Genomic DNA, 144179 nt, shown 5'->3' with positions numbered 1-144179 from the left:
TACACTTTAGACCATACACAGTAATGCCCATTACACATTTTAGCAAACTCAGTAATACCCATTACACATAAAGCCACACGCCGTAATGCCAGTTACACATAAGGCCACACACCATAATGCCCATTACACATTGTGTCACACATCATGATGCCCATTACATACTATATAACAAACTGTAATGCCCATTACATATTTGCCACATAAGTGCTGCTTACCTACGTGCTCATTGCTAGGGGGTTCTTGCTTGATGGCACCATAGTACCCATTACACATAATGCCGCACACCATAGTACCCATTACACATGATGCCGCACACCATAGTACCCATTACACATGATGCCGTACACCATAGTACCCATTACACATGATGCCGCGCACCATAGTACCCATTACACATGATGCTGCACACATAATGCCCCTTACACATGATGCTGCACACATAATGCCCCTTACACATGATGCTGCACACATAATGCCCCTTACACATGATGCTGCACACATAATGCCCCTTACACATGATGCTGCACACCGTAATGCCCCTTACACATTAAGCCACACATTATGCGTAATGCCCCCACATACCGCCACTTGTAGCGTTCCTTAAGCAATGCCCCCAAAAATGGCACTTACTGTAAATTTTTATATGAGCCTTCGCTGCTGCTGCAGGGAGAGATGGAGAGCGGTGCAGCTGCTTCTATGTGGAGAGGAGCAGAGCGCCGCGCAGAGCACGCTCCCACTCCCCACCTGGTGTCCCCTCTAGCGATTTGGGTTCGACTGAGATCAACCTTGAGCTTCAGTGATGCCGAAGGGGGAACTGGCAGCCGTTGAACTGGGTGGGGGTCGGAATTAGCGGGTCTCATGTTATCCTATAGGGAAAACGTTCCAGATTTGCCTGGCAGTATCTCCGGTTTCCAGGGGGCTAGAGACACGGGGCTAGGCTCGTTGGAAAGCCCCATCCCTCAGCTACAAAATGGGCACCCCGGACCACCCCCTAGATTCGCCTATGGTGATCAAACCTGCACGATATGCATGCATAATGTGCAAAAAAAGTGCGGCATGCAAATTTGCATGCTAATGACTCAACCAGAATAACCTCCTAAATGTAATGTTTTTATTTTACTTATGTTAAACAGAGGGCTTCAGTAAATACATTTCCTGTTGCCTTTTAAATTCCAGTCTATTTCTGTTGGCTGTGAGTTTTCATGTAGCTGGCTCTTCTCCTGTATAGTAAGCAGTGGTTATCAACCAGGGTTCAGACGTGGGTTACAGCTGGTCCATTGGCTGAAAATTTATTTTGAAGTCCTTTTTTTCCTGTTTTATTATTATTATTATTATTATTATTATTATTATTATTATTATTATTATTACAATTTTCTCCCTGTCACTTTTATTCAGATGCTGTCTTTGTGAAAAAAGATAGCTCATGTGGATCTTTATAGTTAAGTATTAATTCACACTGGGCCAGATGCTGTTATCACTATTTGAAGCCTGGTGCATCTGGCCCCATGTATGCATATCTGTACCATCTACAACTCTTCATAGATTACATCAGTTCCTAACCAAGTTGAACAAAATTGATAGAAGGGGAGAGCTGGCTACTTTTCGATATTTCAGTCAAGCTAATTCATGTGTGTAAATGCCACATTGTTTCCTGAATATGTATGTACAGTTGCTATTACTGATACACACCTGGAGGAGTATATTAAGGATGCACTGGTTCTGGGATGGTGACTGTGATTTGGCTTGTTAGATGCACAGAGATGGTCCATCTTATTACTGTGTTATGGGAGTGTCACAGATGTGTCTTAGAAGTGTTTGTGTATACAGGTTAGAGCTATCCTCATCTCGGGGGAGATTCTCTAAGGTAAAAATGCGGTAAAAACCCTGTTATCTGGGTTTTTACCGCATTTCGGGATGCTCTAAGCATCCCCCGCCAGGTTACCGTGGGGGGGGCATTGCCAGAAAAATCTGGCGATGCCCCTTAGAAGCCAATGGGCTTCTAACGCAAACCCACCGCCGCCCCGAACGGACCCCCACCGCCCCGCATCGCCTCCTCCCCCCTCACCTGTGTCTGGGCAGCACAGAGCTGTGCTGCTCAGACCTGTGACCTCCTCCCTGCACTGATCCTCTTCCGGGTGCAGGGAGGAGGAGAGCCCGGCGCAGCAGCAGCAGCAGCGCCGGGTGTGGGAGGGAGGGGGGAGCCGCTGTGACCTGCTGGGACCCAGCGACTCTCAACGCAAAGGACAGCTCTTAACGCAAGAGCTGTCCTTTGCTATAATTATCGCATATGTTAGAACATATGCGATAATTATGATTGCGATGGGCGGCGAAGGGGGACGGAGCTGGGCGGCGAGTTTTAGAGAATCTCCCCCTTAGCCCTTTAATAGGATTACTGTAAGTGAGCCAGAGCTGTCGGATTTAATCCTATGCTAATTCCCTACTCTGTATTGTTCTATGTATTGTATTGCAGTTGAGACAAATAGGCCTTGGCTCACCATGGCTATGCAGAGAAGGGTAGCTGAAGAATGCTCCATCTGTATATAGGAGATCATACATGTATAGAGAAACTGCACTTGTTACAGGTCCGGTGCAACTTTTGATGTTGTGACCGATGGTTGTATCTAATGATGCACCAATCACCATTTCAGCATGTATGGTGGCTGACAATGAACATCCCAAGGTGTCCATAACACCCAATATAGGGCTATTATATTGCACATTTACTGAATAAACAAAGGATATATGATACAAAGTATTACTATGTGCAAACAGTAATGAGATTGGATACTGTTATCATGCAGTTTAGGGACCTCCAGTATCAGAGGCCTGGAGGCTAATCATATATTTTTTGCTAAATATATGTAACTAAGATCACTGAATTATCTTCTATTATGTTGTTACTGCTAATGCCCTTTGGTGAGCTGTGGGGTAACAGCCCTTCCCTTTCAGCACTTTAGGGGTATTACTAATTTGATTGAGCAGCTCTCACACTGTTTTTATGGACACATTTCTATCAATGGTTAATGCTTGTTTTAAACATTTTAGTAACCTTTTGTGTCCAAGCAGGCATGGGCCCCTCAGGAGTTGCTCACTACTTAGATAATGTTTGGGCTGAAAGATAGTTCAGTTTGTCAAGAGATTCTTATCTTGGCTCAGGAACTCTTGCAGTTTTGGGGGTACCTATTAATCAGTATAAGATAAAATGACAACTGTTTGTCTTGTTTAGGTATGATAATTAATGTTTCATAGGCTTACAAGGATTGCCATCTGAAAAAGCTTTAGCAAGTGCAGTCTTTTGTGGTCTGGTGAGTTGAGAGATTATTTGCTGGTTTGTGTCACAGTATTACACAATTTCAATGGACTCTCAATATAGTTACCTCCATCCGTCTCTAATGTGGAAATGTAGTTGTTTACTGATGTGGCAGGCTCTGTGGATTTTACATGTTTTGGGGTGACAAAGGAGTGTGGAGCTTTGGCCTGAAATAATCCTAGCAGGAGATAAGGGGTGGTGCCATGCTGCTTTTGAAGCTCTTTTCAAATTGTATTAGCAGTTGAAATTTAGTTGGTCTGTGCTTAAAACAGAATATTTATTGCACGAAACACAATGGCCCTTATTCTGGTTGACTCGCAAGGCTGCAAATTATCTGCGCGTTCCCATGGGTGAATCTCCCGTCCCGCTGCCCCATGCCCGCCCCACGCCCGCAATCTTTGGTGCTTGATTTCGGCGATCACTCTGTTCACGTAGCCGCACGCATCTCTGGCTAGATTTATAGATGTTTGCAGTTAGACGCTATATTCATGTACTGATTATGTCTGGCACAAAGGATCTTGCATTGTAGACTTTGGCTTCTAGTACAATGAAGACTTATTTAACAACCTGGTAGGGTTTTCCAACTTAAATTAGTAAGATATCATATTATTCTATTTATCATTTGTGTGGGATTGGCATGATGATTGCTATTCTATGACAGCAATATACGCTACTTTAGCTGCCATTTACTTCCCTTTCCAAACTGAATGGTCTTGATGCTGCCAAATCATTCTTGCTCCCAAAGTTGTTTAAGGCCATGGAGACAAACTGTGTAGGTAATATATGTAAATCTATTGATATTGGTCTTTTAATAGAATAGAAATTTAGCTTCAAAAGTGGAGGAGAATGTAGTGAAACTTTTAGCTTTTTCTTTGTCTTTTTGGCACACTTGGCAGAATAATGACAGACAATAGGAGATTGGCTTGCTTTGGTGTGTTTTTGGATTATATCTTGGTTAGAAAAGAGGTCTGTAAAGAGTCACTGGGTTTCCCCTTCTGACTTAATGTAGTTTTAGTAGTTAAAGGGTCTGTTTGATGGCTTTTATATGCTGATTATTCTTCATTGACTGAATTCCAGTTCAGCAGGATGTTAAAGAGTTGTTTGGGAACTATGGGTTTGCAGAGGCTTATTATGGTAGTATTGCAGCCACCTGTGCAGTTGTGGTGGCTTTTGATAAGCAGAGGGTTTTATGTTTTTCACCTTTATCTGTGTTACCCATTTTTGTTTTTCTCCCTTGTGAAACTGCAGAAGAAAATATTGTATATCTCTAGCGCACCAGTGATTTCAGCCCAGGCTATCACAAAATATTAACCCTCACCACATGGGTTCGTGAAATACAAAAATACAAAACAATAGAATTGTGCAGCCCTGGCGAAAAAACACAATGAACTTACACACAATAGTTCTGACAGTAAAATTCAAAACCAAGTCGCCCTATAAACTTGGAAAAAGAAAGCAGACCATTGTGCAAATATTGCCATTCACAATAACCAATTTATTTGGTATTTAGTCACACTCACATGGAGCTGTAATTTTGATAGCATGTAAAAGGGTATTTTCGAAGTCAAAGCAGAACAGGACGGGGATTTGATGTTTCTCGTGCCACCATCGATGGTCCTCTGAGAGTCCTTTTACCCGTGTATGGGTTATACGCTATTTTATCTTCTACCATTGTGAGTTTGTCCAATAAATTGTATGTTCATATTTTATTACAATGTTGCACTAAATTTTTTTTTTTTTAAAAGCTTTTCCAGGATCCCTCTGAATTCTGCTTTGACTTCGAAAAGACCCTTTTACATGCTATCAAAATTACAGCTCCATGTGAGTGTGACTAAATACCAAATAAATTGGTTATTGTGAATGGCAATATTTGCACAATGGTCTGCTTTCTTTTTCCAAGTTTATAGGGCGACTTGGTTTTGAATATTACTGTCAGAACTATTGTGTGTAAGTTCATTGTGTTTTTTCGCCAGGGCTGCACAATTCTATTGTTTTGTATCCCTTGTGAAACTATTACATTCTTTCCTTGATACATTACTGAATTGGGGATCTCTCATTACAGGTGTTCCCTGGAAACTCATGTTGGGTGTGATTTGTGGGAAGCTCTTACACCTACTGGGCTTGAAGGCATCATGTGGTTGGGAAGGTTTCTCAGATGTATCAGGACACATGTTTTACTGAGAATCAGCACTTATTTATTTTTATACAAAAAATGCATTGTCTAAAACTGTTATGCACTGTATATATATATACAATTGGAACTGAATAATCACACTGCAGGTGCTATAAACTAGCACCAGATAAACAAGAATCTAGAGATCAACGAGAACCCTACTAATTCCATTCTCTATAAGACTAGTGAGGATAAAGTGAGTAGTTATACAAACTATGACACATTAAGCAAGGTTAATACAATTTAAAAAAAAAAACATGAAGCCTGAAGAACTTACTTGAGTAAATTATAGTATTACTTGAATAACTTGTACAGTACATGGTCCTCAAATTATGCCAGATGGAGTCAAACAGTGTTTTCTGGCCAGTCTCTCAGTATTATTATTTCAGAACCAGAACATGTAACGTCTGAGCCAAAAAATTGGTAAGACTTAATTTTTAAAAAAGTCAGCTATTACAATAATAAATACATTGATATAAACATTCAGTTCCCGTTAAGTGGTTTATTTGCTTTAGTTTGCAATAGTTATGGAAAAAAACCAACATTTTGTTCCCAATGTGTGTTTGCAATGCATTTTTAATGTTGCAGAAGTCTTCAGGAATACCTGTAAATTATATATGGGGTGAGAACGATTATTCTGAATCCCAAGGCCTTACAATTTTCTAGATACGATTCCTGTAAATTTTAGCATGCTTAAAGTATATTAAATTATGTTTAAAACAATCTGCTTCTTTTTGACATTGTGCATGCATAATCTTCCCCTCTTCATTAAATTGTTCAGCATACACAATATTGGAATACAGACTTTGGGTCGATATTCATTAGAGTGACAGTCAGTAGGCTGACTACTATTGGTCGTCCTGGACAATATTTCGACACACACAAATTGTTGACACGGTTATGGTTAATACATGAAAAGTAGGGCGGAGTGAAAAAGTTGAAATTGAGATATTCAAAAACTGTTTTTTAGAACAATTCATATTTAAAATAAACTGCCACAATTAAAGACAATAAACAGAAGTGTTCAAGATACTGTAATGCATTGTTTACTGAACTTACTGTAGCATTCAGTAAAGAGTTGGACATTAGAAGACACAGAGGTGCACTATTCTATTAAGGGCAAACAAAAGGGATTTACAGTACTCTGATTTTTTTGCCCCAAGTTTTTTTCTTTGGTCCCTCCCAAAAAAAAATATTTTGGGTGAAAACACACAATATTCTTAATTGTGACCATGAAAACGGGTCAGTTATCAGGGATTTTTTTCTCCCGCCAAAGTCAGTAACTTTGCACTAGGACAAGCTCGTACTCTTTTTTTTACTATGCTAAAGTATATTAATGAACCACTGTAGATGTCCTGACATATATTTAACTAGTTGCAAAGAAGAAGAAGGAAAGACTCTCTGTTTTTTGGGGCACTCTTTTACTTCAGATTACGCATGGTAATCTATACATATTTTAATTCGGTTGTTAAGATAAGTACAAGATTTGGCGAGGTACACATTATCTCACCTGTCACTTTAATAGTACATACGCAGGTTAAGGCTTCTTATATAAGAGTGAATATCTGCAAATATAAAAGCAGTACCTGTAGTAGTTAGGTAACTGTGGGTAATTATATATTTAACTAGATCGGAGCTTTTTCATACGTTTCGTTATTTTTATTTAAAAAAGCGAACCTTTAGGTGCCTTGCCAGAACAGAAGATGTTGACTTAGAGCAAAGCGCTTTTCACATTTCTAGCCGGTTTAGAATATCTTAATTTCAACTTTTTCACTCTGCCCTAATGAAAAGGTCAACTTGTTTTTTCTCGATTTTGTGATTTTTTTCATACTTTACCCTCCACATGGAATATAACTGGGAATTGTGCTCAAATCTGCACATGGACCCAAAAAAGTGAAAAAAGGCAGGCAAATCATTTGCTTGTATCGAGCATTTTCGTGTTGATGGTCTGATTGTGTTGACCTTTTTACAACATCGACCTTGTGCATGTTGACCTTTTGGGGCCAACTAAAACACTGTTGACCTAATTATTGTCAACTCTGTGATCCATACACCCCCCCCCCCCCCCCCCGAATTTTTACTAACTGCTATTTGGTCATCCTGGTTAAGAGAGCTTTCAGGAGTCACGGATAAAGTTGGTTTCTGTATAAGAGATATGATAAGTTGTGTATACTCTACAAGCTTTGTGCTTCCAGAAACAGATACATACTAAATGTTTGGGCACTGAAAATGATACATTTTCTGTTATCTCACACAGACCTATCTGACTTCATAGCAGTGTGGGAAATGTGCAGTTTTATATGTATACTCAATGGAATACAAAAACATATGTTGCAACTTGTCAGTTTTCATTCTTGCCTTGCATAACACTAATTCTGGTGGGAAAGGGTGCCTGAGGTTATTATATTATTTGTATTGCTTAAGCTTGTAAATTGTTTTTATGATTTTAGCATAACAAGTCATTGTAAAGTACAAAACTACTATTAGCAAAAACAACAATTGGTGGCACAACAGCTAAAAGCAAGGACAAAGCTAGAACTTTGTGAGCTCCATAGAAATATCTTGAAAGCCCCACCCCCTTCCCTCAGTGTCACTACAAGGACCCTTAGGGAAGCAACATAGAGAGTGAGGGGAGTGAGAGACAAAGAGAATGTTAGGGGGAGACAGAGAGAGGAGTGAGAAAGAGATGTAGAGAGAGCTTGGGGGTTTGGGGAGGGGGTTCAAGAAAAAAGAGGGAATTAGAGAAAAAGAAAGGAGCAAGAGGTGTCAGAGGGAAAGAGTGTCAGATGGAGAGCTAAAACTAGGATGCCTGTATACACGTACACATACACACACAAAATTTATATATATATATATATATATATATATATATATATATATATACAGTATATAGTAGGGATGTGCACCGGCCACATTTCATGTTTTGAGTTCTGATTACCTTCAGGATTTGGGTTCTAATGGGTTTTGCCAAAATACCCCCTAAACGTTTTATGTTTTGGGTTCTGATTTTTTTTTTTTAAATCATAAAAACTGCTCAAATCGCTTTTCTTGCTCCTACGCTATTATTAACCTCAATAACGTTCATTTCCACTCATTTCCAGTCTATGAACACCTCAAACCTCACATTATTGTTTTAGGGCAAAAGGTTGCACCGAGTTAGCTGTATAACTATGCTAAGCCACACAAGTGTGCAGCACAAACATGTGGCTCATCTAGGCGTGGCACTGCAGCGGCAGACTGGGTGGCAGTTTGAAAAACTAGGCCCCAAAAAGACCCCTATCTGGCTTGATCATGTTTACCACCAGCTGAGGTTCAGTGGGCGATTGGTGCAGCACTGAGTTGGTCTGCGAGTGTGCTGTGTATCTGTTTTTATCAGTTTAATATCTAATAAGACCACTATCTGGCTTGATCGTGTTGTTTACCACCAGCCACGGAGCAGTGGGCGATTGGTGCTAGTAAAACCTTCGTGGACTACAGCGGAACCAAGAGGACCGATCATCGCCGGAGGACCTTGGTGAGGAGGATTTTCTTCCACAGGTCCCCAAATGGATTTCTTTGGACCACAGGAAACCAGACTCGGCGGACCACAGGACTCCAGGATCACTGGACAACAGGATACCAGGACACCGGACCCCGGACACCAGGACACATGACCCAGAACACCAGGGCTACCTACGGGCTCAAGAAAGGTAAGTATCAGTATGTGTGGGCTTTGGATGTAATGAAGCTTTATTTTTCTTGGGTGTCAGTGTGTTTTTATAACTATTTCTATTACTGTGGAACTACAAGTTGCAGTGGGACCTTTAATGCCCTGCATGCTGGTACTTGTGGTTCTCCAAGTCTCAGCATGCAGGGGAGGCTTGCTGGGACTCATAGTTCCACTGTATTAGACAATGGTTTATTTTTATTTTTTACACTTTAATCAGCCCGGTACCTTAATGGGCCTAACCAATTCTTCAATGTGTCCTAAGTGCAATAGCTCTGATGCTATTGGTAAATGATCTATTATTAACACCAGAATGGGCTATCTTGGGATATTTGCAAACCACCCTCAAAATTGGGTGCAAGAAATTGGGTACTTGTTTCCTAGAACGGCGCCCACGATTTTGATCTTAGGCATCGCAAGGAAAAAAATCGCGTTGGTCGCATCGCATGCGGCCAAAAAATCGCATGCTTTGCGACCGACGCGATTACCGCGATTTTACATAGGGAACAATGTTAAATGGCCCAATTGACCCGATTTCACATAGGGAACAATGTTAAATGGCCCACAGACCCCAAATACCCACCCTAAAGTGTGAAATGGCCCCCCAATTATTAACGCCACCCCACGATCAACATCAACCCGAAGCGTGGCGAGCGGCGGCGGTATGCGTCCTCCGACCTTTTCATACCCCCACTATCCACGTCGGCGTGGAGAATAGAAAGTGTGGCAAGCGCAGCGAGCCACCGAGCCCGAAGCGTGGCGAGCGGACGCGGAACACGCTCCCGAAGCGTGGCGAGCTCAGCGAGTCCCGCGAGGGGACACGGATTACTTAACATGTATTCCGCGTCCCCTCGCGGGGCTCGCTGCGCTCGCCACGCTTCGGGCTCGTATTCCGCGTCCCCTCGCGGGGCTCGCTGCGGTCGCCACGCTTCGGGCTCGGTGGCTCGCTGCGCTCGCCACACTTTCTATTCTCAACTCCACGCCGACGTGGATAGTGGGGGTATGAAAAGGTCGGAGGACGCGTCCCGCCTCCCCGCGCGGGCTCGCTGCGCTCGCCACGCTTCGGGTTGACGTTGATCGTGGGGCGGCGTTAACAATTGGGGGGGGGCATTTCACACTTCAGGGTGGCTATTTGGGGTCTGTGGGCCATTTAAGATTGTTCCCTATGTGAAATCCGCTCAATTGGGCCATTTAACATTGTTCCCTATGTAAAATCGGTAATCGCGTCGATCGCATCGCATGCAATTTTTTGGTCGCATGCGATGCGACCGACGCGATTTACATTTTACCATGCATTTCTATGTAAAATCGCGGCCATCGCATCGGTCGCATCGCATGCCATTATAATGGCAAGCAATGTACATGCGATGCCCGCGATGGGCGCCGTTCTAGGAAACAAGCACCAGAAATTGTTATTGTGCCTTTCTGTGGTAGCAAGAAAATGCATACTACAACAATGGATAAATTGTTTCAAATATTTAAACTTGAATGAACTGAAACAACACTACATAAGGAAACTCAAACAAAACTTTTCTTTGAGGTATGGGAGAGTTATATAGAAACATTACCAATAGACTCCAAACAACAAATCCATAAATCTTTCCGCACAGCTCTTTGGTATGAGACCAGAATACTATTACAAAACCCACCAATAATTCAATCATAAAAAGAGGGTGGATGGCTTGGACACGCGTGGCTCCCCCCCCCCCTCTCTTCTTCCCTCCCCCTTCCAACCTAAATTCCCCTTTCAATTTGTTTTTACGCTTATTCGACACTAATTATCTTATATTCATCTGACTAAAAATAACAAGTTGAAAACATTAATAATTGACAAAACAACTCTTCTGACCAAGAAAAAATAACCAGTTACGCCAAGAGCTTAGTTATCAATCTCCTTTATTGAAGTTTGTATGGAACAGAATGACATTGTATATGGAAATTGATTAGTACATTATGGGTGACATTTAATAGAATGAGAGTTTTTGGCACTTTTAAAATCGCCCATTATCGCACTTTTTTAAATCGCATTTTTGCCTGCGGATTCACAAATTTAATAGGTGTGTGTTCCTGTAAGAAAAGTGCGATTAAGTGCGATAATGTGCGAATTTTAGGCATGAAAATGTGTGAATTTTAGGCATGAAAATGTGCGAATTTGAAGTAATGTGCGAATTTTGTAAAAAAAAAAAAAACGCATGAGCTATGCGTCTCCATGGAGACGCAAAAGCCAATCACGCTATCAGCCTCTGTAGCGCTACAGAGGCTTTTAGCTGCGCCGGAGATAGACGGCTAACCCCGCTGTCAGTGCGGGGGTAGCTGGCTATGCAGAAGGGAGACCAGCGCTGGATCCTGGATCGGTAAGTATGTTGATGTAAAAGGGAGGTGTGTGGTTGTGTGTATGAAATAAAGTTATACTTTTCAGTGTGTGTGTGTGTTTTTTAACATTCTTTTTACAGGTTGTGGGGGGCATGTGGGGAGGTCTGCTGGTACTTGTAGTTCTCCTGCATGAAACAATGTTATGAATGTGAGATTTAACCCTATCAGGCCGGCGTCCACTGGGCATGGACGCTGGTGACAGCCCCGGGCTTCAGCCCTGGACGAGTGAAGCCTGGGGGGGGGACCCCTTTATTGGGGGGGGTCCCCACTCCTCCAGGTACCCAGTACAAGGCTGACCAGCCACGGTGCTCATGTTTCGGCCGGGGGACCTTATGTAAAAAGTGTCCCCCGGCTGTGGCATGACACCACGGGCTGTTGGAGCCAGGTGCTGGTTTCAAAATACTGGGGACTCCCAGATTTTTTGTCCGCCGTATTTTTGGAACCAGGTCCGACTCAATGAGCCTGGGGCTGGTTATGCTCAGGAGGGGGGACCTCACGCCATTTTTTTCCAAACACTTTTACTCATTCTTTACCACAGGACCATGCACAGATCTCAATGATCTGTGCAGGGTTCTGGCCAATTCGCATATCAGAACCTGGGCTGATTTTTTGGCGATTTTAAGACACATTTCCCAAATTCGCATCTCATTAAATATGCGAATTGTATACTTTTCAATGGGAACACATCTGGATGCGAGTTCCAGCGCGAGTAAAAATCGCACTTTCAGAAAGTGCGATTTCGCTGCAAAATCTGCGATTTTTGCAGTTTTTCGCATCTCATTAAATATGGGAATTCGGGATTTCGGCCATTTTTGGCGAAAATATTGCAAAAAAACACAAATCGACCTCTATTAAATGTCACCCTATATATCTTGTTGATATAAATCCTTTGTATGTTTAAATGTTTTAACATTAATGTATACAATCGACATCTATACATAATCTGTGTTGTTTGATTTAAAAATACACACATGTATTCAATAACATTTATGATGAATAAGGAAAAAAATAGAAAAATGTTTGCAAAACATATTGTTACTAATGACATTTCATACTGTAATGTTTATCTTTTGCAATAAAAACAATTTGGGAAAAAAAATCAGCCTGGTACCCAATGCCCAGGGGTACTGGGGACAGCACTAGGCTTCAGCTTGTACAGGTAAATTCTGGAGGGGACACACCTCTTCATTGGGGGGGGGGTCCCCACTCCCTCAGGACCCCTGCCCAGGCTGACTGGTTGGTAGGGATGAATGCTTTGGCCGGGGGGACGTATATACGGCAGCTAATACAGATTGCTACGAATGAATACGCCATCAGGGATTGCAAAGCAGGCGTATCTGACTGATTTGTAAATTATCCCCCGAACACGAATTTGCATACGGCTAAAACAGCCGTATGCATTCGTATTCATTTGTGTTAAGAATATCGTAGTCATATTCTTTGTAAATTTCACCCAAAATCTGACATTGGACTAACTTTAGAATGGAGTGATATATAACTGAACATTACACTTAAGATCTGTGGAATAGACCCAAAGATAAAGGCAGCGCTGTGCAAAATCAATTTCCCTATTTATTTAAAATATAAACATTCATGGCCCCCACATACAGCACGATATTCAGGCATTTTCTGAGCGATTCTAACAAATCGCTCAGAAAATGCCTGAAGATGCATGTAAATCGCTGTGTATATAGCCCACACAGCGATTTACATGCGCGCACCCGCCGTTCTGAATCTGTCCAAGATTCAGAACGGACGGGCTGTACAATTCAGAGCAGTCGCTCAGAAAGCTCCTGCTCATCTCCCGCATGTGTGGCTGCGGGCAGATGAGCAGGACTGAGCGACTGCGGACGCCGCAGACCCGCCGCACCCCGAACCGCCGCACCCCGCACCGCCGCCACCCCTGACCTCCCTACCCCACCAGCAGGAGCACCCATCGCCACCCCCACCTCACCTCTCCTCTCGGCGGCAGCGCGGCGGCATCGGGACGGGTCACGGAGATGTTAAAAAAAAAAAAAATTCAAATTTCAAAATGGCCGCGGCCAGCCAATCACGGCTCGCCGCGTCATTGCCCCGCCCCCTAGAGCTGGCTATATTAGCCAGCTCGAGACAGGGTCGGGGCAGTCAGTCCGACGGCGGAGGAGGAGTGAAGAGCTCCTGAAGTCCTGGGAGGCGCGGCCAATGCAAAAGAGCTTAAAAGGCCGCCGCCCCCCAGGTGAAGAACACAGATGAAGAGGCAGAAGCCCTGGGAGGCGGCGGCCATGCAAAAGAGCTTAAAAGGCCGCCGCCCCCCAGGTGAAGAACACAGATGAAGAGGCAGAAGCCCTGGGAGGCGGCGGCCATGCAAAAGAGCTTAGGGGGCCGCTGCCCCCAGGTGAAGACCAGATGCAGTTTTAATAAAATACTAAAAACTCTGTGTTTGTGTTTTTATTAAATAAAACATTTAAAACCAGTGTTTGTTGTTTTATTTTAATATTTCCTTTACAGGGGGGCTATAGGTACCGGCGGGCCTTTAATGCCCCACATGCTGGTACCTGTGGTTCTCCCAAGTGCCAGCATGTGGGGCAGGCTTGCTGGGACCTGTAGTCCTACTGTAAAAGACAATATTACTGTTAAATAAGCTATCAACCCTGCACCCACCGCCCAGGGGTGCAGGGGATAGCCCCGGGCTGCAGCCCAGGCCTGGGGTGCCCTGGAGAGGGGGGACCCCCTTATTTGGGGGGTCCCCACCTCCCCAAAAACTCCCGGCCTGGGCTGACTAGTTAGGGTGGGTAATGCTTTGGCCACGGGACACCATCAAGCGTGTCCCCTGGCTATGGCATTACACCCCCTGCTAGTTGAGCCTGGTGCTGGTCTCCAAAATATGGGTGACCCCTATTCATTTTGTCCCCCGTATTTTGGAAACCAGGGCCAGCTCAAGAGCCTGGTGCTGGTCCCCAAAATCTGGGGGACCCCACGCACTTTGTCCTCTGGATTTTGGGAACCAGGACCACTCAAAAAGCCCGGGGCTGGTCATGCCTGGGGGGGGGGACCCCATGCCATTTTTTTTTACAAAATTATTGTCTGTATGACAGAGGATGAGACGCTGGACCCCGGACTTGGTAAGTATTTTTTTTGTCAGCTCCCACTGTACCACCAACGTTTAATAGTTTGCATATGGGTTTGCATTCTGTTCAGGGGGAACCACTAGCCACCATGATTTAATTTTTTTTTTGGGGGGGGGTAGCATATTAGGGGAAGTGAAAGAATACTTATTAAAGAAGACGTGTTCAGTAATAATAACATTTTTGTGATGAAGTGCAGTGTTTCACTTTCTGTGACAGATTTGAAATCTCCCGTGCTGAATCTCCCATTATGAATCTCTGACACAAATCTCTCTGTATGTGGCTCATTGTCTGAAATGAGTCACAAGAGTGAAATCTCTTGTGCTGAATCTCCCGTTATGTATCTCTGGCACACATCTCTGCGTATGTAGGGGCCTTAACACTTTTAAAAATATATATAATAATATGACTAAAAGTCAACAATATTAGCAGCCATTAATACTATGGTGAGTATCAAAGATCTGTAATCCCCTTTAGCTGGTTAGTAAAACGTAATTAGTTGCATGCATGCAAAAGCATTTGGAGGATTCAGTTTTCTTCAGTGATCACTTATAACATTTTTAGAATGGTTAGTAACTTGGTAAGTAATACAGTCCAGTCCCACCTATGTGCACATGGTATAATGGATATAATACTTATAGTAATCCAGACGCTGGGTGGGGGAAGGGCTGCCAGACCCCGGTGTCACTCTCCGACCGCTGGTGCTTTCCAGATAGATGCGGTCATGTCAAAGAAGGTCCACCGGCTCTGTAAACGATAGCTGCCAAGCAAAGAGTCCCCGTTATTCTCTCAACGCGTTTCTCCGCCTTATTGGGTCTCAGCTGCTTCCTCAGGAGGTATAAGTGTCTCAGTGCCGTCCTGACTTTTTATAGTGCCCGCGAGGGGACGCAGGGATCTGTGAAGGTATCAGCATCCCCTCGCGGGGCTCGCCACGATTCGGGCTCGGTGGCTCGCTGCGCTCGCCACACTAATCTATTCTCAACTCCACGCCGACGTGGATAGTAGGGGAATGAAAAGGTCGGAGGACGCGCACCGCCGCTCCTCGCGGGCTCGCTGCGCTCGCCACGCTTTGGGTTCGCGTCAATCGTGGGGGTGGCGGCCACAATGGGGGGGCCATTATTTTTTAGACACATGACGGGGCAATACCCAATGAGAAATGGCCCATATTGGCCCTTTTACCATTTTTTACTATGTTAAATGGACTCAATGTTAAAATAATTTAACATTGAAGCCTATGGACACGATGGACCCGATTTCTCCATAGGCTTCAATGTTAAATTATTTTAACATTGAAGCCTATGGAGAAATCGGGTACATCGCGTCGGTCGCGTCGTGTGCGTTTTGGTATGCACCCGACGCGACCGACACAATTTTTTCCGACACTACCACCACGATAGAAATCGTGGTGGCCGTGCTAGGAAACAAGTACCAATATATGTTATGTATATTATGTTAAAAATAACGAGAGTGTGACATCTATAGTCCTGTTAGGAGGGGGAGTCAGCTACAGAAAAATTATAGATGCCTTTCAATTAACTAATTCAAACTGCAGGGGATAAGAGGTCCCCCCTTGGGAGCAGGAGCCCGGGGGCAGGTGCCTCCATTGCCTCCCAGAGTTCTGCCTCTGTTCCTGTATGTTGACCTAGACTCATGTCGACCTAATGACTGTCGACCAACTTGCTGGTGACATAATGACCGTTTCCAATGTACAAATATGTGGGTATAATTACAATTATTTTATCTTTACCCACTTCATACTTTGTGGCACCTAGTTATAATAATATAATAATAATAATATTACATATGGTTCATGAGGTATGCAGTTAACATACCACCATTCAGTATACTGACGTAGGCATTCTCACTGCCATTAGAAGAACAACTCCGGAACTCCTGAATGGATCAGGATCCCAATGCTGGAATACCGACATCCAGGATCCAAATCGATAAGAATATGGCTCTAGCTAGCAAGTGCGGCCATGCGGCCAGGAAAGGGGTGGCTAGGTTTAAGCAGATGTAGAGGGATGAGGGTTAGGCACCAAGAAGGGGAGGGGGGGGCTAGGGCTATGCTGCACCCCCGGTGATGGAGGGTAGGTTTGGGTAGCAGGGAGGGGTGATAGTTTTCCGCACTAGTGGGGAGGGTTCGGGTCAGGATATAGGAGGTAGAGGGTTAGGGGCAAGCTGCTAGAAGGGAGAGATACAGTTAGGTATGGAGGGGGAGATAAACTATACTTACCTGACCTCTGTCTCGATTCCCTCTATCATGATGTTGCCATTGATATTCTGACTGCTGGGATCCTGATCAGTTGGTGTGGATTAAAGAGTAGACAATGTCTAGGTTGACAGTCACAGGGTGAAATGCATACCTCCCAACTTTGGAAATTTGAAAATTGGGGGAAGGGGGCGTGGCCTAATTTGGGGGCGTGCCCTATACTCACGGCTCTCCCCCCGCGAGGCCACGCCCCCATTTTGCCGCTATGGGGGCATGACCCAGAGGCTCTGTGAGCCTCTAGCCATGCCCCCAGCCCCCTGGCTGCGGGAATAGACGCTGTGCGCATGCGCACAGCGTTTATTCCCCGCTGCTTAGCATCTGACGGGGGGACTCCCAACAGCCCCCCCACACCGCGGGACACTGCCGCCCACGGGTGGGACAGCGGGACAGGCCCTGACAATCGGGACTGTCCCGATAAAAATCGGGACTGTTGGGAGGTATGGAAATGTAATAGGATGAGAGAATCAGAAAGTGAGAGATTTGGTAAGAAATCTCCAGGTTTTTTTTAAAGTTTTTCAAAATCAAACTGGATTAGCAGTGTAAATGATTGCTGCTTTAAAAACTATAGATTTCTTACTAAATCTCTCACTTTCTGAATCTCTCATCCTATTACATTTCACCCAATATGTCGACCATGAATTGTTGACAGGCACTAAGTCAACATGTGAAAAAGGACAAAGTGGACACAGAAGAAAGGACAACACAAGCAAGGTAAATATGCCAATGGTTGACACATGAAAAGGTTGAAATGAGCTTTTCACAGTTTTGTCAATGTTGATATAGTGTAACTCATACCCTTGCATGGCGAGCAAGCTTCGGACGTGGTGCCTCGCTCCACTTTGCACACTTTACTATTCCAAATTGTAGTCCACATTGATCATAAAACATAAAAAAATCCAAAGAAAGTAAAAAATCATGAAAAAACAATGTCAAACTTTTCAAGTGTTGACTATTGTAATATTGACCTTTTACGCTTGTCGACCTAGTGCATGTTAACCTTTTGTTCTTGTCAACACTGTGCCTGTTGACCAGTATTGGTTGACCTATTGCCTGTCGACCTATCAACCAGGACTAGTCAGGATACGGTCATTGGGTCACCAGCATGATGGTCCACAAGCAGGAAGGTCGACATGGGTTAGGTCAACAGGGTCATTAGGTCGACAGGGTCATTAGGTTGACATGGGTAAGCCTGACAGGGTCATTAGGTTGACATAGGGTTTTTTGTTGTTCTTTGAGCCAAAATGTGCCGCCACGCGGTATTTCATGCCCTACCATCCACTAGTGCAGGCATTCCCAACCACGGTCCTCAAGGCACACCAACAGTGCAGGTTTTATAGATATCCAGGCTTCAGCACAGCTGACTTAATTAGTACCTGAGGGATTCTGATTAAACCATCTGTGCTGAAGCCTGGATATCACTAAAACCTGCACTGTTGGTGTGCCTTGAGGACCGTGGTTGGGAATGCCTGCACTAGGGCATGGTGGGACAATAAAATAGTGTGCCGAGCTTAGCGAGGCACCATGCCTGAAGAATGGAGAGAGTAGCGAGCCATGCGAAGGGGACGCGGTGCTACGTTTTAGTGTTTATGTGGACTGTGTTGACATTCCGGTAAAAAAAAAACATGTACACTTTTTTTCAATGCCAACCTTACCCATGTCGACCTAATGACCATGTCGACCTTACCCATGTCAACCTAATGATCAAGTCGACCAAAAGTCATGTCGACCTTAATGCATGTTGACCTAATGGTGTCGACCTGATGCTTGTCGACCATAATGCTGGTGACCTAATGATCCACACCTGACTAGTCATCCATATCTATCCCGGTTCATGGCAGATATCTTTAGCATTATTTTATTTAGATCTGTACTTAGTAGTGAGATTCATAAAAAAAATCAGTTCAAAGCGATATTAAGCAGAAGCTGTAGGTTGAGGTCATCCAGGACTAAGCCTAGCACCGCTAATCTGACAGCCTGATGTTGACAAGACTTTCAAATGAAGCAGTCAAATCAAAAACTACACAGAGATGACACAGTGTCATTTCCTGTATTACTCCACTGAACTGGAAAGTGATTCAGAAATCCCGACACAGTCTCCTACAAATATAGAATTGGAAAAACGTATTATATACCAGAAAGGTCTGCACGTATTTCTCTTCCTAGGCATACGCAGGATTAGCTAGACACTATTTTTATGGGAAACTTTTATCTACTCCTTTTTGCTGTAAGCTATTTCAAACAGTGACATTCTTGAAAGAACGCCAGACTTTATGCGCTACGCAGAACAAACAGGCTGATAACATTTTCTGCCAAAAAAATGTTTCTGAAAAAAAAAAAAAAAATGATGAGCAGTTGCTACATCATTCTGCAGTGATCAATTTATTTCTCATATTTTTAAAACATTTTTCTGAAGATTATTTCCCATTATAAATTTACATATATATAAATACTTATCGTAACAAACGTACTACCTATTTAATTAGGTGCAGTGTTTGGCTTTCTTTTTGTATGATATCTTCAATTTCTGTCTAGAAATTTCAGCTACAGTAAGAGTCAATCCCTGGCCATTTTTTGAAATTCCGGGATTTGCCTCCTGACTCCACGCCACACTGGAAATTGCTTAGAAGCAGCCTTCATCTGGCGAGAGAATGAGTGCGTACACGGTGGAGAGTACAGGTGGGTAGACACGGCAGGGCGGATAGGGAGAGCGGCAGACGCAGGGGAGAATAGGGGAAAGTGGACTTGATGTAGAGGGAAGAAGGACAGACGTGTGTGGACGCAGCAGAGAGTTAGGATGCACAGTTGCAAATAGACAGGGTGGGCGGGGGCCGACAGACAAAACAAAATAAAATAAAAAATGTTTTTGCCTCCATAGGTCACACACAGCCCCTAAAAAAATTCTACATACAGACACAACATTTACAGTTTTATTATTATATATTTAAGTTATGTATTGCAAAAGGGTCATAAACTCACCATGATTAATACATGCACACAATGCTATATCATTTTTTTTTACATGGACCACAGTATAGATGGGGGTAGGGCACATATTGACGACAGTTTTTAGGTCAACCACTATAGGTCGACAGTCACTATGTCGACACATGCAATAAGTTGACATGCATTAGTTCAAGATGGTCATTAGGTCGATACAAGCATTAGGTTGACATGGAAAAGGTTGACTTGAAAAGGGTCGACATGAGTTTTTCATGGTTTTTTTGTGTCTATGTCAACTTGTCAACATGAACACCGTATACAGCAAGTGTACCGCGTCCCCTCGCGATGGGCCCACCTGGACCGGTGGTACCCCTTATCTGACACTGCTACCCATGCCTAACCACCTTCTTGAATGAGCTGCCCATCAGGGAAAACTAAAAACAACAATCAAGAACCCTTCTGACACCGGCCACACCAACAAAGATGAACATAAAATCTCAATAAGTAGGGAGTGCAGGTAATGTTCAGTAGCAAGAGGCAGACACTTTTTACATGACAACCTACAGCACCAGACAGAACCTTCCAAAAAATCTACAGCCAATAACATGCTAAAAGGCTATTCCAAGAACTTCTCCCAACAAAGTTTCTTAACCTTGAGGTTAATGACACTACTGCCTTATTGTTATGTAAAATATATTCTGAATTTTGTGTATTAGAGGATTATTTAAATCCAATAACAAAGAGATGCCCATTTATAAAGATTCCAAAAATTGGATTTGCAATGGTTCTCATTATTTTAAGGGACCAGCTGGAGATGCTCAGTCATAGATCCCATCACAGCCTCTGAGAACAAAGTCTTGTCTGGTGAAGAATATAAATATAAGTAGTCTACCTTCTTCATTCGTACTATTGCTCTGATTTTTATTTTGAATTGGTGTTCCTCTAACAATAGATTGATAGAATTATAGGGCTTCATCGTACATACTTGCCACCAGATGGAGTCCAGCTAGGCCTAATAGTTACCAGAAAAAGTGTAATGAAGAGAACAGGATATGTTCTAGGAAGGTACTTATATGGAGAGTAGTTATGGTGCAAAATTTGTTCCATGGCCTTATTGGTTTTTCTTCTTCTTACTTCATGGCAGCCGGACAATGGGTTCATCCCTCTCTCCCCTCTTATTCAGACAGGTAGTTTTTCCCTAGGACACTCCCCTTCTCCCACCTGTACATTAGCCAGCACCTTTCCCCATGCCTTCAGTCTTTTTCCTGTCTCCTAAGAAGCTAGACAGGGTAGTGTAGGTTTATTGTTTTCTTGCTTACTGGTAGGCATTATGCTGCTAGTCCTGGGCAGCATAGGGATGGCGGTGCCGGTTCCCTGAATATGTCCTGGCCGGTGGCGTGGACTGCTAGGCACTATGCTCCTTGTGAGCGGCGGGAGCCTTTAGCGGTTCCCGGGGTAGCATTCCTGGCGGGGGCTCCCTGTGGCAGCGTGTGTCCGCCTGAGGGATCACGCTGTACATCCGGCGGAAGTCGTGCGGTTCAACGGCGTGTGCTCCAGCGTGGGTGATGCGCACTAGGCCGGCGCCTGGCCGGGAGCACTAGCCTGTGTGCGTTCCAGCGCGTCCCCCTTGGATGACGCGCAATTGGCCGGCGCCCGGCGTATGCGTCTCGCCTGGCCGGAAGTTAGGCTGGCGTGCGTTCCAGCGTCGGCAGATGACGCGCACGTTGCCTGGCGCTGGCCCAGAATGCAAAGGGGGCGGAAGTAGCCTTTATAATGCGCCTGGTCGGTGTAATAGGCGCTTCCTAAAGTTGTGCTTTGTGCTGCAGCACCTTGTGTCAAACATGGACGCAGAGGAAGCCTCTCAGAAAGTTTCTGCATTGCTGCCCAGGTAAGTCCTCTTTGAGGACTGGTTATCTTATCTTAGGTTTTATGTAGCTTAGTTAGTGATTATTATCTGTTCAATTTTAGTGTGCCGGTGGTGACTAAGAAGAAGCTTGCTAAGAAGAAGCATATTAATAAAACCTGCATTGGATGTAATAAAGTCTTCACTGGTGAAAAATCCATGTGTCAGAGCTGTTCAAAGGATGCTGCTGCTAGCATTGGTACTGTATCCCAAATTAGTGAGTTAATGGCTTGGATGAAGGAGAATTTTGTCTCCAAAAAAGAATACCAAGGTAAAAGGTCCAGGTCTCAGACAAGTTTGGACCAGGAATGTGATGTGATACCTGCTGCTGCAGACACTGATGATGATCTGGGGTCTGGAGCCTCTGGTGCTGAGTCCGGCGAGCTAGTCGATGAGGAGCGCTCATTCAATTTGGAGCTTGTGGAAATTGTCCTTAAAGACTTATATAAGCCATTAAACTATAAGCAGCCGATCAAGACTGAATATGACGCATTATTCGAGGACAGATCCAGAAAGGGAAGGTGTTTTCCCGTTCATAAGGTTGTTAAAGAGATAAGGAATGGGCCAATACAGATAAACGTATTGGTTCCGTTAAGAGGGCAGAAAGAATGTACCCTATAGAGGATGTGGAGTTCCTAAAATGGTGCAATATTCCCAAAATAGATGCAGCAGTATCAGAGGTCACCACTAGGACAACAATTCCTCTGGAGGACGGTGCCTCTCTTAAAGATGCTATGGACAAACGCATGGAGAGTGCATTGAAAAGGCTTCATATCTCCAGTTCAACCTCCATTAAATCAGGTGTGGCCACAGCCTCATCAGCAAGAGCTCTCAGAATCTGGTGTGCATCCTTACATCTTGCCGTCGACTACATCTGTGAGGCATCATTAGACATGCTGGATTATTCAACTAAAGCGTTGACATCTGGAGTAGTGGCGAGGAGGGCCCTGTGGCTTAAGTCCTGGGCTGCAGACTCCCACTCTAAAAACAAACTGGCTACTCTGCCGTTCGAGGGTGAGTTCCTCTTTGGCAGTAAACTAGACCAGATGATACAGAGGATGTCAGGGGGTAAGTCGGTTAGACTTCCCCAGGATAAGAGGGGAAGGGGCTCTAACTATTTCCCCAGGCAAAATTTCAGGCAGGCCAGGTCCTATAGGCCTGGGAGGCCATTTCGGAAGAGATATACCTCGGGGATCTCCAGGGAATTCTTCCGAAAGACGGTTAAAAGAGGCGATAAAAAACAGTGACAAACCCAGGTTGGCGGAAGACTGCTTCAGTTTGCCCACGTGTGGGAGCAAACGGTTCAAGACACTTGGGTACTAGAAGTAGTGTCCACGGGGTATCGGTTAGAATTCCTTTCAAAACCCAGACGGGAAAAATTTTTAGTTTCACAACTCCCAGTTTCAGGCGTGGAACAAGAGGCTTTGGTCTCAAGCATAAAGGATCTGGTGGAGTCAGGAGCGGTAGAGACTGTTCCAGAGGAGGAGGAAGGCCTAGGGTTTTACTCTCGCCTATTTGTAGTGACAAAAAGTTCTGGAGGATTCAGAACAATCTTAGATTTAAGGGACTTAAACGCCAGAATCTGGAAACGCAAGTTTCATATGGAGACAACCAGGTCTATACTGATGGGACTAAGGAGAGACGACTACCTTGTCTCAATAGACCTAAAGGATGCTTATTTTCATGTCCCTATATGTACACCAGACAGAAAATTTCTCAGGTTCTGCGTCAAAGGAAACCATTTTCAGTTTACCTGCCTTCCCTTTGGCCTTACTTCCTCACCGAGCGTATTTACAAAAGTGCTAGTTGTCATGATAGAATGCCTGAGAAAGAAAAATATAGCAATATGGGCTTACCTGGATGATCTACTCATCTCAGCAAGGTCAGAGGCAGAAGCCGTTCGACACGCAGAAACAGTCGTCCATTTTCTACAGGATCACGGGTGGTTGATCAACTGGAGCAAGAGTCATCTGTCCCATAAGCAAACTATTCAGTACCTGGGCGTCGTCATAAACACAGTAGAATTCGAAGTCACTCTGACCAGTCAGAGGAGCAGCAAAATCCAAGATCTTGTGACTGCTATTCAAATGAGTCAGAAGGTTCCGTTAAGGCTGGCAATAAGTCTTCTAGGGATGATGGCGTCGACAGTGGAGGTAGTTCCGTGGGCCAGATGGCATATGAGAACGTTACAGTGGCACCTTCTCCGTTATACCAAAAATCAGGTCTCGTTGGACCGCTACATCATGTTACCCCGTCCAGTGGTCCTATCCCTGCGTTGGTGGCAAAGCAGGTATCTGGCATCCAGAACAATGTCCCTATCAAGTCCACAGTACATAGTATTGACAACGGACGCAAGTGCCACCGGGTGGGGAGCACATTGTTTAGGCAAAACTACCCAAGGTATTTGGTCCATTCAAGAGTCAGATCTGTCGTCAAATCACAGAGAACTCCGAGCAGTGTATATGGCCATAAGAGCTTTCAGCACCGAGATAGCGGGATCCCATCTGCGAGTCTTTTCAGACAATATAGCCACAGTCGCGTATATCAACAAGCAAGGGGGGACAAGAAGTCGCCCACTGTTGGAAGAAATCTGGTCGGTCATGGTCTGGGCAGAAGAGCATCTCTTGTCCATCTCGGCACTACAGGTGCCAGGAGAAGAAAATCAGCTGGCAGACTTCCTGAGCCGAAATCAGGTATTACCAGGGGAATGGGAGCTGAAAGACTCTGTTTTCAGAAGGTGTGGACGCTCTGTCTCAAAGGTGGGAGTTCACTCTAGTGTACATATTTCCACCTTTCCCACTCATTCACAAAGTCCTGTGGAAAATCAGGTCGGAGAGAGTTCAGGCGATAGCCATTCTTCCATATTGGCCCAGGAGGTCCTGGTTCCCGATGGTGGAAAGCATGGCAGTGGCAGAGCCATGGTTTCTTCCAGTATCGCACGATCTACTGACACAGGGACCAGTAGTCAAGACCCACAGAAGTTACGTTTAGCGGCGTGGAGTTTGAAAGGAAGCAGTTAGCGGACAAAGGTTTGTCACCAGTTGTAATCGACATACTTCTGCAGGCAAGAAAAAGGGTGTCGTCAAACATATATTATAGAATCTGGAGGATCTTCGCTGGATGGTCAAAGGATAAGTTCCCATTCCCCAATGCAAACATATCACATATTTTACAGTTCCTCTGTGAAGGTTTCAACAAAGGGCTCTCAATAGCAACTCTAAAGGTGCAAATTTCTTAGCACGCTACTGGATAGGAGGTTGGCCAACCACACTCTAATAAAGAGGTTTTGTCAAGCAATGAAGAGAATCCGGCCGAAAGTTAGACCGATAGTCCCTCAGTGGGATCTTAATCTAGTATTAAATGGTCTCATGTCAACTCCATTTGAACCATGTGAGAGGTCTAAACTGAAATTTCTCACATGGAAAGTGGTGTTCCTGGTGGCCATCACGTCAGCAAGACGAGTGGGGGAGCTACATGCTTTGTTATGCTTCGAACCCTATCTTAAGTTATTTCCGGACAAAGTAGTCCTGAGAACCAAACCTTCCTTTTTGCCGAAGGTTGTTTCTTCGTTTCATATGAGTCAAGACATTGTTTTGCCTTGTTTTTTCCCAAATCCAACCAGTAGAAGAGAGGAAGATCTTCATACGTTGGACATGGTTAGGACAATAAAAATTTATTTGGACCGAACAGCAAGCTTCAGGAAAACAAAGTCATTGTTTGTGATTCCGCAAGGGGCGAAGAAAGGATTCGCTCCTTCGAAACAAACTATCTCCAGGTGGCTCAAAGAAGTAATTAGTTTCACGTACAGGAAAGTTGGCCGACAAGTTCCAGAAGGTATAAAGGCACACTCGGCTAGAGCAATGGCAACTTCCTGGGCAAGAGAGGCTAACGTCTCGGTCAAAGACATATGCCAGGCTGCGACATGGTCGTCCATACATACCTTTGCGAAACATTATGCATTGGATGTGTCTGAAGAATCTTTTGGGAGCAGAGTTCTACATCAGGCCTTGATCTAAGGTATTGTAGCCCACCCTACTGCTTTGGTATATCCCATTGTCCGGCTGCCATGAAGTAAGAAGAAGAAAGCTACGGATTATACTTACGATAATTCCTTTTCTTCGGAATACTTCATGGCAGCCTATATTATTACCCCCCCCATGTTGTGTTTTTCCCTAGGATCCATGGCGGAGACATGTCAAAAGACTGAAGGCATGGGGGAAGGTGCTGGCTAATGTACAGGTGGGAGAAGGGGAGTGTCCTAGTGAAAAACTACCTGTCTGAATAAGAGGGGAGAGAGGGATGAACCCATTGTCCGGCTGCCATGAAGTATTCTGAAGAAAAGGAATTATCGTAAGTATAATCCGTAGCTATTGTTACACAACAGTCCAGCGTCTTAGCCAAGAACATATTTAAAAAAAAAAAAACATGTTATTTAACATTTGCACATAATTCGGGAAAATTAACTGTTCGGACTATTTCACACGCTCCGGCTCCTGCCGGGCGGCCAAAAGCCTGCACGGCCAGGAAGCCATGCCGCACACCGTAGTTAATAATGGACACAAATGTGTCCATTCACACGGGACGGCCACAGCCGGGCCGCCCGGTTGCAGCTAGATCCCACCACTGGAAGGGACGGCTGGCTATCCCCACCATTGTAAACTGCTGTGTGCAGCACAGCTTCCTGGCCATGCAGGATTTTGCCACCAGGCAGGAGCCGGAGTGTGTGAAATAGCATTTTGCCACTGTTTTTCTGTGATTTTAAAACTGCCAAAACTAAACTTTAGAAACTCCTATAATCTGATATTGTGTGTAAGGGCTTATGAATTCCTTTTATTTTTATCTTCTAAAATGTGCACAATGCTTAGTGGTGACACTTGCAGGAATACTGTCCAGAACACACATCCTGCCAAAATAGTCCACATTTAGAAAGGCTTATAAAATTTTCCTGCTCATAATGTACTCTGCACCCTGACAGCCTATATATTTAAAGGCCCGAGAATTATCTTTCTCCTTTTTTGGCGGTTCATACTTTTGGACCACAATAGACATGAGAAACTGCTAGAAAATAATCATCACTATCAATAGCATGTGTTTTTGCTATTACCACTGTATGATAGACAACAGAATACAGTTTATAGGTATACAGATTGTACAATGTCGTCATTTTCAGTGAAACAAAACTAACAAGTCAAGACAGTAGTACAAACTAAGGTTGTGATGTGAACATCCATACATAGACATGATTTAGTATTTAACCTTAATATTGTGGTACATCATCCATAAGTTTAACAATAATAATTTGCGATTTGTATAAAGTGTGACTATAATTCGCCCAAAAATCAGACCAGGTTCTGATGGGCGAATTAGCCAGAAAACTGCACAGATCGCAATGTTCTGTGCAGGTTTCTGGTAAAAAAAAAAAAAAACAGTTAAAAAAAAACGAGCGCGGGGTCCCCCGCCAGAGCATAACCAGCCCCGGGCTCATTGAGCCGGTGCTGGTGACATAAAATCAGGGTCCCCGACAAATAGGGGTCCACTTGATTTAATGAAACCAGCACCAGGCTCAAGGTCCGGCGCTGGTTCCCAAAATACGGGGGACAAAATGACTAGGGGTCCCCCGTATTTTAAGAACCAGCACTGGACCCAACCAGCCAGCGGGGTAATGCCACAGCCGGGGGACACTTATTATATAAGGTCCCGCAGCCAAAGCATTATCCCCGTGGCTGGTCAGCATGGGCAGGGGTCCTGGGGAAGTGGGGACCCCCCAATGAAGGGGTCCCCCCCCTCCAGGACTTACCAGCCCATGCTGATAGTCCGGGGCTGTCCCCGATGCCCCTGGACGGTGGGCATCGGGCTGATGGATTGTGTAAAAAAAAGCAGAAAAACTATTGTTTTCTACTGCCGAACTATGAGTCCCAGCAAGCCTCCCCCGCATGCTGGGACTTGGAGAACCACAAGTCCCAGCATGCGGGGCATTAAAGGGCCCGCTGGCACTTGTAGTTCAACAGTACAAAAAATAGTGAAATAACACACACACTGACACCCTGAAAAATAAAAGTTTAATACACACATAACACACACATACTGATACTTACCTACCTTGAGCCCGTAGGTCGGTCCCTGGATCCTGGGTCCGGGCTACGGGGCTCCAGGGCAGAAGAGTCCGGTTCCGGGGGATCCGATGAAGTCCACAGGGGTACCTGAGGAAGGAAATCCTACTCACCTGGTCCCCGGCGACGACATCGGCATCCTCTCCGGCAGACGCGCTGCTCTCGGCTGCTGTGGACTTCATCGGATCCTGGACCCCGGAACAGCCCCGGAACCCCAGGACAAGCCCCGGAACCAGGACCAAGGCCCCGGAACCGGACTCTTCTGCCCTGGAGCCCCGGAACCCCAGGACCAGCCCCGGAACCAGGACCAAGGCCCCGGAACCGGACTCTTCTGCCCTGGAGCCCCGGAGCCCGGACCCAGGATCCAGGGACCGACCTACGGGCTCAAGGTAGGTAAGTATCAGTATGTGTGTGTTATGTGTGTGTTAAACTTTTATTTTTCAGGGTGTCAGTGTGTGTGTTATTTCACTATTTTTTGTACTGTTGAACTACAAGTGCCAGCGGGCCCTTTAATGCCCCGCATGCTGGGACTTGTGGTTCTCCAAGTCCCAGCATGCGGGGGAGGCTTGCTGGGACTCATAGTTCGCCAGTAGAAAACAATAGTTTTTCTGCTTTTTTTTACACAATCCATCAGCCCGATGCCCACCGCCCAGGGGCATCGGGGACAGCCCCGGACTATCAGCATGGGCTGCTAAGTCCTGGAGGGGGGGGACCCCTTCATTGGGGGGGTCCCCACTTCCCCAGGACCCCTGCCCATGCTGACCAGCCACGGGGATAATGCTTTGGCCGCGGGACCTTATATAATAAGTGTCCCCCGGCTGTGGCATTACCCCGCTGGCTGGTTGGGTCCGGTGCTGGTTCTTAAAATACGGGGGACCCATAGTCATTTTGTCCCCCGTATTTTGGGAACCAGCGCCGGACCTTGAGCCTGGTGCTGGTTTCATTAAATCAAGGGGACCCCTATTTGTCGGGGACCCTGATTTTATGTCACCAGCACCGGCTCAATGAGCCCGGGGCTGGTTATGCTCTGGCGGGGGACCCCGCGCTCGTTTTTTTTTTTTTTAATTTGCGCTTTCCTGCAAACGTGCGATTTTCAGACATGAAAATCGCACATTTTCAGGACTAAAGACATCGCACCACCTCGCACCTATTCGCACTATTTGGCCCGTTTTTCGCATATCATTAAATATGCGAAAAACGGGGCAATCTTGCGATTTGAAAAAGTGCGAAGTGGTGCGATAAAAAAAACGCGCATTTATCTCATCCCATAGAATGTCACCCATAGTACACAAAATATTTTTTTATAACAATTATTTTTTATTTTGATATTATGTAATGCAAGTACACATGAAAATATGACATCACAGTGTAGCATCGTATATAATAGTAACATGTTATAATTTGAGAGGTTAATTCGCCGTAAATATATGAGTTTTCTGATATAATTAGGTCATGGTTGTCCGATATAAAAAAAATTATAGAAAAAGGGAAAATATAACAGTATAACATACATGAGTAATTAACCATATGTAAAATCAAACAGATTTTTAAGTAAAAGTATGTCTTAAGATAAACACATTTGACAAATAGAATATAATATAGTATTGGAAAATAGCAAAGGAAAAGCGAAAGGAATGGGTGATGAGGTCTAAAGAGAGTTAAATACAGATGATTAAGGTTGGTAGGTAGAAAGGGAGTATGAGATGAAAGGATAAAGAAAGATGCGGGTCTATGGAAAAGATGAATGGGTATCAGGTTGATTAAATAAAAGTGGTAAACAAATAACAGTTACAGTATTAGAGATACCAGAGAGTGAAATGGAAAGATATGAAGTGTGTGGAATTGTGATCACCCACTAATAACAATTAAAAAGGTGTAGATATTAATCCTTTAAGCGATGGTAATCATATATAACAGGACCAGCATTTTACCGTTAAATTTTAACAGAACTGTAGATTAAAATATGAACTGTGAATTGCTGGAAACTAGTCTTTGCGTAACAGTTAGTAGGAATTTTAGATGTCAGAAGGCATAGTCAGGATGGTATAGATATGTTGTATACTGTATATGAGCTGATTAGCATATATGAAATATGTAATTGCCACTTCTTGTCACAGCCCCAAAGAGGCATACAAGTGGTCTCAGAATAAATGCAATAGAGGGTGAGAAGAGTTGCCAAAGAGTGTGGGTTGATTTAAATCTCCATAGATTGGGAAATGATGTTTCAACGGCAATCAAGGCTAGTTGAAAGTCATATAAGACTAAATCAGCTGTGTATGTATTCAGCAGTGGTAATTGATATTTCCAGTTTGAGGCTTTCATTGTCAGAAATTCTGCATTATGGTTAATTGTTTGTGCTATGAGCAGGGGTTAAAGTGGGCCAGCGTTCCGTCAGTTCAAATCCGCCCACTGCCAACCCACCAACAGCAGCACAGCTTCTTTCCTCTGGACAGTAAAAGTTATGGACTGGAGCCCCAGCAGCCGCAACCCCATCCCATAGGGAGAGGTGATCAGTCTGGTTGGCTGACCACCTCTCCCCCCTCTGCCCCCACCACCCTGCCACGCGTTCCCAGACTGCCACCGTTAAAGAAATATCCAGCAGCCGGAGGTCTCCCCCCCCCCCCTCCCCCGCGCCACTGCTGCTGTTCGCTCCCTGTAGCCAGGGAAAATAGCAACGAGCGGGGCACCGGAGCGCCTTCCCCCCCCTCTAGCCAGAATATGGGTGAGAGTAGTGGAGAGGAAGCTAGGAGCAGCAGATGGTGCCGGTAATTTGAAAAGTTAGTGCAGGAGCAGCGCAGATGGGACTTCAGTGCACAGCTTTAGAGGCCCCTTCCATTGAACGCAAGACAGGACCTGCAGTCAGTGGACGGGGCCTCTAACACTGAGCGCTGGAGTCTCGTCCATGCTGCTGCTGCCCTGCTCTCTTTCTCTCCCTCGACATTGTGGGGGTTGGGGGGCATATAAACAGAGCCATGCACAACAAAGGGGGGTACTACCACTGTGCATGTAACACCTGGCTCTGGACATGTAACCCCTGCCTCTGGGCATGTCACCCCTGGCACTGGGCATGTCACCCCTGGCACAATGCATGTCACCCCTGGCTCTGGGCATGTCACCCCTGGCACTGTGCATGTAACCCCAGGCAACATGCATGTAACCCCTGGCTTTGGGCATGTCACCCCTGGCTCTGAGCATGTCACCCTTGGCACTGGGCATGTCACCCCTGGCAACATGCATGCAACCCCTTGCACTGAGCATGACACCCCTGGCACTGTGCATGTAACCCCTGGCACAATTCATGTAACCCCTGGCTCTGGGCATGTCACCCCTGGCTCTGGGAATGTCACCCCTGGCTCTGGGCATGTCAATCCTGGCAACATGCATGTAACCCCTTGCACTGGGCATGTCACCCCTGGCACTGTGCATGTCACCCTTGGCATCAAGAAACCCCAGAAAAGGAGCATGAAACCTCTGGCATTAGGAATGTAACTCCTGGCATCGAGCAAAAAACCTTAGCAATGAGCATGTAGGTAACCGGCACTTATGTGGCATAATATGTAATGGGCATTACGGTGTCTGGCACAATGTGTAATGGGCACTATGGTGTGTGGCATAATGTGTAATTGGCATTACGGTGTTCATAATGCCCCGTCCCACAAAGCCACACCCTAAAATTTTGATGCGCGCACTGTCCCTTTTTTATGGGTGTTGGGTTGTTTTGTCAGAATACATTTCAGAAGTGTCAGAAAGTGATGTGGGCTCGAAAAAAACAGAGATCACCCCGAGACTAGTGTCACTGAGGTCACCAACCTCAGAGCCATAGGCGCTGATTCTGTAGGTGCTCCAGGGTTGGAGCACCCACGGACATTCATAAGCACCCATGGGCCACCTGAGCCCCGCAGGCAGCTCCTGGGCCACCGTATTTCTGCTCAATCTCATCATACCCTCTGGCCACCGCTATATAGTAAGCACACTTCCGCCCTGCAGTTCACACTCCCATCCCATTACGCCCCGCGCAGCATGCACTATTACACGTCCTCATGCACACCCACTGGGGGCGTCGGCACCAACCTCCCCCCTTTCCCTCCACAGCATGGGCCTGGGACAGCTGCTGCAGCAGAGTTTGATAAGGCAGCTTACCCCAACAAGTGGAGTAGGCTGGCAGGAGCGGGACCGCCTGGCATATGATTTGACTCCAGTAAATCCTGTCAGGATTGTCAGCTTTTAATATCTTTGCAGGTCCAAAATTATCTTTAGCAACAGTAATCAGTGCATCATTTCTCATCCTGAGCCTCAGGATGAGAAATGATGCACAGAGAACTGTCTCTAAAAATGTTTTTGTTCTTTGGAATCTGGCTTTTATAGTCCTGTCCAAAGCAGAAATGCACTTATTCATTTATAATTGCCTGCTTATACTGGTGTATCATCACAACCTATGAAAGGACATTGGAATTTTACTCTGGTCACAAAATGAGATCTATCATCCTATTCATTCACGTTAGCAAAGACCTTAATATTTGAGCAAAGAGCTAACTGTGATGCGTAATATAAATTAGTATTTTTGTGGCCACGCCCCTTCCCCATGAAGCCACTCCCCTATATTTTTGGCTTGAGCACCCACCAGCAAAAACATAAATCGGCACCTACGCTCAGAGCCATCTTGAGCCAGAGAGGGTGATTCCATGCATTGAAGTTTATTATTCAAAGAAGTCTGAATACTATCAAGAGAGGATAGCATTCGATTGAGTTTGTTCTCTAAATGAGATAAGAACAGCGGTGCTGATACGGGTAGTTTGTTGGTAATAGTATTGATTTCAGGCATTGTGAAGGTAGGACAAATACCAATATTAACAAGCAATTATAAATGAGAAGTATATACAATTACAAAGCAGTAGTGGTTTGCAATTGTAAATAGCTAATATTGCTAAATGTAATAGACTGTAAAGGATATGTTTAACAAAAACAATGAGGATCCATTAAGTGTTGTTTCAGATGCTGGAGACAAACAGAGTTTTCTGGATTTGCCAATTAGAGTATATAGGAATACTGGAGGGAAGATGTGAAATAAGTAGTCTTTAATGTAGATTTAACAGATAGGTAGTAGAATAATGGCAAACTAGGCAAGATTCTTCAGCAAGCTAGGTACAGGCCAGTCAGTAATTGCCCGATCTATGTTACCACCAGATCAAATATGTATTGGTCGTATACAGGGTCTCACAAAATCCCACTGATATTGTGAGGACCACTGAACGCTGCTGCAGTCTCCAGTAAGTGGATGAAGCGTCTCTCAGTCAAGAGTACAGTTGAGGCTTGGGTATGCCCAGGAGCACTGACAGGCAGGGCGATCCATGGTTGGCAATAGGGGCGGAAGCAGGCAGAGCAGACTCACCAGTCCACTACCAGATCCGCACAGTATGCAGTCACTCTGGGCCGGCATCTCCCAGCATGTGGGGATCCAGGTAATAGGGATGAGGGTTATAGCGGGAGGAGGGTGCCGAAGCACCTGTGTCTGTGTGTGTCAGGCCTTGCAGGGGGAGGACGGCAGGTCCCAGGGTCTACATTCACGGCTATCGCTGTAAGTCCATCAGCCGCCACAGCTGACTTTATTAGTGAGCCACAGTGGGGCTCCTCTACACGCCGCCGCAACCCCACCAAACGAGGAGGCAATACTCACAGGCTCTGAGCAGTTTTCTCCACAATGACAGCCCTCCACTTGGTAAGTGAGGTCACTTGGATCAGAGGCAAGGAGTAGCTTTTAGGGGAGGCTTCAATGGTGTCTCTTGTGCTCCGGAGAGGGTGGTGAGGCCCAACTTCTATGTCTGTGTCGGCGCCGCTACCCCCTGCCCAGATGTAATAGATGTAGTGAACGGGTATCCTGGGTCTTTTATCCTCTGATAGTGGGTGATAAAAGTGAGGGCAGAAAAGGATACGGATTAGAGGGGACGCTGAAGAGTATAGCGGTTTTGGCCTCTCCTTTGTCCCAGTTGTGGTAGGCTTCAAAGTGTGTAGGCCGGACTCCGGTGGATAAACAGCTCCAATCTTTTCAGCAGATAGCTTACTGCAAAGAGCAGGACATCCTCCTTCCAGTGTGACTGGTATTATCTCCTATAGAAGGGGAAAAAGGATTTGAGACTGTGAGGTGAATTAAAATGCGCCCATCACGATGCTCCGCCCATCGGAAGTCCAATACACAAAATATTAAAAGAAAACATTACACAAAGTAAAAACAAACACTTTTATTGGCAAGCTGCTCAATCAGAGGTAATGTCATTCAGGTGCCAACAGGGAGGGGTAAATCTGGTTAGGAAAAAAAAAAACAGTTTGCATCCCAATTGCACACTGAATGAGAAATATACATATAATAATCAGATAATACAGAGATCTTGGTTGCATATATCTTCAGATATAGGGCTAAGCCCCCAGGCCGTACGTCAATGCATCTCTGTTACTGGGGGTCCCTAACACTGGGTATGGGTCTGGGGTGTGGGCCCCCAATATGCCGGCACAGGCTGACTACTCCAGGGCAGCACACAAATGAAAATTAGTAAGGGTTAATAAGAAGCACATAAGTGCTATGTAAGGAAGTGAAGGTGTGGTTAAAATAATACATACAATGTGATAGGGAAAAACATAAATGTTAATAAAGTGTTAGGGTGTGCTAACCTGGAGCAGACCAGCCATACCAACAAAGAGGGGATCACACTCCCAAACCCATCCCATGCACAATAACAAATTTTTGGGCCTAATAGCCCAGTGTAAGGCCACATGATAATGGCTTACAACATTTGAGAGCCAGCTTACCTGGAGATACCCCTGGCTTCTCCAATGGCACTCAGGTGTCAGCAATCCCTCCTAATGCTGACCCATCTATGCCTCTCTCAACTGCACAACACTTTTATTGGCAAGCTGCTTAATCAGAGGTAATGTCATTCAGGTGCCAACAGGGAGGGGTAAATCTGTTTAGGAAAAAAAACAGTTTGCATCCCAATTGCACACTGAATGAGAAATATACATATAATAATCAGATAATACAGAGATCTTGGTTGCATATATCTTCAGATATAGGGCTAAGCCCCCAGGCCGTACGTCAAGGCATCTCTGTCACTGGGGGTCCCTAACACTGGGTATGGGTCTGGGGTGTGGGCCCCCAATATGCCGGCACAGGCTGACTACTCCAGGGCAGCACACAAATGAAAATTAGTAAGGGTTAATAAGAAGCACATAAGTGCTATGTAAGGAAGTGAAGGTGTGGTTAAAATAATACATACAATGTGATAGAGAAAAACATAAATGTTAATTAAGTGTTAGGGTGTGCTAACCTGGAGCAGGCCAGCCATACCAACAAAGAGGGGATCACACTCCCAAACCCATCCCATGCACAATAACAAATTTTTGGGCCTAATAGCCCAGTGTAAGGCCACATGATAATGGCTTACAACATCTGAGAGCCAGCTTACCTGGAGATACCCCTGGCTTCTCCAATGGCACTCGGCGCCGCTACCCCCTGCCCAGATGTAATAGATGTAGTGAACGGGTATCCTGGGTCTTTTATCCTCTGATAGTGGGTGATAAAAGTGAGGGCAGAAAAGGATACGGATTAGAGGGGACGCTGAAGAGTATAGCGGTTTTGGCCTCTCCTTTGTCCCAGTTGTGGTAGGCTTCAAAGTGTGTAGGCCGGACTCCGGTGGATAAACAGCTCCAATCTTTTCAGCAGATAGCTTACTGCAAAGAGCAGGACATCCTCCTTCCAGTGTGACTGGTATTATCTCCTATAGAAGGGGAAAAAGGAGGATGGAGGTGGATTTGAGACTGCGAGGTGAATTAAAATGCGCCCATCACGATGCTCCACCCATCGGAAGTCCAATACACAAAATATTAAAAGAAAACATTACACAAAGTAAAAACAAACACATGAATAAATCATTGAGAATAAAGTGTGACTCTCTCCCATCTCATGAACCCCCCCCACCAACCCCCACCAACCCCAAACCCATGGCCCAATCTGTCATTAGGGCAAACTTATTTTAATTATTTTTGTAATAAGGTACATTGGCTACATTACTGAGTGGTCTCTTCAGGTATATTACACTGGAATATATGGAGATATATAAAGATTCTAATGATAAGTAGATTTTAAATGTGTTTACAGTATTACAGTATACTTTCTGGCATGTTAATGTTAATATGGCGATCGCATGCTTATATTACAGGTGGATATAAAAAGAAAAAAGAAAAATAGTCTGCGCGTCCAAAAAGATGCTGCTGGGCACCCAGTAGTACCACCTACTACAAGATATATACTGGAAGAATAAATCGGGGTAGGAACCCTGCGCTTCCTATTGGGGTAAACAAACTTATTGAAAGGAGATGTTCTCCTTTCCGTAGTCTTCTTTTGTGAGGGATAAGTCTTGTTCTTTAGCTTGAATTCTTCAATATGGGTCACCTCGGAAAAAGAAGAAAAAAAATCTAATGGTGCAGATTTCCAGAAAATCTGCACCATTAGATTTTTTTTCTTCTTTTTCCGAGGTGACCCATTATATTACAGGTGGAATGCAAAGGAATGCTAGGGTATAAATTCTCTGCAACAATCATGTAATCAGGAAAAGCATCCCTGAACTTTTCTACTGACAGTCCATGGAGCAGACGTATCAAAGTTCGAAGAGAGGTAAAGGGCCTAATTCAGACCCATTCAGACAGGGCAAAAAAAGGATGCATATTTCAATCCCAAAATCCAAGGATTGGTGGATCCAATCCCGGGATTGAAATCCCAGCAGCGCAATGGTTTATAAAGTTGTCCGCCACCTGTCTGGCCACCTAGAAGGGAATTTACTTGAACTTACTCAGAACTCCGGTACACCCCCAGGGCTTGGTCACTCGTCCACTGAGTTTAGTGACATCACGTAGCACACTGCACAATGCCACCTGCCTTTCCCTGTTATGTCCCTGTAGTGGTGATATCCACCTAGGAGGAGCAAGACTGCAGCCGAAACACAAGCAGTGTGGACAGGAACTTGGAGCCTGGATAGTGGCACTGGCAGTGCCATTCATTTATAAACAGGCAGTTATTAATGATTAATTATGCAATATAAATGTAAGGTAAAAGCCAAGGCTATTATTGCACAGTGAATATTAATTGTCTGTGTTTTTGAACTAATAAATTTTTTTTATTCATTATGCAATATTATAAAAATGCACTGCTCAATGGGGCTGGAGTTGGAGGGCCCCAGAGATATCAGTGTACTGGGCCCCAAGATTTATTTTTGCAGACCTGGGTACAGCACAAAATTTCTGGAAACCCACAGTAATGAAAATGGGGGTTCGGGCTGCATGGCCATGCCCTCTACACCTTGAGTCCACACTAAGGTGGAGTGAAAAAATATATTTTTCCAGATATCGAATACAGTAACTTGGGCCAGTGAAAGTTGTAACATTGTATTTGTATTTCCTCCATATTAAAAAAAATTTCAATCAATTTATATCTTCAGGTGTCACAATGGTCCTAAAGATAACAAATCTTTGAAGAAAGAGTATCTTCATTATGGGGTCATATCAAACTTCATATGGTTTGGTTGCTAAACGTGTTAGTAAAAGTACAAATTGCAAGAAAAAAATATGGATACTTATTTATAAAATCTTTTTTTGTGCCACATGACAGCTAAGAATTGAGAAAATTTAATAAATATTAGGCATGTGCACTGTCCACTTTTAGTGTTTCGTGTTTCGTGTTTCGGGTCTGTTTCTCCAGCAGTGTTTTGGGATCTAGATCTGTTCCAAAACACCACCCTTCAGTGTTTCGTGTTTCGTATCTGTATTTTATTTTCTGAAAAAAACATAAAAATCACTAAAATTGCAGAATTTTTGCAGGGGTTTTCTTTGCTCCTACGCTATTATTAACCTCAATAACATTAATTTCCACTCATTTAAGTCTATCCTGAACACCTCACATGTTGTTTATAGGCCAAAAGGTTCCACAAGGTAGCTGGATGACTATGCTAAGTGACACAACTGGGTGACACAAACACTGGACTGATATGGCACAGGTAGCATCACCCCTGGGCTGATAAGGCACACTTAGCATCACCCCTGGACTGATACAGCACACTTGGCTGCACCCCATGAATTATACGGAAGACTTGGTTCACAGCACACATTTTGGCACACACAGAATTATACGGCACAGATGGCGGCACCCCTAGACTGATACAGCATACATGGAATTATATGGCACACATGGTGACACTCCTGCACAGATACGTAAAAAATACGACAGTAATATTTGTAAAAAAGGAAAGCAGAAGAAATACTCTGGGCCGGCGTCTCCCAGCATGTGGGGATCCAGGTAATCAGGGATGAGGGTTATAGCGGGAGCAGGGCGCCGAAGCACAGAGTCAGCGCCTGTGTCTGTGTGTGTCAGGCCTTGCAGGGGGAGGATGGCAGGTCCCAGGGTCTACACTCACGGCTATCTCTGTAAGTCCATCAGCCGCCACAGCTGACTTTCTCAGTGAGCCCCAGCGGGCGAATCTGATGTCTCCTCTACATGCCGCTTCAACCCCACCACACGAGGAGGCAATACTCACAGGCTCTCAGCAGTTTTCTCCAAAATGACAGCTCTCCACTTAGTAAGTGAGGTCACTTGGATCAGAGGCAAGGAGTAGCTTTTAGGGGAGGCTTCAATGGTGTCTCTTGTGCTCCGGAGAGGGTGGTGAGGCCCAACCTCTATCTCTGTGCCCAGAGCCGGCCCTAGCCTAAATGACGCCCTAGGTAAGATTTTGGCTGATGCGACCTAGCACCACCACTAGTTCCGCCTCTGACCCTGCTCCCCTTTCCCAGCACCATCAACCCTCATTATAGCAGTCATCATTTTGGTGCTCCTACCTGCAATATTTAAATAGAAACAGTGCACACATTCGGTGCGCAGCCCATACAGGGGTGTGTTCTTGCTGGGAAGGGGCATGACCACCCAATAGTAAACCCAATTCAAATTATGACACACAGTAGCGCAACTTTTTTCACAATATATCATGCGATGGTGTCCCTTATTCACGTTACATCACACAGTAGTACCACTTTACCTTATATACATTACTCCTCACATTTTTCACATTATACCCTTAGAAAAAAATCCTGAGAAATTATTGTATTTTAAGCACCTCCATGGCCACACTGCAACCCAGCACAAAGCAGTGTCTTATTTGCACACAAGGAGCTTCCGTTGATTAAAATGATATGTGGCATGAATATATTCTGTGTGTGACTGTGGCTGTACCTGCATACGGAATGCTATGTTACCGTGATTTCCATGAATACACTATTTCATATGCAGATACAGCCTCACTCACACACAGAATATAGGCATGCTACATATCATTTTAATCAGCAGAAGCTGCTGATGCCCCTAGGCATTCCAAATGCCCTTGGCAATTGCCTAGTTTGCCTATGCCTAAGGCTGGCTCTGTCTGTGACAACGCCGCTACCCCCTGCCCAGATGTAATATATGTAGTGAACGGGTATCCTGGATCTTTTATCCTCTGATAGTGGGCGATAAAAGTGAGGGCAGAAAAGGATACGGATTAGAGGGGACGCTGAAGAGTATAGCGGTTTTGGCCTCTCCTTTGTCCCAGTTGTGGTAGGCTTCAAAGTGTGTAGGCCGGACTCCGGTGGATAAACATCTCCAATCTTTTCAGCAGATAGCTTACTGCAAAGAGCAGGACAACCTCCTTCCAGTGTGACTGGTATTATCTCCTATAGAAGGGGAAAAAGGAGGATGGAGGTGGATTTGAGACTGAGAGGTGAACTAAAATGCGCCCATCATGATGCTCTGCCCACCGGAAGTCCAATACACAAAATATTAAAAGAAAACATTACACAAAGTAAAAACAAACACATGAATAAATCATTGAGAATAAAGTGCGACTCTCTCCCATCTCATGACCCCCCCCCCACCAACCCCAAACCCATGGCCCAATCTGTCATTAGGGCAAACTTATTTTAATTATTTTTGTAATAAGGTACATTGGCTACATTGCTGAGTGGTCTCTTCAGGTATTTTACACTGGAATATATGGAGATATATATAAAGATTCTAATGATAAGTAGATTTTAAATGTGTTTACAGTATTACAGTATACTTTCTGGCATGTTAATGTTAATATGGCGATCGCATGCTTATATTACAGGTGGAATGCAAAGGAATGCTAGGGTATAAATTCTCTGCAACAATCATGTAATCAGGAAAAGCATCCCTGAACTTTTCTACTGACAGTCCATGGAGCAGACGTATCAAAGTTCGAAGAGAGGTAAAGGGCCTAATTCAGACTCATTCAGACAGGGCAAATAAGGATGCATATTTCAATCCCAAAATCCAAGGATTGGTGGATCCAATCCCGGGATTGATATCCCAGCAGCGCAGTGGTTTATAAAGTTGTCAGCCACCTGTCTGGCCACCTAGAAGGGAATTTACTTGAACTTACTCAAAACTCCAGTACACCCCCAGGGCTTGGTCACTTGTCCACTGAGTTTAGTGACATCACGCAGCACACTGCACAATGCCACCTGCCTTTCCCTGTTATGTCCCTGTAGTGGCGATGGTCTATCCACCTAGGAGGAGCAGGACTGCAGCCGAAACACAAGCAGTGTGGACAGGAACTTGGAGCCTGGATAGTGGCACTGGCAGTGCCATTCATTTATAAACAGTCAGTTATTAATGATTAATTATGCAATATAAATGTAATGTAAAAGCCAAGGCTATTATTGCACAGTGAATATTAATTGTCTGTGTTTTTCAACTAATAAAACAAATGTATTCATTATGCAATATTATAAAAATGCACTGCTCAATGGGGCTGGAGTTGGAGGGCCCCAGAGATATCAGTGTACTGGGCCCCAAGATTTATTTTTCCAGACCTGGGTACAGCACAAAATTTCTGGAAACCCACAGTAATGAAAATGGGGGTTCAGGCTGCATGGCCATGCCCTCTACGCCTTGAGTCCACACTAAGGTGGAGTGACATTTTTTTTTTCCAGATATGGAATACAGTAACTTGGGCCAGTGAAAGTTGTAACATTGTATTTGTATTTCCTCCATATTTAATTTTTTTTTCAATCAATTTATGTCTTCAGGTGTCAAAATGGTCCTAAAGATAACAAATCTTTGAAGAAAGAGTATCTTCATTATGGGGTCATATCAAACTTCATATGGTTTGGTTGCTAAAAGTGTTAGTAAAAGTACAAATTGCAAAAAAAAAATATGGATACTTATTTATAAAATCTTTTTTTTGTGCCACATGACAGCTAAGAATTGAGAAAATTTAATAAATATTAGGCATGTGCACCGTCCGCTTTTAGTGTTTCGTGTTTCGGGTCTGTTTCTCCAGCAGTGTTTTTGGATCTAGATCTGTTCCAAAACACCACCCTTCAGTGTTTCGTGTTTCGTATCTGTATTTTATTTTCTGAAAAAAACATAAAAATCACTAAAATTGCAGAATTTTTGCAGGGGTTTTCTTTGCTCCTACGCTATTATTAACCTCAATAACATTAATTTCCACTCATTTAAGTCTATCCTGAACACCTCACAATGTTGTTTATAGGCCAAAATGTTCCACAAGGTAGCTGGATGACTATGCTAAGTGACACAACTGGGTGACACAAACACTGGATACATGGAATTATATGGCACACAGGGGGCCTTATTCTGGTCTGTGCGGCCGGAGCCGAATATGCGGCCAGGACCGTGCGTCCTAAACCCCGCCTTCCGTAGGGATCGCTCACTCCGTCCGAATGCGGTAAGCCGCTGACCGCACGGAGCACGAGTGGATTTCTCATGTATACACCTCCTCCATCTCTGGGAACCTCCCCCATCATTCGATGGTCGCAGACCATCGAATGCAGGATCGAGTGGTCAGGCAGCTCCCGCGAGCTCAGACCACTCGGGCATTTCTCCGTGCAAAAGCAGGGATCTGGGCGGGCAGCTGACATCCGCCCCCTACACGTGCGTCACGGCTGCATTACCATACGTACGCCCAGCGTTTTCAAGGGAACGCCCATGAAACGTGGGGTGTATGCATATGTTAATGAGGCCAAACAGCCCTTCACGCCCCTCTCCTCCCCCTGTTCGTAGTGTAAAGAATTCATGAGGAATGTGGAGTATGTCCCTTTCGCACATGCGCAGATATGCCTCTGCACATGCGCAAACACAAAACATCGGCGGAACGAACGCACGCAGACATATCCGCACCAACCAGAGTAAAGGCCAGGGTGACACTCCTGCACAGATACGTAAAAAATACGACAGTAAAATTTGTAAAAAAGGAAAGCAGAAGAAATACGATTCAATATTAAATGTGTCTAAATCATTGAAATGAATAGGCTTTATTGGTAGTATTCTCACACTGGTGTATCCAGTTGTATTTTTAAGAAATATTTCAAAATAGGAATGCCAAAAATACGAATCATAAACATTCGTATGTTTGTAAATTTGCGGATGTGTGAAATACCTAAGTTTTTCACTGCAAATGGGTACGAATACGACCATTTCTAACCATTTGTAAATTTCCCCCTAAGGGTGACATGTAGTAGGATGCTGTTTTTTTTACTTTTGCGAATTTTGGACAAAAAAAATAGCTTAATTCGCATGTTTAAAAAAACACAAATTTAATAGTGTACAAATTGTGATTTAATTTAGTGGAAAAAATCGCACATTTTGTTATGTGCAAAAAATTACACATTGCAATTCGCATCCAGATGTTCTCCCATTATAAAGTATAGAATTCGCAAATGTAATAGGAAGCGATTTTTGATAAACGTTACTAATAATCATAAAACAAATACACCAGGTTCAGACTGGCGAATTTGATAGAACCATGCACAGATCAGTGAGATCTGTGCATGGTTTTGTAAAATAAAAATATTAAAGTGAAATTTAAAAAAGAAACATTGTGGGGTCCTTCCTTCTGAGCCAAAACAGTCCCGGACTCATTGAGCAGGTCCTGGTTCCAAAAATATGTTGGACAAAAAAAACTGGGGGTGCCCAGTATTTTGGAACCAGCGCCAGGCTCTTGGACTGGTCCTGGTTCCAAAAATAGGGGGGACAAAAAAACTGGGGGTGCCCAGTATATTGGAACCAGCACCAGGCTCCAGCCAGCTGTGTCATGCCACAGCCAGGGGACACTTTTTATACAAGCAAAGAACAACTGTAAATAAAACTGATTGAAGATTATTTATTTACAGTTGCTCTTTGCATTCTCCTGCACATGCGCAGGGAGGGGGCTGCTACTTCACTTTAGTGGACTGCATGGATCCTACCAGTAGGTGCCATTGGGATCTGATGGTCTGGAATGTGCACATGCGTGGCATCGCATTCTTGCATATGCGCACAACTTGACAAGCAAAACAAGCTTCTAGGAACTATCTGGACAGGTGAGTGGTTTCCTGTGAGAAGCAATATCACAGTCTAGAAAAAGACACTAACAGTAGCGCTAGGAACCGATAAACTGAAATGATCATTAAATTAATAAAATATTACTAATCAAAATAGGAACAAATTAATAATATATGCCAGTCATATGAGTTGTAGTAAAATTAATTTATGTTAATTTCTCAATAAAAATAAAAACATGTTAGATACATGAAAAACACATCATAAATAAAAATAAAATATATATAACATTTAATATTATACAAAAGGTGTACCTGCCGATACAATATAAAAAAAAATTGTGTGCATATAAGAAGAAAAAGTAGATAAAAAATGGAATTGATGGGGTATATGTTATCTTCCCTGGTATGGAACACCAATTGTTTTTCTGTTTACAGTCCCAGTGCACAATCCTCTAGTTTTTTAATTGCTTGTGCATGATGAACCAGTAAGTCCAATGAGGGAGTGTTATTAAAATGTGGCTTTGCACAGCTGATCGATGGCAGGAGTACCTTAGCTCGGCGGCTTTAGCAAAGATCAAGTTGACACTTGATTTTTGATAAAGCCGCTGACAGACGCAGGCGGGGAAACGCGGCAGTTCTTACCTGCCATATCCATCTAGTGTCCGGCCGGCACACTGGAGTTTGGACTACTTACTTTGAGTTCACTAAAAGCTAAGGTACTCCGGCCATCTAAACAGAAAAACAATTGGTGTTCCATACCAGGGAAGATAACAATACCCCCACCAGTTCCATTTTTTATATACGTTTTCTTCTTATATGCACACAATTTTTTTTATATTGTATCAGCCGGTACACCTTTTGTATAATATTAAATGTTCTATATATTTTATTTTTATTTATTATGTGTTTTTCATGTATCTAACATATTTTTATTGAGAAATTAACATAAATTCATTTTACTACAACTCATATGACTGGCATATATTATTAATTTGTTCCTATTTTGATTAGTAATATTTTATTAATTGAATGATCATTTCAGTTTATCGGTTCCTAGCGCTACTGTTAGTGTCTTTTTCTTGTCTTTAGGGACTGGTTATCCAGCATGGTTAGGAGCTGGAATTGATTTCATTTTGGGTTCTTAGTGCTCATAACTTGTTGTTGACTATCACAGTCTAGACTGCCAGTTCCCTGGAAAGTCCTGTCCCGCTGTAGTTATCAGGGACCACTCTATATAGGAAGGGGCAGTGAGGTAAATAGCCAGGCCTGGCCCCAGTAATTATTAGGGGGCATGGTGCATGTACAAAGACTGTGGCTCAGTGTCTGAGTCTTAGCTTTCAAAGCGCCATTGCCATCTTCCAAAAGATATCACTGGTAACATGGTGATGGTCTTATGTATAGATATACTTGTGAGGAGGGGGCAATGGACCCAGGCCAACCATAGCCAGAGTAATTAGCAGCCTACCTCTCGGCACCACTTGGAGGGGGAGCACTGAACACCCCCCCCCCCACCCCCCCCCCACCCCCCCAGATCTTAAAAAAAACATGTTTTTAATTTAAATCCACTCTACACCTCCAATCAGTACATGTAAAAATTTGTACCTCTCCAGACACACCTTTATGTCATTGTAACAAGTCTTAAGAAAAACACACTTTATAAACAAATTGTACAAAATGTATAGATATTGTTAGTAAATGTATTAACATGCCTTTCAATATGAACATCTTAAATAATTACTTCTTTTATGCTGACGGCACAATTCATCTTTCAGTTATTGCCCCCTGTAATTTCCCAGCAATTATATTAAACCTTCCATCTTCACAGAATCTGAAATAATGAAGTGCTGCATATATTTTATTAATCTCATTGCATCAAAATCACAGCAGAAACATTTATTCAAGCTAGTTCCCAAGGATCCCGAGAGCCCTGTATTGTTCTCCATACAAATAAATCAAAATCGTGAACTGTACTCATGGGATTTATCAGATACTTATTATAATACATGCAATGAGCTTTTCAGGGAGGTTGTGGATTCATATAAACACTTACATGTTAGCTATCAGATGGATTATTGTACACATTCTGTTTGCCTTTGTTTCCAAGAGCTGAGTACTAAGGTATCCAGTCAAAATGTTGACAGTTACCATGGCAGCATTCATAATGTTGACTCCACAATGTTGATGCTAGAATTTCGAGATAACAGGCATGTTCAAAATGTCGCCATGAGAAATGTTGACATATTCAAAATGCCAACAATTAGGTTTAATCACTGTTGGAAGAGTTAGAATTATTCAGAGTAAGCCAGACCCGCGGTGCCAATGTAATACAGACAGTCATATTCTGTACACAGTCAGCATGAGTCCAGCCCCTGGGAGGAGGACGGAGTAAAGAGCCGGCCCGCAGTAATATCTGTTAGTGACAGTGTTTAAGCTAGACCTGGCGGGACTTTGTGCTTCAGCGAATGCGGCAGGTCCAGCCATGGTCACTGCAGACCGGCTCTTTACTCCATCCTCCTCCCGGCAGTTGGGCACATGCGACTGACTGCACTGTATTACAGTGGCAGAGCGGCCCCAGCTTACTCAGCAGCGATGGCATCTCTTAAGTCCAGGCTGTCAAATTCAGTCAGTGTATCTACTCTCCAGGACAAGCTGGCAGCATGATCAAGCCATTGTCATCTGTATAATATGCACCCAAGACCACGGATGGGGGGTGTGTGTGTGGGGGGTGTCAGGGGGAAGTGGGCTGGTTTGATCCGCCCATCACTGGATGCCAGCTGCTCGCCTAGTTCCTGTTGAGTGTGCACGCAAATCCAAGTGACCTGAGAGTCATCTAGATATGCGTGCACCCTCCACATCATTGGGTGGTCGGCGAACCATACGGGCGAACTATCAATTTAAACAGGAACATAATGGTTCTGCCAAAGTTTTCTAAAATCCACGATAATCTGTTTTGTCTTGTTAATGTTTAAGAAGCAGGTTATTATCACTACACCAGGTAGCATAATGCTGTATCTCTGTCCATTAATGCTCATGAGTCCAACAGCTGTTATATCATCAGCAACTTAACAGTCAGAGAAGAAAATGGAATATAGGAACGGACTGAACACAGAGCCCTGGGGTAGTCCTGTACTAAGTGTCTGTGTGCAAGAACAAATGGATCCTGCTCTCACATCCTGAGGTCTGTTGGTCAGAAAATCCAATTACACATGGAACTGTTGATTCCTAAATCTAATAGTTTAGTGATTAGCTTTGCTGGGTTAACAGTATTAAAAGCAGAACTGAAATCTATAAACAATAATCAAGCATATTAAATGGCTACAATAATCGAGCATTCATTAAATGGCTACAAAATATGTGCATTCCTGCATTAGCAAACACTCAGTATTTTATTTAGATTTAAGTGCCTTGCACTGTTTATTAATGTCAACATTTATTACATGAGCTGTATCAAAATGCTGGACAGCTACTCCAATATCTTGCTGTCCAGTAAAGGCGCAAATGAAAGGGTGAAAGACATAGGAATGTGCATGTGATGAATCAAAGCAAGGAATGCAATACACAGTAACATAGACCAGACCACATATAATAGATGACTGTGACCACATGTATGGGCAAAATCAATATGAGATTTCCTCTGCAATTTTTTAGGTTCTACTATTATATTGTACTACTACTAGATTGTAAGCTCCGCAGAGCAGGGCTCTCTTCAGAGGCGTAACTAGAGCTTTGTGGGCCCCATAGCAAAATCTTGAAAGGGCCCCCCCCATGAAAAAAAACACATAGGCCTCCACTTCAAAAAATAAAATAAAATCCTCTGCACTGCAGGCTCACCCCTTTCACACTACACAGAGATGCAGGACAATAGGGAGGAGATAGATAAAAGGTGGTAGGGAGGGTATAGAGAGACGCTAGAAGGTGGGGAGGGGATAGAGAGACGCTAGACGGTGGGGAGGAGATACAGAGACGCTAGACGGTGGGGAGGGGATACAGAGACGCTAGACGGTGGGGAGGGCATACAGAGACGCTAGACGGTGGGGAGGTGATACAGAGACGCTAGACGGTGGGGAGGGCATACAGAGACGCTAGACGGTGGGGAGGGGATACAGAGACGCTTGACGGTGGGGAGGTGATACAGAGACGCTAGACGGTGGGGAGGGGATACAGAGATGCTAGACGGTGGGGAGGTGATAGAGAGATGCTAGACGGTGGGGAGGGGATACAGAGATGCTAGACGGTGGGGAGGGGATACAGAGACGCTAGCCGGTGGGGAGAGACACTAAGGGGTAGGGAGAGAGGATAGTGTGATGCTGGGTGGCAATTACAGCACCAATAAGCACTAATTACATACAAGTGGGGTAATTACATAAACACATTTACTCACCTCAGACTGCCTGCAGTTGCTCTTCTAAATCATTCTGGCTGTCAGGCTCTCTCTGGTCATGTTGTCAGACCAGGGTAGAGATACCACCTGACCTCAGCCCGGTCATCACAACTAGCCCCCTGACTGTTGAATACCCTGCCTGCCCTGGCCACCAGGACATCACCCCGGCATGCCGCTACATGGGATCAGCGTCAAGCAGCCGCCCCCCCCCCCCCAGACAGTGCCCAACATTAGCGCCGCAGTCCCCCTTAACTCCTCGCTGGCCGCCCCCTGACATCAGCGTCTCCTGGCCTCACCCCCCCCCCTGCCCAGGCCTCTGCCCGGTATCTGCATTGCGGTCCCTTATAAATCCCCGCTGGCCGCAGCCGCCACCAGACCCGCGACTCCCCCCCTGCACATGGCGCACATGCATCAGCGTCAATTGACCCCCTCACACAGCGGACGTCCGGACTCCATCCCCATCTGTCTGCCATCACCGTTGCCGGCATCTGCATGACCTGGACCCCCCGCCGTTCACGCTGATTGTCAGCGGTCACACAGCCCTTCGCAGTAGATATTAGCAGTGAGCTGACACTGCTCCCTGGCCGGCGGGATACAATAATATGGAAAAATGAAAAAACACCTGGATGGTTCTGGGGGTAGCATGCTGGGCCCGCGCCCCCCCCCCCAGCTGCCGGGCCCCATAGCAACTGCACCCACTCTAGTTACGCCACTGGCTCTCTTCCCTCCTGTTGTCTAAGCCCTCTTCTCTTCACATTTCACTTACAGATCTACCATACTCAAACACTCAGGGATCATCCTCATCCACATACTCATCTCCATCTTTGTCCACCAACCCTAGTATTACATTGATCAAGTCTTCTATTTTTGTTATTTATTTACTGTAATGTTAAGTACTCCCAACCTCCCCCCCCCCCCCCCCCCCCTGCTGCAGGACGCTGCCGGCCCCAGGCAGGATGCGGGAACGTCCCAAAAATCAGGGAGGCATGCATTGGGCATCACAGTTCCCACAAAGACACAGGAAGCAATATGTTCTAGTGATCTGAAATGTCTTCTGCATAAAATCCTTGCTATGTGGTGAATTCTAAGGAGCATATTGACTGTTAAAAGCACCAGTGCCTGCAGCTCATGGGTATTAGTGCCATCTGTGTAGTTCAGGGGGTACCACCTATCACATATAAACATACTGTACACAGGGCCGCCGAGAGGTATGCCCAAAGTTTGGGGAGTGGCCAAATCGTTGGAGGTGTGGCCACCTCCTGCGATAAGGCCATGCCCCTGACATTTTTAGGGGGTGAAAAAATGCTCTAAAACACTCTAAAGTTGAGGGGGGAGTGTTATTGTGCACTCCCCCCCTCCGCAGCAGCAGCACACCTACAGCATGTGCTGTGCTGACAGCAGGCTCAGCATGAGCTCTTACGCTGTCAGTGAGGCACTCATGCTGAACCTGCTGTCAGCACAGCACATGCTGTAGGTGTGTGCTGCTACTGCTGCTACTGCTGCTGCCTGGAAGGGGGGGGGGGGGGGCGGACGGAGGGGGTTTGGACCAGGGCCCCTTGCAGCCTGAGAGCAGATGCCAAGTATGGAAAATGTGTTATTTTAAATAAAAAATTCTTGGACACCCTCCCCCATAATGTTTATTTAATTAGCTTACATGAGCTAATCATTACATGTTATTGCAGCGATATTCTGCAAAGTAAAGAATAATGGTTTAAAAGATGTGGGATAGGTATATGGGGATGTTGTATGGCTGGGACAGATGTTTTAGGTGGGAGTAGCTTCATAAAAAATGAATAAAAAATCAATTTGTGGACATTTTTAAGAACCCCAAATACATACCTCCCAACTGTCACGATTACAGCGGGACAGTCCCGATTTGCAAGCTGGCTGGTACTTTGTGAAATCCCACCCTGTGTAGGGCTGCAAAAGGCTTACGAATATATTGCAGAATTACAATTAGCTGTCAATCCATTCACAACTCACTCACCATCAAATGATTTTTCGAGTGTGTGCAGTCGGTGCGTAGCCCAGGACCCACTCGGCCAGTGTGATAGAAACAGGCTGATCAGGCCCGCAACTCACATCAAACTCCTTCCTTTAAAATGCTTGGGTACACCTGTGTTTTCCTTGACACTCCATGAAAACTTCCAGTTACCACCCCCGGCTTCCTGACAGTCAACTTGGGAACGGCTTACAATTAAAAAAGCTGGACGCTATGATCCGTACACATGTGCAATTGATAGATAATTGGCCGAGCTGTGAATTCGCAGCCTAGCAATCAGGTCTGAATTACCTCCTTTATCCCTTTCCACTTTTTCTCTCTCAAACACTTAGTACATAGACCCTTTACTCTGTTATCTAGTATTTGTTTGAAGTGTATTACAGGTGATTACCCCATTTCTTTTTTATACCCCATTCACATCGCAATACTGGGTCGGACTCAGGATCTCAACTGCAAGTCCGACCCGCCACCGACCCGGGTTTGGCGCTTTTACATTATACTTGGGATGCCCATTAAACAGTGGTTGACCCGGGTTTAACACTTCTTATATCCTGGGTTTGGTTGATCCGGAATATAAGCTTATTCACACCACACCTGGACCCGGCAATTACATGGGTCCGTGGTGCTGTGTGAAAGGAGTATTACCATTATATCGTCCATATGTTTATTTCATGAGAATCCACAGCGAATCAAACCACTGTAATAAAAATCGCTCACAATTGCCGCTTTAAGTTTTACAGCAAAAATCTTGCACTCAATTGAAAATTGACCCTACAAGTCATGAAAAACATAAGGAAGTAGCTGTTTTATTATTATAAGTATTATTATTTTTATCATTTATATGGCGCTAGAAGGGTTCCGCAGTGCCATAAAACCATGGATGGATAAAACATCCATGATATGTTAGCCCCTGGCCTGAGGCTTTTATCAGTCTCTATACCAGGGAATATACTGTTAATATTCCAACACACTTGTCAAGTCTCAAATTCCACAACTATGTGACAGCATTGCTGATGTACTGAACAACCAATATAGCCAGTCATCTGTCTGGAGCTTCTGCTACTGCAGAAATCACAGCTTGCAAACAGCCAGCATACTTTGAATGTTAGGAGAAAATAAGGCAGGAGAAAAACTAATTTAGCAGATGTACATATGCATTTAGAGAACAGCTCACATTTACATCTGATTTTTAGTTCTTATTTAAATTCTAAACAATTGCATAAGAAACTGCATGAGGAATGTATAGGTTGGTAAATAAGCAGAAAGTTTTGGAGAGAGCTTTTGCTGGCTTGCGTCATTATCTAAATTGTCAGTAAAGAATTAACTGAAAGGGCTCCCAGGCAAATGTAATGTACCACAAAGCTGTTCTAGATTAGCAGCCTTATTTACATTTTGTACCTAAGGAATAATCTAAAAGTCTTGTTACCCCTTTCATTGTTGCATTGAGGCTGTTTCTTAAGTTTCTTACAGGTTGAGCAGAAAACTTGTATATCTTGCTTTAATAAGCCTTTATAATGGTGAAAGAATCTGCTTTGGAAATTTAATAATTTCTCTTATCTGTGTTATATTATGAACACTCAGAGGAACACTGAGTAAATATACTGGGTACTTATGTAATATCTGGGCTCCCATTTTTTTTATGAGACCGCGTCCCCTCACGGGGCTTGCTGCGCTCGCCACGCTTCGGGCTCGGTGGCTCGCTGCGCTCGCCACACTATATAAAATTAACTCCATGCGTAGTTGGATAGTAGGAGTATGAAAAAATGGGGTGCATTTAACATGGGAGTCCAGATAATACATAAGTACCATATACTGTATACTGTCATCAGTGTAACCAGGAAGGGTTGGGAGGTAGAGGGGAGCAGCAATAAGATATTAAAGTTTGCTGCAATGTATTATTTAACCCATATAATATGATCACTTTGCTTCCTATTGGTCCATTTCCTAGAAAGGTTTAGGGATGGCCATCGACGATTAGAAATCATTAATGGTTTATGGCCGATGTCGAATAGTTTTGACATTGATAGGGGAGAACCAGGTGGTTTCCCACCATAGATGGCAAGCTTCAATGAATAGTATAGTATTGCTTTTTTTCCCAAGGGGCCGGGACCCAGAGCATAACTCCGCCCTGACACTCGTGAAGCCCCGTCCCTGTATTTTGATTGGCCCACAGGCCAATCAATCAAAGAAAATGGATGACCATCAATATGTAAAAACATCAATGGTCATTCATTGCATAGTTATACACTATCGATGGCCAGTTGCAGTTTTGTCATCGATGGCAACCATCTATGGCAAAGGCAACGATGGCCATCCCTAGAAAGGTTTGCTGTGTGTCTCTCATAGTCCATAATCTGGGGACAAATGTAATATGATTTGAGAATCAGAAAGTGAGAGATTTGGGGAGATTTTACCCATTTTGTTAAAGCAGCAATCAATTACATGGACAAATCAACCTGTTTTTTCCAGTGTAAATGATTGCCGCTTTAAAAAAAAAAGGGAAAACTCTCCCAAAATCTCTCACTTTCTGATTCTCAAACCCTGTTATATTTTGACTCTGGTATAATGATATGAAATTATGCAACAGCAGCCACTTACTTGTATCTATATGTTGATATTTTGAGCACCAAAAACACCTGGACCTGGACCTGCTTATTTTTCCATCTGTGCTCCCCATCTTGTCAATAGCCCTGTTTGGGCTTTTAGATCCGGAAACTACTTTCTGCCCCCAGGTTCTACAGTATATTGAATATTGTAATCATGTCTTGCAAAGAAATATGTTTCTTAAGAGCCATACAGACTTTTATTAATGTGAAATGTAAAAACAAATGCATATGACACTTCACACTCGTTTGTGGTCACCTTTATTACATACAAATGTAATTTTTTTTATTTTAAGGTCATGGTTATGTACCAACTGAACAGTGCATTCACTTTCCACATTCAACTAAAATAAAATGTGCTGTGGTTCTTGTTATTCTTGGAGACTAGATTATGTAACATGCTAGGATTGTATGTCCTGCTATACTGACAGTTGGTTGGCTCTCTTACTTCGTACTTCCTAGCATGCAATAACCGCTGAAGAGACACATTTCTGCTCCCACATTCAGATGTTAAATAATACATTGTGCCAGTTGCTTTGTATAATTTTTACTTGTCAGTGGATTGTTGCCTAGCTTGGCAGAATGGAAAACTGGACTAGAAAGCAAGTCAAATTTCTAAGAAATATCTTTAATATGCAACACAATCTTTTACATTGTCCTTCTACTTGTGCAGTATTTTTTATTTATTTTTATTTAAAAAAAATATTTAAACATACTTTAAACCACAATACACAACAATGGTGGAACTCATTTGCCTCTGCCACCAAATTCCTACCTCGGCCAGTGGTAGGGTTTTTAGTACCCTGTAAAAACTATAATCCTTTTCTCTTTTACTTCCAAGGCCAAGATTGAGGTTGAAGTAGTTCCATCTTACCCTTATAGGTGGTGGAACTCAGTTCCACCCCATTACCCCTCACTTTCACCCCTGATGGGACCCAAGTTTAAAGCCCCATACACACGGTGTGATTCTAGCAAGAATTGCTGGGTATATGGGGCATACGGGGGACTGTCGTCGGGAGTGCGCTCCCGCGACCAGCCCTGCAATGGTCGCTGGAGCATGCTTCTGTGTCCCTCAGCTTCCCCCCGCAGCTTCCTGCGATCAGCTGTTTCCCCCTGTGTCTCCTTTTCATCAGCAACTATCTCTGGTCGCTGATAAAACGGGACACTGAGCAAAAAACAGGGAAAAAAACCATGTCAACCTCGCGGCCTGTCGACCTTACCCATGCCGACCTAACGCATGTCGACCTAGACACCTGTTGACCTTTATCCATGTTGACCTAGAACCCTGTCGACCTTGTTGCCTGATGAACCAACGGTGTCAACCTAATGACTGTCACCCTAAGTCGGGTCGACAGTACGATCCACACCCTTGTAAACATATCTTGTATACACAAACAAATAAAAAAAAATAGAAATACACACAATAAAAAGAAGAGTAATGACTCTTCTCTTCCCTGCCTGGGGTGTCGCTGTCTGCTGTGGTGTGTCTAGCACAGGTCTGCTTTGCATATCAGTGCTGATAGACAGACCACACTGTGCTAGAAGCACTACAGCAGATAGCGACACCCCAGGCAGGGAAGAGGAACTGCATGGGTTTTCAAAGATGGCAAGTGCTAGAATGAACACTACGGTATGTTTTATTTTTTCTGTGGGGGGCCCAATGTGTTTTATTTTTTTTTTCTGTGGTGGCCATTTTGTGTGCTTTTTTTCCCTGTGGGGGCATTGTGTTATATGTTTTTTCGTCAGGAGTCATTGTGTATCATTTTCATCCTATTGAGGCCAATGTGTTTTATTTTTTCTAGTATACAGAGTACAAGTGTGTACTGCATTTAATAGCAGCTCAATATATAAATAGATAATACAGTATAGAGAAATAGAGCGCTTGAATGTATGAAGTTAAAATAAATATAATGGATAAACACAATGCATGCCGTTTAAAATATGAACTTTAATAACTTTATAAAAGCATATATTTTTTTTAAATAATCTCAATATTAGAACATGTCACCTCAGATGAATGTTTACAGCTCTTTAAAGGGCGAGTATTTGGTTTTGCTGTGCCGGGACCTGATGATATACTGTAGGTTAGGAGCTGATGGTGCAGGAGAGTAAGTCCGTCAACAGTAGCGGTAATCCTCTCTGGCAGAGCGTCCTCTCCTTACCGTTAGTTTGGGCTTGCGTTTCCGGTCAGCGTAGTTTGCGGCTTGGCTTCACCCCTTCAGTCCAAAGTCTGTAGACCTTTTTCCAAAAATGTTTATTTGTCAGGCAACTGGGGCAAACTTACTCCACTGGTGTGTGGCATAATATGCAATAGACATTACTGTGTGGCATAAAGTGAGAGATGTCCAAAATATCAGCTAAAAATGCCAGCATTGTATGTGTTATATAAATTCAAATAAAACATGTTGCGTAAGAAAAGATTAGGTTTCCTATATAAAGATAAACATTACAGGTCATTATGATGAATAAAAATGTTTGCTTACCAATTTTCACATCAGTTTTGATAAATTCACTTGGCATTGAAAGGGTTAAGCAGTAAGGTATGTGGCATAAGGTGTAATGGACATTATGGTGTGTGGCATAAAGTCAAATAAGCCTTACAGTGTGTGGCATAATGTGTAATGAGCATTATGGTGTGTGGCATATTGTGTAAGGGTCATTATGGTGTGTAGCATAATGTGGTTTGTTGCATAATGTTTAAGGGTTATTGTTGTAAGAAGGAAAAAATTACTGGGGGGAAGGGGGTGTCGAAACATACCCTTGCTGCTATGTCCTCTAGCTACACCTATGGGAAGGAATTGTCAGGCAAGGAAGGAAGGAAGGACTCTAGGGCCCTTATTCTGGTTGGTGTGGATATGTCCGCGTGCGTTCGTTCCGCCGATGTTTTGTGTTTGCGCATGTGCAGAGGCATATCTGTGCATGTGCGAAAGGGACATACGTCCAAATTCCGCATGAATTGTTTACACTACGAACAGGGGGAGGAGAGGGGCGTGAAGGGCTGTTTGGCCTCATTAACATATGCATACGCCCCGCGTTTCATGGGCGTTCCCATGAAAACGCTGGGCGTACGTATGGTAATGCGGCCGTGATGCACGTGTAGGGGGCGGACATATGACATTGCCGGATGTCAGCTGCCCGCCCAGATCCCTGCTTTTGCACGGAGAAATGTCCGAGTGGTCTGAGCTCGCGGGAGCTGCCTCACCAGTCGGTCCTGCATTCGATGGTATGCGACCATCGAATGATGGGGGAGGTTCCCAGAGATGGAGGAGGTGTATACATGAGAAATCCACTCGTGCTCCGTGCGGTCAGCAGCTTACCGCATTCTGACGGAGTGAGCGATCCGTACGGAAGGCGGGGTTTAGGACGCACGGTCCTGGCCGCATATTCGGCTCCGGCCGCACAGACCAGAATAAGGCCCTAGGATACATAGAATACATTGGCATTTGTTTAGACTAGAGGAAAGAAGATTTTGTACCCTTAGAAGGAAAATACTTTTTTAAGGTCAGGGCAATTAAATTGTGGAACTCTCTACTTGTAGAGGTGGTATCGGCAGACACAATAAATACATTTAAAATAAGGTTTTGCAAACATCCATTGGGTAAAAACATCTAAGGGTACAACCAACAATCATAAAATGTCTGTAATTAGATCAGAATACACAATTTATATAAAGGAATGTAGCACATAGATTATACACTCTAACCAAAGGTTGAACTTGATGTACAGTACGTGCGTTTTAATTCAGCCTTAACTGCTACGTAACTTACCTTGTATAATTGTAATGTAAAGTAATTGGAACATAACTTGACTTATCACAGACAGATAGGAGAATATTTAATGAAGTCCTGATTCCAAAATACCAATAACTTTCCCAGAATACCTCTGATCCCAGACTACTAGGTGTTCCCAGAAACAAAATGTGTTTATTTGGTCAAGAATAATTGGATCAGTATATCATAGGCCAGCTGCTGGCAGACAGATTATTTTGAATAGCTAGAAAAATAGTTGTTACAATATGATTGGCTGACATGCTCAAAGTAGCAGCCCGAATTCCTAGTAAGCAATACGTTCAGCTAGATAATACTAATAAAGAGTAGCTGAATCATAGGCCTGACCGAAACGCCCACCGCCATTGCACTAGCTCCTTCCATCTAATTAGTGTCTATGCAAGGGGATCTCACAGCTTAAAAATATTCACTAACAATGCATCATTTCCTATTACCATGTCTACAAGATTTTTCATTTGAAACGTCAAACAGAGCCATGTTAGATTTTAACATAGCAATGATAATTCCTTGCCCATATGAGGAGAGAAGAACCTTCAGTACCAGTGAGGGAATTGCCTGCAAAGTTTTTGGGTCTCTGGTAAACTACTGCCACATTTAGGCTAGCTCATAGTTGTCTACCTTACTGCATTCTGCATGAGGCTCCCTAAAATAGAAGCAATCTCCCTGTCTCCCTGAAAGGTATAAAAATTGCTCTGATTTCTCCAATCCCACATTATGCAGCTATATACATTGAAATGGAATCATCAGCAGTCTTTCCCTGCATTGGTTATAAAGCACAAGGATCCCTATGGCTACATGCATTTTAATTATGGTTTCTGGTGGTCATTTTTATTGAAATAACATGTAAAACACCCTACAGGAACAAGCCATGATACGTATTAGTGTCTACAACTAGTACAGTAGTTCTAACTGACTGCTTTGGGAATTATCTACATTGCATGCAGTCAAGATCTAATCAGGCAATAGCAACTCGCAGGACGCGCATCGCCGTCGCCAGGGGGTATACACACGGAGCGGTCCGTTCTTAATTTTGAAGTGATCTAGTCAAATTGTGTATGGGCCTTAAGTCACTTAATAATGCTTAATAACACATTTACTGCGCTTATACTGTAGGTGCCACATTCACAATCTCCCTGACATGCTTTTTCACAAATAGGCAATTATGGTTATATTGCATTTGGAATTTGTTGCATTGGTATCACATTTATTATCCTGTATATTGTGGTGCGTGAGAAGAAAAAAAATATTACTTTGGCCAAAGGGAACCCTAAAACAGGAGGCACTGAAACCCCGGGCCTTCGCTTAATCTGGCTCTGGTCCAGATAGTGATAACCAGCCAATCAGGGTCTACCTGCCATGCCTCTACGAGCTGATTGGCTGGTTGTTTATCACTCTCCATTTCATCACTTTCTCAAGCTAAGTGCATCACGCCACAGCTTGTATAATCACAGCTAGAAGCTAATTGGTTAGCAGTACCAGGGATGTGTGGTGAGGTAAATGGCTGAGGAGTCCCTGGAAAGTATCAGAGCCAGATTTGCACACAATTTATGAGCCCTGGGGTAGATATTGGCATTAAAACATAGATGTAGCTAAATATACTGCTGGAGATCTGCTGAGTTTTGATAAGAGATGTGCAGAAAAGGTAGCTAGGAGAGGCACTGCCTCACCAGCCTTGGGGGCAGATTTATACCAAAAACCCTGGTCGGACCCTGGTCTTTGAACGCTGGAGTTTCCAGGGTCTGACCCTGCTTTATACCCCATTTACACAGCACTTCGACCTGGGTCTGCACCATTTACACTTAACCTGGGTCAGCCCTGCCTTTCTTTAAAAATGCTTGCTCGTTGCCAAGGGGGTATAAAATATATATATATATATATATATATATATATATATATATCTCAAAAAGAATGAGAAAAGCGCACCATGAGCAAGATGTAAAACAGTTCTTTTACTGAAAATATAAGCTCACATACATAGAGGTTTAAAATGAACAGCTTGCCAGCAAACAGGAGGAACACAGCTTCCGATATCAGTCGTCACAGTGAGAAGACGTCCAGCGCCCGATCACCGTCTGTACCGCGTAGCCGTCAGTAGTTCTCCCAAGTGGTAAGACGTAACACAGCTTTCTCCATATATAGGATCTCAGTCAGTCCGGCACTCAGCCTTTAGTTGAGCAGCCACCTGGGTGCCCTCCGGGAGGTCGATGTAGGATGCTATAGCAAGCAAGCAGCGGCACTCAACAGGGTTTTGAAAAAGTCAAAAAGTGGTTTTTAATGCTCCAACGTTTCGGGGCTCCAAACTGCCCCTTTGTCAAGGTGTACAAACAAATAAGTGACAATTCAGTCCTACCTTAAATACCAGCAGGAATCAGTGCACGATGATCCCCCTCCGTGGAGCGCTCCCCGGCGTCTGACGTCATTTCCGGTACTGCTGACCAGGAAATAGCTGTAGTCTAGGTAACGTGGACGCTCAATGCGCTCCCAGCGCTGACTGGATACTCCTGTCTGCGTCTCTGGTTGCTATGGCTCCCGGAATGCCAGTCATAGCCGTGGCGCTCCCCGGCTGGGGAAATAAACATAATGAAAAACAAATCAATACAAAGCTTACAAAAGAGCCAATACATATAAAGTGCTGTGTGTTATAACAGGTTAAAAACTGGGGGACTATTTACGGAGTCCCACGAAGGTGATACTGGGGTTGGCTATAGGTTATCCCCGCTCCCATATAGTTAATGCCTATACACAAAGTCCACGTTTGCTGATACAGTGATTACTGTGCTTGGGGTAAATTAACCCCCTGAGTCAAGGCGCATCTCTCACCAAAACTCGCTAACAGTTAAATAATATAGCGGACAGAAAATAAGAAAAAGAGAAAGAATAAGAAAAAGAAAAATGACCGGGCAGAGACCCCTACCAAAAGCAAGGAAAAGGGGAAGAAAAGGGGGAACACCTGGGAGGTTATTCGGAAAAGGGTGATGGGGTCTTATAAGGGAAAAAAGAGGGGAAAAAAATTGGATTAAGAAAATACAGCAGAAGAAAGAGTAAAATAAAATAAAATAAAAAATAAATAAAAAATAAATTATTTTTATTTTACTCTTTCTTCTGCTGTATTTTTTCCCCTCTTTTTTCCCTTATAAGACCCCATCACCCTTTTCCGAATAACCTCCCAGGTGTTCCCCCTTTTCTTCCCCTTTTCCTTGCTTTTGGTAGGGGTCTCTGCCCGGTCATTTTTCTTTTTCTTATTCTTTCTCTTTTTCTTATTTTCTGTCCGCTATATTATTTAACTGTTAGCGAGTTTTGGTGAGAGATGCGCCTGGACTCAGGGGGTTAATTTACCCCAAGCACAGTAATCACTGTATCAGCAAACGTGGACTTTGTGTATAGGCATTAACTATATGGGAGCGGGGATAACCTATAGCCAACCCCAGTATCACCTTCGTGGGACTCCGTAAATAGTCCCCCAGTTTTTAACCTGTTATAACACACAGCACTTTATATGTATTGGCTCTTTTGTAAGCTTTGTATTGATTTGTTTTTCATTATGTTTATTTCCCCAGCCGGGGAGCGCCACGGCTATGACTGGCATTCCGGGAGCCATAGCAACCAGAGACGCAGACAGGAGTATCCAGTCAGCGCTGGGAGCGCATTGAGCGTCCACGTTACCTAGACTACAGCTATTTCCTGGTCAGCAGTACCGGAAATGACGTCAGACGCCGGGGAGCGCTCCACGGAGGGGGATCATCGTGCACTGATTCCTGCTGGTATTTAAGGTAGGACTGAATTGTCACTTATTTGTTTGTACACCTTGACAAAGGGGCAGTTTGGAGCCCCGAAACGTTGGAGCATTAAAAACCACTTTTTGACTTTTTCAAAACCCTGTTGAGTGCCGCTGCTTGCTTGCTATAGCATCCTATATATATATATTTATATAATTATAATATATATATATATATAATATATATATATATATTATATTGCTGGGAGGAGGGGGGCCCTGCGGCTGCTGAGGGGCTGGGGGGGTACCTGTCAGCCTGAGGTCGGAGGGGGGTGTCTGCAGCTGCTGAGGGGAGGTGGGCTGGGGGGGTACCTGTCAGCCTGAGGTCGGAGGGGGTGTCTGCAGCTGCTGAGGGGAGGTGGGGGTACCTGTCAGACTGAGGTCTATGTGCGCCGCCGCCGCTGTCCCCGGGTGCTCCCCCCGCAGCCGCAAAGTTCCTGCAGCGAATGTACAGTCAGTGCCGGGGGTCCCTCCAGCGCATGGGAACTAGTACTAGTTCCCATGCGCTGGAACGACCGCCGACACGGACTGTCCATTCGCCACAGGGACCGGCTGCCGGGGGGAGTTACAGCAGCAGCGGCGCACATTATCCCTCAGGCTGACCGGTACCCCCACCTCCCCTCAGCAGCAGCAGACACCCCCCTCCTCCCAGCACCCGGGGATAGCGGCGGCGCCGCACATCGACCTCAGGATGACAGGTACCCCCCCTCCCCTCAGCGGGCGCAGGGACCCCCCCTCCCGCAGCAGCTGGGCACAGCTTTCCCAGCGCTGCACGCTGTGGACCCGCTGCGGGTGCCTGGACCCGCAGCGGGACTATTTATACCAGCATTTACACGGGTCCTATCCGGGTTCTATCCAGGTCAGGACCTGGGTAGAGGACCCGTGTAAATGGACACGGATATACCCTATTTAAACCGCCGGTGATCCGGGTCTGACCCGCCGCTGACCCGGATTTTTCGGCGGTGTAAAAGGGGTATTATTAAGCTTGGAGAAGAGATAAACTGGAGATAAAGGGGAGAAAAGGTAAAAGGAGATAAAGCACAGCCAATCAGCTGTGTTTGAAAAAGACAGTTGGGAGCTGATTGGCTGTGCTTTATCTCCTTTTACCTTTTCTCCGCTTTATCTCCAGTTTATCTCTTCTCCAAGCTTAATAAATCTGCCCCTTAGACTTTTTACTCCAGAGTTTTGACTATAATAATTATTAGAATAATAAAAATAAGATTTTTTTTCTATATTCTTTGTATTTTTGACATATTTCATTCAAAACGCCAGCATATATGTTAGTATGACAGGAATGGCTGTGCCTCACCTGCCTCACCCCACCGCACGCCACTGAGCAGTACTTTATCTCTTTACATGTTATCTCTCTCCACACTTTGATAAGTATCCCCTAAGTGGAAACAGATAAAGGATATCAGCTAGAGAAATCTCTCTTCCTCACATACTGTAGCTGATAGACAATCTAGCAGCAGCCTGATGGCAGATGGATGTGATGAGTATTGTTCTAAAGGCCGCTTCCTAGGAACTCTAGCTGAGTGAGAATTGCAGGAAAGAGTATAGGAGTAATATAGACCACTGTGAATGGGAAAGTGGTGTGTTTATAATATCTTAATCACTGCTATGATGACAGATTGAAGTGATGTGAGAATACTGCTCCTGTTCCACACAAGAGATGCTGCATGCATTGTTTGCTAAACTAAATCACTCGCGTGTGTGCATGTGTGTGTGTGTGTGTGTGCGTGTGTATGTGTTCTGGTATTTATCACATTGTGGGGACCGGAATCTGTTTACACAGTCACGTTGTGTGGACCTTGTGCGGTGTGGGGACCAAAAACCCAGTCCCCATAAGGGAAAGCTTTACAAATGATTATAGGGGGTACTCTGAAGGTGCCAATGTGATTTTTAGCATTGGCCCATAACGCATGTTTACTAGTGAGAGTGTGTTTGTGTGTGTGTGTTGCATCATTGCGCCCCCTTATAGTTTCTGGTTGGTCATGCACTCACTGCCTCCCACACACACACACATATTCCAAATATGGTCATGTACCACCCACTTCCTGGTCCCCGTTTCAACTGTAATATAAATTTTCTGTGTTAAAGGTGGTTGCAGAAGGTTTTTTTTTTTTTTTACAGAAGTTGCCTGCTAAGGAGCTAAAATGTATACAATTTTGCAAAAGTGGAACACAGGAATAATATATAATCAGTGTTCAGGCTTAAATTAAGTTAATTAGCTTTAATTATTTACCAGGATAGCTAATTAGCTAGCTAGGTACATGCAATTAATTGTTAAAGGAGTTAGTATAGTTTTGGAGGGGAGATGGTCACTAGGTCGACAAGGGGAAGGTCAACATGCATTGGGTCGACATGTCTGAAGATCGACATGAGGTTAGGTCAACAGGGATATTTTGTCGACATGGGTTAAGTCAACATTCAAAAGGCAATTCAGATACTAAAACCGGCCACTCTCCCCCACCCTGGGCTGCGGTTAGCGGCCGCAGCTCTTTGCCCAAATCAATACGGGCCGCGTTGACAGTCAAAATGTCCGCGGGAGGGCTGCAGCACACAGCTCCTCCCGTGGTGCAGCACAACCCTTCACCCGGTGCTGGATGTGGTGCTACATGTCTCCGGCTCCAGGAGGACTACAGGCATAAGTCCTCATGCACAGAAGAGGCAGTATTGTGCACTACATGCCCGACACCATGCAGCCACTCGTTCTCCGGGCGGGAATGCTGCCAGCCACTCACAACCCTCAACGCTGCCGCCAGCAGAGGAAGTAACGGGTCACTGGGCACAAGTGTCTCCTGGCACGCAGCGGTGGCACCCCTACTACTGGGAACCTTTGCCTTGGCCGTACTGTGTGGCGGCAAGCGGTGCCCAGAGGTGATATTTTATTCCCCAGGATAACTTATTCCAAGTTTCTTCTCCACACTGTGCATGTGCAGCAGCTGCACTCTGGATGCTCTACACTGACTGATAGGCTACTCTACACTGACTGCATCCAGAATTCCCCAGGCTCCAGCATTACAGCTGAGCTTGAGCTTAGAGTTAAATGTAATGGAATGAATTGAGTTCAATAATATTTTTAATACAGTACTAAAACACAGCCTATTTCAAAGACCAAAAAAGTAACCTGAAAATGAATAGTCCATAGTGCAAAAAAAAAGTAATAATAATAATAATAGTCCATTGGTCAATATCCATTTTATGTACAGCCATGGGCAAAAGTTTGAGAATGACACAAGTAACAATTTTCCTAAAGTTTTCTGCTTTACAGCTCATTTACAGGATATATGAAGAGGTAGAATTTCCTATGACCCCGCCCCCTCACCAGACCCCGCCCCCCATAAGGGCTGCTTCGAGAAATTTCCCGGGCTGGTTTTAAATCCCAATCCGCCCCTGGACAAGAGTCCCACGGGGAGAAACTTAGAATGGTAAACAGTAAGTGTATTGACAGATCCAAAGAGCAGAGATATCGAACAGGAATGAACGAGGTATTAGAAACATAGAATTTGTCGGCAGATAAGAACCACTTGGCCCATCTAGTCTGCACCTTTTTTAAACATGTTACCTGAAACCATATTTGATCCTTATATATTTATTTTGTAAGGATATCAATATGCCTATCCCAAGCATGTTTAAATTGTACTACTGTATTTGCCTCTACCACCTCTGATGGGAGGCTATTCCACTTATCCACTACTCTTTCTGTGAGGTAATTCTTCCTCAAAATTCAGTTTCAGTGCATGTCCTCATGTTCTGTTGCTCCTCTTCCTGTGAAGAATATCTCCCACCTGTACCTTGATAAAACCCTTGATATATTTGAAAGTCTCTATCATGTCCCCCCTTTCCCTTCTCTGCTCTAAAGTATACATATTAAGATCTTTTAGTCTTTCCTGGTACGTTTTATAATGTAGGCCATGCACCATTTTAGTTATTGTGGTGTATAAAGATAAATGTTCTTGAACATACAGATCATGAGGTGGAAGAGGGGTTGGAGTCTGACTAGTATTATTATTTATTTACAGTTTCTTATATAGCGCAGCAAATTCTGTTGTGCTTTACAATAGTAGACAGCAGTACTATTTTTCTGGAAAAATAGGTCCAGGAACTCCATGTCTGGCAGTGGATCAATTAAATAAAAATAGAGATAGAGATAGAATTATATATTGTATTTAGAAACAAAGGCACTCACAGGTGACTTTAAAATAAAACGTATCTTATGGAAAGTACATTTTGGCCCAAAACAGGTTCAGGAACCCAGTTCCTGATGATGTCATTTTTAATTAGAGGTGCAGGAACTAAGTTCCTGCTGGTTCCTGCTGAAATATAGCACTGGTAGACAGTGATAAAACAAACTGGGTAACAACAGACAGACTTGGAGGTAGGAGAGTATCCATTTTTTTGTATTATTGAAGTAAAGTATAACTTTACTAGTATACCAAAATATGTAAAACACTTTTTGAACTCTCCAAAGGCAAATATAATTGATCAGTACATATGCATTATGGCAAGTGACCAGGAGAGGTAAGAGAAAAGTTTAAAGGGTATAAAAAGTGCAGAGTAGAAAGAAAAGGAATAGAAGGAAAACCGGTAGAAAGTGGGAGGACTGGGGTAGCTGGGATAAGTAAAGAGTGAAATTGGGGAAAGATGATGGAAAATGAGGACAAAGAAGTGTACGGAGGGGTGCACCAGGTCTGCGAAGTATGAATCTATGCAAGTCAGCTGGTGGATGCTGAGACTTCCTAAATTTAAGTTGAGGTATTTATCTAACATATAATATCCGACATCTGAGATTGAATATATCCACCCCAAGTATGTATGAAATGCTGTATAAAAATGTTATTGATTATTAACAATTATTTATATAGTGCACACTTATAATATATTCCCTACCACATGTACACACACACACATTAATTCTAGGGTTAGGTTAACTTCATTGGGAGCCAAATAACCTACCAGTATATTTTTGGATTGTGGGAGGAAACCGGAGTACCCGGAGTAAACCCACGCAAGTACGGGGAGAATATACAAACTCCACACAGTTAGAGCCATGTTGGGATTGGAACCCATGACCTCAGTGCTGTTATGTAGTAATGCTAACCATTACACCATCCGTACTGCCCCTTACTTGTGTAGAGAGGTATCTATCCAAGCCTTTCTGAAAATGAAGAATAGCTTTTCTTTGAAAATATTTAGGGTGGGTGGGAGAATATCCACTGATGCAAGAGGTGTCTGAAGTCATGTGAGCTGAGGAATAAATGATCCCCAAAAGCACCCGAGAGTTAGTGAAAGGGGAAAACTATGAAGCAATAGCACATACTGCCTCACCTGTGTCCAAAACCTTTTGATCGACGAGCATACCCAGAGGCAGTGAAATAGTGTAGCTGGGGAATATAGAACATTTGGGTCATGATGGTGTCTCTGATATTCCGATCGCATTTGCCCATGATGGGAACATATACATATATAAAGTAAGATTACATTAACAAAATCTTTCATATATGCCTCCTTTCCAATAACTGCCATTTTTGGTTATAATGGACACTTTAGTGCAAAAATAGAAAATAGGTTTCACATGTGCAGTGTGCTTTTTTCCCGAGACATGTGAATGTAAACAAAAACTGTCATAACAAACAATGGGTAATCTTCACATTATTTACGTTGACAATTTCTTTTATAGGCCGTACTGCGGTTATAGACATAGAATTTCAGGTTTTGCCAGTCCCGGTTCTTAAGAGCTTCTGCTTCAGCCTTTAGACACTTCTCACAGTCAATCTTTGTTGGTACAATACAAGATATGATGAAATGACTCATGTGCCTTTCCACTGCTTTCACCTCTGTCTGCTGCCAGGGTATTTTCTTCTTCTGGCCAGTTTGTCCTTCAAGTGGTCAGAAAAACACATTGTTAATTGAAAAGATCTGAACGAGCATGTGCTGGAATTCTAATTCCTAGTTCTAAATCCTATATATATATACCATGACTAAGGTGCTGTTGTTAGCACTGAAACAGCCTGTCGGTGCCATGACTGTTTGGTGGAGGGAGTACGTGCTTGAATACCTATGAAGTCTGCTTCCACGCAATGATAAGTAGATGTCTCCTCTGCCTTTTATTGGTGTTTTATCCGATTTTGCACTTTATATGCCTTGAATAAATAAGAATTTTTTTCACCTTGATGATGCTGGCTCTCTAATGCATATCTTTGTATTACAACATTTTATGAGCTTCAGCACGCCCCCTTAAACATTATGACGGTGTGTGCAGCCTTGTCATATATATATTTATATATATATATATATATATATACAAAGTAATACCCGCACTCGCACTTACCGGTAGTCAGCCTAAGGGGTGCCCAAATGGTCACACCGCAGTGTGCCAATTATGGTCCAAGTATCCACTGAAGGAAATGAGCACTCACCTCAAAGTTTTTGTCTAAAAAACTTTTACATTTATTGCAAACAAAAAAAATTTTTCAGAAAAAAAGTTTTAAACATACCAAGTGAAGCTGTCAGTTTTACAAACTGTCCCGACGTTTCGATCCCAATCCGGGATCTTTATCAAGGGGAAGAGATCTGTGTGCTGTGGCAGAAGGACCTCAGGATTGCTGTCTTTTTTCACTTTCTTGCTGATATTGCCCCTGGTGACTTCCCCTTGATAAAGATCCCGGATTGGGATCGAAACGTCGGGACAGTTTGTAAAACTGACAGCTTCACTTGGTATGTTTAAAACTTTTTTTCTGACAATTTTTTTTTCGTTTGCAATAAATGTAAAAGTTTTTTTGGACAAAAACTTTGAGGTGAGTGCTCATTTCCTTCAGTGGATACTTTGACAGAAACGGCTATCTAATATTGATTGTAGGCACACGGGGCCATTGAACTATTGTGGCATTGCCGGTCCATTGGCCCATTTTATATATATATATTTATATATACTGTATATATATATATATCCAGGGGTAGGGATAACACTCTCCTCCAATATATGCACTCCCAATGCATGATGCAAACTTCACTGGTGCCCTTACAGCTTGCAAGAAATCATTTCATAAGACGGGTGGGTATAGCACTCGGCTCCTTACTGTACAATAAACCACAGTACACATTGGGAGTGCCGGTCCTCCATGGATTCATATATAGATATATATATATCTATCTATATATATATATATATATATATATATATATATATAGATAGATAGATAGATAGATAGATAGATATAGATATATATATATATATAAACACACAAACACATATATACATGTCTAGTGTCAGCAACTAATATTATTTGCACATTTTTTTCTATAAGCCATTCATTTTGTGTTGTCATAATATTAATTTAAAATGTTTTATAACACAAACATAACTTTTAGAAAGAAACCACAGTGTTATTATCAACATTTTGGATCCATTTGATAAGACCATCTAGTTCAGGGGTGTCCAAACTTTTTGCGACGAGGGCCAGATTTGGTGAAGTGTAAATGTGTGGGGGCCGACCATTCAGCCTGACATTCTTTGAATCATTAATCACATCAGAATGGTCCCCCACTCTGCCCCCATTTACTCTGTCCCCCAGCCTGCCTCCCTTTTCTTAATGTCCATTAGTGCCTTCATTCATTGTATGTCCCCGAACCTGACCCTCCTTCACTGTATGACTCCCATTCACTGTATGTCCCCCAGTGTGCCCCTGCTCCCCCTTCTCTGAATGGGCATCACTGCCATCATTCACTGTATGTCCCACAGCCTGACTCTCCTTCACTGTATGTCCCCCACTCTGCTCCCTCCCTTCTCTGTATGTTTCCCAGCCCCTTGTGTGAGCCAGAGGACGGAGAGGCAAAGCAAGCACTGCAAGGACAGGAGATGCTTGGGCTCGCGCTGCTGCCCTCTGCATGTTACAGGAGCAAGCTGCGCCCCTCCCCAAACACTGCTGTCACTGTGATTGTGGAGTAGGGTGATATACGATTGCAGCAGCAGGGGTAGGACGCCAAACACATCTGACTGTGGCAGCCGGCACCTCACTGCAGCAGACAGCAAGGTAAAGGTGCGCTCGCCGGGGCCCCACCTTTAGTGTCCTGTGCTGTGCTTCCCACATCTGATGCTCAGCCCGCTTTCAGCTGGAGGCTGCGGGCCGCTTGAAAGGACAGCACGGGCCGCAATTGGCCCCCGGGCATGACTTTGGACATGCCTGATCTAGTTATTGTACTATGTAGTATGTACTAAGATTAATGTAATACATAACCATCACTCTAGTTATACTGTGATTATTATGTCTTTAGCACCTTGAGCCTTGTTAACAAATGTTTCTATTGATATTAAAGCTATTTGAAGTTGAGTTGCTTCTAGAGTATTGGTGATACTCCAAGTTATTACTATGCATCTACCCACTAATTAAACTGCTACAGCCTCTGTGATAGGCAATAGATATAGGAGCTAGTTATTATTAATGTTTCAATTATAAAAAAATTACTATTACAAGTCCCACTTCAATCACCTTGTAGACTTTAGCAACAACCCAGCAACCCTATCAACAACTGTGAATGTTTTTCTGAGCATTGTGATCTTGAGATTCATGTGCACACATAAGATAAATGTGCAGTGTTCACCTTTGGATGAAGGTTTCATAGTAGTGACTCCTGAAGGTATCTCGTTATCTGATGATGGTGGCTTGTGCCTCTTGGGTGGTGGTGATGTCATTTCTGTCCTCTCGGTGGTAGGAAGCGTCTCCTCAGTTGATGGTTCTACAGTATATAAAATAATCAAAATTCAACATTTTGGGAAAGATATATCCTTTATATATACTAAAAACATCTGACAGTACAGAGGTTGTTAATTATAATTAGTGGCTAAAAAATGCAATAAACCAGTAAAGTGTAAAATTGTGTTCATCATTGCAAGTATTTTAATCTATATATTATTGAACTGATGAATTAAAACATGTTTATGTTCATTTAATTTTCTATTGACTCCTGATATTAATAATGATGATAATCAGTACCATCGCAAAAAACAAGTTCCGGCCAACTCAACAGTATAACTTGTCAAAAAAAAAACAGGCCCATTTTAAGACTGCCGTGAAGTTACAGTATGTTTTATTGAAGCAAACTGTGGATAATGTGGTTTTTATACATCATTGTAGCTTTCAAGTCCCATTCAATAAATTGATATGCCCCCCCGTAATGTTTATGCTGATATGCACATTCTAAAAAGACATCATTATAACAATTCATCCCCCCAACTTCTCATTACAGTCAATGAGAAATAAACAACATTAGAGCTGAAACTCTTTTTTTCTTTGGGACTTCAACAAAAGCAAGTAGCTAAGTTAATTATAATAGATGCAAACTGTATTAATTTGACAGTCACTTGCTGACAATACATACCATCATCAGTGGATGAACAGTGTCCCTGCTGTATGCTCCTGTCTTCATCGTCACAGCCCAGAACTTGTTCTGTGGATGTCATACAATGTACAGTGTACCACATGTGATTAAACAATAAGGAATACAGGGTAGGGATAGAAAAATCTAATTAAATTAAAAAAAAAACACACCATCTGGATCTATCGTGATTTCATCCAAGTTCTTGCCCTGAAACTCCGCTGTTCTTCCTTGCTCCAGTGCCATAAGTTTGCTGATCTTTGCTTCCCTGATGTTCCTCAATGCTGTAGCCGAGATCATCTCATTCCATTTTGCGCGATGAACCTCTTGAAAATCACTGGCATTCTTTACAAGTTCTTTATTGTTTGTAATTAAACCCTGAGCTTTTAAGAGTTTACTTACTTTGACCAGGGAATTTCCAAGTTTGTTTGCTAGTGATGGAAACAAGAATGTATTTGTTTCGCTGTCATACCCACATGTAAACTTGATAGCTTTGACAGTCTCCATGTACATCTTTGGATTTATGATATCTTCTATTTTTTTTATGCTGGTGACTCTCCTGGCATTAAGAATCAGTCTTCCCAATTCTCTCATCTTCTCTCGCACACTCTGCTGATTCTTGGCTGATGTCCCCCCTTTATTCAACAAGTGTTGCCCGACATGAAGAATGATTTGATCATTTTTAACTATAACTGTGATTGGGTCAGGATTCATTACACTGATTACTCCCCATAGTTGCTTAGTTATGTGTGAAGGCACAGGCCCTGTGTATGTGCACATGGACTGAATACGGTTCTTTCCTGGTTTGGTGGTGACTAATCCAGGTGTAAGTTTACAACTATGCATATGTCGCCAAAGGACCTTTCTTGTAAAAAGTCCTTGACAGTATGCACAATGCATGAAGTCATTTCCCTGTGCTTCTTTAGGTGGTCGCTTAAATGGCACCAGTTCTCCTGTTCCTGACTCCATAACAGCAGCATTGTGAGCAAAGTTTCCTTTGTTCCGAATATACTCAAGCTGTTTTTTTCTCTCCTTGGAACCCTTTGGAAAGCTTAGAGCTTTAGCCACATCATAGATATTTTCATGTGCACGTTCCAGATGCCTTGCCATCTTAGCTTGAGGCTTCAAACAATACAAGCAATAATTTCTCTTGTCATACACTCTTTTTTCACCTTTTTTCTGATATGCTCTGACAAGTATATTGTCATTTATGTTCTGACTTGAACAGGGTTCTTCTACTTCAGTGGCTACAGATTTAAGGCTGTGTTTGTTATAGGTTATGTTGTCAGATGTTGTGGTGTTACGGACAGTGGAACTCATTGAGCCATCCACTTTGTCATCAAGAGAATTATATTTTGTCATTATTTTTGGTTTAAGGCTAACATCACTGTCACTGTTGCTGTCACTGTCACTTTCACAGGTGGAATCTGGAATGTAATCATCAGCACTTTCTGAAGTGGAATCATCTAGTTCTCCAGAATCTTCAAGATAGTTGTCGTTTATCTTAAATAAAGTAATTACAAATATTTAGAGCTCTTAACATTCAAATTATTGATAATCATACACTAGGAATTTAAAAATGCTTTGTTTGTTAATTAATGGAGAACTTACTAAGATATTTTTAGTCCGTTTCAGTCTTGGTACAAAAGCTTCATTTTCATTTTGGAGCTCTGTCACAATCTGTAAATAAAAGCAACAGTATAAACAACTTTTTACATCATTACAGAATTTACAAAGAAAAACGGTACTTATGTATTATCTGGGCTCCCATGTTAAATGCACCCCATTTTTTCATACCCCTACTATCCAACTACGCATGGAGTTGATTTTATATAGTGTGGCGAGCGCAGCGAGCCACCGTGCCCGATATTACATAAGTACCTCCAAACTAGTGAAAAATGACCAAGAAATTCTACATGAGCCCTTTGTACTGACTGACACTAGATTACCCTCACAATAAGCTCCCTTTCTCTTAGCTTTCTCATAGCTGCTTAAAAACATCCTAAAATACAAAAACATGACATGACCTGCAGAATTAATTCTGAATTGATGAACATAGATGCACCTGTTGGGAACTCTTGTTTGGACTAGTAGCGTTGAACACCTGAGTCTTTGACAGGAGTGAAGAATAGGAGTCATCTCCCACCTTGAAATCCGCTGGAATACTGGTTGTCTGTAAACACGTATTTTAAAATGACAGCAATTTAGAATATGAAAACATATAATAGAAATAGTTGGTTTGATATAAATACTGCAAAATGCACATAGACTTACCTCCTGTTTAGATAAAAATATCTAAGATAAGATACATGCCAAAATAAAACTAACTTTGTAGCAATTAAATTCATATTATAGTGAAATTTTCTTGCTTGTTTTCACATTTTTACATAAAACCGGCTTTGCGGATCTTTTACACACAATGGTTGCAGGTCCTTATGGGGACCTGTCTTCTCTAAATTTTCAAACACAATTTGTACTCAAACACTGACTGAAGATGTTATGGGATCACCATGAATGTCCAGAATATTGATAATTTTCAAGGAAAAATATATTTGTGAAGGTTTAGATCAGCCTTAAATACCCTGCTAACCCTTACCTTCTATCTGCATTACCTTTAACTTTTGGGTGTACTGATTGACACTAGATTACCCTCACAATAAGCTCCCTTCCTCCTTTAAAGCTGCTTAAAAACATGCTAAAATACAAAATACAAACTGTAGAATTAAATCTGAAGTGCTGAACATAGATGCACCTGTTGGGGACTGTTGTTTGGACTATTAGCGTTGAACACCTGAGTCTTTGACAGGAGTGAAGAATAGGAGTCATCTCCCACCTTGGAATCAGCTGGAATAATGGTTGTCTGTAAACACGTATTTTAAAATGACAGCAATTTAAAATATGAAAACCTAAAATACAAATTCTCATTTTGATATAAATACTGTGTAAATCATATAGACTGACCTTATTTTTAGACAAAATCTCTTAAGGTGAGATGCATACCAATATAAAATATACAATTAATATTATAGTAAAGCATCCTACCCAGCCAAGTCCTGTCTGTGTATAGATACTAAATAAAATATGCTTTGTGGGGACACTTTACACACAATGGTTACAGTTTCTTCTTGGGACCTGTCTTCTCTAAATTTTCACACACAATTTGTTCCCATACACTGACTGAAGATGTTATGGGATCCCCATCAATATCTAGAATAGTGCTCATTTAACAGGACAAATATCTCTGAAGTTCTGGATCAGCCCTAAATACCCAGCTAACACTTACCTTCTACATGCATTACATTAAGCTTTTGAGTGTACGGATTGACACTAGATTACCCTCACAATAAGCTCCCTTTCTCCATTATAGCTGCTTAAAAACATCTTAAAATACAAAAACATTACATAAACTGTAGAAGTAATTCTGAATTGATGAACATAGAGGCCGCTGTTGGGGACTGATGTTTGGACCAGTAGCCTTGTGCACCTGAGTATTTGAAAGGAGTGAAGAATAGGAGTCATCTCCCACCTTGGAATCAGCTGGGAATACTGGTTGTCTGTAAACACGTATTTTGAAATGACAGCAGATGATAATATGAAAACATAAAATACAGTACGAATTCTTGCACATAGACTGACCTGTTAGATATCCAGCTACCACCTACCTTCTATCTGCATTACCTTTACTTTTGGGTGTACTGATTTACACTAGAATACCTCACAATAAGCTCCCTTCCTCCTTTATAGCTGTTTAAAAACATCTTAAATACAGAAACATGCCAAACTGTAGAATTTTGATGAACATAGATGCCGCTGTTGGGGACTGTAGCATCAAACACCTGAGTCTTTGAAAAGAATGAAGAATGGGAGTCCTTCCCCACCATGGTAGCAGCTATAACACTGGTTATGTTTAACATGCGGTTTATAATATGAAAACATATTTTAAAAAATGGTTATTTTGCTAGACATACAGCATAATGCACGCAGACTGCCCTCCGTTCCGACAAAGGGGGGATGCGATCCCAGATCACGGCTGTCGATCCCTCGCTACAGCCGTGATCCTAGCCGGTTGCAGTTTGCCTGACAGCAAATCGGCGGGTGGGATTCAATGTCCCACCTGCCGATCAGCAAAAAGGGGGCATGTGTGTGAAAACGGCTGTGGATTGTCAATGTACAGCAGGGATCGTGACAGTCCATGGCCATTATCAGCAGAACGGGCCCGATCGCTTTTAAAGTCGGGCTCGTTCTGCCGTAATCCCTCTTCAATGTTGTTGGTAAAGACAGCATTGAATAGGGCCCCAACACTATTTCCCCAGATGGAAATAGAGGCGGAGGATTGCATCCCCCCTAAATCTCTAACATGAGATGCATGCCAACATAAAACCAACTTTTTCTGATTTTTTTTTTAAATTGTTGTAAAGTATTTCTTCCTACCCAGCCATGGTATGTCTGTGTTTGCATATTGAATAAAACATGCTTTGTGGGGCAGATGGACGTTTATCTCTCTTTGGCCCTTATTCTGATCGGTGCGGATATTCCCGAATTCTTACGGTGCGGTCCGCACGCCACGGTGTGCTGCCGCGTGCGGCCATCGTCCGTAGAAACGCCCACGTGTCCTCCGCATTCGGACGGACTCACTCTTTAAGAACAGGGCGTGTTTACGGACGACATACAAACCATGCGTGTGCGGGAGAATCACTCCGATTCTGCACGGTATTACAGAGTATTACAGAGTATGCACGGGAATACCGCATCCGAACGGGAGGCAAGCGGTGCTTCCGCACGTAAGCGGTGTATTTACGCCAAACAACCCACTATTATGTCTATTCTGCAATACATCACATGACCCACTTATTCAATTACCTATCCTCATACAAAAATGCTTATTTGGAATTGGAATCAATTAGATGCCAATATATCCTTACAAGCATGCCTAACACATGCATTGCACACATTAACCCTTACAGCAATTGAAGTGCAATGGTTTCAATTAAAGCACTGACAAGCGTCCTATTAGTGAGTAATGAGTAAAGGAGTCGATTCTATTGGGTTCAGGTGTTAATGCTTGTAGTCATTAGGCGGTCCGTTCGCCTACCGCAGGAACGAGTGGTGTCCGCTAAGCAATACTAGCCTTTTGGACACCGCACATTTCTTCCCTTTTTGTTCGCGTGCATTCGGAGTGGTATCCGAATGCACGCCCCCCAACATAAGTGTACTCCCCCGTGTCCGCCCATGTTTCCGCCCCGTTTTGCCCACTTTGAAACTACGCCCATGTGTCATTCCGCATGACGCCCATAATACGCCCATATTTCCCGACTGATTGCGGTGAACAGTTTTGTACGGGATTTGCTCGAACAGGTACGGTGTCAAGGCGTGGCACATGCGCGTTGCGTTCTCCACGCATGCGCAGACGCCGTAAAGACGCGATCCGAAAGTATGCGGAAAAGTACGCGTCAATCAGAATAAGGGCCCTTATCACCCTTGCATTTATCTTTTGTTAAGGATTAATACATCTGCCCCACAGTTCCTTATGGGGACCAATCTTGTCTTTCTTACAATTTGTACTCAAACACCGAATGAAGGTCTTTTATGGTGACATTGTGAGAGTCAGGCAGTGATACTATATAAAGTGTCTTAAAATACAAAAACATTACAAAGACACACTGTACAATTAAGTTATTAACATAGATGCACCTGTTGGGGACTGTTGTTTGGACCAGTAGCATCATCCACCCGAGTCTTTGACAGGAGTGAAAAATGGGAGTCCTCCAACACCTTGGTAGCAGCTAGAACACTGGTTTTCTATAAATACATATTTTAAAATGACAGCAATTTAAAATATGAAAACATATAATACAAATGGTAATTTTTATATGAATACTGTGTAATGCACATAGACTGACCTCCTGTTTCTGTCAAAATCTCTAATGCCGTGCACACACAGTGCGATTTGGGCAGAAGATTTTGCCTAGTAGGTTAATTTGCATATTAGGTTAGCCGTGTGTACACTGAGGGCGATAGGAATGTGCAGCCACGTGGCATTGCTCTAGCAGCGGCAAGGCAATTTTGATTAACCACACGTCTGTGTGTATTTGGCCTAAGGCCAAATCGCTTAGCAGCTTGCCTGTGTGTACACCCCTTTCGATGAGATGCTTTGAATTAGGGCTGATTCAGATCTGTTGGCACAAGGCCGAATTCAGCCGCTGTGTTAGCAGGTCTGTAACCACCCCCTGCCCTACCAAAATCTTGCCCTACGGGGGGGGGGGGATTTGCAGGACTGCGAACAGATGTATCTGCCAGTGTGTACCCACCTTTACAGAGATAAATTAGATTAATATTTTAATCAATTCAAATTGTCATCCATTCAACCTCAAAGTTCTTTAATAGATACTACAATACTATGAGCCATTCTGTATATAGTGTACTGTGCAACATACGTGTGTTCTCCATGGGCAGTCTTCATCTCCATAGTCATAGGTAATTTCTTCACCTTCTTTAATGTCATTGAGGGCAAACAAACAAAGGTGTGGGTTTCCATTCACGTCAATTTTTTTCATCTTACTGTTTGGATGTTGGTGATCATCATTAACTAGCCGTCCAAATGTACCATCTTCTCTAGAAGCATCAATACTTAAAAAGAAACACAAGAAAAGGAGAAATATAAATATTTCAAAATATCAACACAAAATCCGACTTTATCACTTATTTAGCTTAGTACAGTATAAGGAGTATCGTTTAGGTACAAATTGAAGTCTTACCACCATGTTTTCCCTCTCCACTTGAAAGCAAACATAAATGCAGCCCTTGATGGGTGGTAACGTTTTCTTTTTTGGGATTCGGCATCATTTATCATATCTCCCATATATTCCAGAACAAACTCTCCTTGGCAAATTGAACTTTTTGCAAATATACCACGTCCTGTAACACAAGACAACAAAAACATTGTTTTACAGAACAGGAAAACCTATCCCTTTTACCATTATCAATTAGTCTATAGTAATATGTAAACAAAAACAACAACACATTTTAAGGTGCCATTAGAAGGTGTGATGCACACTTTGCGTTTTGTACTAGATCGCATCAAATCTAGGGGGTGATTTAGTAAGGCTTGCTAAGTAGCATACATACACTGCTTAGCGAGTCCATAAACGCCGCTCGCCTGCTCCGCCTCTAAATCCCCTTGGTACCATGCAAGTTGATGTGTCCGAGAACACATTCCCTCGCTTGCAGCTGAAGGGAAGGGAGATCATTCGATAGTCACCGATCATCAAATGATTTCTCTCTGACTTTTATTTCCTTCAGTGTCCACCGAAGAGGGAGCGGGCACTGACATCAGGCTTCGGTCCACCTATGTTCCAAGGGTAATACCCAGCGTTTTCATGGGGATGCCAATAAATTGCTGGGCATTCCCCTGCTCTGGCCCAGTGTCCTTCCCTACCCACCCTCTCTGGAGCGAACGGCTCGGCAAGTATAAAACTCACCAAAGCCATTCGCTCCCAGGGTCTGCACTAACGCCTCTATGGTACATCTGCCCCAATGATTGTATAATAATAATAATAATAATTTACTGATAAGTCACAAACACTGCCTTACCTTTCACTGCATTTATATACTTCACCTCTAATTTGCAAGTTTTATCAGTTTTTGAAGCAACATGATGAATCGCATCATTAATTGGGCTGATCCGAGGTGCCATTTCAAACTGCAGGGAAATGTCGAAAAATTAGTGCGAAATGGATTAAGTTATGAGCTATGTAATATTTTAGCTAACTGTTATGCCCCGATACTTCAAAAGGAAATGTACCAAATGTAAAGCGCAACAGAATATGTTGCGCTATATAAGAAACTGTAAATAAAAAAATAAAAAATACTTTCAAAAAGATTTCTCATTTGCTCAATCTACCACCTCCTAAAATACTTTTATTTTACTTGCAGGGCCACCATCAGTGCTGCCAGGCCCTTAAAAAAGTCCTGGAGGGGGGTGCAATACATGGGCCCCTCCATCAGACCCAGGTAAAAATGTATCCACCCCCCCCCCCCCCCCCTCGATGGCCCTGTTTACAGTGGTTGAAAAACACTGTTCTATTTAAATGTTGGCATTTAAATAGTACACAATCATATTAGCAAAACAAAAAAAGCGGTGTACCTGCAATACATAGTCTAGCCAATTTCGGCTGAGCGCCGAGTGTGTCAAGATGTAGTTAAGCCATCAGAGAGATGCTAACTACATCCTGCCATCCCCAGGAGCCACAGCCAAATGTATACAGTGTAGCAAAAATATTCTTGACTGCACTGTCTATTTGACCGGGTGATTGCAAGGCTCTGGGACGGCACATCGGTATTGCCCACTGTGTACCCACGAGGCGATTCAGGCAAACCTTCTAAGCGATTTTGTCAATGTAGTCAAAATTGCTTAGAAGAACCACCTCATGTACACCCCTTTAGTTTGTGATAAAATAGGACAAGTACATTATAAGCTACATAAAACCAGGGGCTAGGGAGCTTACAATTTTTACCTATTAATATTGAATCATGCTATTTAAGCTGTACTATTTAATAAATGCAACACAGTATGAAAGACATGGCCTTACCTTATAGTGGTATCAATGTAATGTCTGGTGCCAGTGTTGGATTCTGCTGTATGAATCTAATCCATTCTGTGTACTGTACACCCATCCATAAATACACAGCTCTGCGATCTTGCAAGCCAATGACGTCACATCTCCAGAAGCTTCACTGCAGGGGGTGTCTAGTCAGCTTGTTTATAGTATACACACATACATAGTTCCAACATTGACCATTGACGTGTTAATTGTTGATTCAATCACAACTTTCCACCTAAAGTAGTGCTAATGAATACAAGATCAAGGAATTTCCTGTATACATTAAAAATTGGAATACAAACTAACTTTCTCCCTCCAACAGTTGGGTCTGTGCTCTTTTCTTCTCTCCCAGGATTTTTTTTATTTATCTTTATAACGTGACATGCTACCCACATCGTGAATGCTACTGCTTCAGCAAGTGTTTATGCACTTGCTGATGCCGACAGTGACGTAGCACTGGCAATCTCGACATGGTGGCATGCTTGATCTCTTTATTTTTTTGGGGGGTGCTGTCTATTTTGTCAGACCCGGGCCCAGTCTTCCCTCTATGTTGTGCGCTCGCACACAACTCGCCGAGCGCGCACAGACATTACAACAGAGCGCACAAAGGCCGCCAGCCCACCTTGATAAAGGCTAATATAGCAAAAGCCTGCCAGAGTGATGGACCCAGAGAGCCAGGGCGCAAGATCCCACGATAACAAGGGATTAGTCACATGGGCGGAATCACTAGAGGAAACGTCAGGGACGGAAAACCTCCCCGCTCAGAGACTGAGGGTGAGTGGTTCTCCTGCTTATGTGTTACCGCTAAGAAGCAGGACCATGGGAGCGGAAATCATCCTAACCGTGAGTATATGTACCTAAGAGCTGACAAGCAAGGCTGCACTAGCAGGATACTTACTTATCTACATGACTGCTCCTGTGTTTTTATCAATAAGGGGACACAGACATTAAGAGAGCCTATGGGATTGTAGAGGGTTTTCCTTAAAGGAGGCTCCCCAGGTAATTAAGACTCTTACAGCAGGTCTGGAGAGACAGTCAACAGCAGTGGATCAATTTTTGCACTTGTGGACTCAAAGTGTGTTTCACCCATTAACTACATTGTGTGCTGTGTTTTGAATGTTTAATATCATTTTGAAGTACAGTTAACACAAATGCTGAATGTTGCTTTCCATATATATGTATATATATATATATATATCGATGTAGAAGAGAGAGCGGCACTCTTTAGGACTTTATATAGAAGAAAAACACTGTGAATTCACACTGGATTAAGTGTTTTTCTTCTATATATAGTCCTAAAGAGTGCCGCTCTCTCTTCTACATCGATACCTACTTCAGCATTGAAGGCACCGGGCGTATGAGCTTAAAAACAAAAAGGCAGTCCTTTTTGTTTTTAAGGTTTCGTCATCTGGGGACTTCGTCAGGGGGTGTGGACACCCCAGATGACAAAACCAGTTGGGCGTGGCCTAAACTGACAACGCTGTGCTTTTGGAGTTCCTAACCACGGGGCCCTGGCGGCGGCGAAAAGGCTGGTCCCGGCTATTCAAGTCGTTGGTGCACCGTGTTGGATATCACTGTGGCAAGCTGTTTGCTGTTATCTATGATGTATGTGAGCCTGCACTTTTAGTAAAATTTGTTTTACACTTTGCTCATATCTGCGCTTTTTCTCCAATTTCTTTCTACATATATATATATATACAAGGTTTGTTGAGGAGGCACTCCCAAATGAGGTGTAGGTAACAATGGAAGCAAATTGAAATACTGATCCGGTGCCCTCCTAGAAGTAATCCAGCCACTGCTGGCAATATGTATCGGGGGTTGGCGGCACTCAGAATAAACGACACCACACAGGGTTTAACCCTGTGTGGTGTCGTTTATTCTGAGTGCCGCCAACCCCCGATATATATATATATATATATATATATATATATATATATATATATGTATAAGTGATGCACACAAATTTAAATTTCCTACCAAAATTGCACAGCCAATATCTTTTGCCTTCGGGAACATTGCCCGGGCCCCATCATTTTTAGTGGCAGCCCTGAAGCTCCCATCCAGGCAGATGTTTGTGCAAGACACGAGATCTGACTGACCAAGGGTACACGTTGCAGGGCATTTTTAGAAAGTTTATCACCCAGCCACAACATAGGGACACACCTAAACAATCCAACGTACGATTACGCAAAATCGGAAGAATGACTCGACAATTGTATAGATGTGATAGATTCATAGATACTTGCAATTACAGATACTATTTGATGGTATTTATGCATGTAGTATGTTTATGCATGCTTGTTGTTCAGGGGCGTCGATGTCAGCACCAGCCCCAAATTTGACGGATAGCGGCTGGAATAGAAGTTAGTCTAGACTGTCTTTTATTACCGAAGGGGCGAAAAATCTTTTGATGGTCATTTTGCGGGATACTTAATATTTTTTTTCTATCATTACACTGTTTTGCACTGTTATCATTTAACACTGGTCTTAGTATTTCACAGTACATGATATTTTAAATATAGTATCAAAAGTTATATTTTATACAATACTCAATCCTTGTGCCACCAAAATGTCAATTATTTGTTCTTGCATAAGTTTTTCTATTATTGGTTTATTATATTTATTATATTGTCTGTGACAGCACCCCCAATGACCAAAATAATTTAAGAAATATTAATATATGGGTCATGTAAATTTTCAAAATATAGGTGCATCAGAGGGGTGTGGATCATTGGGTTGACCAAACTAAGGCAACATGCATTGGGTCGACCACTTTAGGTCTTAGGTCAATAAATTAAAAAGGTTGACATGGCTAAGGTTGACAGGCTCATAAGGTCAACACAAATATTAGGTCAACATTTGGAAGGTTGACAGTCAAATGGTTGACATGGGGTTTTTCTTTTTTTTTTTGCAAATGTCAACACAGTTGACATGGACACAAAAAAGTGCAGCGCGTCCCCTTGCATGGCTTGCTATGCTTAACATGCTTTGAGTTAGATGCCTCGCTATGTTCTCTCTCCACACCCTAGTGGATAGTAGGGCATGAAGTACCACATGTCGGCACAAATAAATGTGAAAAACCCATGTCGACCTTTTGACTGTTTGTGTTGACTTTTGTGACCCTGTCGACCTTAGGTATTTTATTTATTTTACGGTTTCTTATATAGCGCAGGAGATTCCGTTACAGTGTCTTATATAGCGCAGCAGATTCCGTTACAGTGTCTTATATAGCAGCAGATTCTGTTACAGCGTCTTATATAGCGCAGCAGATTCCGTTACAGCGTCCTATATAGCGCAGCAGATTCCGTTACAGTGTCTTATATAGGGCAGCAGATTCCGTTACAGTGTCTTATATAGCTCAGCAGATTACGTTACAGTGTCTTATATAGCGCAGCAGATTCCGTTACAGCATCTTATATAGCGCAGCAGATTACGTTACAGTGTCTTATATAGCGCAGCAGATTCCGTTGAAGCGTCTTATATAGCGCAGCAGATTACGTTACAGTGTCTTATATAGCGCAGCAGATTCCGTTACAGTGTCTTATATAGCTCAGCAGATTACGTTACAGTGTCTTATATAGCGCAGCAGATTCCGTTGCAGCGTCTTATATAGCGCAGCAGATTACGTTACAGTGTCTTATATAGCGCAGCAGATTCCGTTACAGTGTCTTATATAGCTCAGCAGATTACGTTACAGTGTCTTATATAGCGCAGCAGATTCCGTTGCAGCGTCTTATATAGCGCAGCAGATTACGTTACAGTGTCTTATATAGCGCAGCAGATTACGTTACAGTGTCTTATATAGCGCAGAAGATTCTGTTACAGTTTCTTATATAGCACAGCAGATTCTATTACAGCGTCTTATATAGCGCAGCAGATTCCGTTAGTGTTTTATATAGCGCAGCAGATTACGTTACAGTGTCTTATATAGCGCAGCAGATTACGTTACAGTGTCTTTCTTATATAGCGCAGAAGATTCTGTTACAGTTTCTTATATAGCACAGCAGATTCTATTACAGCATCTTATATAGCACAGCAGATTCCGTTACAGTTTCTTATATAGCACAGCAGATTCCGTTAGTGTTTTATATAGCGCAGCAGATTACGTTACAGTGTCTTATATAGCGCAGCAGATTACGTTACAGTGTCTTATATAGCGCAGCAGATTCCGTTACAGTTTCTTATATAGCACAGCAGATTCTATTACAGCGTCTTATATAGCACAGCAGATTCCGTTACAGTTTCTTATATAGTCTAGAAAGGAATTGAGGTTATAACTGCGCAATATAATTAAACTGTCTGCTGCTTAATTGGTAGTGCTAGGGCGTCATTCCAAGCGCCCCAAGGTGATAGATAAGAAAAAGACAAGATTTGCACACCAATATAGCGCTGTCAGTGTTCTCACAATAAAATAGCACCCAGGTGATGATGTGAATAATAAAATGTCACCAATCCTAAGTCTTTGACTTGATTGTAGGATTTTCACATCCACTCGTTTTCAATGAAAAGTGCAATGTCCTTAAAACCTCCTCAGCACCAAAGGTTTATGATATGTAAGAAGGGAGAGAGGACATAGTGCATAACTTCAACATAAACAAGAATTTATTGAGTTTACACTTACAATTTTAAAAGAATTCAACAGCATGTAATGATGGACGTCGCTATAGCCCCAGGTCCTTGGAGTAGTCGATGGAAGAGGTCCCAGTTCCGGATCTGGTGTATCTCTAAGTTCCTCAAACAAGTCCCCAGAGAGTCAGGCAACGACCAGCAAAACAGTCCAATAGGAGTAGGCAAGACACGCTTAACGCGTTTCGGATCCACTGATCCTTCGTCAGAAGCGTGTCTATGCCTTGCCTGGTCTCCTCTTTTATAGCAGACGCTAACTGCTATTTCCTGACATCTCAATTTCCGCCTTTCGGCGGAAACAAGATGGCCGTGCGTTCCACTCGTATTACGAGTGCGTTCCACGGCTTTTAGATGTAGCTTTATTGATATTAAAATGCGTAAAAAAAGATGGCCGTGCGTTCCACTCGTACAAACGAGTGCGTTCCACAAGCCACTTATACTCAACAGGATCAAGGCATAGACACGCTTCTGACGAAGGATCAGTGGATCCGAAACGCGTTAAGCGTGTCTTGCCTACTCCTATTGGACTGTTTTGCTGGTCGTTGCCTGACTCTCTGGGGACTTGTTTGAGGAACTTAGAGATACACCAGATCCGGAACTGGGACCTCTTCCATCGACTACTCCAAGGACCTGGGGCTATAGCGACGTCCATCATTACATGCTGTTGAATTCTTTTAAAATTGTAAGTGTAAACTCAATAAATTCTTGTTTATGTTGAAGTTATGCACTATGTCCTCTCTCCCTTCTTACATATCATAAACCTTTGGTGCTGAGGAGGTTTTAAGGACATTGCACTTTTCATTGAAAACGAGTGGATGTGAAAATCCTACAATCAAGTCAAAGACTTAGGATTGGTGACATTTTATTATTCACATCATCACCTGGGTGCTATTTTATTGTGAGAACACTGACAGCGCTATATTGGTGTGCAAATCTTGTCTTTTTCTTATCTATCACCTTGGGGCGCTTGGAATGACGCCCTAGCACTACCAATTAAGCAGCAGACAGTTTAATTATATTGCGCAGTTATAACCTCAATTCCTTTCTAGACTGTTCCACTTTTCATTCTATATTGTCGTTTCACTGCTGCATAATATGTTCTCATTTAAAGATATACGAAACCAATTGGTTAAACACACTTTTACATCACAAGATGAAAACATCAATATTAGTGATGAAAATCTGGGCTCAGTATTTTTCAAACTCGAATCAGTGATGATAAAAGAGAACAGAATTTGGTGGGAGATGGTCACACTGGAGCACTATCTCGCATCTAAAGTTATACCTAAAGGTTTAAAAATTGTTAAACCACCTTCGTTTAATTCCTCCGATGACTCTTTTAGAAAAGATTGGAATACCATTTTAGATGAGTGCTCCTTTTCTCTGATAAACCTCATTATAAAAGAGAGGAATAAAACATTAAAAATCCTAAATGAGGAGATAACTGCCCTTCAGGACATGGTACGACCTTTTAAAGAAATAGAAGATTTTTCCATGTACGAGGAGTCCCTCCTAGATAAAATCAGTAAAAGTACTAGAGAATTGAGGGAGAGAAAAGGGAAAAAATTCCTACGTGACACCAACCCAGAAAAAGAACAAGATAGGGTAATTGAGGAAATAGATCCTAAGACACATAAATCTTCTAATCCACAATCTAGTAATTTTATGAAAAAAACTCCAATATGGAAAAAGAAAAAAAGATTCAATACGAGATTAGAAGAACGCATACAAATACCGGTCTATGATACTCCACCTCAAAGAACCGTATATAAAAATCCGATAAATAGATTTGGAAAAAAGGATAACTGGAGAAATAGAGAAAAAGATCACTATCAGAGCAATGATAGATGGGAAACTCCTAGACGCCCATATCGTCAAAGGTACTACCAAAAGAAAGATTTGAATATTAATACATCCAATAGATATTCCATGTTTAACCAAATGGGTAACCATGAAGATATAGAGCGACCTTTTTTAGAACGGGACCCACCTCCACGATGGAGACAATAAAAATGAAACATAAAAAAACCCGTAGAGGTAAGAGAGCAGGTGTGAAGAAACCCAGAATAAAAAGTGGTAATAAAAATAAAAATAAAAATACCATTAATGTAGAAACTACTACAACTAAGTCTAGTGAAGCAGAGGGTAAAATATTCAACCTTTCTGGGAGAGAACTTACAGATATGGAGACAAGAATTCTCCAAAAAGGTCTAAAATTCGCACCATCTGTTAAACCAAATAGTTTTAATCTCTTTCTGGACGTACAAAAATATATTCGAAAATTAACCATTAAACGGTTCTTTAAAAATCAGGAAAAAAATCCTGAAACATCACCCCTGATACAAAATGAGGTTATAAATACCCCTTTCAAACCACAATCCACATTTTACCCTACGCATTGTAGAGGCAGCTTCCTTGATTGCTTTAATAAAGTAGTGTGTAATGAAATTAAAAAAATTACAGAAGATCAAGGAAGTAAAAGGAAGAAGTGTAATTTAACAAAAAGAGAATATGATGCTCTAAGGATACTGAAAGAGGATAAATCAGTAATAATAAAACCTGCTGATAAAGGGGGTGGAGTTGTTATAATGAAAAAAGAAATGTATATGAAAGAAATACAAAACCAACTCACAATGGGTTCAACATATAAGAAATTAAAAACAGACCCGACAACAAGAATCGGTAAAGAATTGTTAGATATAACCACTATGGCTCTTAATGAGTCAGTGATTACGAAAAAAGAGTTTGATTTCTTAAATATAAAGGAACCTACGGTACCTTCACTTTATATCCTACCAAAGGTACATAAAAACGTTGATTGTCCACCTGGCAGGCCTATTGTTTCTGGTTGTGGAAGTCTTACTAGCAATCTTTCAGCCTACATTGATTACTTCCTGCAACCATTAGTGACCAAAACACAAGCATATTTAAAAGATACAGGTCACCTATTAAGAGAATTGTCGACATATAATTGGCAGGAAGGTGATATTCTTTGTAGTGCTGATGTTAGCACCCTCTATACGATAATTGAAAAGGGAAAGGGGCTCACTGCAGTCAAATATTTTCTAGATGGGTCTACACTAGAGAGTAAATTAAAAAATTTTATCCTTAAAGGGATTGATTTTATTCTCAGTAATAATTATTTTTATCATGACGGAGAATTTTATATACAGTGTGTTGGTACTGCCATGGGCACCAGATTTGCCCCCAGCTACGCAAATCTATTCATGTCATATTGGGAACATCTAAAAATATGGCATGATGGCGTGCTGGGGGACGGACTGGTGCTCTGGTATCGTTTTATAGATGATGTTATATTTATTTGGAGAAATGGACAAGAAAGTCTTGATGCCTTCTGTAATGATTTAAATATTAATGATTTCTCTATTAATTTAAGTTTTAATACTAGTAAGGTAGAGATTTCTTTCTTAGATTTGAATATTTATATAGAAAATGGCACTTTAAGTACCAGCACTTTCAGAAAACCCACGGATTCTAATGGGTACATTGAGACTTCTAGTATGCACCACGCCAATTGGCTAAATGGAATCCCATATGGCCAATTTACACGAATAAAACGCAATTGTTCTAACCCACAAGTATGCGATCAACAAATTGAGGAAGTATCAAATCGTCTTGTGGCAAAGGGGTACTCTGAAACCATTTTATCAAAGGCAAAACAGCGCATCAAAAATGTCAACAGAGATGACCTAATACGAGAGAAAGCCTTTGAAGATATTAAAGATGACAAATATCAATGGGCCTTCATATCCCAATATAATGATGCTCATCAAAAAATAGAAAAAGTTTTTTCAAACAATTGGCATCTTCTAAAACAGGATCCGATATTGGGTGAAATTCTCCCCCAAAAACCCACTTTTATTTACAGAAAAGCTCCGTCATTAAGGAATCATCTAGTAAAAAGCACAATAGACTCCACCCAAAGACATAGTGAAAGGACTAAGGGTTTTCACAGGTGTGGCGATTGTTTAATGTGCAAGTCAGTCAAATCAAAAAACAGAAAACTTATTGATTTTGTGGTAAAAGGGAAAACTTTTAAGATCAGTGAATTTATTACCTGTCACTCTAAAAATGTAATTTATGTTTTAGAATGTTCCTGTCACCTTTTTTATGTAGGAAAAACCACACGCCCATTAAAGGTTAGACTGGCTGAACATGTTTATAACATCAGAAAAGGACTTTTAACCCACACTGTATCTGAACATTTTAAAACCCATCACCAGTCTAAAGAATGTTTTTTAATTAATTTTTGGGGTATACAATTGATTACACCTAAATGGCGAACTAAAGATTTAGAGAGACGCCTCTCCCAGACTGAGATGCGATGGATTCATCGTTTAAACACCCTCGTTCCCGAGGGGTTAAACAATGATTTCGAATTGAAGCACTTCTTAACTTAATTTTGTATCTTTTCAAGAAATAAGCATCATAGATCATTTTATTTAGTATATTCTTACACCTGTCAATTTTTATACAATGCCTTATTTTATTAATGGATTTTATTCTCTTGAGCCTTTTAGCTTTAATTTTACAATTTGTGGTGTCTCTATACATCCAGTTATTTATACTGTCCCTTTAAGAATTATTAGTGTAATAAGAGGGATTATAATGCATACGTTATTTTTAACTCTGTATCATTATGATGTTCTGACACTCCGTGCATAATTGTAAGGGTTTTTTATGAAGCATTTTATCTATTTATTTATTTTTTTCCTGTTGAGTATAAGTGGCTTGTGGAACGCACTCGTTTGTACGAGTGGAACGCACGGCCATCTTTTTTTACGCATTTTAATATCAATAAAGCTACATCTAAAAGCCGTGGAACGCACTCGTAATACGAGTGGAACGCACGGCCATCTTGTTTCCGCCGAAAGGCGGAAATTGAGATGTCAGGAAATAGCAGTTAGCGTCTGCTATAAAAGAGGAGACCAGGCAAGGCATAGACACGCTTCTGACGAAGGATCAGTGGATCCGAAACGCGTTAAGCGTGTCTTGCCTACTCCTATTGGACTGTTTTGCTGGTCGTTGCCTGACTCTCTGGGGACTTGTTTGAGGAACTTAGAGATACACCAGATCCGGAACTGGGACCTCTTCCATCGACTACTCCAAGGACCTGGGGCTATAGCGACGTCCATCATTACATGCTGTTGAATTCTTTTAAAATTGTAAGTGTAAACTCAATAAATTCTTGTTTATGTTGAAGTTATGCACTATGTCCTCTCTCCCTTCTTACATATCATAAACCTTTGGTGCTGAGGAGGTTTTAAGGACATTGCACTTTTCATTGAAAACGAGTGGATGTGAAAATCCTACAATCAAGTCAAAGACTTAGGATTGGTGACATTTTATTATTCACATCATCACCTGGGTGCTATTTTATTGTGAGAACACTGACAGCGCTATATTGGTGTGCAAATCTTGTCAGTTTCTTATATAGCACAGCAGATTCCGTTAGTGTTTTATATAGCGCAGCAGATTACGTTACAGTGTATTATATAGCGCAACAGATTCCGTTACAGTATCTTATATAGCTCAGCAGATTCTATTACAGCGTCTTTTATAGCACAGCAGATTCCGTTACAGCGTCTTATATAGCACAGAAGATTCTGTTACAGCGTCTTATATAGCACAGCAGATTCCGTTACATTTTCTTATATAGCGCAGCCGATTCCGTTACAGTATCTTATATATCGCAGCAGATTACATTACAGTTTCTTATATAGCGGAGCAGATTCCGTTACAGTGTATTATATAGCGCAGCAGATTCCGTTAGTGTCTTATATAGCGCAGCAGATTCCGTTACAGTTTCTTATATAGCGCAGCAGATTCCGTTGCACTCTACAATAGTAGACAGTGATAAAACAAACTGGGTAACAACAGACAGATTTAGAGGTAGGAGGGCCCTGCTGCAAGCTTACAATCTATAGTGATATAGGAGGGAATCACAAGGACAGGCACCAGTAATAGCATAGCAGTCCCACCAAGTTACAAGTCCAGAAGTGAAGCTGTATAATACATGAGTGCCTCAGAGCCATGCCAACCTAAGACCTGTTGACCTTCAGTGGTCGACCCAATGCAAGTCGACCTTAATACTGTCAACCTAATGACCGAATACTGCATCCGATAGATATGATCTAAAGTGAATAGAGTAAAATTTTAGACCAGGGTCAGGTCAACTTTCTGGGAGAGTTCAAGAGAAATCTTAAGAGATTTGGAGCTTCAGATATATCTACAGTACGTAATAGATTGGGGATATTTTGTTTATTTATTTATTAACAGTTTCTTATATAGAGCAGCATATTCCATTGCGCTTTACAAAATGAGACAGTGATACAACAAACTGAGTATTTATTTACAGACAGTCAAAATGTCTGATATACATCTGTGTTCACACTTTTTGCTTTTGGTGGGAGGTCTACACAGGGTCTGCATATTCTATTTAATCAGGATATAGTTTAAGCTGGGTACACATATATACAATCGTTGGGCCGTTCTTCCGTCCTGGGTCAAACGGCCGTTCAATTGTATAGGTGTGTACACTGTCCCGATTCCTTCTGTACGATCAATAAACCTCCAAAAAGGGTCTTTCTCGGTTGGTCGAAGGTTCAGTGCTGTTTAATATTCACCCAATATTGTTCCGGACGGGCCCATATCGGAACAAAAGTGCAGTGTGTTCGATCGATCGATATGTTGGCCGTTCTTGCGATCATACTGGCAAAATTGAACGCCCATTTGAACTGCCAGCTGACTAATTTAGACGCGTACCCCATCTATATAGAAGTTTAGTCACCCTGCTGGCAGACTAATTTAGACGCGTACCCCATCTCTATAGAAGTTTAGTCACCCTGCTGGCAGACTAATTTAGACGCGTACCCCATCTATATAGAAGTTTTGTCACCCTGCTGGCTGACTAATTTAGATATGTACCCCATCTATATAGAAGTTCAGTCACCCTGCCGGCTGACTAATTTAGATGTGTACCCCATCTATATAGCAGTTTGCCATAGTCACCTTGCTGGTTGACTAATTTAGACGCGCACCCCATCTTTACCCTAATCACTTTTATTTAGGCTGCCCCACCCTGATTGTGGCTCCCCCCCCCCCCCCGACCACGGCATTTAAATAACCTTTTCTGCCTATCTCTGGGGAGGGGGAGGGGATACAGTGTCATAATCGTGTGATTTAGCCCCGCCTCCTCCGCAGAGATCGGCAAATTGGGTCACTTTCCTTCATGGGGACGGGGCTTAATGACGTCATGCTTAAGCCCCGCCCCTCGAACTCCTGCTGAAAGTCTCACCTCCGGGCTTCTCCCGGAAAGGAGCTTTCAAAAGTCGGCAACCCTGCACTATAGCTTTCTTAAGAATACCACTAGGATAACAAAAATCAAAAAATTTTGTGATAGTAATGCCAATCAAGTATAAAAAAAACACTGCACTGTTTTTGAAATTTATAAATTAAAAAAACCATACTATTGTTTATTACAGCCTAATGCACTTTAAGGTAGTTAACTGTTAATATATTGGCTTATCTGGCATAATTATATGCTGTATTGCAGACCAATCATGTTCCCAGCATAGGGGATGCAAAACTGTTTTTGAGACCAATTCATGTATAAAATAAACTGCCATAAGTAAAGACAATAAAGAGAAGTGTTTCAAAGGTACTCTTTACCTAGAAGGGCGCCCACGATTTTGATCTTGGGCATCGTAAGGTAAAAAATCGCGCCGGTCGCATCGCATGCGACTAAAAAATCGCATGCGATGCGACCGACGCGATTACCGCGATTTCCCATAGGGAACAATGTTAAATGTCTCAATTGACCCGATTTTCCATAGGGAACAATGTTAAATGGCCCACAGAGGCCAAATTGGCACCCTGAAGTGTGAAATGGGCCCCCCAATTGTTAACGCCACCCCACGATCAACGTCAACCCGAAGCATGGCGAGCGCAGCGAGCCCGCAAGGGGCGGTGGTACGCGTCCTATGACCTTTTCATACCCCCACTATCCACGTCGGCGTGGAGTTGAGAATAGAAAGTGTGGCGAGCGCAGCGAGCCACCGAGCCCGAAGCGTGGCGAGCGGACGCGGACACCTTCACAGGTATACGCGTCCCCTCGCGGGCTTCACAAGTGTCCGCGTCCCCTCGCGGGCTCGCTGCACTCGACACGCTTCGGGCTCGGTGGCTCGCTTCGCTCGCCACACTTTCTATTCTCAACGCCGACGTGGATAGTGGGGGTATGAAAAGGTCATAGGACGCGTACCGCCGCGTACTCGCGGGCTCGCTGCGCTCGCCACGCTTCGGGTTGACGTTTATCGTGGGGTGGCGTCAACAATTGGGGGGGCCATTTCACACTTCAGGGTGCCTATTTGGCCTCTGTGGGCCTTTTAACATTGTTCCCTATGGAAAATCGGGTCAATTGGGACATTAAACATTGTTCCCTATGGGAAATCGCGGTAATCGCGTCGGTCGCATTGCATGCGATTTTTTGGTACATGCGATGCCCGCGATAGGCGCCCTTCTAGGTAAAGAGTACCGTTTCAAATACTGCACCTAAAGAACAGAGTGTAATGCATTGTTCACTGAACTAAAGGCCCACACACTAGACGATTTTCAGCTGAAAATCACTGAAAACAGTCGTCTTGAGCAATTTTCACTTGACAGCCGCCTAGTGTGTATGCCCCAGCGACGGCCAACTAGCGATGATGCACGCTGGTTTTATCAGCACATCTAGCGATGATGGCTGTTTTTTCAGCCATCATTGCTAGGTGTGTACACAGCGCAGGCTGAAAGATGATACACTAATACGCAGCTGACGCCCTGCCCCTCCCGGCTTCCATCAGCCCTGCTCTGCCCTGCTGTTGTGTTGTTTTGCACTGTGGAGCATAATTTTAGGTACTTGTTTCCTAGCACGGCGCCCACTAAGCAAATAGCTTAGTGGGCTATTCTGCGTTGGAAAAACGCATCGCATCGCGTACCGTGTATAGTGCTGTGCGATGCATGCAATGCGATGCGATAACCATGTTAAGTTCACAGGAGTGCTTATACAATGAAATATCGCATAGGATCACATGGCACCAAATGCGATGCGATGCGATATTTTCATTGTACAAGCACCCATGCCATGAGATGTGATGGGTGTTTACTATGACATGTTATGTGATTTGTTCAATTGTAAGCACCTCTGGCATTGTTTTGAATCACCCCCAGTATCCACACCACCCCTGCCCCGCGAGGGGTGGCAGAACGCGAGCTCCGACCTCTTCATACCCCCACTATCCACGTCGGCGTGGAGTTGATTTTATATAGTGTGCGAGCCACCGAGCCCAAAGCGTGGCGAGCGGACGCGGATTACTTTACTTACTTTATATACTATATATATATATATATATATATATATATACTTCATGCAGTATCTTTCCTTTGACGAGTGCAGCCGTATGGTCTGTTCTATTTAAACCTCGCTGACTGAGGTTTGTGGATGGCACCGCATTTGTTCCTGTTGAAGTTGTGCTGCTCTTATATTGACTTTATATATATATATATATATATATATATATATATATACAGTATATATATATATGAAGAAATGCAGCAGCACTCATGGACTTGTGTTAAAGAAGTGCTTCTTTATTGTAGTATTTCTTTGTTTCGGTTTGTCTCCAAACGATTCCTGATGAAGGATTGGAGACAAACCGAAACGTAGAAATACTACAATAAAGAAGCAATTCTTTAACACAAGTCCATGAGTGCTGCTGCATTTCTTCTTCTATCTACACATTTGCCACAGAAGGCACCTGGCAGAAATCATACTTCAAAGCGTGAGTGCTGGACCACCAAAGTCTTTTCTATATATAGGCTATTTTTCAGCCGGAACGGTCCGGAACGCCGTTCCTGAAGCTCAAATTAAAAATGACGTCATCAGGAACGGCGTTCCGGAACCTGCTCCAGGCCGCCCAGCACCTGCATCGCCTGCCCGCTCCCCGCACCCTGCTCCCCGCTCCCCTGCCCGCTAATTGAGGAGTTCACCAGAGAGACGTGCAGCAGCAAAATTCACCTCTCCTGCTGGATCGCTAGCCAATGGGCGCTTGCGGTCCAGCAGCCAATCAACTGGTGGCTGCTGGACCGCGAGCGCCTATAGGCTAGCGGTCCAGCGGGAGATATGAATGGAGCGGGAGCAGCAAGCAGCACAGGGCTGGGGCCCGCCGAATGACGGGATTTGCGCAGCGGAGAGGGCGGCTGGGGAGCAGTGAGGCCGCCGCTGCCGAAATACAGTCCCCTCCCCTCCCCGTGCTTTACATCATTCAGCAGCAGCCCCGCTCAGCCTCCCCTCCTCCCGCCCGCTGTCCGCATCTTCCGGCGCTGTCCCACCTCCTCCTCTAGTCTAGAGGCAGCGCGGCTCCAGATCTAAGCACCATCTACACGTGCCGGCCGAGGATGTCAGCAGCAGAGGTGATCAGCGGCGCCACATCAACCCTCAGCGGTAAGATTGCCTCTTTGGTCGGTGTTGGTGCCCCTAGTAGTGGCAGGGCTGGAAGGAGGTAGTAGCCTGTGTGCCATGGTGCGGGGGTGTATGGCAGCAGTGTATGTATGTATGTATGTATGTATGAATGAGACTGTCAGTGCATGTATGTATGTATGAATGAGGCAGTCAGTGTGTGTATGTATGAATGAGAGTGGTAGTGTATGTATGTATGTATGAATGTATGAATAGAGAGTGTCAGAAACAGTGGCGTAATTAGGGCTCCACTGCCCTAGCCATGGCAGGGGGAGCCGGTGCCATGGGGGTGCAGTGATCTGCGGGAGACAATGTCAGAAGGAATGTTAGGGGCTGTGGCTGCGCTAGTCTACCTATGGCCGGTCTAACCTGTGCTGCCGATCTGTGAGTGCGCCACAGTAGCAGAGCTGGGCTTATGACCCAAGAAGCTTTACAACAAAAAAAGTTACAATGAAAAGCCTGCAGCTGCACAGGCTGCAGTGTTCTCCCCACGCTTTACAGGCAGTCCGCACGGCAGCCAAGACCCCCTGTCAGTCCAACAGCTCTTGTGGGAGATGGTGACGGGTGAACAACAGGGGACGAGTGAGGAGCAGGAGGCCCGGCGGCGCCATATGTACATCGCAAAGCAAGAGGCCCTGCGGCGCTGTCTGTGCAGGGGAGAGAAGGTGGATGCTGGCTGGCCTGTACAACAGAGTTAAAGCTCTGGTGCCAAGGTGGCCCGGCTGCGGGAGGCACTTATGAGAGACCAAACTCAGTCTGAAGGTATCTTAGTGTGGAGGGGAGGGAGGTAGTAGAGATAGCAGAGGGGCTAAAATTTTACTACACAAGATGCCTGGCTCACTCTCTCCTCTCCTTATCCCTATGTCCCCCATATCCCCCCCCCCCCACCCCCCACCATCCACCACCTCCCTTGATCTCTCTCCTCTTTTTGTCCCCTGTGCTCACCCCCCCCCCCCCCTCATATGTATATATGAGAGCTGCAGGGTATGTATGAGAGCGGCAGTGTATGTATGTATGAGAGCGGGAGTGCATGTATGTATGACAGCGAGAGTGTATGTATGTATGAGAGTGGGAGTGTATGTAGGTATGAATGAGATCGGGAGTGTATGAATGATAGCGGCAGTGTATGTATGAATGAGGCAGGACTGTATATATGTATGAATGAGAGTAGCTATGTATGTACAGTATGTATAAGAGCAACCATGCATGTATGTATGTATGAATGAGAGCGCCTATTAAGTGTAAGGAGGGGCCCTTAAAAATGTTGCTATGGGGCCCAAAAAGTTCTAGTTATGCCCCTGACAGGTACCCCACACTGCTGCTAATGACTGGTACATGCTGCTTACTGCCATTGCTTATTAAGGAACCCCGTGGATTGGAAGGAGGAGGCCCAGCACCACGGATCACAAGAAAAAGCCTGGCACCGCATAGAGGAGGTTGAGGCTCTGCACCAGGGGACTGCAGACAAGAGGCTCGGCGCACCAGTGTGGGAGGAGGAGGAGGCCCAATGCTGAAGAGAGAGAGAGCTGCCTGAGGTACACTCGCCACTTTGATTGAGGGGGAAGGAAGGATTAGGAGGCGCAAAGTAATTTCTGTAACTTTCAAACACCTGCCTACTTCTGCTCTTCCTTCTCAACCACCCCCCTCTCCTCCTCTACCACCCCCTTCTCCGCCTCTACCACCCCCTTCTCCTCCTCCTCTACACCCCCTCTCCTCCTATACCATCCCCTCTTCTCCTATACCATTTCCTCTCCCCCTATACCACACCCTTCTCCTCCTCTACTACCACCCTTCTCCTCCTCTACCACCACCCTTCTCCTCCTCTACCACCACCCTTCTCCTATACCACCCACTCTCCCCCTATACCACCCCCTTCTCCTCCTCTCCCACCCCCCATCTCCTCCTCTACCACCCCCATCTCCTCCTCTACCACCCCCCTTTTACTCCTCTACCACCACCCTTATCCTCCCTCTCCTCCTCTACCACCTCCTCTCCTCCTCTACGACTCCTATTTCCTCCTCTACACCCCCTCTACTCCTATACCACTCCTTCTCTTCATCTACCCCCCATCTCCCCCTCTACCACCCACATCTCCTCTATCCCTCTTCCCCTCTGTCACCCTCTCCCCACCTCAGACACTCTCCCTCTCTTTCTTCCCTTTCTCATTCTGCCCATCTCTCACTCTCCTCTCCCCCTACTATAGTCCCGTCACTCACTTTCCCCTCTAATCCAACATCTCTCCCTCCTCTCACCCACCCCTCTCTTTCTTTTGCCACCACTCTTACCCCCTCTCCCTTACTTACCCCTCTCATGTACCCCCTCTCACTTTCTCTCTCTCTCTACCCTTTCTCACTATCGCTCCACTCTCTGACTTCCCCTCCCCCTATTTAACCTGTCACTTATTTTCCCCTAACCCAATCTCTCTCCCCCTCTCTCTCTCCTCCTCTCACCTACACCCTCTTTCTCTTGCCACCTCTCTCACTTACTCTCCCCTCTCATGCACCCTCCTGTTCTCTACATTCTCTCTCTCTTTCCCTATCTCCCCCCCTATTTTTATGTCTCTCACTTACTCTCACCCCCTCTTTCTCTCACACCATCCCCGTCCCCTCTCTCTCTTCCCATTTCTCTCCCCTCTCTCTCTTCCACTCACCTCCTCTCTCCCCTCTATCTCACTATACCCTCACTCTTTGTGCCTCACTGACTCACTCCTCTTCCCTCCTCACTGTTCCCATCTCCTGTACCTCCTGTACCCTCCGTCCACCTTCCCTAGCTCCCTCTGTCTCTCCCTGTAGCCACCTTTGTCTCTCTGTCTCTTCCCTTTACCAACTGTATCACCATCTACCTCTCCACTGTGCTACTATCTCCCCATTTTCATCTCTCTCCTGTCACTCTGCCTTTCCAAGACATCACCCTCTGCCTCTCTAAATCATCTGTTCACTGTTACCCACTGTCTCTCCTATGTATAATGGGCATCTCGGTGTGGGCCATATGTATAATGGGCATTTGTGTGTGCGGCATATGTATAATGGCCATCACGGTGTGTGGCATATGTATAATGGCCATCACGGTGTGTGGCATATGTATAATGGGAATCTCTGTGAGTGGCATATGTATAATAAGCATGACGGAGTGAGGAATTATGGCTTTCTTTTTTTTCTTTTTCTTTTTTATGTAATGCCCTGCCCCTTTTGTAGCTCCTCCCACATCACAGCCCACTTTCTGCCCCCGCCCACAGTTCCTGAACCTATTTTCCTACAAAAATAGCACTATATATATATATATATATATATATATATATATATATATATATGTCGATGGGCTTCACTGTATGTCCATTGCTTCACTGTATGTGCAATCAGTGATTGCATTTCTGGCTCGGGCACCCTGGATTGTTTGGTGCTTTGCATCTTCATCAAGTGGCTCTTGTTGTGTAGTTTAGTGGCACATTTTAGTGAGGTAACACCTCTGTTTGTTATCTGTAACCATGATGGAAGGCTCTTTTGAAAAGGTGATATTGGAAAAAGCGGAGATGCACTCCTTCTCAGACCTGGAGGCTGAGAGAATTATTTACAAAGAGCATGTCCTCAATACCCCTGAAAACATCACTGCCACAGACCTCTATCACGAGCTCCTGAGACTCAAAAAACGAGAGTTGGACTTTTATTACCATGCCGCAACATTGTCTGAATATTATACAGACAAGAAGATACCTTGCGGTTTCCGCGTTACCAACATACCAACTATTGGTCGACACAATGTGTCGTTCTGCAGGAAATGGTGCGCGATCCTGAACAAGTGTTCTTTTGATTTATTATTATTGGTAGTGGAAGAGTCCACACGTGAACTTAACTTGACTAAAGAAAAAGTGGCCGCTTTCGATGCTACCCATAAAGCCACCTTGCTGAATGACCCCTCTGAGAAATGGCTGGAGAAAATTCAGATGCCAGTAGAGAATTATAGACGGGAAATTATTAAATACAAGAAAGAGAAATTCCTTAAAGTCTGTCAGGACTATGACAATCAGAATGTGTATGGATGGTTGACGGGATACTCTCGTCAGCAACACCGTTTCCCTAATCACCGCAGAGGAGGTCAAGGGATTCAGACGGGTTCCTCTAATGACTCTGCCAACACAGTAAATGACTTTGAACCACAAGGGAGAGGCCATTCCAGGGGAAATTCCAGGAAACGGTTTATCCCTTTAGCGGTGCGCACCCGAGCCCAGCGGGCCGGAGCCGAGGACCCTGTCGCAGAGGAGGTCAGTGGAGGCGCATCAAGGGCTCGCAAGCCACCAAGCAGCAAGAGATGATATTTAACCTCTCCTCCACCCCACTTACCACACATGAAGAAGCCGTTCTACAAAAAGGTTTAAGCTTTGTGCCGACCACTCGCTTTGATACGTTTACCTGGAAAGTGGAGACTTACAAACTACACCGCCAACTGAAACTGCAGGAACATTATGGGACTCTAAGTAATATACCTATTGATGATCCATTACCACTGGAATTACACAAACTGGCCCTTAAGTCCACATATGATCCGCAGTCCTTGAATGCTTCCATAAAATCCTTTGTACGATTGGTAGAAGCCTCCATTAACCCTTTGGAGGAAGCAGCCTTGGCACGTCACTCAAACCTTAATAAAAATGAATATGATGCATTGAGAGCTTTGAGTAGTAGACGTGATATTGTGATTAGAGCCGCTGATAAAGGCGGCTCAATTGTTGTACAGGATGTGGTCGCATATAGATTATAAATTGAGCGGCAGTTAGCTGACAGTTCCACATACTTATTGTTAAAATCTTACCCTACTAATGGGTTTAAATCTGAGGTTGACAGGTATTTGTCCTCTGCAGCCGACACTGGACTCATTTCAAATCGCACTAAAAGGTTTCTTACCTGTGAATTTCCTAGGAGACCTTTATTATACACTCTTCCAAAAGTGCATAAAAGTCTTATCAATCCCCCTGGCAGGCCTATCATTTCTGCCAGGGGATCTATTTTCCAACCAGTGTCGGCCTACTTGGACATTTACCTGCAACCAGTGATACAAAACTCTGAGTATTATCTGCAAGATACTACATCACTTTTGGTTGCACTTAACCGTTTGGGCCAGATGCCTGAGGGATGCGTGTTGTGCAGTATAGATGTGACTTCACTCTATACTAGTATACCGCACCCCCAGGGCATTGCGGCCACTCGTTATTTGATCTCCACTAGCCCCAAGTACCAAGGCCCTGATGTGGGAATTTTTTGTGACTTGCTCGAAATGGTTCTTACCAAAAATTATTTTTACTTTAATGGTCAATTTTTCCTTCAATTAACCAGCTGTGCGATGGGGTCCTCAGTGGCCCCATCGTACGCGAATGCATTTATGATGATGGTGGAACGCGACATTTTCTTTTCTAACCCTGATGTCACCAAGAATGTAATTTATTATGCTCGCTATATTGATGACATGATCCTGCTGTGGAGTGGCTCTATAGCGGCCCTTAATGAGGTCATTGATCGTCAAAATAATAGCGACAGTCCCATCAAGCTTACGTGCACACATTCATTCAGTCAGATTGACTTTTTGGATGTGCGCATTAGTCTTGCCAATGGCCATTTGAATACGTCCCTGTTTGTGAAGCCCACTGATAGGAATATGCTATTATCCCCGTCTAGCTTCCACCCTCCTTCAGTGACCAAGGGACTGCCATACTCGCAGATGTTGCGTGTTCGCAGGATCTGCAACAATGAGGAAGATCTCCATGTTCAATTAGACCAGATGATCCATAAATTCTTAGAACGGGGATATGATTATGAACAACTCTTATTGACCAAGAAGAGGGTCTTAACAGTTCCTAGGTCTAAAGCTTTGAAGAAAAAACTACGCAAAACCTCTGAGAATAGGATCTTTTGGCCCAACAGGTTTAACACAGCTAGTGCTAGAGCTAGTACAGTTGTCAAGACCTACTGGCCGATAATTACTACTGACAGGGATTTGCCCACCCTGAAACACAAAAAATTGGTTACCAGTTACTCTAGGGGTAGTAACTTGCGTGATTTATTGGTACATACCGACATCACCAATTTTGAAAAGTCCATCAATACCACATTCCTTGGTGCACCCAAAGCAGGTTGTGTTACGTGCACAGGCTGCGTCACATGTAGCTACATGTGGACAGGTGAAACCATTAAACATACCTCTAAGAATATTACATTTCCCATAAAATTCAGGGTTACCTGTTCTACTACCCACGTGGTGTATGTACTTGTCTGCCCTTGCGGCAAGTATTACATTGGCAAGACAGATTGCCAATTTAAAGTGCGCATGGCCCAACACATGATGGCAATACGCACTGCAGTACTTAAAGGGTCAAGCGAGCAGCCTGTGGCAAGGCATTATGCAGCTATGGGGCATTCACCCACGGCACTAAAACACAAAATTATTGACCATGTCCCCTCAACTGTTAAGGGGGGGGGCAATAGATCTAAGCTTGTTCTGCAGCGTGAGGCGGAGTGGATTTTCAGACTGGGAACTCTCAGTCCCCAGGGGTTAAATGAATTAATTGGGTTGCATTGCTTTTTATAGTGTATTTACCACTGTTTGCCATTTAATGTGCCATTTTCCCTATGTGAGATACTTACCTTTTTTATATCTTGTTAGTATTATTGGTACTCCTTATGATCCACTGTTGGATCTAGCAACATGTTTGCACGTTATTAAACTATGACTACCGTTCTTTATACAGTAGCTAGTTGTGCTATGCCTATACCATTATATGATGCCTTTCATTGTGCTTTTGTTACAGTTTTAAATAAAGTTGATTGTATTGGTGTGGGAGCACTGTGATGACGTCATGACGTGACGTCATGATTCACTGTGTTTTTATGCGATATTTGTGTTATAGCGATATAACACGTTTACTCCTGTGAGTGTTTTTAATCCATCAAGTAAAGGATTGTCAATTTTAAAATTTGATATACTACACTATGGTGCGCCTCCTTTTTTTCTATTTCTCTCTATATATATAGTCAAGCAAGGAAGGGTGTCACTCCGGGGCTTGGTGCGTAGCAAGAGGTATTTATTAGGGCGTTATGTCAAATGAAGGACGTCCTCCTGCAGCAGGGTATTTCGAGGCTACTGACCAACTCCAGGCCAGCCCTCTGACGAAGTCCTAGTGACGAAATACGTTGGTGCATGGCCTGGCGACGGAGAAGGATTGTGATTGTAACCGCTCCGAAATTACTGCATTGTGGCAGATCTCTATCTGCGGTACGTTTTATTTTATCCAGTGTATTCCGAGTAGGATGTTTTAAAGAATAAACTGAAAATCGTCCAGTGTGTATGGGCCTTTACTGTAGCATTCAGTAGTTTGTTTGGACATTAGAAGATACAGAGATGCATTATTCTATTAAGGGCAAACAAAAGGGATTTACCCTGATTTTTTTGCCCCAAGTTTTCTTTATTGGTCACTTCAATTACAGAGCATCCTCTCCAAAGGAAAAAAAAAACATGTTTAGGAGAAAACACAATATTCACAATTGTGACCATGAAAATGGGTCAATTATCAGGGATTTTTTTCCTGCCAAAGTCAGTATCTTTGCACTAGGACAAGCTCATACTCTTTTTTACTATGATAATGTATATTAAGGAACCACGCTAAGATGTCCTGACATAAATTTTAACTAGATCGGAGCTTTTTCATACGTTTCGTTATTTTCACCTAAAAAGCGAAAACTTTAGGTCTCTTGCCAGAACAGAAGATGTTGACTTAGAGCAAAACACTTTCTTATTCAGGTCAAGTCACATCTTTTCCACACTAGCCAATTTGGAATATCTCAATTTCAATTTTTTCACTCCGCCCTAGTGCTCATCCCTACTATATTCACACCTCTGTGAGAAAGCCACTCCGGAAGCTTCACTGCAGGGGGTGTCTGGTCAGCGTGTCTATACACAAACACAGTAGCAGCAGACTGTCATTATTCCAGCACTGACCAGACGTGTTAATTGTTGATTCAATCTCAACCTCTCACCTAGTGTATTTGTGAGACTGGGGGAAATTTACTAAGATGTGAGTTCTGTTTCACATGGGATGCTGTTAACAACAACCAATCAGAATCTATTTCTTTTTTATTGCACCTTCTAGAAGATAATATATTATTGTTAATAATTATTATTATCCTACATTATGGGCCTTATTCTGGTTCATTGGCAGCGGCCGCTCATTCGCACGGGGATCGATGTTTTGCATATACGCAGCAGCATTTCTGAGCATGTGAATATGCTGGGTGCATGCGAACTCAGCAAGAAGTCTGGTCGCCAAGCACATGCTCCCAGCTTTGCGAGCAGGGGGATGAAGAGGGGTGTGGGGTGCTGGGCTGGGTCATTAGCATATGTGTACACCCTGCGTTTCATGGACATTCCCATTAAAACGCTGGGTGTACATATGCTAATGCGGTCGTGATGCACGTGCAGGGGGCGGACAGCTGACATAGCCAGCTGCCCGCCCAATTCCCTGTATTTCTTTGCTCAGATGTACGAGTGGACTGGTCCACCCTTACATATGTGTGAGCCTTCGCCATCATTCAGTAGTCGGCGACCATCGAAAGATGGGGGAGGTTCCCACTGGCATGCGAATGGATGTTCATGCGGACTAACCATTTGCAAGGCGGGTTTGGGTCATTGGCAAGTGTGCGTGCACACGTCCGAGCGAATGAACCAGAATAAGGCCTTACATCCACAGTCCACAGTTACCGTGGGTATGGATCATTAGGTCTACAAGAGAATTATCGACAAGCATTGAGTCAACACTATTAGATCGACATGCAGAAAGGTCGACATGGGTCTAGGCCGACAAACAGTACCGCTTGTCGGCACATGTCAGCTAAAAAAACAGTGAAAAACCCCATGTTCACCTTTTGACTGTCGACCTTGCCCATGTCTACCTAATGCTAGTGTCGACCTAATGACCTGTCGATCTAAAGCCATGTCGACCTAATGGTGTTGACCCAATGCTTGTCGACCAACATGCTGTAGAACAAATGACCATATCCCCTCCAAAAGGGGTATGGGTCATTGGACAAGTCAACAAGAGGAGGGTCGACATGCATTGGGTCGACCACCGAAGATCAAAACAATAAATCACTTCTCTTTCAATCCTTTGTACAATAATATATAGCCTTTCATTGTATTCATTAAGTCACACTAATATTTCTATCAAACCTAGGAATATTAGTCACACATAAATTCTTACATATGTGAAAATGACTACAGGGTACAAAGCACTAGGGTTCTATACATGTGATGCTATGCATCATTAGCACCATTTGTAGGCCTTACATTAGCATTTCTACATTATCTATGAACTAAGGTAAGCTAAATGCCATCATTTCAATTGTTAGTGATGTCCAGGTAATGAATCATTAAATTCTTAAATGTAGATTAACTTTTGAAATCCTTTTTGTAACAAATAATCTAAGCATTTACTTGATATAGCAATGTCATATGTAATTAATGTGTATTGAACTGTGGCGCTCTTTATTTGTTCTCTATTTTTATTATTTATTCAATGTTATGCCAAGTTTTGTCTCCCTGCATTGTTCCTTTGTACGGCGCTGCGAAACACTTGTAGCGCCTTATAAATAAAATTATAATAATAGGTACTTGTTTAGTTTCACGGCGGCAGCGTCTCATTCGCAGCAGCGTCTGTGTCCCCTTGCGGGGCTCGCTTCGCTAGCCCAAGCTATGGACTCGGTGGCTCGCTACGCTCCCCACGCTATCTAAAATCAACTCCATGCCAACGTGGATAGTGGGGGTATGAACCAATTCGCGTTGGCATGGACTTTATTTTAGATAGTTTTCAGAGCGCCGAACCCGTAAGTAGCGGGCGGCCATGCTGCCGCCGTGAATCTAAACAAGAACCTAATAATAATAATAATTAGTAATGCACTTGTTGCAAGGTCCCCACTAGTCAAAGGTGAATGTATGTGAACTATGCAAATAAAATGTAAATGGGGTCGATTTTTCGTATAGGGGTGATCTACAGACCACCAGGTCAGGAAGAGGAACTTGACAAGAGCCTATTGCAGGACATCAATAAAATGGCATTAAAAGGAGAGGTGATAATCATGGGAGACTTTAATCTACCTGATGTAAACTGGGAGCTGCCTGTTGCAAGTTCCACCAGAAGTAGGGACATGCTGAATTCCTTGCAAGGAGCATCCCTCCAGCAATTGGTGAGGGAGCCCACTCGTAAGGACGCAATATTAGACTTAATACTTACAAATGGTGACAGAATATCTGACATAAATGTGGGTGAAAACCTGGGATCCAGTGACCATCAAGCAGTATGGTTCAAAATAAAGACAGAGACTGACTCATCGCACACAAAAACAAAGGTGTTAGATTTTAGGTAGGCTGATTTTGTAGAGATGGGAAACTCTGTAAGGGATTCTTTGGCAGAGTGGAGGAACTTGAAAGGAGTGCAGGATAAGTGGGAAAAATTAAAAAGTGCAATTCTAAAAGCAACAGAACTTTGTGTCAAAAGAGTTAGGAAAAACACACGAAAAAGGAAGCCATTGTGGTTTGCAAAAGAAGTAGCAAGTATTGTGAAAGCAAAAAAGTTGGCCTTTAATAAATTTAAGCAGACGCAGAAGAATGAGGACAAAGAGGTGTATCTTGTTAGACAGAAGGAGGCTAAGAAGGTAATCAGATGTGCAAAAGCACAGGCTGAAGAGAAAATGGCCCAATCAGTGGGTAAAGGGGGGAAAACTTTTTTTAGGTATATAAATGAAAGGAGAAAAACAAAAAGTGGAATAATAAGACTAAAGACAGAGAGTGGAAGTTTTCTTGAGGGGGACAATGTAATAGCAGATAATATTAATAATTATTTCTGCTCAGTATTCACTGCTGAAAGAGAGGGGAAGGGGCCACAATTAAGTTGCAAGTATAGTCAGAAAACTGAGGGAGAAACAAGTACATTTACAGAGGAGAAAGTCCTCACAGAACTCTCAAAACTGAAAGTGGATAAATCAATGGGGCCAGATGGGATACATCCAAGGATACTAAAAGAGCTCAAAGGGGAGCTGGTAAAACCAATAACAGAATTATTCAACCAGTCACTAGCTACTGGAGTAATCCCAGAGGACTGGAAAACAGCGAATGTAGTCCCACGGCACAAAAGTGGAAGCAAAGAAGAGGTAAGCAACTATCCACCAGTGAGCCTTACATCAGTAGTAGGGAAATTGATGGAAACACTCTTAAAAGAAAGAGTTGTAGAATATCTCAAAACCAGCAATTTACAGGATCCAAAACAGCATGGGTTTACTGGGGGAAGATCATGTCAAACAAATCTTATTGACTTTTTTGACTGGGTGACTAAAGTAATAGATCAAGGTGGGGCTGTAGATGTAGCTTATCTAGACTTTAGTAAGGCTTTTGACACTGTCCCACATCGCAGACTGTTAAATAAACTTGAAAGCTTGGGATTGGATTCTAAGATAGTTGAATGGATAAGAGCATGGTTGCAGGACAGAAAACAGAGAGTTGTAGTAAACAGAGTACAGTCAAAGGAGGGAAAGGTTACAAGTGGAGTACCCCAGGGATCTGTACTTGGACCAGTGCTTTTTAATATCTTTATTGGTGATATTGCAAATGGAATTGAGGGTAAAATGTGCCTTTTTGCAGATGACACAAAGGTATGCAACAGGGTAGACACACCAGGAGGGGTAAACCAAATGATTGATGATCTAGGTAGATTAGAGGAATGGTCAAGAGCATGGCAACTACAGTTTAATGCCAAAAAATGCAAAATCATGCACTTGGGTTGCAAAAATCCAAAGACTAAATATAGTATAAATGGCACTATAATGGAAACTACTGAGGAAGAGAGGGATCTAGGTGTCACTATTTCAGGGGACTTAAAGGCAGGTAGGCAATGTAACAAAGCAATGAAGAAGGCAAGTCAGATGCTTGGTTGCATAGGGAGAGGTATCAGCAGTAGAAAGAAAGAAGTAATAATGCCACTGTATAGGTCATTGGTACGACCTCATCTAGAGTATTGTGTTCAGTTCTGGAGGCCATATCTCCAGAAGGATATAAATACATTAGAGACTGTACAAAGAAGGGCAACTAAAATGGTGCATGGCCTACATCACAAAACGTACCAGGAAAGACTAAAAGATCTTAATATGTATACTTAAGAGCAGAGAAGGGAAAGGGGGGACATGATAGAAACTTTCAAATATATCAAGGGTTTTAACAAGGTACAGGTGGGAGACATTCTTCACAGGAAGAGGAGCAACAGAACACGAGGACATGCACTGAAACTAGAGGGAGGAAGATTCAGGGGAAATTTGAGGAAGAATTACTTCACAGAAAGAGTAGTAGATAAGTGGAATAGCCTCCCATCAGAGGTGGTAGAGGCAAATACAGTAGTACAATTTAAACATGCTTGGTATAGGCATATTGATATCCTTACAAAAAAAAATAAGGATCAAATATGGTTTGAGGTAACAGGTTTAAAAAAGGGGCAGACTAGATGGGCCAAGTGGTTCTTATCTGCCGTCAAATTCTATGTTTCTATGTTTCTATGAGGTCCCCATTAGCCATGTTCACTTGGGTTTTTTCAGGTCCCCACTAAGCATGGTCGCTTCTCAGCCTTTTGGCTAAGATCAAGTGTAGTATCTGTTCTTATCAGTGGGTATGGACTGGCCTCTGGCAGAGAATAGAGAAAGGCTGGACTGAGTAGCTGCTCTGATGGGCGGAGGGTGTGGGAAGTGTGGTGAAAAGTCTGGCTGAGTACCTTAACCTTGGGATCGGAGAAATACTGAAACTGAGTAGATTGCTCTTCCGAGGGGGCCGCAACCCCTAAGGGAGTCATTCGAAAAGCCCAGTGGAGTACCCATTCCAATGCCAGGGGCTGGAAAGTGCCCTACGATGGGAGCAGAGAAACACTTGGTCGGACGCTGATCGGTCGGCTGCCTAGGGCCCGAGGCTGCACTGTGCCCCCGGGGAAACTCGGGGGTGCCGAACCTGCACGGGTGATCCCAACAATCACCTTGCACAAGTAAGCACTTGCACTGCACACTTCCCTCTAGGTTAGGCTGCACGTCCTTACCTCGTCCTTTTGGATGGGGTAGGACAATTTTTCACACCCCCACCCCGGCCTTCTGGCTGGGGTCCTCTTTATTATTTATTTCTCTTCTCTCTTCACGTTCATGCACATTTCACGTTTTCTGTTTTCTGTAGTGTGTCACTTTTTTTGGGTTGTGTTGTTGACCCTTATGGGCCTACTATTTCCCAATGTGCCGAAGCTCTCATCCTTTTGGGGAGAGTTTCGGTCCCCTCGAGGATGACCCCGAGCTGCGAGGTGGAGGGAAGTCTAATGCGGGTCTCTCCAAACCTTTGGGTGCGGAGGACCCACCGTCCTAACCCGAGGGTTGAGGAAAGAGGGTTCCTCTAAGCTCAGGTGAAGAGGACCCATCGATCCCTATTTTCCCCTCCTCGGCCTTAAGAGGGGTTAGGGGGAAAACGGGGCCCTTCTCCTTTGGTAGAGGGTAAACGACCCCCTATGCATGTGTTTAGGCACAGCACTGGTGGTAGGGAGCACACCTCGGGCTCCTGAGTTTTTTCAAACTCTAAGCATGGTCAGGACATTACTTCATAATTCGAGATAATTGAAGTTGTGTATAAGTTAGTAAAGCTATGGATACAGTTACTGATTTTATTCATACTTCTAGAATGTTTAGAAAGGGTGGTCCCCACACAACATGAAAACGTGTGTGTGTGTGTGCGTGTGTGCACGTGTGTGTGTGTGTGCATGCATGTGTTTGTGTGTGTGTGGTGGGAGGCACATTCCACCTTCACTTCACCTTCACTTCAACCAGTCACTACAGCAGCACTTCAGCTCTTTTACATTCTGCACTGTGGGGCCCATTCAGATCTGTTCATACAGGTCCAAATTTGTCCCCAGGAGTGTGCATGCGCATAGTCGCTAATGTGCATGTGCAAACCCCAAGACCGAATGCCTTTGGCAAATTTTTCACTGGCACAATTTGAGTGACAGGCAAGTGGCGTCCACTGGGGTCTGCCCAGGGTTTCATGGCTGTGCCCTTATAAATGGTGGGCAGGCCCATAGTAACGCTTGGTGGACCTCAGTGAACGCAGGTGTACCCCTGCCAGCTTGGGGCGGGAGGATGACATCACATGACGTCAGTACCCACTCCAAATTTGCAGAAGACCAGGCAGCTTAAAAGTAAGTACTGGCTTACTTTTGTCTGCGAACAGAAGAAAGATCATTCGATAGTCACTCACCATCGAATTATTTTTCCTCCATTCGTAATGGAAAGTAAACCAGGACCTACTATTCATTGTAACGATGACCTCTGAATTTGGGGCGGGCGCTGATGTCATGTATCAAACAGGAACCGACACACCTGTAGGCCCAGCATTTTTATGGGCATGCCCATAAAATGCCGGATGTTTCCCTACTTCCTCCCCATACCAGCATCCAGGGCTATTTTTCAGTAGGCTCCAGTAGGAACTGAGGCCCTTATTCTAGTTCACTCTTTCTGACAAAATATTTCTTAGATGGACAAAACCATGTGCACTGCAGGTGAGGCTGGTGTTACTTGTGCAGAGATAATTAGATTTGGGTGGGGTTTTACACCTGCCTCACCTGCAATGCACATGGTTTTGTCCATCTAAGAAATATTTTGTCAGAAAGAGTGAACTAGAATAAGGGCCTCAGTTCCTGCTAGAGCCTGCTGAAAAATAGCCCTGCCAGCATCCATTTTGCCCATGATGGAGTGATTGGCACGGCGAGTATGAAACTCACAAGAGCCGGTTGCTCCTGGGGGTTGCACATGCGTATATTCGTTCATACGCAAATTATGACCATCGGGGACAGGGACAAATTCGGCCCGCTACGAATGGGTCTTGAATCAGGCCCAAAGTATCAACCACTCAGCTTCTAATTTACATTTGAATGGTTGCTTTTTGTTTAAAAAATAACAGCTAACAGCTTTGTACCTTATCTCCTTTACAATCTTATCTCTCTACAAACCTTGATCCATACCCCCCATAATCTCACATTAATGTCTAATTCCAATCAATATTTACAGCTGTTGTGACTATTGCTACGTGCATTAATCATCCTGTAAATTGAAAGCATATTTTAAATGACTTTTATGTTTATTATTATTACATATATAATTTGCAGAAATAGAGTATATGATCATCATACTGTATACAGTATGTTAATATGAGTTCTTGTTATTATTTTCTTAGATTCTATCTTGGAGGAACATATTTACTTAGAACTGTACACAGAACAATATCTGTATTGGTTACCTTGATGTATTTAAGCTTTCTCCAGTATTGTTACATGAATGGGTGCACAGAAATATGATCCTAATTGCAGGCAGGCTGGCTCCAGATGTCACTTACTATTTTCATGGGATTTATTACAGTCATTTCTATCCCTGTACTTAAATGATTATAAAAATGATTATGAGTTCTCCCGGATTCCGATTGGGTAACGCTGGTGGAACGATTTCATAATTTTAAGAAATGAGGAAGCAAATGCATCCTCTTTGTGAGCTGATCGTACAAAGCAACTGCCTCTGATTAAAGCATTAAAGCCAAGATTTACGATTCCTCTGTGCAGACATAATAGCATGATTGCATGGAATTGTAAAACAGGCTACTGGGAAAGACAGTGATGAATAAAAAGGTGTGGAACTGTTGAATACTGACTTTTAAAATGATGAGCATATATATTTATTTATTAACAGTTTCTTATATAGCGTATACAAATTACACAGCACTTTACAGAGAATATTTGAACATTCACATCAGTCCCTGCCCCAGTGGAGCTTACAATCTTATATTCCCTACCACATGCACACACACACACACACAGACATTCTATAGTTAATTTTGTTGGGAGCCAATTAACATACCAGTAATTTTTTGGAATGTGGGAGGAAACCGGTGTACCCGGAGGAAACCCACGCAAGCACGGGGAGAATATACAAACTCTGCACAGTTAGAGCCATGGTGGGAATCGAACCCATGACCTCAGTGCTGTGAGGCAGTAATGCTAACCATTACACCATCCGTACCATATACACAGTATCTATATGATTTGCAGTATACACAGTATATATATATATATATATATATATATATATATATATATATATATATATATTATTTGCAGAACCTTATATGCACAAATGCAGAGGAGAATACAACAAGGGACCAAAGGACAGACAAAATTACGCCAATGAATACTTTAATAATAAAAATGAAAACTAGCGCCTTTGGGAGAATGTCATTGATTTATTACAGTAATTACACTAAAGTGTTGCATGTCATGCTACATATGTGGATTAAGCATATGTTCCAACATTTGCAATTGACAAAGCATGACTTGCCAGGCCAAAGGGTGGTGGGTCTAACGGGCAGTTGAGCAGGACCTCTGTTAGAGAGGGTGGGGCATAGCGCCAGAACCCCCGATTTTAGTATTTTTGAGGGCGTGCCCAGTGCTCCCCTGGCAACTGGGCAACCCCTGGTGACCTTACTGCACTCCCTCCCTCACTGAAGGTTGACATGCTTAAGGTAGACACAAGCAAAATGTCGACATGTAAATGGACGACATGGAAAAAGGTCAACAGTCTTCATGATTTTTTTTTTTTAACCGACTTGTTCATACATAAGTGTGCTGAGCGCAGCAAGAAAACGTGCCATGCTAGAGGATTCGGTAAACTAATACGGTGTTCATGTCAACATTTGTCTGCAAAGACATAAAAACGTGAAAAGTTATGTCGACCAATTTAATGTTGACCTTTTTGCTGTGACGACCAATAGTGGTCTACCTCTTGGCAGTCGACCTAAAGACTATTGACTTAATGACCCGTACCCCTTATTCTCACAGCTCCATAAGCAGAGAGAGAAAAATATGTAGATGGAAGGAGTTCTTATGAATTGCCTTAAGCCTATTTAGGCTCCCTCCCCCTCTGTCAAAGTAAGGAAGACATTCCACCAGAACATCATTTTTTACCGCAAATCACTCAATAAGACCATAGACCCCTGCCTGAAAGGGACATACGGATGTAATAAAGGAGTCCCACTGGATTAACTGAACCTCTGTCGGGAATCTCACTTGAGTGACACGGCGGTGAAAATTCCCCAATTGGGGGACCCCAAATAGTTGTAACAAAAACACCATATACGCCCACACCCTTTTAGATTTAATTTATGTAGCAATAAAACATAGTTTACATCAACATCTCTCAGGTTTCTTCCTTTTTTTCACTTCTTTCAATTTTTTCCTCTCACATCCACACGCACAACAAACATTTAGGCTGCGCTAAAGCCCACCCAAAATTTGCAATATATGAAGCAAAAAGGGTTTGGTATACCCTTAAGGCAAAGCAGCGCCTAGGAACATACATACCACAAAGGTGAGCGCAGTGAATCTACCCTTCACAATGTTGATGGAAGAGTCTGCTTAGTAGGGCTGCTGTAAGGGAGTACAGTACCTCATGATGCTGTAGTTCTGGGCCCGGACAGACAGGGGGCCTGCATCGGCAGCCTCTGACACTCTGACTGCCATCATAATGATGTCACTGCAGAACAGTGCTAGGCTGACTAAGGCCATCAAAGCTTCTGTGCTGTCACCACAGACTGCACTTGTCACAGAGTCTATCCCAGGGCTTAGTTATTGATTGGGGGGAAGGCACTCTGTAGCTGAATAAGAGCTGGCCAAACTTGTTACTTGTTGGAATATCTCTGTTGAAGGTGCATACACACGGGGGGTCATTCTGGTTGACTCGCAAAGCTGTGAATTTTGCAGCTCTGCGAGTCAAAGAAACACCGCCCGCTGCCCGCATGAATGCACACCCGCCACTTGCTCACCGGGGTCGCAATCATTTGATGGTCACCGACCATCAAATGATTACAACTGGCCACGCAAATATAAGTCAGTAAAGACTGACATATGTGCGGCCATTTTCCCGAAGACATGTGATATCAGCCACCCACCCCTGGCACAGCCAAATTGCCATGGGAAGACCAAGCTTTTTTATGGGAGAAGGAGGTCACAGGTCCGGGCAGGGGGTTGGTGCAAGGCGGGAAGGGTCAGTACGGGGTGGCGTTGGTGGCGTTAAGAAGCCCGTAAGCTTCTATGGGTTATCGCCAACTTTTGCTGGCGATAACCCGCCAGAGCGAAAACCCACCGTGCACCTAGTAAATATACATTTATGAATTTAGGTGGGATGCTCTAAAGCTAAAAATGCCATAAAACACTAAACCCAATCGGCTGGACCACCGGTGCTTTTGCTGGCGATACCCTCTAAAAGCGTGAGGGCTTCTCTCAGCAGCGCTGTCAAATGGATCCATCACGGATCCCACCCAGCATCCCTTGTGGCCAGCGCTGTCACTCTACGCATGCGCAAAGGGACTCCGGGATCTCAGACTCGGAAGTCCAGGGATTGCGCCGCATTGCAACATCGCTTTTCTCACAAGGGGCCAGATGTATCAAGCTTCAGAAAGTGATACAATGAGAGTGATAAACAGCCAGCCAATCAGCTCCTACCTGTCATGATACAGGCTGGGTTTGAAAAATGACAGGTAGGAGCTGATTGGCTGGTTGTTTATCACTCTCATTTTATTACTTTTTGAAGTTTGATACATCTGGCACAAGAGCTCTTATCACCAGAGCTGTTCTTTGCGTGTCCTTTCCTTTCTGTTACCAATCGCATATGTTAGTGTTTATGTGATTAGTATGGATGCGGTAGCAGGCGAGGTGTAGCGGACATCCCGCATCTTGTCTTTATGGTTAAAACTGACCTTGTTTTCTTGACTTTTGATTTGTTTGGTACTTGTTTCCTAGCACGGCGCCACTGATTTTAATTGTATCCATCGGGTCGAAAAAATTGCGGAGATCGCATCGCATGCCAACCAAATCGCATGCGATCGACTCGATCGACCCGATTTTTACATTGGAATCAATGTAAAATGGTCCCTGAGACCTGATTTTACATTGATTTCAATGTAAAAAGGCCCAAAACCCCCCATTGTAATACCAAACCCCCCATCATGTTTGAAATGCCCCCCCCCCATTGTTAACACCACCCCACTATTGACGTCAACCCGAAGCGTGGCGAGCGTAGCGAGCCCGCGAGGGGCGGCAGTACGCGTCCTCCGACCTTTTCATACCCCTACTATCCACGTCGGCGTGGAGTTGATTTTATAAAGTATGGTGAGCACAGCGAGCCACCGAGCCCGAAGCGTGGCGAGGGGACGCGCATAACTTCACAGGTATACGCGTCCGCTCGCCACGCTTCGGGCTCGGTGGCTCGCTGCGCTCGCCACACTTTATAAAATCAATTCCTCGCCGACGTGGATAGTAGAGGTATGAAAGGTCGGAGGACGCGTACTGCCACCCCTCGCGGGCTCGCTGTGCTCGCCACGCTTTGGGTTGGCGTCAATAGTGGGGTGGCGTTAACAATGGAGGGCATTAAACATACTTTTTAACCATATTCAATGTGAAATGGGCCATATTGGCCCATTTCACATTGTCACCTATGTAAAATTGGGTTGATCGTGTTGATCGCATCGCGGGCCATTATAATGGCCCGCGACCGATGCGATCAACCCGATTTTCACTTTAAAAATAATTTAACATTGTTACCTATGCGAAAATCGCATTAATCGCGTCGGTCGCATCGCGGCCCCTTATCAATGCGATTTTCTCTTTCACCGGCAAATTAGCTGGTGATTGACAGAAAATCAGGTCCATTGCGTTAATTGTATACCTTAAGTACCTTAAACTTAAGGCATACAATCAACGAGATGGGCGCCGTGCTAGGAAACAAGTACCATTTGTTTTTTTTTATGTATGATCGCAACTGCTCAAAACCAAAACACAAAGTTAAATTCGGATCCCAGAAAAAAATCAAAAAAGAGGGAGGCAGTTCACATCTCTATTACTATGTATAAATCTTTTTCCAGATACAGCAAATAGGGAGTCAATGTATAAGGATCCAGTCAAACAGCAACTGAACATAAGCAGCGGTAGAGGTATATATAGCAACAAAAGCAGGAAGAGTAGTGATACTGGGATTGTAGGGCTGTATAGTGCTTACAAAAGCCCTCCACAACAAGTTGGCTATGCCTCCTTTAGTAGTACAGGGCTGCTTGGTGGCTGTATCTACTGGTGTTTAGTACCCTGGGTGGCTAGTGTCCACTCCCACCTAAAAACTTTCCACACTTCTGAATAAGTGAACAAGAAGACCTAAATTTATAAAGGTTATTTATCAGTATGCAAGTCTGATATGGATTTACTGAAGGTAGGACATCACATGCTCATTTAGAAAACCTCAACCGGAGAACAATTGCTTTCAGCTAAGGTGATATAGTTATGTTTTAGTCCAATTTATCTGATTTAATCCAGCCCCACCTAGTCTTCTAATTAAGTAGGAAGTCGCTGTAATTAAAATTCCATTATCTATTTTCATTTATTTTCTGGGAATGAGAAACCTCACACAGGAAAATCAGAGAAACAAACCCACAAATGTAACCCAAAGAAAAGCTTATTTTAGAGAGCTGCCAAAAGCACCACATCTAGTATTCTTCAAAACACACTTCAAAAGAAAAGAAACCATTATACAGCGCATTCAAACAAATCTACTAACATATAAAATAGTTTTATAAAACCAAAACAAAGGTTTCAAAATATATCAATGAACAACAAAGAAAGTGATTGTTCCTAGCACTTCAATAGTCTACCATCATGTAAAAATGTAGCTTTTATGATGCAATATTACCTTGAGGCAGAAACAATTAAGAGTAGCATTTAATCTGGCTATAAGAACACTGGAGACTAATGAAATCAGTGAGTGACAGTTGTACATGATTATAATTAAACAAGCAGTCTGTGCGGAGCCCTAGGTATCTGTTGCAAGTTACAATGTGTATAATAGAAATATTTGAAGCAAAACTAAATACAATGAAACTATAATCTCACGGTAATGCCACTTAAAATCTCAATCTCTTCATCTCATATATGTAGACAGTTTTTTGTATAATTTAGGTTTTGTGTTAAGAATGTCACTCCATCCAGCTATTTCCTCTCATTTCTAAGAAAATATATAGCTGTCATTTAACTAGTTGCTTTTCTCAGTCTCCCCATCACCTTCCCATCCTCGTGTGTCTCTTCTCCTCCTCTGTCTGTCTTTTTATTTTGAATTTTGATTTCTTTAAAAATGTTTAAAAACTGACAGAATTCAGTTTAACTCAGCACCCCAATATGACCTCAGAATTGGGACTATGAGCCCCAAAGTTTGGGTGTGTAATTTTTAGCAAAACTGAACCGCTCATCTCTCTGCATTCTTAAGAATATCAATGTATTGAGTCAATGGTCAAATAGATCTTTTTCTGTGTCTTGCTCTTTCAATAAATTTTAAAGAAATATATACTCCTTTCACATTGCACCTCAGACCCGGTTAATTGCCGGGTTGGTGTCATCTGTACCCGGGTTGAGGTGCAGTGTGAAAGCACCACAGTTTATAACCCGGTTCAACCAACCCAGCAATTCGACCCAGGTTATATGAAGGGTTAAACTTATATAATGGGCGACCTGGGTTTAATGTGAAAGCACCACACCCGGGTGGGAGTCAGGTCGAACCTGGGATCACAATCCTGGGTCCGCCCCGTCTTTTGGAAGTGAAAAGGGTAAAATGCCCTTATGACAATGTTATGTGTAATCATTTTGTAAGTGAAGATAAAAGCAGTTATATAGGGTAGTACAATATACAGTAAAGGGTAAAAAAGCAATTTACTGTGCAACTGGACAATTAACACAGTAGACACAGATGCGCAGTGTGGTTTTTAGGGCCAGATGAGCCATGCCTGCGGCCATTGGAGTCTATTCTGATTCGTTCTGTCCTCCGTGCAGCTTCTAATCCTCGTGGATGCACTGCAGCTTGCGCGGTCTGTAGCAGGGAGTGCTGAATGTCGCTGGTCAGGACAGGGTACAGGGGGAGCTGCGATCACGTTCTGCTGATATAGCTTCCTGCTGTGTGTGTTCGCCAGCAATTGTCTCTGGCAGTTCTGGCCATGCAGGGGGATTGTGGTGGATTTAGATGGCTTTGCGGGGCAGTGGGAGTATGTTAGGTGGAGTGAGAGCCTCCTGAAGAATGCCCTTTGTTAGAAAGCTTGGGGTCTCTGTCACTCTGTGACTGTCTGTGGGTGGAGTCAGAGGCACTGATAGGCTATTAGCCTATGACTCTGCCCATGACTCCGCCCAGCGTTATACACACACTCACAGAGTAACAGATCTAGGCAAATATATAAGAGATGTCTAACTGCATCAATTTAAAATAATGTATTGAATACATTGAAAGAGGATTTAAATATTTTTCTCGTTCAGTGCAAGATTTTATGGGTTTTTTTTTGATTGGATGCCCTTCTATAAATTAAGCTCAGACTAGAGATAAATGCACTCATTTGTGTCACGTTGCTCTACAGTCTGCTTCAGTTGTGCACATTTGCACGCAATCTGTTCTGCACATGTGCAGAAGAGTCCTGCATGATTGTTTACAGTACCCCCTTGTCCACAGCATGAATGACATGCTGCTGCATTTTTCGAGTGGCACCTGGAACATTCTACAAAACAGTAGCATGCCGTTTCATAGGCGTGCCGAGCCCAGGGTCTGTGTAGTCGGATTTAGGGGTTTATTCTAGTTCATTCTTTCTGACAAAATCCTTCTTAGATGGACAAAACCATGTGCACTGCAGGGGGGCAGATGTAACATGTGCAGAGAAAATTAGATTTGGGTGAGTTAGTTTGTTTCTGTGCAGGGTAAATACTGACTGCATGATTTTACACTTCAATATAGATCTCACTTTGAAGAAAAACCCCACCCAAATCTAATTCTCTCTGCACAAGTTACATCTGCCCCACCCGCAGTGCACATGGTTTTGTCCATCTAAGAAGGATTTTGTCAGAAAGAATGGACTAGAATAACCCCCTTAGTATTCCTGGACCTGGCTGACCAGTTACAATGGTCAGTCTGAGTAAGCTAAACTTGCACAGTGGTCACAAAAGGTCACAATGGTAATGTAGTGCTGCGTTCCAGAGGCAGCATTCAGACTGCAGATGCATGCAGGAGGCTTCCTGCAGCATTCACATTTTAATTGTATGTTATTGCACAGCCACTTTTGTACAAGTTGGAATCAGACCCAGTGAGATATAAACTATAGAAAGTGGGAGACTGCGCTTCATAAACCGAATAAAAGTCTAAAAAAATAGAGGTGAGATATAAAAAAGCAGCAACAATGCAAAACTAAACTGGTTTTGCTATTAAAAAAAAACATTGTCACTTTAAACGTTATGAATAAAATTGTCATTACAAATTCCCCTATCTATAATATATATGTCTAGTGTCCATGTGTCCCGGTAACACTGCCATCTGTTGGCAGCAGATGAAACTACATCTAGTAGCTTTGGAAGCATTAGCTTTGAGCGGGCTTGCACTGCCATCTATTGGCAGCAAGTAAAATTACATCTACTAGCTTTTGAAGCATTAGCTTCAAGCGGACTTACTAGTATGTCTACTATCTTAGAATTGCAGATTGCAGAAATCATAGAAAACACATAACTTCAAAATTCTGTTTGCCACCCCTTCAAAATAATCCCATATTTACCAAAACCACAATATATTGAGGGTGTGTTGGCATTACGGTGGAGTTTGTTGAGAGTTTGTGTAGAACATATGCTGTATATGTTATACAGGAAGTGTTGGTTTTACAAAATGCCTCTGCAGCCATTACTTAGCATGACCACATTAGTAAAGACACACATCTGCACCTTTCCAGTGTTCTGTGGTGAATTGCATACAGACCATATTATAGTTTGTCTTAATACATTTAAATATTAAAATTTTATCTTAAAGTACTAAACTCTTGACTGACTGAGGCAGAAGAATCAGAATATTTTTTTCAACTGTGCATGCGTCCGAGATGCACTGTACATTTGTCCAAATTGTTTCCATTAGGGAACACATATCCAAATTGAATGGAGATCCTGGGGGAGGTAGTCACCAGGTGTGTGTGTGTGTGTGTGTGTGTGTGTGTGTGTGTGGCAGTGGCAATGGGCATGGCAGGCATACCTGCCGACTTTCTGTCTGTCCCATGCTGGAAGGAGCAGCCAGGTAAATAAAACAAGGGGCATGGCCTCACAACGGGTGGGTGATGCAGGGTCATAGGTGCATCATTGTAGTCCCATCCCCCACTATTCAATGACAGATTACCGGTACTGTAAAGCAGGGAGTAGGGCTGTGATGAGTTAAATTACCTAATTGGCCTCAATGGACCATCCAGTTTAAGGGACGGCTATGGGAGTAGCGGGCAGCAGTTAAGTTTGGGGGAATGGGGAGAGAGGGATATTCAGGGTCCGTACACGCTTGTTTTGGTTAGACAAATGTCTCAAAAAAACATATTGGGAATTGATGAATCGCCTTATTTATGAGTTTTTTGGCGATGGGTGCTATCCAGGCAATATAATGAACATAGGAACGAGAAAGGGAAAGAATTGCGCTGTGTATGCACACCAAGAAAGAGAAGAATTGTTGGGGAAGGGTAATTTGCCCCAAAATTTTTACAATTTAACTTTTATTGGTATTTAGAACTAAAAAGAAGAGAGGCCAACATCCTGTGTAGATTTTTTAATATATAGAATCTCACAGGGTGAACTCCTTCTGAGACTTGTGAAAATTTGAAGAATTAAAAAAGACTTTAGACGTACATACATGCAACATACATTGGTGACGTGCAATAGTACGAAAGAAAGAGAGGTGATTTTTATAGGGATAAAAAGTTCCCCTTGAGCTGGCTACAAATGATGCTGTGAGTTAGTTCTGCTGTGTTTATCTGGGGTTAATTCCCAGTCAAAAAGAGGTGTTTTTCAGTGTCCTTTTTAGGGGTTTTAATTCCCACTCTGGATGGACTTATTATATGTGTACAAATGTCAGCATTTCATGTCATCTGGATAGTAAATGCCTGTTGTGTGATTACGTGCACCTTCTTCATTACGTGGCTTCTGGGTATCTAAATATTATATGCTAATTTCCCTATGTTTCATTTATTTAGGTACACTTTGCTAGGTATTTTAGCTCCTTATCATAGAGTTATTAGCTAATAAAATACAGCATAAATAGGGATATAGCTGGTAGAACTAAAATCAGCATCAGTTCTGAAGTCGGTGTTGAAATTGTCGAGGAGACTGAAGATGAAGTAGAGGAAGGGAAGAACAGGGCAGGAGCACTGGTGAGGTAAAGAGGTAGGGTGAGTACAGGAGGAAGGAGGGCCCTACTCATAAGAGTTAACAGACTAAAAGGTGGTGGGTGGACGAACGAAAAACAATCGTTCAACCCTTGATGTAGGGTTGGGGTCTGTGTTCAGTCTCAGAGTGGGGAGGTGGGGGTATTATTTGTAATGTTGAGGTTTGTCACTGCACTGTACAGGCTCGGGGGCCATTAGATTGCCAACAGCTTCCATACAGGTGTAGTGTGTAGTTAATCCTGCATATATTGGTGTTAGTTCCAACTATTTAATTTGGTGCTGTCCACATGAGGCCACTTCTACAATTTTTTTCCAGGGACACTCTTAGTTGATGAAACCTGGGACCTGTTCACTGCAATGGAAAAGCCAGCGCTGGGAGTAGGGTTGCCACTTCTCCCAGATTTCCGGGATTCTCCCATTTTTGGTGGCAAACCTCCAGGAGGCTTTTCCAGTCTCCTGGATTCCAGGATTCTCCCGGAATCTGGGTGTCTAAAAAAGCCTCCAGTATTTCTCCCCAGTGGCCAGTCCCGTGGCGGCACGGGTGGCACGGGCGGGTGGGATGTAATCATCACCTTTTCTAATATGGGCACTTTTAAATCGCTGGGTTCATTCTCTGGCATCTTACTGTTTTACTAAATGTATTAGACACCACGCCCACTTTTTGAATAGACCACACCCATTTATGAGACCACACCCACTTTTCAGGGAGCGCGCATTTGGAGGGGGGGTGGGGGAATCTCCAGGAATTGATGATGAGTGAGGTGGCAACCCTAGCTGGGAGATGCTCTCATCTCCCAGCGCCAGCTCAGGCCCCGTCTCCAGTGATGTAACCTGCCCGGTATTATGCTGAGTAGGGAAGCTGGTCTAAAAGGGGTCACAAGCTGGTGTAAAAGTGGTATTAGAATTAAAGCAAATGTGCTTTATAGAGATGTATTTTCTCAGCAGACCCACATTTTGTAACTTAATGTCCTCATGTGCTTAGTTTATAGTCCACTGTGCTTGGGAAGACTTTACTACCAGTGGCGTAGCTATCGTGAGGCAGCCCCCGCAGCCGCTTGGGGGAGCGGGTCTGTGGTGGGCGCCTGGCACAGGATAGCTACCGTTACTGTGTCCAGCCATGTGTCAGCGGCACCCGTCACTGACATTAGGCTGCCGCAGCCAGCAGGTCTCCCCCCCTCACTTATGTGCAGCAGCGAGGATTATCCAGCGCGGACAGCTTGCCTTATAGCGCTATGTGCCGTCGGGGCGGGAAGCGCTGCTGATTTGAAAAGACCGGCCGGACACTGACTGGTTGAATTCTCTAAGCTAATCAGTGTCCGGCCGGTCTTTTCAAATCAGCAGCGCTTCCCGCCCCGACGACACATAGCGCTACAATGCCGGCATCCGCGGAAATGCCAGGGGTGCCCAGGCACCCCCTAATGACTGCCCACCTGCGTAAAATGAATCCCGCATGTTACCAGCATTGCAGGTGCGGGGCATCATGACATCATGCAGCTACACGGACGAACCCACTTACACTCATTTTGCGGCACACAAATATCGGGGCAACAGGGAGGAGGGACTGCTGACGCCACACTATCTACCCTCAACACAGGGTCCTAAAGCCAGCCAGAGCCACCCCACACTGAAAGCCCGGACCCAGCGCTGCTACTACAGTACCGAGCACGAACAGGTCAGGCAGTGACTGGCTCTTTGTGGCTTAAGTTTCCCTCGCTGCTTTCCTGGCTGCCTGCTGTTGCTTTGAACATGCAGCGGCTGCTGTGCTGGGATTTTCTGGTCCCTTGTGCAGGAACAAATTTACTCCATCCCTTGGCCTCTCTTCTGCAAACTGGTGGGTGTCTGACCATGTGCTGTAATATTTATTTGGATTTTATTTTTTTGTGGGGGTTGGGGGGGGGGGGGCGGTGTTATATGCCGTATTATATGTGGGGGGAGGGGACCTATGTGCTGTATTACTATCTGGGTGGGGACTTATAATGTGCTGTATTATATGTGGGAGGGGACCTATGTGCTGTGCTATAATGTCAGTGGAGGGATTTACAGTATGTGCTGTATTATTATCTGGGGGGTCTATTTGCTGTATTAGTATCTGTGAGGGGGGACCTATGTGCTGTTATAATCTGGGGGCCTATTTGCTGTGTTACTATCTGTTGGGGGACCTACAGTATGTGCTGTATAAAGATCGAGGTGGCGGATTTATGTGCTGTATTATTATCTGGGGGATGCCGATTTATATGCTGTATTCATTTCTGGGGGGACCTACAGTATGTGCTGTATTATTATCTGGGGGAAGCCGATTTATATGCTATATTAATTTCTGGGGGGACCTACAGTATGTGCTGTATTATTATCTTTGAGGGATGACGTAATATATAGTTATTCTATAGTAAAGTATTCATTCCTTTTTTCAATGCGTTTGCATTGATGCCCGGTAGGTGGTGATAGACACGCCCAGTAGGTGGTGATAGACATGCCCAGTAGGCAGTGATGGACACACCCCTCCAATTGTGCACCCACTAATAAAATGGGCTGTGCACGCCTATGCAGGGAGGCATGTGGTATGAAGGGACTAGGAGTGACACGAAGGGACAAGGGAGGCATGTGTTAGGAAGGGACCTGGGGGACACAGGGAGGCATGTGGCAGGAAGGGACCAGGGGTGACACAGGGAGGCATGCGGCGGGAAGGGACCTGGGGGACACAGGGAGGCATGTGGCGGGAAGGGACCAGGGGTGACACAGGGAGGCATGTGGCGGGAAGGGACCTGGGGGGACACAGAGGCATGTGGTGGGAAGGGACCAGGGGTGACACAGGGAGGCAAGTGGTGGGAAGGGACCTGGGGGGACACATGGAGGCATGTGGTCGGGAAGGACCAGGAAGGACACGGAGAGGCATGTGATGGAAAGGGACACAGGGGAGACAGAGAGGTAATGTGTATGGGGCATTATTGGTGGGGGCTCCTAAAAAAATTTTGGCTTGGGGGAGCAAAATTTATAGTTACGCCACTGTTTACTACTATAACTGAACTCTGCTAGACCAGACTGGTTCTAATTTCATGTGACTATGAGTAAGATTAACTCCCCATCTGTAATTGGGAAATTACTACAGTGCAATACTGCTCTGTCATTGTACTTTAGAGTAAGTCTGTACCATTTCTGTTACCTTACCTCTTAAAATGTACACATTTTTGGCAATACAGTCAATGTTAGTCATTATGTACAGTATAACCTGCAATGCAGATAAGATGCTGTTGTAATAAAGGTATTAATAACTGGCACAAGTGACTCAGATGTTACAAACATGCATGAAAAAATACACACATACTGTATACAGGATAAAATAGATCCTCAAATAGGTTACAACATAGTACAGTACCTAAAGGCCCTCATACACTGGGCTGATTTGTCCTAAGGACGAGCAGGACCAGTTTGCCCTTGAGAGATCCCCCTGGAGGCTCACATGCGATTTGGCACTTGATAAATAAATCGCATGTACAGTAAAATACCAGCTTCCTGTCAATCATTTATTGCAGGATGGCCTTGTACATGTGTACTGTGTGTCATACACATGCGCAGTCGTGATAATTAGGTCTGAATCAGGCCCCATGTCCACAGGCCTTCATTAAAAAATTATTTCCCACCCCCATTGACAATAGACCTCCCAGTGGGTTATATCCCAAACAGTACCCCACCCTTTCTCAGTAGTAAATTTTTTTGTTAATAGCTTCCCCTCATGTAAAAAATCACCCCCTCCACCTACCCTGTGACCAATGCATTTTTTATTTTTATTTTACTACCAATAACCCCCCCCCACCCCCCAGCCTTATTTATCTTTATTCTACTCCATTCTTATGCCCACTAGTTATAATTCTCTCAGTGCTTTACCCCCATTTCAGACATCCTGAAAGCCACATGCAGGTACTGGGGCAGCATCAGTGCCACCCTCCAGGACCTATGCAATAGCACGGATTTCACACACCCTAGACACACCCTTGTGATTTGCATACCCTCCAACTGTACTGATTTAGCCGGTACAGTACCGATTTAGCCGGTAATGTACCGATTTCTAGGCTTCCCAGTCTGTCCGCTGATGGAGCTTCGCCTTTTGATCTTTATTGTCCCTGCCAGCCACCATAGCCTCTGTGATGTCTGCCCGCACTATGCTGCCATTGGCTGTATTCAGTAGTCACGGGTCGGGCTAATTGAACTGAGACAGTCTGGAACTGCTGTGGCTGCTGCAGCGCATAGTCGTATACTAATTATCGGGAGTGCGGCAGCAGTACAGCAGGCCATGAACAGGCAGTACTATTTATGAATCGTATCTCCTGTGTGGAACTGTGCCCCGCAATTATCCATTACAGGGTGATGAATCCGTCCCTGCCTCACAAATCCAATAGCAAGTGTTCACCATGTTGGCCGTGCTGCGGGATGAGAACCAGGAGTATGTGCAGCCACAGAAGCATGTGGCAGGCAGCCTGGGAGGCCACACTGTGCTGGGGCTGGTGCAGGAGAACTGGAGGCCCAAAGCACCACACGGAGGAGGTAAGCAGCAGCTGTTAGGTACAGGGACTGGCGGGGTTTTGTTTTGTGTTGTGCATGCTCAGCAGGGGACAGGGTGATTCTCATGCTTGTACTCATGCCCATCAGTGCCGCCACCTCCATCCACACATAGATGGCCACCCCCCTCCCTGCACAAATTCTGAAAGGTGCCATGGCCACGCCCCATTTACCTGTGGCCACGCCCCTTTCTGAATTTGTACCGATTTCAGCCCCTGAAATGTTGGAGGGTACGGGTTTGCCATGGCTATTTATAACACATAAGACATCACGCCAGGAGAGTGGCTCTAATAAGATAAACAGAAAAAGGGAAATCTGTCTGGTGCTATCTAACACTTAGCACAGTCTAAAAAACATATTTATTATCACTTTATAGTCTGGATAATTGAAAATCACAAAACATATATATTGTCAAAAATACGCCTTAATATGATAATTCAAAGTTAAAAAAAATCAATAAAACTAGTTTTTTTACTCTATCTCAATGAGGAGGCCGCTGACAGCATAAAGCAGGTGGAGAAACGCGTAAGTGAATACAATACTTTTCAGATCATACACAGGAAAATACCCCCATTATTTTACCTACAGTACAGTGGACACTGTTGCATCTACAACTCCAACTCCGGATAAAGTTCCATCCCTAATGTTAATTAGCACCAGCAACTGGGAGGCTTGGGACTAAATACTTCGGGTGAAATTAACTAAGATGTGAAATACACCTCACAGGTCATGTTGCTATGGGCAACCAATCAGAAGCTACTTCTTATTTATTTACCACCCTCTAGATAGTAGGCAGGATGTGATTGGTTGCCCATAGCAACATGACCTGTGAAGTGTACTTCACATCTTAGTAAATTACACCCTTCATGTTAAACTTTAAGGAACCGTTCTATGTATTGTCTGGCCAGTCATATTAAATGGACATGTTCAAATTATAAGCCTAATCACATACCACAATACTGGGACTAATAACTTTACTAACTCGCATGGTCTAGATAGTGACCAAAGAGTTAAATAACAGCATACAATTTAACACTTGTTGTTGCAGGACTTAGGGCGGTATGTATTAAAATACATCGCCGCCCTTCGCCGGCTGTCTGCCGCGATGCCTGCGCATATGTACTATCATATGCGGCTGGCATCGCGATGCGGTGACGGGGGCCCCCCGCAATACCTGTACTCTGGTGTGCGGGGGGTCTCCGTCACCTCCCTGCCGCCTGGCTTTCCCCTCACGCCGGGGACAGCTAAGCAGGCTGTCCCCGGTGCCTCCTCCTCCCCCATGCAGCCGGAAGGATGTCCGGCTGCTTCACTAGGGGGAGGAGGGGTTTACCTTTCGGGGTTCAGGAGGACCCTTCAGGAAGGTAAGCCAGAGGGGGGGTAGGCGAGGCGGCGGGTTTGCGTCGGAGGCGGCAAAAAGAAGCCCATACAATTCTATAGGGTATCGCCACCCTTCAATGCGGTTTCGTTTTTGATACATTGGAAAATGTGGTAAAACCGGGGGTTTACCGCATTTTCCGTTTGATATATCTCGCCCTTAGGGCGGTATGTACTAAAGGGAAAATGCGGTAAAACGGGGGTTTTACCGCATTTTCCTATGTACCAATACCCATCCGCCCCGTCTTCGCCTGGCAGGATATCGCCACCCTCTGGGTGGCAATACCCTATAGAAGCCTATGGGCTTCTATCGCCGCCCGCCATCCGCCGTCCGCGCGCCCCCCCCCCCCCCTCCCGTCCTCCTTTGATCTCCTTCTCCCCCAGCAGGTGTCACAGCCGGGAGGACATCCGGCTGCAGGGGGGAGGAGGAGATGCCGGGGGACACTGGCAGCCGCCGGGATGTGACGGAGACCCCCGCAGACCACATCACAGGTATCGTGGGGGTCTCCGTCACCACAACCCGATGCTAGCCGCATATGTTAGTACATATGCGGCAGCATCGCGGCGGCTGTCAGCGAAGGGCGGCGATGTATATTAATACATCCCGCCCTTATTATTGCTTGCTATTCCTGCTTGAAGCGGCACTAACCCTGCATAACTTTGGGGAATGCATTGGTTTAATTATGTGTCTAGATTTATTGATTTTTAACTTTGAATTATAATTTTAAGGCCTATTTTTGACAATAAATATGTGTTTTGTGATTTTCAATTATCCAGACTATAAAGGCTCTAACAAGAACCTGTCCTGGGAAGACTGCATACCAGGGCCGGATTAAGGGCCTAATGGGCCTGGAGCTGGGAATGTTCAAGGACCTATTATGAAAAGTGGAGGAGGTGAGGCCAATGCCATGTAGGCAGGTAGAACCCATACACTATAAGCCCCAATGTCACCCTAAATATATAAAGTACATACAGTAAATACAAAAATTGCATAAATGTGTCAAATAGGAATTCAATTTAATTATTTTGATATGTGGCCAGCTGGTGTCTGTCTGCTGATCATCATGCTCTACTGAATGTCATCCTATTTTTATGTGGAGGCCTGGAGCTGCATTTCCATCCACAGCATTGATAATTTGGCCATGATGCATAATAAATGTAAAGTGTTTGCTATTGTATTGCTTTCTCCCTACGCACTATGGGCCTAATTCATTTGTTTGTTAGTAAGTACAGCAAATATGCAAGCACCTGGGCAACACAATGTTGGACTACAGGTGGGGTAGAAGTAACAAGAGATTTTCATGTGGGTGGGGTGTGTACAAATTGAAATCTAATTGAGGTGTAAACATAAAGCCACGGTCAGAGCCTCTGTCTGGGTTATACATAATCGGGATCGCGGGGTCAGTCTTTCTCCACCGGCATCCTGGCAGCCGGGTTATAATATGTGGCTCAGTGTGAGATACCAGGCATTCAAGCCATTAATAACACCAATCGCTTAAAAACCGCTATCCTTCTAAAATCATAATCTGAGATTGCTTATCTGGGTATGACAATAATGGCATGCATACAACTGCACAAACTACTGTATATATATATTTCTATTCTACATCAGAATACCTCCATCCACCTGTCCTGTGGTACCCCTTATTGTGTACTTTAGATTGCAGCTGCAGCTACTGCTGCCTATGGAGCCTGTTAGCCATTCACTGCAATGGTTAAAAACCCTTTCCTCAGTTGCTGAGCAGTCCCAGCAACATTTGGAACACTAGGACCCAAGGAATCCCTGGAGAGTGAAAAGCTGAGGAAGGCTGTGATTGACTGTGAGCAGGGTGGAGCAGGAATCAAGGAGAGGAGAGAAGGCAGCATGTGGAGAGGAGAGAAGGCAGCATGTGGAGAGGAGGCATGCTGTGCTGAGAGAGGAAGTACCCACTTAATTCGGACTGCGAGGGCAGGCATGCTGAGTTTGGAGGAGCAGAGCGAGGGAGAGACAGCAGTGGGAGCTGCAAGGAGACGATACTGGCAGGAGCCCAAAATCCGTTCAGGTACTGGCCTTTATTCCAGACCCCTTGGTCACCTGTAAATCCCTATGGGAATAAACTCCAACAGAGACTGCCCTGTAATTATTCCAACCTTCTGGAGTCTGTGACTGCAAGATGCTCAGCAGTTAAAAAAAAAAAACTCAGGAGCCCGAGGTGTGCTCCCTACCACCAGTGCTGTGCCTAAACATGTGCATAGGGGGTCGTGCGATCGAATGGACCCTCTCCCAAAGGAGAAGGGCACTATTTTTCCCCTAACCCCTCTCAGCCATAAGGCCGAAGAGGGGGAAAAAACTGATCGGTGGGTCCTCTTCGTCGGAGCTTAGAGAGAGCCTCTTTCCTCAACCCCCGGAAGGGTCAGGACGGTGGGTCCTCCTCACCCGAAGGTTTGGAGAGACCCGCATTAGGCTGCCCTCCGCCTTGCGGCTCGGGGTTGCCCTCGAGGGGACCGAAGCTCTCCCCAAAAGGATGAGAGCTTCGGTACATTGGGGAATGGTAGGACCATAAGGGTCAACCACACAACCCATCCTTTGAATGCATAACCAGTGTCGTCATAATTGAATGCTGCATCATAACAGTGTATTGTGCTGAGGATTATTGTATGTGTTTTGGCAATAACCACGCTTAATCTTACAGTGGTGACCAACTGATTCCTGCTTAATAAATATTATTATCACCATCACTTTGTGTACTAGTTACTGTGTGGGTGTGTTGCTTGGGGTGTTCATCCTTCTGCTACAGGCTCCTGCTAAGGAAGAAGAAGTTGTTGAGTGCTGAACCCACCCATCATCTGGAAACCAGGTACGACACTACACCATCACAGGGGTGCTGTTACACACCCCCATTGGAATTATCAGGGGCAAGCAGGTGTACATGGCAGAATGACAATTTTCTGCATGGTAGCATATGGGTTCACACACTGTTGGGCATTCCCTGTGTACACTAACAAGCTGACTTGCCATACAAGTTCAGCAGGGACGTGCAGTCAGGGGAGGCAGGGTAGGCAGTGCCTCCCCTGTCATTAATGATTAAAATTATACAAAGAAGATTCTTATGGCACATATTCTGTCTCATAAGTATCTTCTTTATATTAATCTAAACATTTTCAATGCCACATAATGTTTCAAGTGATTTCGGAGGCACCGGAATCGATACCTCCAGCTATCTAGTACAAAATGCTTGGAGCAGAGGGCGTGCAGGGGGCGAGGACAAGAAGATGGCTGTAAAAGCCAATGAAAAACCTATTGGAAGCGGCACCGTTACAGGTGCCGCAGTGACAGGGACGTGCTTTCAGCCACTATATCAGCACGTCCCTGTCACTGAAACCAATGCGATTGGGCACCGGCAGGACTGACAGTACATCCATCTGTCCAGTGACAGAACTCCAGCTCCCGTCGGACCCCCCACGATCACTGACAGCTTTTTTATTCTTTTTCTCACCGAAGCTGATGCTGTCCCTCCTAGAGTCCCAGCCACTGCCCGCGCAAGAATAAAGCTGCCCGTGCCGGGTGCAGCAGGCAAACACAACGGCTCCTGCACACGAGTCGCAGTGCAAGAGAACAGCAGTGGTGGACAGCCTGCACATGGAGCCCAGCACTTGGAGATCAGCGGAGCCCAGCAGCAGCGGTGACTGACCGGGGGCGCTGCCCTGCCTACTGATAGTAGTAAGAAAGTATTAAAAGCTGCTGTAGGGTGCGGGGAGGAGGATCACTGTGGAGGCTACTGAGGACTGGGAGTGAAGGAGCCCAGATGAAATGAGCCTGGATATGGAGGAGCGGTGCTAGTGGGGTAAACGTTAAGCAGGTTAAAAAACAGTGTTGGTGGGGGTTGAACATAGGAGTCTTATTGTGGGGTGTAACTTGAAAGGGGCATTTTTGGTGTTTTGGACATAAAATGGTTGTCAGTGGCATAACTGGGTGTGGCACAATGTGTAATTGGCATTATGTGTGTGACGTCATGTGTAATGGGCATTATGGTATGTGGCGTCATATGTAATGGGCATTACGGTGTGTGGCGTCATATGTAAAGAGCATTACGGTGTGTGTGTTGTCATGTGTAATGGGCATTACGGTGTGTGTGTTGTCATATGTAATGGGCATTACGGTGTGTGTCGTCATATGTAAAGGGGATGCAGTTAAAATCCCGGCGGTCGGGATCCCGGCATTCAGAATCCCGACGCCGGAATCCCGACCGCCGAAATACCGACACATTCTCCCTCATGGGGTGTCCACGACACCCCTGGAGGGAGAATAAATTAGTGTGCCGAGCGTAGCGAGGCACCGGGCCCGCTGCGTGGCGAGCGCAGCGAGCCCGCAAGGGGGGGCGATCCACGTTCCCCCCTTGTCGGCATTTCGGCTGTCGGGATTCCGGCGTCGGGATTCTGAACGCCGGGATCCCGACCGCCGGGATTCAATACTGAATCCATGTAAAGAGCATTACGGTGTGTGTGTTGTCATGTGTAATGGGCATTACGGTGTGTGTGTTGTCATGTGTAATGGGCATTACGGTGTGTGGTTTTGGCCGGGTGCCTCACCAGCCACTAACCTCACCGCACGTCACTGAAGTTCAGGAGAGGAATATAATTGGTGACAGGAAATAATCAGCATATGAAAACAACAGTGGAATTTAGGAAAGAAATAAAAGGTTAAAAAGTTCAGGAATTGTAAAAAAAAAATTTTGAATAAAGATTTAATGTTGGGAAAAAAAGGAGGAAGCTGAAAAACAGTTAATAATGCAAAATGTACAAAAGTGCAGGAATAAATATAGATGGGAGGAAAAAATGCAGGAGCTAAAATGTGGATACCATACAGGATTTAGGAGGATCTAAGGAGAGGTAGTAGTTGGACACAGCTGTGGGACAGTAATAATAAGAGCAATGTAGCAGCTAGCTATGAGATATTAAGCACCCAGCATAAAAACAAACTCAATCCCTCTTACTCACAGACACTTTGCTGTTATGCACCTACCAGTTCAAACCTTTGTCTGGACGCAGAGCTGTCTCACCCAAGAATTTCCACAGCAGTCTCTTCTGTTTGAAAACCGCACAGAGACTACCAGCTCATACATCCTGCAGAGGCCCGTACACAGCTGCCAGGCAGAAAGACTGATTGCATAAACCAGACTAATCTAGCCAAACCACTGGTATCTGAAACAATTCCTTAGATATGACTGGAATGATGTAGAACTACTATGCTTTCTCATGTGCTTACTCATATGAATTGGATACCAATATTTCCTTATAAGTTTTACAGGAACCTCACATCAGTTGAGATTTGCAGTTATAGGGAACCATTTTCCTTCCTAAATCTAATTTGTGTGATTCCTTGCCTCCATTCCTGCCGTAACTATCACAATCTAAGGAGTAGACACAAGATAAGTACAAGGATCGCAGGTGAATATTACAATCTGATCTGATCATGTTGTTCAGTCCTCAAGGGCAGAGAATATCTCAGAAATATGAATTTACCACTGAATATCATAAGTATTCAAATCCTTATTAGCTGTACTGTACCTCATTCAGGGGTATGGCTTCAGTCACCCCGTTCCAGTGTTCCGTTGTGGTGACAGTGTGGGAGCCCAAAAACCTTCAAACTAATCTTGCTGCCACCTCTAATTTTGAGTCTGTGCTCTGTAGGGAAGTAAACTATTTAGTGTCTTGGTTTAGGCCTAGAACCCCCAGGTGGCCCGTTTTAATGCCCATCTAGCAATAGGGCTGACCCTATGATGTGTGGCCTAATGCCCTTGTTGTCTGACAATCTTGGTAGTCTAGTGGAAGTAGACATACAATTGTTTAATCAGTGGGTCTTCCCAGAACTGGGTATCCACATACTTCACTAGAGGGCCAGCAATCTCAGAGCTTCTGAAGTTCTTCAACTGAGGTGGGGCCCCTTTGTGATGCCAGTTCTTCTGCAGCCTTTTGTCTCGATCTTCACCTGGTGACTGCCAGCAATAGTGCTTTGCAATGGGTGCTGCTTTTTACAGGACTGCCATTTCCTCTTCACAACCACTTCACCATCTTCTACCTTCATCATACAGTTCCAGGTCTACATGGCTCTTTTTTCGCCCCAGAGAACTGAACTCCACTTTTGAGCTAAACCATGTTGCACCAAGCTGGGACTGGACTGCTGCATCTGCCTGTGCTTAAGTACGTGGTGAGCTGTGATTTGCTCACTTTTGGTGCCCTCTTTGAAACAGGCGGTTTGGACTGGTCCAGCTTGAATCCTTTCAGATAATAACATATGCAAACAACTGGGGTGGCAGTTTATGTTCCCCTCTGCCCAGTGCATGATGAGGTTTCATAGCAAGCATGATATAATGTCACAAACTGCAAACCCTCTAAGCAATTAGGAGTAAATTCACTAAGATGGGAGTTCTATTGAAGATGGAATGTTCCCCAAAGCAACCAATCAGATTCTACTTCTTATTTAATTAACACCTTCTAGAAGTTAATAGATATAATCTGGTTAGTTGCTTTAGGCAACATCACATTTTCAATAGATTTCCCATCTATGTAAATGTACCCCTTAAGGCCCATACACACTAGAAGATTTTCATTTCAAAAGACTTTCCCAAAATCTTTGATAGATATATCTTTCCCCAAAGTAGTGCGTACACACTGAGCTATTTTCCAGAAAGAGCAAGAGATGTTCAGGAAGCGAAAGACTTTGCTGAAAATCTTTCATATAAAGGAATATTTACATAATAGGCGCCTATTATGTAAATATTCCTTTAAATTCTAAGGCTGGGAGCAGCGGTCATTGTATTCAGTGCATTTTCTGTTCTTGGGGCCTGATTCAGAACTGATCGCTGGGCTGCATATATTCGGAGCCCAGCAATCAGGTAAACCCCGCCAGGGCAAAATCCCACCCATGTGTACGACTACAATTTTATTTGCAGCCGTGCATGTAGGAGAAAACTATTCACCTGCGCCAGCCATGTATATGTTACCTCAATAGCAAAATATACATTGGTGGGCAGTGGTGACAGTAACGTATATATGGCTGGCCTGCGCCAGCCATATATACGTTGCCACCATAAAAAATATACATTGGTGGGCAGTGGTGCCAGTAATGTATATATTGCTGGCCTATGCCAGCAATGTATATATTACTGGCTATTAATTATTGGTGGGAAGTGGGTGGTGCCAGTAATGTATACATTGCTGGCCTGTGCCAGCAATGTATATAAATTACTGGCTAATAATCATTGGTGGGCAGTGTAGGAGACCTTGCTGCTGGTCTCCGTGCAGGGGGAGGGAGATGGGCGGGGCGTTCTCAATCAGTGCCGCCCCGCTGACACTGTGAATGATGTGTTGCTGGCCGAGCGGGGGAGCGGAGCGGGCGTTGTGGGAAACGTAGTCCTCTCCTCTCATGTCACTGCTGTGTGACTGTGCGGGGGAGCGGGCGGCACAGCGCGTCAACTTGTGAGTATGTTCCATGTGGAGCAGGCTCTGGGAGCGGGGGGAGGGAGTGGGGCGGTCTGCCGGGCTGAAAGTCTGTCATCTTTCAGCCCGGCGGCCGTACACACTTACCGATGATGGCTGAAAAACCAGCCATCATCGGTAGACGTGCTGGTAAAACCAGCAGACTAGCGAGTTTGCTAGCGATGATGCGGGAGCGCGCATCATCGCTAGCAGTTCATCACTGAGGCATACACACTGGTCGATTTTCAGCGCAAAATCGCTCAAAACTCCCGTTTTGAGCGATTTTGCACTGAAAATCGGCAAGTGTGTATGGGCCTTTAGTGGTTGGGAAACCCTTGTGTCAAAAAGAAAAAAAAAACCTTTAAAAACAATTTTAAATCATGACATTAAAGTAGACAGGAGAACATGTGGAGTTCTAAAAGTTGAGATCGCACACCTACTGTATATACAGGCACCCACATTTAAATGAGAGGAGTCCCTTCTCTCAATCTAATGTGCCCCTTATTTATTTCTTGTCTGGTGAATAAGGGGGTGATTCAGGTTGGTTCTTCTTTAATGAACAAAACCATGTGCACTGCATGTGGGGCTGATGTAACATGAGTTACATTTGGGGAGTTATTTTGTTTCTGTACAGAGTAAATACTGGCTGCTTTATTTTTGCACTGCAGTTAAGATTTCAGTTTGAACACACCTCACCCAAATGTAACTCTGCACATGTTACATCAGTCCCACCTGCAGTGCACATAGTTTTGTCTATTAAAGGAGGAGTTTGCTTTTGCAAACCAACCTAAATGAGGCCCTTATTGTGATCACTAAACCAAAACAATACAATATACTTTATACTGTTCTTCCCACCATTCATGGAAAGGAAATCATAGTCGTGTCAATGAGAAGGTTTGTCTGAATCACAGCGGAGGCTTGGCCATGTTCTTTGGCTGAGTCTGGTGATGGAAAGTGAGGCTGCTCCTTTTATCTCCTCTGCAATTCACTGCCATATGCACCAGAGGTAGTTGTGAAGGAAACTCATTCACTGCTGCTGCTTCACTGTTAAGGATAATGGTGAATGAAATACACCTCCCAACAGCTTTACTGATCAGAATAATACTGTCCTGATCATTATGACTTAATTCTTCACTGTCCTAAAGAGCTTGGGTTGGTTAGAAGGTGTGCATATTTATAATAATACAATTGGATTTGCTAGTTTATCAACAAAATATCAAAGCTGCAAAATATGTGAGGTCATTCACAGTGGGAAACAAATAAATAGAATGTGAAATTTACATGTAGTAGGTGCATCTTTTTACAACTGTCATGGCTGGTGGACAGTAGTTATGCTGACAGGTATAGCATGACAATTTCTTTATTCAACATATAGCTGCTATGGGGCCCAGAGCTGAAGGGGGCCCATCTTTACAGTTTAAGTAATGTTTTACACACATTTATCACCATCAGTTGCTAAATAGGGGTCCTTTAAAAACCTTTGCTACAGGGCCTACTAATATCAAGTTACGCCCCTGGTTGTGTGGACACATACTGGGCAGTATGGTTCCTGGCCCCATTGCAGCTGTGATTAACACATTGGGAATGCTGCATTCAGGAGATGGGGGTCACAGGGAATATTTATTTCTATAAATGTATTTACACTGTAATGGGTTAAAGAAGGCATAATACATCTGCCACAGTGTTTCAAATGGAGAAATTGCCCATAGCAACAAGACAGCTTCCACATAATATTTTCTGGAATGCCCTTGACAAATATTATCTGAGAGCTCCACTTGTCAACTTTTAAAATCTTAACACTCCTTGATACAGAACATCTCCCCTCAATATTAGATTTTTCTTTGGTAAAGAATCATCAGCTTAAAAACATGGAAATTAAAATGTCGTGAACTAGTTGTTATTATTATTATTATTATTATTAGTATTATTAGTATTATTTTATACTGCCAGAAACTCTTTGTCAATATGATTACAAAATGGAATGAGAAACAGTGTTTTGAATATGCAATATCTATGTATAATACCCATGTTGGCAAAAAGAAGCCTTTTTCTTTCATTTGTATAAAACAAAACATGCATAGTCATTAATGGAATTATGTTGGAAATTCACTTAGCGCCATGAAGTAGATTCCATTTTTAACCACTTTGTGAGCTCAGTCACCCCTTCTGCATGAAAGTGGAATACAACAGGAATTAATGCTTTCTGCCAGTAACTCAAATAATCATTACTTTATAGTGACTGGTGTCTGTTCTGCAAGGCACTTTCAGCCCAGGGCCCTGAAGGGTTAAATTTGAACCCATGTAGCATATAAGAATTTGCACGTAGAACTGTTCTCATTATGGTTTTTCTATGGCTACATTACAAGGTCATACTGTAAGCCTGAGCGTGTCTTATCTAAGTTTCTCCCAACCCTCCCCCTCTTGGAATTGCTATGCAGTGTGTTCATGTATAAACTCCTCTATAATCAAAAACCCCCCTTGTTACTCATTTTCTTTGTGTATGATATTTTGTATGCCCCCCCCTGTTGAATTTGCCCTGCAACCTAACAGACCAATCAGAATGTAATATGCACTTGTATACACCCATGTATCATGTCTTTTTAACTTACTGTTAAACTCCTAATAAATCAGAATGTTTCTTGACTCGCCACCGTGTGTTTGGTGTGTAGTGTTAAGAATACATTCTCACGGGTACCTAAGGGGCCACCAGGTCGAGGGGCTACACATTTATCCTTACAATTTGAGGGCTTCGTCTGGGATTCAGCCGGCCGTCCCCTCCACGGGATTGCGGCCACCTGCTGAATTTGAGAATCTGAACTCACTCCGTGTTCCGGGAACACGTGACAAGGTAATATTTAAGTCCGGGACTTAATATTACGTAATTGTATGTAAGGAAATTTATGACGCCATAAAATGTATCAGGGATACAAGGACCAGAGGTCCACGTCATAAAAAAGGACCTGGGGTCCACGTTAAGGTAATTCAAGTCCGGGACTTGAGATTACGAAACAGGTATCCGGGATACCGCAATTGAACCAGGGGTTCACAGAGAAAGCCTCCTCGATCTGATCGCCTAAATATATGTATGTACATGTTTGTCTGTTAATGTTGCAACTGTGTATTTGTTTAAAACACTCAGTACACGGGTGGTAAGTGCACGTAAGCTGAAGTGTTCTGTCTGCCTTACTGTATGTTTTGTATTAAGGATACTCAGTGGACGGTTGGTAAGTGTGCGGCCGCTGAGTGTCATTACTGTGTAGAGCGATTATAAGTAGATTTGCAAAGTGATTTGGCTACTGAATGTCATTTTGTTTAAAGTAATTTTAAGTACAATTGCGACTTGACTTGTGACAGATATTATTGTGACCATATTGACTGACATACTGTTATATTATGGGATTATATTAGAGTAAAGAAACAGAATATCCCCCGCTTTTACCAGGAGAGACATGTAAAGAATATGTTGCCCGTGTCTCCCCCACAAGTTACTATTTCATTAACCCTTGAGTAGACAATTTAGCGGGATAGATAGGATAATTAAAAATTGTCCCAAAACAATAATAACACCAATAGGATGTATAATATATTTAAAGAAAGCATGCAAAGGACGCAGCTTTACCCAAGGAGATATGAGACTCATTGTTAATGATATAATTGACCATTACAATAAATGAGACTGGGAAAAAGTTCCACTTATCAGTGTACCCTCAGTCACACAAACAACTGTAGGTTACCCACTTAATACACAAGAAGGCATAGATGCTATGTGGGATCAACTTGCTGCACATATGAATGAAGTGTTTAAAGCACGCTCATCTCTCCCCATAGCTGTAAGTTGTAAACAGATACAGTGACAAATTTCTGGAAGAGATTCAAGAAGTGCTGGACCGAGGAAGCAGGTCTGCCGCTTCTGCATAATGATAATTTACTTGTTTCCACTTTCATTAATAATCTGCTGCCGATGTATAGCCTCGCTGTGAAGCAGAGTGTTTCAACTTGAACCTCTGATACAGTGAAGGATTTTAAAAAAACATTTGTATGAAAAGGAAGCAGCAGGTTGTTTTGAAGTTAAAAGAAACACTGTCACACCATCACATACCCCGTTCACACGCTTCCAAAATCAAAACAATCCTAGGAGACAGAATAAACCATTCCGTTCTCCTAGAGACAGACTACCTCAGAGGGCTCCTGCGGGACCCCCACCCAACAGGCAGACAAGCTGCTATAATTGTAAAAGGGATAGCCATTGGGCTAGAGACTGTCCGTTCCCTTCAAACAAACCCCGACAGGTCAGTAACCCCATGCAGCCCAGCCAACCCAGACCTAGAGACAACCCCAGATTTCAGATTGACTGGCAGGGACAGACCTTAAAGGGCCATGACATAGGAAAACATGAATTTACTGTAATACCTGACTGCCCAATCAATTTGCTAGGCAGAGATCTTCTCTCTGTGCTAGAAATCACAATTAGTCCATCAGAAGCAGGAAAGGGAATTGATGTTTCATCACCACACTTGCTCATGACTGACAGTTCTGACCCAAACACAGAATTAGACACTGTAAATCCTCAGATATGGTCAACAGGACCTCAGAGCAATAAACCAATTAATTGTTCCCATTGCACCCACTGTACCTGATATAAACTCACTCATCTCAGCCATCCCTGTAAATGCCGCCTACTTCTCAGTAACCGATTTGAAAAATATATTTTTTAGCATACCTGTGGACACCCAGACACAACTGTTATTTGCATTTTCTTTTGAGGCCAGCAGTTAACATGATGCAGGCTGCCACAGGAGTATATTGACTCCCCTGTTGTGTGCAGCATCGTGCTCCAAGCCACATTCCCTGGCACCCCCCCTATGGTTCAGTCCTGCTACAGTATGCAGATGATCTGCTTATCTGTAGTTCAACAAAGGAGGCATGCCGAGAGGATGGTATATCACTGTTAAACTGGCTCTGTGAATGTGGGCACAAAGTGTCAAAAAGCAAAAATGCAATGGTGCAAAAAGAATGTTGATTATTTAGGTTTTGTCTTGACAAAAGGGGAAAGGAAAGTCAGCCCACAACGCATACAGTCTGTACTGGGTCTGGTCCGCCCAGCCACTCAGAAAGAAATGCTGTCTTTTCTGGGAGTGATAAATTATTGCAGACAGTGGATTTCTGACTGTTCCTACTATGATAACATTTTGAGATAAGCCACACTCAATGACAAACCTAAACAGATACAATGGTCACAAGAAATGTTAAATGCATATGAAAGCCTTAAAAATGTATGTTAATGAAAAGTCCGGCATTGACCCTCCCAAACTATGTACAACCATTTTATTTATATGCAAGGGACAAAATGTAAAACCATGGCGGGTGTGCTGACACAAGAACATGGAGGTAAGCTGCGCCCCGTGGCATTCTTTTCCAAAGTGATGCCGGTGTCGGTCCAAGGTATGCCTGCCTGTCTTCGGGCACTGGCGGCCTGTGCAATGGTAGCTGAGATGGCAACCACACTCACCCTAGGCTCACCCACTGTTCTCCATACCACACATAATGTTGTAGCATTACTTAAAGGGCTACACACACAACATGTCAGCCCAGCGTCTTAGTGGAGATGAGGTCCTGTTGCTAGGAAGCCCCTCACTCACCATTAAGTATGCAAACGCATCCTCAGGCCCCGCACCCATTCTAAATGCACTTTTAGGACTAAAGGGCTCCCAGGATGACATTCCTGACGATCATGACTGTTCTGCATCAATAGAGTCAGAGACCTCCCCTAGACTTGACATTTACCTTGTACCAATACCAGGTTCTGACCATGTATTTGTGGATGGTTCTTGTAGTAGACCCAATGACTCGACATATCAGGCAGGCTACGCAGTGGTACGCCTCCCAAATGACATTTTAGAAGCGAGACCCATTCCATATCAATCAGCACAAGCTGCAGAACTCATAGCGCTCACAAGAGCTTGCCAAATGTAGAAAGATAAACCTGATCACTGAACTACAAAGCTCAGCATCACAAAAAGACTTGGATGACTGGTTATTTCCAATATTGCAGAAAAATCCTATAACAGGATTGATCTGCAAAGAGGGGAGACCATGCATACCACAATCAAGCACCCCATTGTTCATTGCTCACTACCATGGGGTAGGACATTATAGCAAAATCACCACAGCTATACTTTTGAGCAAAGACTTTTATATCACAGATGCTAAAACATTGGTAGATTAGTACATTAGCAGATGTATTACCTGTCTGCGCAACAACCCTAATAACCCAATGAAAGCAAAGCATCAACACCCGGAGTACCCAACTACTCCTTTCACACATTTGCAAATTGATTTTACACACATACATTTCAAGGTACAAAACAGGAGTATGCTCTGGTCATAGTAGATATGTTTTCCAGATGGCCAGAGGCATTTCCCACAAAAGCAGAAGATGCAAAAACAGTTGCACGCATACTGACACAAGAAATCATCCCTAGATGGGGATGCCCGCTGCAGATAGATAGCGACAAAGGCACTGCCTTTACAAAAAAAAATCACACAAGCTTTAGTGAAAGCATTTCAAATAGAGAGGAAATTTCACATTCCCTATCATTCTCAAAGTTCAGGGATAGTGGAGAAAAGGAATAGGACTTTAAAGGACAAACTTAGGAAAGCAACAGGAGGAACATTTAATAAATGGAAACAAACCCTCCCCATAGTCCTAGCAGAAATTAGAATGACCCCCCCAACAGACTCTGGGTTATTCACCCTTTGAAATTCTGATGGGAAGACTTTTTCCCACACCTTGGGCCAAGAAACCAATGATAGTCCAAGAAGGAGACCTAGAACAGATTAGAGAAGAGTATGTTAGGTCCCTCATCACCAGACTTAGTGAAATTGAACATGGTGTTATTTGTAAAAATCTTTTTAATCCACAGGAATCAACACATCCTTTCCAGGTCGGAGACAAGGTCATTGTGAAGGTACTCCCTAGGAACAAAGGTCCAGGAGATTTCACCCACGGTCCAGAGACAGAGATCGTAGCAGTAACCAGGACGGCTGTCCTTACAGAAGAGAGTCCAGTGTGGATACACGCATCCAGGGTAAAGAGAATCCCGAGTAACGTCCCGGATAGAGAACAGATCAAGGCGAGGTACTAATGGGGGCAGACAGCCCTAACCTCCTACATGATGGAGAAGACGACTCACCAGCAGATGAGGTCATTCTAGAATTCTGGACGATGGTGGATAACGTATATTATTCTATTGATTCTTGTTTGCCAGATACCTTTGCACAAAAACTGAAGTGGACATGACTGAAAAGGCAGGCGTATACATTTTCTGGTACAATTCTTTCAGCACCGAGGTAGCCGCCTACCAGATAGACTTTTGCACCATTAACCCCTGTGTCTCCAAACGATGGACATAGGGATGTAATAAGAATGGTCACCCAAATGGTATAGAACAGGCCCTTGTTCAATTAGCAATCTATATATTGATTATTCTTACTATTATCTGTATTGTTGTATTTTGCATTATACCATGTTGTAGAAAACTTGCTACCAAAGGTATTGAAAATACTCTTATGCATGAATCCATTGCCCCTGCACACGCAAATTCCCCTGAAGGCTACAAACAATATCTTGCTAAGCACAGAAATAAGGAATTCCGTAAGAAGAATCATATCATCTAAATTCATGATTCTAAGAGGGGATTGAAGGGTTAAATTTGAACCCATGTAGCATATAAGAATTTGCACGTAGAACTGTTCTCATTATGGTTTTTCTATGGCTACATTACAAGGTCATACTGTAAGCCTGAGCGTGTCTTATCTAAGTTTCTCCCAACCCTCCCCCTCTTGAAATTGCTATGCAGTGTGTTCATGTATAAACTCCTCTATAATCAAAAACCCCCCTTGTTACTCATTTTCTTTGTGTATGATATTTTGTATGCCCCCCCCTGTTGAATTTGCCCTGCAACCTAACAGACCAATCAGAATGTAATATGCACTTGTATACACCCATGTATCATGTCTTTTTAACTTACTGTTAAACTCCTAATAAATCAGAATGTTTCTTGACTCGCCACCGTGTGTTTGGTGTGTAGTGTTAAGAATACATTCTCACGGGTACCTAAGGGGCCACCAGGTCGAGGGGCTACACATTTATCCTTACAGGCCCCACCCAGAAATACATTCTGTATGCATCTCTTCCAGCTGCTGTAAATGTATAAGGGACAGATTTCTTGAGCCTGTTACACACTTTCACAGGTACCTGGGCTATAAAAAGCTCTTTCTAAAGAGTTTTCCATTTCTAGCCAACAGGAAAAGTCTGACTCCTTGGATTCGCTGCTGGAGGTTTCAGTTGAACTCAAAGTGATCTTGTACGTTTCCTTCCATATGCCCAGAGTTAATTGTTTTTTAACCACATTAACAGATTCAGAAGTCTTCAACTGAGCAGACTTCCCCTGAACACTACAGAACAGAATCCAGTGATCCACATACCAGACAAAGCAAGCTTACTTGATGCATTTCAGAAATGACAGAGAATGGACTACTGTCTCAAAGACTCAGCCCTCAAGTCCTCCTAGCTGTCCTGATTTTAAAACTATGCATGCTTGAGCACAGGTGATTTAATTAGTACAGTATTGTACCTCTTGACTTACGCATCTATGCTCAAGCATGGACATACTTAAAACCAGGATTGTAAAGGGTAAATCTACTAAGAATCGTGTTTGTCCTGAGTTTACCCAACTTCAGTCACCTATTTCCTTGTTCACTGTCAATTTTAAACACGCTAGTGATTTATCAGACATGGTTGAATTTTTCTTAGTCAAACACAGAAACTTACCATGAATTTTGTTTTTCCAATAAAGGGGTCCCCGCAAGGATCCCACAGGGCTAGTTTGAAGCCTGGGATTATCCCTAGCACCCCTGGGCAGTGGGTGCCGAGTTGATAGCATCCAGTGAAAGTCAGATTCGAAAGTAAAACTCAGACTCACACTCACATATACTCACCTTGTCCTCACCACCATTCCATACTCTTCTCCAGTAGAATTCATCTATGACATACTTACCTAACCCTTGTGCTGGTCAGTCCTCTTCACTAGGTGACCCCAGGGGTTAAAAAATAAAAAGCACACCCAAGCCATTCAGACACAGACATGCTATGTATGCACCCGATAATGGCAGAACCCATATGAGTTATTTCACTTGAAGGGCTGCCAGCCAATCAGCGGCTACTAGCATTGTAATAGGGTGCTGATTGGATGTGATTGGCCTGTCCAGGTGCAGGTCTGAGTACCTGTAATATGACAGTAACCTCTACCACTAGTGACTAACCTTGACACTCCCCTCCTGTAGCCTAACTGTCCACTCCTGTAGCCGAACCCTAACCTTTCCCTACTGTAGCCTAACTCTTATCCTCTAGTGCAGTGTATTTTAACCACGGTGCCGTGGCAAAATAGTGTACACTGAGCTGTTCTCAAGTGTGCCCCCAGATCTAGAGATGCCCAACCAGTTTACAGCCACTACCAGTTCAACTGTTATTTACTGGTCTCCTCATGCAAAGGACCAATGTATCTTATTTTTGTTACCTGTGGGGACCAGTGTGATTGTTTTATTTTATGGGGGCCAATAGGCTTGTTTTTTTTTCCTGTGGGGGCCAATGTGTTTTTCCCTATGGGGGATCTCATGGTGTGCATTGGCAATTTTAGAATCTAATTTAGTGTGCTGCAAGGTAAACCGGTTGAGAATCACTGCTCTAGTGCCTAAACCTCCCCTTCTTCAGCTTAACCACGTAAAGGGTTTCCACTACCAAAACTTAATCATTATGCTCTGGTGTCTGCAGAATTTTGATATTTTGCATGTTAGCACTGTAAACGTGTAAGTGTATGCTTGTGATTTAACTGTATTAGGTATCAATTTGAGGAAATCTGAAAATTATAAGTGCCAAGAGTGATGGGGGGGGGGGGGGGTGAACTGATACATGCACAGAAGGAATTGGCTATGCCTGGATTATTAGGTCATAGGTCGACATGGACATCATATCAGTGCTTATGCTTGCCATGCTTCGGACACGGTGCCTTGCTGTGCTCGGCACACTATTACAAACTAACTCTATGCCCAATTGGATGGTAAAGTATGAACAATTAGTTTAAAAAAAATTAAAAAAGAATGTCGACCTTTTCCCATGTCAACCTTTTTCACGTCGACCCTTGAGTGTGTTGATTTTTTGACCATGTTAACCTAATGCATGTCAGCCTTTCATGTGTCAATCTTCTGCCTGTATTGGCCCCCATATTCCGGTGCTGTCAGCATTATGAGGTGGGACGCGAAAGTATCAAGGACATGCCAAGTTGGATAAAAGCTTTTACAAATCTGGAGGAATTCAATCACGCATCCGACTGTGCAAAACAACATTCCAGTAATGAAGAAACTTTGGTGAAGCCGTCACTACATATGCGTAACTGGGAAAAACACCACGCCATCTATCGGCAAACGCATTAACCCGCTGCGATTTAGATACAACGCCACTTCAGCAAAAGTCTCCTTTCATTTGGGCACACCTTATACTTTATAAATATATAAATGTGGACATAATACACAGACATTTTGGAAAAATCTATATAAAACATAAAACAAATGTGTTAAATTTAAATCGGGTTAATCAGAGCAATGGTAATGTATAGGGCTAATCAGAGCAAGTTAAGTTAGTAATCAGTCTGTATCGTCGGATTTAATACATACCTTTATTCATACCAATAGTGAATATTTGAGGACAAAGTGGAACCAATCAAGTAGTGTTATCGAAGCAGCCATAGGTCAGTCATTCACTTATTTTTCTGCATTTTTTTCCTACCCTTTTCACCTATTAATTTGATCTCTTCAGTTAGAGATTCCTACTCAAGAGATTATAATATTTTCTAAAGATTTTCTATTGCTTTTACATCACTGTGGTGTTGCAAGTGATCACACTAAAAACAAAATAAAAGGTTTTAAGAGAATGTTTAATAAAGTTGAATGTTTAATAAAGTTAAATGTTCAATTCAAGTACACATATCTATATATGCAGGGCTATTTTTAATCAGGCCCCATCAGGAATTGAGGCCCTTTTCTAGTTCACTCTTTCTGACAAAATCTTTCTTAAGGTGCGTACACACGGGGCAATATGATCGCTAGCAATATATTGCTCAGCAATCATATTGCCCCGTGTCCCGTTTTCATCTGCGACCAGAGATGGTCGCAGATGAAAATTTGGTACTTGTGAGTTATCCGGGCTGCCGATTTCTAAATCGGGTCGGATCGGGCACATCGCATCGCATCGCATGCGACCATCGGATGCGATGCGATGCGATGACCCGATTTTTCCATAGGAATCAATGTTAAAATGGACTGAGTCCATTTTAACATGGAATTCAATGGGAAAAAGGGGTCCTTTTCATACCCCTACTATCCAAGTGGGCATGGAGTTGGATATAAACCTGTGGCGAGCGTAGCGAGCCACCGAGCCCGAAGCGTGGCGAGCGTAGCGAGCCCCGCGAGGGGACACAGAATACCGTCCCCTCGCGGGGCTCGCTACGCTCGCCACGCTTCGGGCTCGGTGGCTCGCTACGCTCGCCACAGGTTTATATCCAACTCCATGCCCACTTGGATAGTAGGGGTATGAAAAGGACCCCTTTTTCCCATTGAATTCCATGTTAAAATGGACTCAGTCAATTTTAACATTGATTCCTATGGAAAAATCGGGTCATCGCATCCGATGATCGCATGCGATGCGATGCGATATCGCATCGCATCTGATTGTATGCCTTAACTTAAGGCATACAATCAAAAAATCGGCAGCCCGGATAACTCACAAGTACCGAAAATTTAAACACTGCTGGGTGAAGAGGCAGGGGATGTCACTGGTCGGAGGAGCATGCTCCTCCGACCAGCGACCATTCAGGGGCTGAAAACAGGAGCGTGCACCCGGCAATTTATCGCTGGTGCACACTCCAATCACTGGCAATATGGTCGCTCACCGACCATATTCCCAGCGATTTCAGCCCCTATCGCCCCTGTGTGTACACAGCATTAGATGGACAAAACCATGTGCACTGCAGGTGAGGCAGGTGTTACTTGTGCAGAGATAATTAGATTTGGGTGGGGTTTTACTTCAAAGTGAGATCTATATTGCAGTGTAAAAATAAAGCAGCCAGTATTTACCCTGCACAGAAACAAAATGACTTACCCAAATCTAATTCTCTCTGCACATTTTAAATCTGCCCCCCTGCAGTGCACATGGTTTTGTCCATCAAAGAAAGATTTTGTCAGAAAGAGCGAACTAGAATAAGGGCTTCAGTCCCTGCTGGAGCCTGCTGAGAAATAACCCTGTATATATGTAATGGCTAACTACTCCTCCCCTCTATGGCCAGTATTCAATGCTCCTAAATCACCATTTTTTGGGGGCGAATCGGGCTGTTTTCGCTCCTTGCGGTGAAAATCTGATTTACCCTATTCAATGCTCACTGTTCGCCGAAAGCGAACAGTGAATGCC

The 144179-nt window shown here is 43.6% G+C and overlaps 1 protein-coding gene and 1 pseudogene across 2 annotated transcripts; one reads left to right on the top strand and one right to left on the bottom strand.

The window, feature by feature from the left end:
* Positions 1 to 63187: 63187 nt before the first annotated feature.
* Positions 63188 to 129280, bottom strand: LOC146080850 (uncharacterized). 2 transcript variants are annotated; one of them, XM_083188537.1, is made up of 12 exons: positions 129204 to 129280; positions 77782 to 77926; positions 75949 to 76892; positions 75628 to 75820; positions 74885 to 74992; positions 71946 to 72053; positions 71259 to 71366; positions 70805 to 70873; positions 69367 to 70696; positions 69197 to 69265; positions 68420 to 68554; positions 63188 to 65697 (listed from the first exon to the last, which is right to left on the bottom strand). In XM_083188537.1, the coding sequence occupies exons 3-12, from the start codon at positions 76131 to 76133 to the stop codon at positions 65471 to 65473; spliced, it is 2532 nt and encodes an 843-aa protein (XP_083044663.1). In that variant the 5' UTR covers positions 76134 to 76892; positions 77782 to 77926; positions 129204 to 129280; the 3' UTR covers positions 63188 to 65470. The 2 variants fall into 2 exon arrangements, with proteins under 2 accessions (XP_083044663.1, XP_083044664.1); XM_083188538.1 differs by lacking the exon at positions 129204 to 129280 and having other exon boundaries at positions 77782 to 78771.
* LOC146006113 (U2 spliceosomal RNA) lies at positions 105569 to 105730 on the top strand (annotated as a pseudogene).
* Positions 129281 to 144179: the final 14899 nt, after the last annotated feature.

The sequence above is a fragment of the Crinia signifera genome, chromosome 5 (assembly GCF_055691185.1).
Source record: "Crinia signifera chromosome 5, ASM5569118v1, whole genome shotgun sequence".
Lineage (NCBI taxonomy): Eukaryota > Metazoa > Chordata > Amphibia > Anura > Myobatrachidae > Crinia > Crinia signifera.
Note: the sequence above shows the minus strand (reverse complement) of the source record. Positions and strands in the feature narration are given on the sequence as shown.

Coding starts and splice junctions, on each gene's coding strand:
- LOC146080850 (XM_083188537.1), bottom strand. CDS start 76,133: ATGTTTTTGTTGTCTTGTGTTACAGGACGTGGTATATTTGCAAAAAGT. Junction 74,993..75,627: donor ACTGCCCATGGAGAACACAC/GTATGTTGCACA, acceptor ATGTATTTATAG/AAAACCAGTGTTCTAGCTGC. Junction 71,367..71,945: donor CAAACAACAGTCCCCAACAG/GTGCATCTATGT, acceptor ACGTGTTTACAG/ACAACCAGTATTCCAGCGGA.